The sequence below is a fragment of the Patiria miniata genome, unplaced genomic scaffold (assembly GCF_015706575.1).
Source record: "Patiria miniata isolate m_02_andy unplaced genomic scaffold, ASM1570657v1 HiC_scaffold_6, whole genome shotgun sequence".
NCBI lineage: Eukaryota > Metazoa > Echinodermata > Asteroidea > Valvatida > Asterinidae > Patiria > Patiria miniata.
In genome coordinates this window covers 11851075-11980526 of record NW_024037073.1, presented here as the reverse complement: position 1 = coordinate 11980526, position 129452 = coordinate 11851075, and the positions used below count along the sequence as shown (strand labels likewise).

Genomic DNA, 129452 nt, shown 5'->3' with positions numbered 1-129452 from the left:
GCCGAAAATCGGCTAAAACGGTCACTATGCGGGAGAAGACGAAAAGTTGGAGATTACATGGCACAAAGGGTATAAACTTGACTTAATCTTGTACCATAAAATGCAAATTAATTTTCTAGTCTGTATTATGAGCAGCATTTTTTTTTTTAATATCGCCTTTCCTTATTTAATGTTAAACCATGTCCAATTCACACGAACCTGGTTGCTGTTACAAGAAATGATGTTTGAAGTTTAGTGGTCGTGAAATTAATTTAATACTGAAATATTTTTTATGCAATAGCCAAGGCAGGATCGAGTGGCATAAAAAGGTTTGTCCGACTAGGGCCTATATAAATTATATCTTATAATTCAACCTGTGGATCACAGTGGGAGCAAATTACATGGAAAAGTTAATGTAACGTTATTAAGAGGAACAATTCTTATAATCCACGCTTAAAAACGTATTTGGTATTATGCTGGATATAACTTCAACAATTATGTGCTGTAGGTTGGGTGGTTTGTTTTTTTATAACCAGGGCCCATAATGATGTTAACATAAAGCTGCTTTGTATGCGAGACAAATTTAAAATACTTACTTAATAACGAGAGGTTTCTAGCCAGTGAAGCTTCCAACTGATCACTTTATTATTTTGCTAAATACCGTTTTCTGCTATAACAGCTCTACAGCGCGTCCCATACCCGCAACATTTTTTTGCGAGGCTCTAGCGTCGCCGCGGAAACACGTTACCGCCATTATGTTTCATATCATTTTAAAGCTTGGAATCGGAACTTTATCCCTGGTAGGTATTGGTTTGAATTTTAAAAGGCTTTTGAAATTATTCGTGTTCAAATAAAGGCATGCCAAAAACAAACTCAACCGATTTCAAGGAAAATCAATCATGCGCATTTTTTTTTCTAATTTGGAAATGCTTCATCATGTTCATGATGTTGCCTTTTATTGTCTGTTTCCTTTTCCTTTCCATGCACGTAGACTACACACCTTAAATAAATTCAAAATATTGTTCTTCGTTTCAAGTTCATTGTGTTATTAATATTTATTTTGTTATTTCAACAGATGTACCGCATCATCGATTTCCCTTGAAATCAGTCGAGTTTGTTTTCGACATGCCTTTATTTGAGCACGAATAATTTCAAACTCTTTTAAAATATCAAACTAATACACGCCAGGGATAAAGTTAGGATTCCAAGCTTTAAAATGGTATAAAAATGATGGCGGTACGTTTTTTCCGCGGCGACGCTAGAGCCTCCGAGTTGCGGGTATTTTGCGACGCGCTGTACATGTATATGAAGCTGGGCCCTGGTTAGTTTGCTGCAGTGGGTTTGCTAAATTTTGAAACAGAAGTAAATGGGTGATTCCATAAATGTGGGGGCCAATGAATTTTGGTGTCCCTCTTTGCATTGTGATATTTGTTTCCCTAGTATTACCAATACTCGCGTTTGTGGTGTCAGTTGCTCCGCGATTTTCTCCCAGGTCCTTTACATGCACAGAAGTCAGAGTCTTGTCTGGAAATAGCACAACTGCATTCTCATTTGAGACTTTGTGTATTGTATTGATTAATTACCCATTTTGTACATTTTTGTGTTTCTCACGCGAACTGAAATAAATGTTATATCGTCAAGGACTGTGGGCAATTAGAAGTTATTTGTTTCAATGGCGTATATTTATGGAATCAACTATCATAATCTCTTTAGACAAAATTATCAAAAATGGCTATGCTCGTTGAATTTCGTAGGAAATAAGAAACTGGGAACCTCCAACACATAGGGCTGGATAGTACCAGAGGTCGGAGGTTCAAACTCCACTTCAGCCTATTTTTTTTTTTTTAATCTTACAATGTAATGCACTAGTTAGTTTCCCTTTTAATTTGTGGTTTCAAACAACACTCGTCTCCCCTTTTTCGCCGTTGAGGGGGTACTTGCACTACATTGGAGCCACTGCAAAAAGTGCAAGCATGCATCGAGAGTGCACTGTACACGTACGTATGCACCCGCACTTGCTCGATAGCGCGCTAGCGCATAGCACAGCAAGCTCCTATCGATCACACACACAGGCCATAAACAATACAAATCTCTATGGAAGGAAGCGTATCCCACTCACTTCGTTCCTAGTTCAAGTTTACACGAAAAGAGGGACTAAAAGACTCGTAGTTAACCTCATCGGGATTCCTAGTTTTCTAACATGTATTAGGCCTAACTGATGTCGATAATCTTGCCTGTTGGTGGGCCTACAGCCAAGGAAGGTCGGCAAAAGTACGACGTTCGTGCACAAACTTTCATGTCAAAGGGTAAAGTTAGTCGAGTACGCCTAAGCACCTACCTCCATGGCCTGAGCTAGCACAAAGCAACATAGCGCCACGCGTATTTGTATGCTGCATGAGCAAGACTGAGAAGGGTTGTATTTTTAGGCAGCACGCCGGAGGTCTAGCGTCAACTTCGACTGCAGATATGGCATGGTCTGTGAACTAAATCATACAAATTACAACAGATATGTTGAGGTATCTTACACAAAAGCTTCGAGCTCAGTCACTAAATGAAGTGCAGCCATATGAACCCAAGGTAAGCTAACTCCAGGAACATTGTCTTTCTCCTAAGTTTTAATCACATTTTAATTCTATATCACTTGTCATGCTTGTGTTGTTTTATTTAACATCGAGTGCATGATGCTGAACTCGTTTACAACATATGTGTTCCTATTATTAAGTGGCCTCTCCTTCATGCCCTTGTACATGTAGAGCTCCACTCCTCTGCTCCTCCAGCTCCATATTTTTTTTTTTTGGGGGGGGGGGAGAGATTGTACCTTATGCTAGTATTAAAGGAATGTTTTGCTGGTCTCGGATGGTTAGCATGGTGTTCTCTTTGTACATTTATGTACCTAGCTCGTGGACTGACAGTAACTTGTGTCTAATGTGACATTTAAAAAAAGACCACTTTTTTTTTGGTTCCCCCCCCCCCCCCCCCCGGCTTCCTTTTTCCTGTCGGCCTCATTTTATTTTCCCCTTTTTTGATAATCATACATTTGCATTATGAATGTCTTTTTATTATTTGTAGGTATGTATACCAGTGCAAAATCTGGTTGAAAGGGCGACGGCTCTTTTGGATGGACACAAAAGTATCAGCTATAGAGTCTAGAAAATAGAAGAATCCATTTTCCTAGATGGCCTAGGAAAATCTGCCATCTTGGGGGGGGGGGGGGGAGGGCCTCCTCCTTTTTTTCTTTTTTTTAAAGGCCTAGACGAGACATTATTTTTATTTATTGGCCTGATACCCTTAGACGAAATTGGTCTGGGGCCAGCGTTAAATACACAAGGCTTGCCTAGGCTAGTCTTTTTACCTTTTTTCAACCCTCTTTTTGTTTGATCAGTCACAGACAGTCAGTCCTGTTCCCATGCCATGCCTTTTACATAGGCTAGTCACCAACAGTCACTCAGTCAGATCAGATCATCACCATAACTAGTCGAATTCCATTAACAGACAAAAGTAGGCAACTGGTTGGTACCGGTACAGCTGGCTTATCAATCTCCAGTCAAAGCATACATACTGTATGTAGCTACCAGTTTATCAGGTTTCATAACAATCACTGCCTGTTAATCCTGCTTTATGAAGGCAGGGAGCACTCAACTGTTGAAAACAGTCATTTTATTTTAATTGCTGGGCTGGCCTTGTTGCAATTGCCAGCTGGGGGGGGGGGGATAATGGAAACTTAAGTCCAATTTTCCCCTACCCCAACTTGGGGTACCCTCTCAGGGTTTGACCTTAACTCTTTTTTTTCCACTAGCCAGCCGGGCTACTGAAACAGACTCTGAACTTGCCCGTGGGCATTTTGACTAGTCCGCATGTTTTTCTTTTATGGAATGTCTCATAAACAACAATTTGCATACATGTAGAATGTACATGTCCTGAGGCAATCTTGTCTGTGTTTTAATATGAAAATAGGTTTTAAAGAGTTTTGACAGAAAAACAATTGCAGAAAGGTAAAACAGGACAGATCAAGGTTCACTTGAAAACAAGAAAAAGACAACTCCTTCACATTTTGGCTTTGCCTCACTGTAGGCCTACTGCCAAATTGTAATTTCTGACTTTAAGTTCATTGTGTGGTGACAGGTCACAAATGTTTGACTAAGTTGAAAAACTGCTGGTGTGAAATGAGGCAATTATAAAAACCACAAAATGCCACAATTCCAAACTTGTACTTAAAATTCCTGTTTATCACTTTGGGGTATTATATAAGTTCAATTTATGTTCAGCTCATCTTTAAATTATCAAATTTGCTTCAGAAGGATGTTCAGTACTTGAAAGAGCATGGGGATCGATAACAATACTTGTGTATTCATTTCTTGTCTTGGAAGACTGACTTAGAAGATTCCGACAGCAGTACTGACTCGGAAGAAGAGAATAAAGAAGTAGAGAAGTTGTTCGAAGGTTAGTATTTGTCAATACATGTTCATTACATGTATACAATTGTCCGCTGTGATGTGATCCATGGTGTTTCATATATTTGAGGGGTAATAATTGGCACATAGGCAAAGCCAATTGCACCATTTTCTCGCAATGTTAAAACCATGGACCATAATCACCACAGTCTGTGATGTTTGTGTTACATTCGTAAATTACCTACTACATTGTACATTTAAAGTTTCAAGCTGCTTATTAGGCCAAATAAAAAAAAAATGTTTAGCGTCCCCGCCCACTTCCTTTTTGGAGGCCACTTTTTTTTTTTTTTTCCTTTTTTTTGTTTACCGAAAAAATTATAAATTTTAAACAGTGACATCATTTTAGCCTCTTTGTCTGTTGCATCTAGCCCTTATAAAGCTGGTATGTCATTCCTGAGTCCAAGTGGCGGCCATTTAAAAAAATAGCCCGGTTGGGTGGCCATTTTGGAGGGGGGGGGGGAAAGGGCCTCCTCCTTCCTTTTTTTCAAAAAGGCAGGACGCTAAACATATTTATTTTTTGTTTGGCCTTATCGACAGTGATAAGGTTGGGTTGGATACTAGTTATCTAATAGGCGTCGAAAAAATGGTGGGCATCTATTTCAAGTTGTTAAATCAGAGATTCCATACAAAAATATATTTTCAATACAAATGCCTGAAGTTGTGTGGAGTCATTTCACCATTTCCGTCAATCAGATGACTCTTTTGAATATGAACTCTGTTGGGACAATTGGGAGGGAATCTTCAATGCATTGCCGATGATACCTGCCACTCACGTGAAGACATTACCGGTTTGCGCAGATTCAGATTGAGATACGTCATGCCTACTTCGCACCATGCACCCAAACCTTATAGACATGTACGCAATGTGTCCCCCACACTGGGTTTCTCAAAAATGGTTGCAAAGCGCCATTTACTGTCCATGCATGGATTCCATAGAGGCAGTATGTGCTATTAACCAGTTAACGCCGGAGGACATGTAAACACGATCGCAGGGGCAGGTGACGGGTTAATTCATCAAGCTTTCCCTCAGTCTCTGGCGTTGGACGTGAATACACGTCAGTGGTTCCCATTGGTTTTGTATACATGTTTTGAACTTGAACTTGGCCGCTGTTTACAGCCTGCCATCGTAGCAAATATCGCTCCATGGTGGGTCCCCTGAGTATTGCAAAAAATGAAGTTCCTGTGAGAAGTTATTTACAAATATTGTACAAATGACTCTCAAGTATTAGCATTTGTTGTGTTGTAGACTTCAAAATTTTAAAATTTGGCCGATATATCTTCTTTTTTTTTTCAAAAATAATTTTGGCGGCCAGTGGCTAAAAATTTGCATTTCCACAGCTTGAAACATCTTACTTCAAATTTTTATAGTCACCATTTCTTCTTTGCATTTATGCCCAAAAAGAACCTTTATGAACAAAAAGAACCTTTATGAACAAAAAGAACCTTTGTGAAGGTACATGTTTAAATGCATTGACTGTTTTGACTGTAAAATTTATTTATGTGTAAATCTAACAGATCGAAGAGCAGGCAATGGGGCCTCCAACACCTCTGGGCCGGTCATCATGCCACCCCACTCAGTCAGACAGAGACCATTAGAGGACATTGTCAACTGGACAGAGAAGAGTCTGTCATCAGACAGAGATAGACACAGCTCAGAGGAGGAGCTAGCTGGATTAGTCAAACAGACGACACCGGAGAAACGCAAGTGGTCGCAGATTAGCAAAGGTGGCAACGGAGACGTTTCCGGTTCAAGTGACGAGGAAGTGAAAGAACTCTGTGTAAAACCGATGCCGCTGAAATTCAGTGCATCCCCGCCAAAACACTTAGAAAAACTGTCTAGAAAGCATTCCGAAGGAAAAGCCGCTGCCATTTTCGTGGCAAATGTTGGGCGGGTGGGAGACTTTGTGTCAGCAAGAAAACGCTGTAAGCATGCTTATCACCTGAGTGAGCATACCCAGATGCCAAACGGCCGCTGCGTCGACTTTGAAAAGATGCAGCAGGTAAGTGTTTGGAAGTTTCATGCATTTTCTTTCTTTCAGGTTCCTCCTCTTGCCCCCCCCCCCCCAGTCTATGGAATATCCCGTTGCACAGCACGTGTCTACGATATGCCAGTAGATTCGGCGAAATGCAAAACAAGACTACATCTTGACCTCCAGATTCTGACCATTCAGTGGGTGTCTTCAGTATCAGGTCTTTGGTAACCCTTTGTTGTATTACAAAAACATGGCATCCAAATGCAGCAATCAACAGCTTTAATAGTCCACATTGCTGATCTAAGTGACGTCACAGTTTCTTAAGTAGACTCCGATAAGCTTGCGCGCGGGGTCGCATAAAATGTGCATGCTAGGATATATCAGACGTTTGACCATGGCTCTGCACAAGTGGCTGATCCTCAAACTAACCCCCTCCCCCCAAATTCTCCCCTCCACAGTATGTTTTATGTGAATGATGACGGGTGTGTCACTACAGATGTAATGATTAATCAATTTATCATGACATTGAGATGAATAAACTTGGACAAGGCACAATAAGAGAGTGTCAGGCATCAGCAATCTTAACTGATTATAAACACATCTTGTAGTCGAAAACGTTTGATATTAGCCATTAAAAATATACAGGTCTCCAAAATGCAAATTGAGAACAAATACAGCCTATGGCAGTTCAGATCATTTCTGGATGACACTTTGTGTGATCGCCTGATTTGTTGTCTTCGTAGTGAGTACATTCAGAAACATCTTCTGACAAAGGACAGCCTCACTTTCCAGAAAGCCCTGGATGTTGCAAAAACTCTAGAGACAGCCACCAAAGATCTTCGCGAAATAAAAGGAACACACAAAATGGCAACCGTTCAAGCAGTGCAACCCAGACCACGACAGAAGACGCCAAAAAATCGCCCGACTAAGCCGAACACCCGACAGGACAGGTGTCCCAATTGCGGATATGACCCAATTAGTCATTCATCATTCCCTGCTAGTGGACAGAAGTGCAAGTCCTGTCACAAAAAGGACATTCTGGCAAGGTTTGCAGATCAAAGCCTAAATATATACGAGCTGTGAGTACACCAAATTATTCGTCGGCTCAGTATCCAGCCACAGTGAGGAATCATACACTTCATGGCGCCAGACCATCGTTGTTGAGGACAAGCCTATCAAGTTCATGCTTGACACCTGGTCAGAGGTACTGCCATTACATGTTTATCGCACCCTGAAGCTCCACAACCCGACCTTGCAGTTCACAATTACAACCCATTTGTGCGGTTTCTTCGGCGGGAAAGTCAAACCGAGAGGGCAGAAGCGTCTATCCTGTGAAGTCAAGGGCAAGTACCATGTACTGGTACTGACTTTCCTTATTATCGATGATGGTGAGCCAGTTTTGGGAAAGCATGCCTGTGTGTCCCTCAACCTGGTGCAAGGTGTGTATACATACATTTTTCCATGACAGCAGTGTTCTGAGGGAACCGGATGCCTGCAGGGCCACAATGCCACACCTCACTGCGTCCATGCACGTCGTCGCATCCCATTGCCCTTGCTCCCAAAGCTGAAGGGAAAACTGGACAAAATGGAGAAACATGGCATCATGCCACGCATCACAGAGCCTACTGATTGGTGTGCCCGATGGTGATGGCTCCCAAGAAAAATGAAAACATCAGGATCTGTGTCGACCTGCGAATGCTGAACAAAGTCGTGGCCAGAGAGCAGTTCACCATACATGTACCTACCTTGAAAGAATTCCTAGATAAAATTGCCGGTACCCAGCTACATGTACCTGGTAGATGTTACCCATCGTTGATGCCAAGCATGGGTTTTGCAAATTCCACTCAACCCTGACAGCCAGAAGCTACTTTTTTCACGCAGTTTGGCAGGTTCCGTTTCAATCGCTCAACATTTGGCATAACGTCAGCACCTGAGCTGTACCGGAGAACCACAAGTGATCTGCTGGTAAATCTCCCAGGAATAGATGTCTACATGGACGATGTTCTTGTCATGGGTGACACCGGAGGAACATGATGCACGTCTCTGTCATGTACTGAAGATACTCAAAGGAGCTGGGTTGAGGCTGGGCTGAACAAGGACAAGTGCAAAAATTGTACAAGAGCAGGTGCATTTCCTTGGCCATTGACTTGGTAAGGAAGGAATTCACCCTGACTCTGCCAAAGTCGACGCAATCCTGCAGATGTCACCACCTACCGGTACAACAAAGGAGGAAGTGAAATGACTGGGGATTGTCAATTAGCTTTCTTGCTTCCTACCCCATGGAGCCTCTGCGGCAGCACTGATCAACGACCTGATGAAAGACGACACAGAGCGGACTTGAGGCCCAGCACAATGCTCTGCGTTTTGACACCTCAAGACACTGCTAACAATAGCCCAAATGCTTGCATATTACAACCCAACAAAACCGACAATGGTCAGTGCTGATGCCAGCAGTTACAACATTCGTGGTTACATCCTTCAGAAGCAGTAAGCCGAGTCCTGGAGGCCAGCAGCCCATTGGTCCCGAAGCCTGACACGTGCAGAACAACGTTATGCACAGATCGTAAAGGAGCCACTGGCTGCTGTCTGGTCATATGGGCATTTCTACCTCTATCTTTGAGGTCTACGAGTGACATTCCAGACAGACTACAAACCGCTTGTGTCCTTAATTAGCAATAAGGTCATTTGTGATGCCCCCTGCAGTGCCAACGACTACCGATGGGGCTAATGAAGCACAGCTCTGACACAGAGTACATCCCTGGTAAGAACCTGGTTGTGGCCAATACACTCTCACGAGCCCCTCCTATAGCAAGACAAAACGGCAGAGTCCTGTGAAGATCTGGAAGGCGAAATTGAAGCCTATGTCCACCTGATTACATCCCTGTGGCCAGCATTTGATGCAAAGCTGGTCAAAAAAAGCTTGTACCCTGAGTGCAGTCAGCACTTGTGTCGAAGATGGATTGCAGAGGTACCAGAATAATGTTGAGTCAAAATTGAAACTGTTCTGGCTGACCAGGACAAGATCAGCCTAGTAGGTGGTATCCTCACATATGGTGACCACATTGTGATACCACATAGCCTGAGACAACAAAGGTTGCAGCGAATGCATGAGGGTCATCAAGACATCTCAAAAAGCCGTCTCCGAGCCAATCAAGCTGTGTGGTGGCCTGGTATGAATACCGAACCCAGTATGTCCAGTCTTGCCCACAATGCCAAGATATACAACCATTACAACGAGCCAAGCCATCATGTCTGTACAACTACCAAAGAGACCATGGCAGCAAATTGTGACCTGGCTGAGGTGAAGGGGAAGATTTACCCTGTGTTGGTAGACTAATATTTCCGATGGATAGCGCTGCATCACCTCCACATGACAACAGCCAAATAGGGCCTATGTGATTAACTTCATGAAGGCAACAGTCGCTATATACGACATTCCTGAAGTGGTAGTGACTGACAACAATCCACATTTTTTTTGTAAATTTGACCAATTTGCTCGCAAGTTCAACTTCCGACACATGCACCTCTAGTCGGCATTACCCACCCGCCAACGGGAGAAACAAATACTGAACTTTGGGCCAAGACTGAAGTTTTGGATAACGTTCCCCAAACACAGCCAGTCTGTCCTTGACCTGTGCAACCAAGCCTTCATGGTGGTACAGGGCGCACGTAATCAACCAGATACATGTACATGTAAACCAAATCCAGTCATGGGAATTTCAGCACTCAGACCCGAGATATTCTGAGCATACCTCACACACGCAGTATGAAGAACATAGCAAGAGTGAGGTACAGCATGCTAGAACATTTTCTGGGCCAAACACTTCCAACTGGACTGGATTTAAGACTTAAGGGTTTGCATGCTGGACATGATCAATGAATGGGAGGTTTGCGGTAACACCATGTGAATGAAATATATCTCTTAATGAGTTGTGTGGTTCTGAGGAGAACCAGTTGGTTTAACTCGACGTTTCGAACAGTATGCTCTGCTCGTCATTAGGAGACTGATGACGAGCAGAGCATACTGTATGGGCCAAGGGCCAAGACTACATAGCTAAATACACAAAGCTTCCACCTGCGTAGCGCATACATGTACATGAAGTTGGATTTTGTTAATCATACATGTACACACAATTAAAACATATTAGAAAATAAAGAAAATTTAATTACATGGTCTTAAATAAACATGTACGTAGAGGCTCAAGATCTATCTGATTTAAGATGTCAAATGCGAAGAAACGTTGGCATTTAAAAAAAAAAACATTTAATGACATCATCATGACATCTTGTTGTATTTTGTTTTATGACGACCAGGTGTTATAAAGGGTGGTCCAAAAAAAAAAACCGGAACCTCATACTTCCATTACCTTGAGACTCAAACCACATACCATGCATGGAGAATCGTTTTAGAAGAAAAATGAAACCAAGATCACCCGATTCGGTCCGGTAGTTCTTGTTCTAGAGCCTATTTTGTGAAGCAAGGTGGGGGCATTTTTGTCCCGATGAATTACTAAACCATGCCTGGGAATTTGACTTTCAATGTACATTGTAATTGATAGAGGGATTGTTATGTAATAATACCCACATGAAAGAAGTGTGCTTCACAAAATAGACTCTGCAGCAAAAAGTACTGGACCGAATCGGGATATTTTGGTATCATAATATTTCTAAAAGGATTCTCCATCAAGTAGTACAGGTGGTTTGAGTCGCGGGGTAGTGGAAGTATGAAGTTCCGTTTTTTGGGGAACCACCCTGTATAGGTGCGATATAGGAAAAAACCCTCAAATTTTTAATGTGTGATGTTCAGGGGGTACTTTATTTTAAATGACAGATTTGCAGTAGTGCAAGCCCCCATATATTTTATAGCATAATATTTCATATTATGCAGAGTTTGCATAAAAACGTCCCCCTTACCCCCCCCCCCCCCCCCCCCCCCCCCCCCCAAAAAAAATCACAAAATCTAAAGCTTTTCTGCAAAGTGAATTGAACAGCAAAAAGTAAGGATTGTCCACAGTTTTGCAATGAAGGGTTTTTCAGTTTTACCAAGGCTTACAATACAAACAATTGTCCATGAATTGTTTTAGAAACAGTTTTGGAAACTATTTTCATCTATTACTTTGCTTGGTAGTATACCTTTACATGTATAGGCCTATAGCAGAATATACATGTATTTTAAAAACAAAATGACAAATTTGTAGTACAGTGTATTGCATACTACAGTGTACAGGTACATGTAGCATACATGCAGTATACATGGCATATGGTACATGTACATCAAAATGTGTCAATCAAGGTCCTTTTGTGATGGAGTGCACTGACAATTGGAACTTTGCCAGCTCTTGGATCCGTGCCAGAAATATTTACCAAAATGCCAGGCTCAAAGGTTTCCGTGTCTTGTATGAAAAGTGTACAGGGTATAGTGCAGTATTGTATGATAATTGTGTCATGTCAATGAGTGCCAGCCATTGAGTAAATAGGAAATTCTGTGTGCCAGGAATTTGTGGTTCCAACACTGTGTATTTTTTTGCTAGGTAAATTTTAAAATTAGTTACAACAATAAAATTAAACTAAATTTTAAAATTGGTTGACAAAAATAGTTATAACAATTAAAGGGGCACTAGGACCTGAAATCCCTGAAAATCTTATGTTTTGGATAGTTTACTTCTAAGCCTATTTCAAACATCTGGTTGAAAGGAAACCAACCTTATGTCTTATACGTTCCCGAGAAAAGACCAATAAACCCCGCTTGTTTACATCGGACCATGATGGAGTACGAATACCTTTTTCGTGTCGTTCTCACTGTACAATATACACGTTGTGTGTCTCAGGAACAGCGGTGACCAATCACCAATGCAAAAAAAATGGTTTCTTCAACGTCCGCAAAAGGCGAACACTTTGCGAATGAAATCACAACTGACATCCAAACAGCTTGAAATTATGGGGTCGCAAAAGTTGACCCCGAAATTCGTTCTCGCACGTATAATACAGGAATAACACAAAAATGCCCAGTTTGGAAAGGATAGTTGTGTGGATGTTTATATCCAACTTTTAAATGTTATTTCCGATTAACATCATCTCGTTCAAAGTGCATTTTGTAGCCCGATTGGTCTGTTCCAGGAGCTAGTGTCCCTTTAATAACTGAACTTTGTGGTCAGATAAATAACCTAATTTTGGAAAATTGCAGACTTTACAAAAAAAATGCAGTTACATGTACACAGGATGTAATTGTCAGTGCAAAGACACAAGTACAATGTACATGTATTATCTGACAAGGTTAACAAAGTTCCTAGAATTTTTAAGAATTTCAACTTAAGGTATTGGCTTATAAAAGACAGGAAAAGTGTCACAAGTTTGCAGCCACCGGTAGGTCATGTTTATTCACAAAGACCAGCCCAAAATCTCAGGCTAACATGGAAAATTCTGCAAATGTTGCTCGAGAAATCAGACTTCAAATAACAATTCCTAAAGCAGTAGGCCTATCAGTCTAGAACAGTGTCAACTTGAGTTGCAATGCTGAGTACATGAAGAACCACTGGTCATTGTCAGCCACAGCATGGTCTGTACATTGTACATGTACATGTACATGTAGTGACACACAGTCAATTCCCTGTAGTTTGTGTTTGGTATAGACATGGATGAATATTCCTCCAAGGTATAGAGGATGCTTGTCCATTTTTCTAAATGTGATTTCTTTTGTTCAGGCTTAAAGGGAATGTACATCATTGGCTTTTGCTGTAATTTTCAGAAATGAACTATTTGAGGGATAGTATAATTAATAGATCAAATATTGTTACACTTACATGCTTGAAATTTTTTGTTCGAAAATGCTGGAAAAACCAAGAAAAACAAAACTGTTCAAGTAGTCTGGTTCCCTGACTCCACTAAAGATAAAATGGATCAATTTATAGATGCCAGAAAATTGTAAGGTAAGGGAACCAGTCTAGCTGGCCTGCACCCGTTCATGAACATGTAACCAATAGCAAACAAAATTTGGACTAAGAAAAGGGTAAATTTGGAGCAGTAGTTGAAAAATAGTTAGGTTTTTCCAACGGTGGTCGGCCGACCACCGTTGGAAAAGTATACAAAAATACAATTTTCTTGAAAATGACCTCACACCAGGTGACATAATTTTACAGAATGCTTTAGACTGTCATTTACCAACATCCTAGTAAGGTATTTCGTAAAAACTTGGTAGTTTTATTTTTCGATGTTTGCAAATGTTGTTTATTCCCTTTAAGCGTTTTTGCAAAGTTCTGGTCCCATGGGTCTATACATTGTACATGCAGTTCCTTATTGTGAATGTACACATACCTTTTTCTTTTCCCTAATGTATTCAAACCAAGGCCCCAGATGGAATATACCGATCCATAAATCTCTGCCCACTGTGAATGTAGGCAACAAAACATGGGCCTCTGCATGTTTCAGCAGCGCATGTCATACAAAATGTGCACACATGTTGGATATCAATCACGGCTGTGAATTGATGTTGTGCATCGGGTAGGGTTGACCAGGCCAAACGGACCCAAAACATTAAAGATATATATCAAATCTGAACTGAAATCGATCTGAACTCTCCAATCCAACCTGACCCCAACCCGACAAAAATTCAAGCAAAAACCGGTGTCGGGTCGGGTTTGCACAACATTACTGTGAATCAGTCTTCTCAGTGATGACATAAAAGAATAAAGATAAATGTTCATGACCTAATTTACATAGATAAAGTCTATTTTTTTTATTCGCACATTTCTTTCTTTTCATTTATATCACAGAAACAGTATTTCAGGAAATTTCCCTTTCATGGAAGTGGCCCCAGCCTTAGTCATGCACACGGTGTCAGAGCAGCAAAGCTTGTGCGCATTAAGGTGAGTTACTTACTGTGTTATTTACCGTGTATGGGATATGTCTAAAGGTTGGTTCATACAAGCGTGACTCATGCCAAGTTTTCGCGCTGCAAATCTGCAAAAGTTGAACACATTTAAACTCCGGCGAATTTCGCAGCAAGTGTTTCCCGACGTCATATTCGCTTTGCATTTGCGTGACGTATGAAGCAGCCATTATGCTGCACAGTTAGAGAATTTAAACTCCATTCAGGTAAATTTTTACACAAGGGGGTGCCCAAACAAGACTCAAGGTTTTTGCACACTTAGAGATATAGTCCATCATTTGTAATTTGTGCATTTTGTTCGTTTGAAGCAACAAAAGTGTTCCCAACGTCTTTAGCTCAGCATATTCAATGACTTCCAACCTCAAAAATGATGTTCACATTAGCATCTTTTGCCAAGAAAATATTGGTTAAAGTGGTCAGAAATTGCCTCAGATCGCACCACAGAGCATCTAGAATTTTTTTAAGCATTAAGCGGGCCCCGAACCCCACGCCTATAACTCAGAATAGCTGATTCAATGACTCCAACTTCGAAAATGATGCAGCAAAGCTTGTGCGCATTAAGGTGAGTTACTTACTGTGTTATTTACTGTGTATAGGATATGTCTAAAGGTTGCTTCATACAAGCGTGACTCATGCCAAGTTTTCGCGCTGCAAATCTGCAAAAGTTGAACACATTTAAACTCCGGCGAATTTTGCAGCAAGTGTTTCCCGACGTCATATTGGCTTTGCATTTGCGTGACGTATGAAGCAGCCATTATGCTGCACAGTTAGAGAATTTAAACTCCATTCAGGTAAATTTTTACAAAAGGGGGTGCCCAAGCAAGACTCCAGGTTTTGCACACTTAATGCACTTGGTCACTATACCCCTGGCTCTCGCCCTAGGCCAGGGGTCAACTTGATGGAGCTGTGAAGCACGAAAACTTGCTGTACACAGAAAAAACTTCCTGAATAAAAACAAAACAAAAACAGTTATCAGCCAAAATGTTATGCGTTTTGTATGTGTGTGACTCATTCCCAGCTGATTGTTGCTGAGTACATGAATGTGCCGAGCAATAGTGTCTGCATAGTAGCTCAGTGAATTGGGCCCAGTTTTCCCCTCAGTTGTGCTTGGTATTCTCAGTCAAACCCTTGGGTGACATTGGAGTGTAAATGCAAGGCCCATGGGCGTAGCGAGGAGGGGGGAGGGGCAAGGGGGGCACTTGCACCCCCCCCTCCCGGAAAAGCCCCCCCCCCCCAAAAAAAAGAGAAAACAGAAAAGAAGAGGCGCGAAGTCATAGTGGTGTAAATTTAATGGGTTGGGAAGGGGCAAAATGTCCCTGCCCCCCTCTAAAACTGATAAATCGAGAATGTGTTGAGAAATACAGGAATTTTTTTAGGCAAAAATATGTTTTGCCCCCCTCTAGATATGCTGTAGTGGTAACATGGTGGAAATAAAAAAAATCCAATGTTGCTGTTCGCATGGAGACTTTAGTTATGCATGTATCATTGAAAGTACATGTACATGAGGCGCCAGTCAAATTCAAACAAATAAGTGAGAGACTTAAACAAGTCTAATTCCCCAGTGACAGCCAGTGAATGAGATACATGTACCGGTAGGTAACCAGTGCAAATCACAAGTGACAATCAGTGTGTGAGAGCAAGTCTAATTCACAAGTGTCAGTCGAACCGTTGGTCGGTTGGTCGGTCGGTCCGTCAGTTACAAAGAGGACTCTATGCTGCCCCTCTGGGACCAGCACAAATATTCCGTTTTACTTTTGTGTTTTGCCTCTACAACTGATGGAAATCAGTGGCAGGAGGTTTGGACTAGCACTGAATGCATGTTCTAAACACATACACAATGTAGGATCGCAGAGTCACAATTAAAGGTAGAATGGGCCATTCGTCATTTGTGAATTTTTTTCGTTTGACGCAACAAAGGTGCTCGAAATCTAGAGATGGGTGTTAAACAACTAACCTGATTAACTTTTAGGTCTGTGAATGCTGTATATTTCAAGAACATACAATATTCTGGATCTGGATTTCAGTTAAAAAAAGTCACATTTGGCATTTGGCCCTCTCGTGACACGTGCCTGAAATCAGCATTCGGGAGATGATTCTCATTTAGCAGATTGTAGCTTCGTAATGTCACACACTGAAATGATGAATAATAGCCGGCGCACGCTTGCACCCATTCATGGATTCACCCAATTACAAAAAAACCTACAAATGGAAATTAATGTGTCACTTGACACATGTTTGGAAATGACCTTCTCTTATTGTTTTCTTAAAAATGACAGCATGCCAGAAGGAATCATTTCATAGGGTATTTTGTGTCATGCTGTCTTTAAACCAAGTAAGCTGTTCAACAATAGTTTGGTCGGTTAACATACTTTTTGGATAGCTGCAAATGGTCCACTCTTACTTGAAATGAGATGCAGCATAATCTGAATGGAGGTTCATTGATGCTTGTGACTATATTATGAGTAAGATTTGAGGCTTTGCATGGTGGAGATACACCATGTGCGAATAATTTCTCAACTAAGAGAATGGTACTGACAAGAACCAGAGGTATAGTATAAACTTGACGTTTCGGTCAGTATGCTCTGACCGTCTTCAGGTATGCTCTGACCGTCTCTCCTGAAGACGGTCAGAGCATACTGACCAGAACGTCGAGTTTGTACCTCTGGTTCTTTTCAGGACCATTCTCTTAGTTGAGAAATTATTCGCACATGGTGTTTCCGCAAACCTTTCATTATGGACTATATTATGATGATGATGGAAGAACAGCCTCTCCCCAAGGTACACTCTAACTGAACGTCTTCATTGCACCATTATCTCTGAGTGATATTTGTGTTCGTTTTTTTCCTATTCGTGTTTGTCCTCACAGGGTATCAACCTGCACAACAACAGGCTACCTCCTCGACTGCTGTGTGATCCTGCCGTCTTCTCCTTCAGATCCCTCAGCACAGTCAACCCTCTCACCCCAGTGGAAGACCCATCATCAGTAGCTACCTACTGATTCCTAGGTGGTCCAGATAGAAAGGCATGTGGCGTGCGTGCCATATTTCTGACATTCTGTAGTCATGTTCAAAATGCAAGGAGGCTTGGAGGATTTTGTGCCTTCTGCCATGCGGTTGTTTAGGCCTTTTCACACCATTGCTTTGCCTACCCGTGTTCAAATCATCATTGGTCCACAGTGAGCAGAACCGGGTCCAATTGAACACATAGTAGGGCAGATAGGTGATGTAGTTGGGAAAATTGTGCCCTTGGTGATACAAGCATGGCATTTGGCACACAGTCAGAGTATGTCTTAAGAAAATTATTTGGCTATGGCCGTCGCAGGTTTGTCATGTGACAAAATATAGGTAAAATAACAAGCAATGGCGGCCATTTTCAAAATGGGCTGCAATTGCTTGTTTTTCTACCTATATTTTGTCACATGACAAATCTGTAATAGCCCTATAGCCAAATAAATGTTCTTAAAATGTACACTGACTGTGTGCCAAATGCCACGCTTGTATCATCAAAAGGCACAATTCCTGCACCTATCCTCCGTACTAACAGGTTGGCAAGGCAATACCGTTCACACTTACAGTATTCTGTACACTGGTCAGGCGTAGGTTTTGGATTTTCTATCTGGGTAGAGCCTGTCAACCCTGGTCCCGACCAGGGTTCAGTATTACCTGTGCCGAGTGCTTGACCTGTGTAAAAGCCCTGTTTGATTCTTGATAGAGTTTAAGGGGTTCCTGAGTTCTTGGGGTCTGTCAGGGGTCCAACAAGAAGATTTTGGACAGTGTGAAAAGGCCTTTACAAAGTTTAGATGTGAGGCATAATTTCAGCTAAGCTATAAAGTTTGTCATCTTTATCAGATGTATTCAGCAATCTGAAGGATAGTAAACTTAAAAAAAATTTTTTTATTTTTGCTCAATATCTTTGGTTTATAAGTTGTCCCAAAAAAAATCCTACATCTGATTTTGATTTAATCAGGGCCCAATTTCATACAGCTGCCAAGTACAACAGTTGTTAAGCACAAAACATATTTCTAAGCAAAAACACGTACAATGTAACTGGCAACAAATCATGCAAGGTCTATGGCTTGTAAAGTAAAAACCAAAAGAGTAAAGCCTGTCATGAGCCAATGTGGCCTGCCCATCAGGCCGGTGTTTATCTCTGATGTTCAGTAGCATGAAACAACTGAGACTATTTCTACTCCCCCTGGATGGGATGCTAGTCCGTCGCAGGTTTCCCAGCTAACTGCTGATACCCATTTATACTCCTGGATGGAGGGGTAGAAGCAGCAGCTGGATTCGAACCCCTGACCTTCTGATCACGAGTCAAGAACCATAACCACTAGGCAGCGCCGTCGCCAGGATCAAGCATCAGGAGGGGCCATAGTATCAACTAGGGGGCCCACTACTATAAAAAAATACAGCATTAGGAGGGGCCATAGTATCAACAAGGGGGGCCCACTACATGAAAAATACAAAAATACATGTGTACGGTATGGCTTTTGCTGTGGGGGGGGGGGGGGCAATGGCTCGTAAAGGGGCCCAGCCCCTCTAGGCCCCCCCCCCCCCCCCCTTGGCAACGGGCCTGCCACTAGGCCACACTCCCCAATGTGGCTGGTTTACATGTAAAAATGCACCGTTTTCTGCTTATAGCAGCAGCTCTTTGAAATTGGGTCCTGGGCCCAATTTCATGGCTCTGCTTACTGTTAGCGAAAAATCCCTGCTTACTGTAGCAAAAACTTCCGTGCTTACAGTAAGTGTATTTCACGGGTTAACGAGAAATGGCTTATGCGCAGGCGTACATCCTGTAACTAAGAAATCTGTGCTTGGTGGGTAAGCGCAGAATTATTCTGCTAGCGCTGTAAGCAACAGAACGGTGATCGTAAGCGCAGAATTCTGTGGTTGGCAGTGCCATGAAATTGGGCCCAGGTCTGTACAGTCCATGCCACTATTGCTGGATGTTCCAATTTCGATATGACGAAGATATGTCACAGTTTTATTTACTTTACTGTTCATAGTGCGGGATTTGGGGAATGCAGGACGCTTCTGAGCAGAAATTTATGTTAAGGGAGCAAAAGTTAGACAAGATGCAACACCTCTGATATTTACAGGGCTGCATTTGTAAATTGTATGCATAGAGCAAATAATTTCATGGGAACTAATGAAAGAACTACCTCTGGAGTGTACTGTTAGTCTTTAAAGTGCTGATTTGTCTTCATAAAAGAAACCAAATTGATTTCTTTTCAGTATATAAGAACAAAGTAATTAAATATTGCTAGAAACTTTTCAGATTTGTTGAAATCTTTGAATAATATACTCAGGTATTGATGTCCCGGTGTAGGACATTGTTATTTCTCCAAATGTATTGGCTAATATAATGATCATTAGATCATTGGCTAATGATCATATTGAGGTTATTAGACGGATCAGTAAGGCCATGTCCAAATCTTTTGTCCAGAGCTATCGGCTAGGTTTTGGACCATTACAACTATGTTGGAACATGCTGACCGTAGCCGTAGCCATTGAGGCCCATTTTGGAGCCTTAAAACCAGTCTTTTCAGGACCACAATGTCTAATGAAGAGATTAAAGGTAATATACAACATTTGCAAACATCAAAAAACAAAACCACCAAATTATTATGAAATACCGTACTGGACTGTTAGTGAATGACAGTCTAAAGTATCCTGTAAAATCATGGCACCTGGTGTGCTAACATTTTCAAAAAAAGTGGATTTTTTAAAATTAATTTCCAATAAGTCGGCCGACCATCGTTGGAAAAAAATACTGACCCCAATTTACCAAGTCCACATTGTGTTTACAATTGATTACACACCTGTGAACAGGTGCAAGCCAGCTAGTCTGGTTCCCTGACCTGACAATTCCCCGACATCTGTAAATTGGTAGTTTTGTCTAAAGTAGGGTCAGGGGACCAGACTATAAGAACAGCATTTTGTTCTTGGTTTTCCCAGCACCTATGAACACAAAACCATCAATTCCTGAAAATTACAGCAAAGCAAATGTTGCATATTACCTTTAAATCAAAACACTTTTTTACAACCTGACTTTTCAGAAGTAATCAGATTTACACAGTGTACATAGAGATATGCATGACTTTTCGATTTCTGTGAATAATGTGTTGTTATACGCATTAGCCTTCAAGTGTAGGGGTGTACTTTTCCTTACAGGATATAGACAGATACAGAGAGCTTTTGTATTTTTTTTGCTGGAATTGTTATCTTATCGCTGGCCCTTAGCAGAATCATTTCTGGTATGATTCAGTGGTTCCTACACGGAACGAAAGGTCTTCTTGCCTTTACATTTCAACGAGTATGTTCTCAATGTTCCGAGTCAAGCGTGATCTGGCATGGTTATCCTCGAGAGGCATCATTTTAGAGCACAACTAGGTCCCACTATTGGAAACATTGAGATAACTAAATGGAGCAAACCAATACTGTTGTTCCACCATGCGTGGCCTCAAAATACACTTTAATTTGCCGTTTTCTAAAACCCTAACCCCTGAGCCCTTTTTGCTAGGAACCATCCTCAATCCTCCAAAATTTTGCACTTATGCTCAAATGAAGGATACCCACTGCCTCAATCCTTCAAAATCCTCCAACAGCCCCTGCCTGTCAAATTGCATTCATCCTTAATCCTCCAAAATCCTCCTCTTCTTCAAACACCATTCAGCCTCAATCCTCCCAAATCCTCCAAAACCGCCTGGAGGCCTTTGGAGGATTGACGAAGTTAGGGTTGCAGATATATCTTTTCAGAAGTATGGGGTGTATATAATCAGATGCGTTTTTTTAAGTGAAAAGTTTATAGTAGGGTGATAATTATGGAGATCTCCTGATGCCATGAAAGATCTAAGAGTATAGTTTGTTGAAAAGCCTATTCAAATATATTATTATCCATGATGTTATTTTGAAGTTATTTTAAATAACAAACAGTGTACCAAGAATTTTCCCCAATATTCAGCATATTTTGAAGGAATATATATAAATGCCCTTGAAACTGTTCTCTGTGGTTATTTTCCAAGAACCATCATGACAATTAGGTCAACAATATTTGTACCGGTATTTGAAAATATACAATTGAAATGAAACAGTCATGTTAAATATCAATTTATTTACCATCTTTTCTTTTCTTTTATCTCGGTCTAGTTGTGTGCTTGCATTTTATTTGCCGTAATTTTGCTTAGTAAATAAATAGAATCTCAATGTATAAAGTTTATATACCAGAATTGTTTGCATCATAACGAATGTGAACTTTTTGTATACTTCATAACTGTTTAGAAATATAATACAAGTCAATAGAATTTACACTTTTTAATGCAAAGAACACTGCAAAAAAATTAATTTTGCATTGTACGGACCAAGGTTTTTTGTTTTTATGTTTTTCTTCTGTCGACAATTTTTGTAAATTTTCCCAATTATATTTTATTTTATTGATTTTTTTTTTGAAGGGGAGTGATGTTTTGCATTGACTTAATTACATTAAATACTTTGGTTTGTACAAAGGAATGGTGTATTTCAATATTGGAAAAAGGTCAATGGAAATTAAATGACTGGAGAAAGTCATTATAGTTACCAGTATTTCTGAATGATGTTGTTCTGATGAGATCTTGACGCTAATCAGTGCTGTCCGCGAGCTTGCGAGAAGTTTTACAAATTTCCAGAGTGAACCTGTAAACGTTTCTTGACAAATTACGATAAACGGTATTATACGAGTACATGTACAATATTTTTTACTTTGCAATGGTCACACTTCACAAATGTTATCTGCTCACTTGAAAATAGTAGCGGAAAATTACTTTGAAATAGCATTTCTCTCACGAGTCTGTAAGGGATCGGTAAACTCAAGATATATGAACAACTTTCCGGAATTTCACTTTCCGTTACCTTTGGGTGAAAAGTAGGCCTATTAGTCGTGTAAGACGCTCGAAGAGAAAATCAAAATGCGCCACGCGTACATGCTTGGGTTTCCTGGGTTCTTGAAGAGGTAAGAGCGCAGAAGATGGTGCTCATTACCAGCATGCACTAACGCAGGCTCCGCATTGACAGTCACGTCCGTCTTCACGTTGGACTTATACCAGTGGCATATAGTTTTGCCCTTACTATATAGCGTCGTCCCAATAACTTGGGCATATCCCAATTATAGTTGGGCCCATCCAACCCCAACCATAACTTCTTTTGTTTTAAAAGTCAGTATTAAGTACAAGCCGATTTCAAGTTTAATCATAAAGAAAAAAGGTTTTGCTGCGCAGGTATATAGTCCATTCGTTGACGTGCGGCTGAGTGACGTCACGGCTTCGTAACTTGGAGCCTTCCCCTTGCTTTGAGTTGTTACTTTGTTCACACAGAATGTCTTAACACTGCATTCGTCCACACTTCCACCGTGTCTCGTCTACTTTTGGTCTGCACCTATTTTATTAAAGCAGACAAGCTGCCCTTAATCGCATTTTTGATTCTGTCGCTCTTGCTTGGGGATCCCAGCTGTGGCGCGGAAACTGAAGCGATGGAAGGAGGAACTCCATTGGTCAATGCCACCTGGCAACGGGCCGCACTGTCCATACAGGAAACCCAGTACAGCATTTCACGGTCATCCCTGGCTTGGAATAGGTACTGCTTACCGGTTTTCAATCTGAAGGAAAACCAAATAAATAATCAACCGAATAATGGGAGAGGTGATTGATGTAACAAGGAAACTCAAAATCTAGCGCCACATATTAAAAAATATACTCCCTGAGTCTTGTCGAATCCAGATTGGATTAATTTGTTTGAGAAATGTGGAAACCATAGAGCTATATTAAATAACTAGAGCGCTAACTCTTAATTTAATATAGCTTTATGGTGGAAACCCGTAAACCGTACAGTTTCTTGACCAAAACACTAAACACAAGATTCCCAATCTATCCCGACAGCCGCATGTTATTGTATCCCAATACGGCAGCTTCACTTTATCATCAATTAAAGTTATATCATCGCTGTCTGAAGCAATGATAGTTTACATTTTATAATTATGATCAAGCACGCGCACCGAAGCACACAGCTCGACCGTACCAGTGCATGACACCATATAGAGCATGCTCTATGATGACACGGTCTAAAAATACCTTAGTAGTTTTGCTGACGCTTTGACGGTTTGTGCAAGCATGGAGGCAGACCATGTGTATTAAGGCGGAGTTTGAGGGCAATGCTTTTGAATCACGGATAGGCATGAGTAAACCTTTTGTGCATTCACTGTGACTGGACTAAAACTACAAAGAACACTTCTGAGACTCCCGCTATGCATTAGGTCTATAATATTATTTTCAATAGAATCCTTCAAATACAATATACATGTACATGTGTATTTTGTGCCCGTTGCCTTTAATTTCAGTCATTTACCAGTGTGTTAAAGTCACTTTACTGTTTGTGTTGATGCTGGTAAAGTCGGTGACTTTCAGAAGCTCCAAATCATAATTGGTCAAAATGTTTCAGTGTGAGAATTCATTTCGTGGCCCCTCTAAATTTGATAACCATTTTTTTTTTATGACCATACATACTGCACTCTAAACACGTGCTTCCTGCGTGTGTACTCAACAGCTACCGTGACCAAGGCATCAATCAGATCAATTGGGGACTCGTCATGGAGGGTTTTACCTCGTCTCTTGTGCTCTCTCGTTTCATAAAACATCAACACAGTACTGTTCTGCACTACGTACACGTAATGCCAGCACCTGCATGTGTAGAACATGTCCGAACCATTTACAATAATATAACAAGAATGGTTTGCTGATGATACAATCTGACGGAGTTTTTTTTGTTCTCAAAGGAATGAAAAGAAAACAATCTCGCAACCAGTTCATTCAGAAGTTTAGAACCAGCACTTCAAAGATCGAGACGGCTTCGAGCCAGGTCGGGTCGTTCTGGCTCTAGGCGTAACAGGGGTCTAATTTGCAGGGGGTAATTATTGGCCTCATTTTCTGGAGATAAAAAAGGGGGCCACTTAAACGCGTTTTTAACAATAAAAAGCTCATTTTTGTCCACACCGGATTCGGAGCGAGAGGGGACTCACGTTGTTATTCAAAGATAAAAATCTTTAATGATATTACGAGGTTGGAGCCCGTGGTCTAACGTGTAATTATATGCACATTGCTGTAGGCAAGCCAGCTTATACCATACCTGACAGTTACTGATTCCAATCAATAACACAATGAGAAATGCATGTTAGATAAGGTCAATTCGATCTTATTGGCCTTGCTGTGTATATAATAATTTCAATTTGCCCTTCAATATATTCAAAAGTCGCCAATATTATCGAGTTACCTTACGCTCTCCGTCGATATAGCCTACAGGGTGCTCAGTGCCCTCCACTTTTTTCATGTATCAGACCTACCTATCTCTTGATCTCATTGCATAGTTCTCCTGTTCCTGTTTCCGTAGCAACAGACCTTCTGCATTAACTCCGTATTTGACACACTCGCCTTCTCCGAGAGAAAGCTCAGAATCAAGTAAACTTTCGTTGTCATCTTCCTCTTCATCGATAAAATCATTTCGTCTATCATGACTCGTTTCTTGCTCGCCCAGATCCTGATAACTGGTGCTGCTGGACGATGCAACTTGGTACGGACCGCTTGTGTCAGTCTCCCATGAGCCTGTATCTGATGTGTAAATCTCACTTTGTTGATCCGCCTGTACAGCATCCTTGTATTTGTAGGAGCTTTTACAAGAAACACGACGGCTATTATCTGCGAAACTTGGCTTGTTGCAAGTCTTAGATGGGCGTGCATTGTGTCCACCAACATCACAACCATTCCGTCTTGTCGTTGATTGTCTGCGATTGACTGCTTTCCCATTATCACAGTGTGTGCCGATATCGGTGCTTGTGTGTTGCTCTACCACGTCTTCTGCATCTTCCCATTCATTTGAAGACAGAACAGGTGATGGTGAGGTGTAGGCAATTGTTTTGATTGCCTCTAGGATTGTATTCTTGGTCTGCAATTTAGTCAAGTAATAATTCCACACTATTATCGATTATTAATCAATGCTTTGTGGGTTGTGCGTTGTACTTTTTGCAGTATAGAGCCTTTACATGGCAGCACGGTCTTAGAGGAACAAGTTCTTGTCAGTCTGCAGAATCATAAAACATAAGTGGTCTTTTTTAATCTAAATAAAACAAAAGGAAACAAACAAACAAACCCCCACCAGAAAAACTTTTAACAATATAAAACAAATAATATAGATACACGACAATGTGTTTAGAAAGAATATGTTTTCCGTTTTTTGTAAGTAGTTTGTATGATGGAGATAAAATATTCATTGCTGCACGAATAGGCCAATATTTACCTCAAGGGCACTGTCCTTCTGTGTAACCTCACCCTGCAAAAAAAAAACAAATATGCAAACATATTGACCAGAAGGTGAAATTGAAGCATGCAACAATAAAATCATTCGTATTTTATATTCATGCATCATTTTAAGAGCTTTTTGCTGACGCAGTGGCTCCCTCTGTTTGTATAGTTCAAGCATAATTTGTTCCTTTGTATTTATAAATTCAATTTAGAATTTCAAGCATGAAAGTTCGTTTCCAGTCCCATTATTGAATCAAATCAATGGAAAGGTACCTTTTTGGGGACTTGAGTGAAAGAGCTCGTATATATAGCTGGAGCTTGCCGTCACGGTGTCTCACCTGGCCTCGGTACCGCCAGTTGATAAGACACCGAGACAGTGTCACAAGCTCCTGCTATACGAGCTCTGTAACTCAAGTCCCCCAAAAGGTATCATTGATTTGATTTGGAATTTGTTCCAATCACAAAGTGTTGAACATCTGTCATGATCTATAAGGATGCCAATTCCAGTTTCATGTTCTATCTTAAAAGGAAATATCTTGAAGCAGTAGCGGGGTATAACATTGAATTTGAGATAAAACGTTCAATTGGTTAATGGGAAGCCAGCTAACGTTTGTATTTTGTAAGAACTATAAAGCATGCTAATGTGAAAGTCAGTTATGCAAAGTATTTCAATTTAAACTTGGTTTAATATCTGAACCAATCTGAATGATAAAATAACTGCAGAAGACGCACGTCACCCAAACTTGAATATTTGTACGAATACTTTGACGATGGATTCACATTTGCTTCTAATCGAATGATAGAAATTGCAATGACAATGCCCTTTCGCTGCAGTTTTGCACACGACAATGGGTGACACTCCAATGAAAAATGGCAAGTATTCTTGTATTTATCGGGAATATCGATAACATCGCTACGGGAATACAAAACGTATTCATGTAATAAAAAAATACCCAGCTTTATACTTTAAACAACTTCACTATACCTGCTTGTTGTGTAGCAACTCGTTAAGAATGTCAATCTTGCATTTGAATGCTCTACACTCCTGATTGCTGCAGCGTAATTTCTCCTTTAATATTGACACTTCGGCGACATGGCGTGCAGCCTGATCTTTCAAATTAGAGTTTTCCTTGGATAGGGATACCTTTTATCAAGACGAAAGGTGTCTGCAGTTAATATATGTACATCAGGCCTGTCATATACCTCGATAAAACAACATCATAATTATGAGCGATTCAGATCACCATGACTTCTCTACTGAGTTCTCTTAAAAAGACAGCAATGTTACATAAGAACAAAAAGGGCTTTCAACCTATTTTAATTACAGCCGGCGATGCATCAACGATACCGTACAGAATTTCTGATCCCAATCTCACTTTTGTTTTCAGACTTAAAATTTGAGTCAAGAAACTTCTCCAGGAATTTGTCGACTGCTGTATGGACTATTTAGCTCTCAACGTTATTGTACGTAACGTGACGTACAATAACTAAATCGCTTCGATTGAAAGGATGATAATATACGAGGTTCGAAATGAATGGTTCAAAAATGAAAACGAGAGGTTAACTTACCTTGACGTCTTGTAATCCCTGCATTTCCCACATCATCTCGTCGAGAAATGCTTTGGAATAAACCTGTTTCTGTTCCAGAGATCTGGCCTTTCTGTTTGCACGTTGTAAATTGCTTTCTAGCGATGCTGTAGTAAAACATTTGCAGATTGAACAAAATATACAAGTTGAAAATTTGGTATGGGGAGGGGGGAAATGAGGAACACCGACAGTACATTTTGAACATTCAGCAAAAAATAAGTTCTGATGTAAAATATCAGAATCACATAAAACAAAATAATGTTATTCTTTATTCATTCACCTCGCTTTGCCTCTAGTTTCACGTAGCTGTCGCGATGGACGTAACGAGACAATTGTTGTGCAAATGCTTGCACTCGGTAATCCTTCTCTCTGCATCTCTGTTGTAAAGCAGCAATCTTCCTCGAAAGTACAATAAGGGTACAAATATTTATAAAGCAACAAAACTGGGTAATATCTTTAGACCTATCGGCTTTTTCCAAATGCACCTGATTTTATTTACATGAGGGGGGGGGGGGAATTCGTTTCCCCCTGAAAAAAAAAATCGTCAAGGTTCTCAACAATTCGTGAGCATCAATATTTTGCCTTGCAACTCTATATGAATTTGGACTTTGAATGTGACTAACTCGACATGCATGGCTCTGAGGTTCACTTTTTAAAGATTTGAATGATTTTTATTCAGTATTCTCTTAGGCCTAATACTTTCGATAATGACCGTACCTCATTTTCAAGCGTCTCGATTTTGTCTTCGTGATCCCATGGCCGTCCATTAGTTCTATTTTCGAGACCTGTAACTGATAAACATGGACATACCCCACACAAATAAAAATACTGCAATTAAGTTGTTGCAACATGATATTGGCATGTAGCCTACTTTGAATTAATGAAACTCGCAAAATCACCAGTCCGAAGTCCCCGGCGATCCTGAGGAAGGGGGGGGGGGTTACTAGGGAAATCCCCCTCCCCCTGACATTGTCCCCACCCTAATTCATCCCGGTTTTAACGTAAGTGACTCACATTCATAATATTTTCAACTGTCGTGAAAGAGCTCCGAAATTCGTCCGTGCACCATAAGTTCACGTAAATTCCACCGTACACACTGCGGGAACACTTGCGTGAAATCGGATTTGTCTTTATGCATAACAGCAATCTCTTGTGTCAGAAGGCCACAACCCCCGGGCTTTTCGAATTTCTCAACCAGACCTGCTTTTCAAAAGGGCCCTCTTATGTGTAATATTGCCGAAGAATATTGCTATACCAATTCTGAGTTTTTTTACCATGGCTTTGATCAGGCAGTCTTGCCGGTTCAGTTTCTTGCTCGACCTGTTGGAGAGTTTGAACGGAGCGATGGACTGACGCAACGTCATTAACAAGATGCATTGAGCTAAGCTCGGAGCTTGGCATGTCACCACGGGAACAGGCCTCATGAAGCTCGCAGCACAGCTTCTTAGATGCTTCCAATCTGAGAACAAATCAGGCATAAGTGATGTAAGATTCAGCAATACAATATTCTATCCCAAAGGCTCCCTTCAATGGCAAAAGCATTGTGCTAGCTATATTGTTCAGATAATCCGTCAGGGGCCGTTGCGTTGTACAATAGCGTGCAAATGGTTTCTCCATTGATGAGGGGGCCTCATGCGTGTACAGTGATCACGTGCCCCGATTCGTCTATACGATTGCACAAATGAAAGTGAAAGAAAACTTTTACTGGATTATTTTCGAAATAACTCGTCTAACTTCAGAAACAAGTAATATAAGTATCTGAACCGTCCAGCGAAGTCAGTTATAAACGTAATCTAGTGTAATGGAAATTGTTTCCAATAAATAAGGATTTTCCTGAAATGTACTTATATTTTGGTTACCTACTCTTCTTTTAGTAGCTCGTTGTTCTGTGCCTCATCTTTGAGTTGTCTTTCAAGTGTATCTATATAGACCTAAAACGTAGCAAGATTAAAAAGATTACAGAAAAAAAAGAATTCTACTGTAGGCTAATCAACGTTTTCCTATATGGGGCTAAATTACTGTATAGGCCTAGATCTACATTATATATTGTTTCCAGCTGCTCCAATAATTCATTATTGGTCAGAAGTGTTTCTATAAGCTTAAATCCTAGAGCAACGGAATGTAAACATAAATATCCAGTCAGCTCAGACACGTGGCTTTGATAATTTGACAAGAAGCATTGTAAAGTATGTATATTGAAGAGAAGAATGAAATTTTGGGTTTAACGCTTTTGTTTTATTTTGTTTTGACTTTTACTTTTTTCACATACCTTCATGTGATGTATCGTCTTTTCTAGGGTAGAAACGGTCATTCTGGTATTTTGTATTTCTGCCTCCTGAAATACAAAAGCATGCATACAATCCTTTAATTAACTCTTTGTTTCCTTGAGTAACACCTATTCGTATAGTCATGTATCCATTTGGGGGTCCGCTCATAAGTCCGACGCCTCATAGGTCCGACGCCTGATAAGTCCGACAATATCGCATCCCCTAACCAAATTAAGGCCCAAAAGTCCGACGCCTCATAGCTCCGACGCCTCGTAAGTCCGACAAATTAAACGCCTCGTTTTTCCGACTTCGGACTATGAGGCGTCGGACCTATGAGGCGTCGGACTTATGTTACGGCCCCTCCATTTTGAGTAAATACAAAGGATTAAACCCATACCAAAATGCGCCTTCCGATTATTATTTCCACCAAATCTGGACTCGGCTAATTTCATTTAATTCATTTTGTTTTATGGGGGAGTTCATAATTATGCTGTGGACCTACCAACTGCGACACCCTGCTGTTTGATGCCACCGCAGTGGACTCTGCCCGTTCTGCTGTGTCCTCTCCTCCTTCATGCTCGCCAGGTAGAAGACCGTCTTCACAGCTCCCAACAAACGCCTCCTGCGTTGCATGGTGCGTCAGAGCACGAAGTCGCGAAGGCAAACTTTGGCTACGGTGCAGCGAGTCGTCGTTCCCGTCCCTAGTACTACTAGCAGTAGTAGTAGCCAGTTCGTACTGCCTAACTTCTTGTTGGAGTTCAGACAATGCTGAGGTACTGCGGCTTTTATGGATAGTCAGCACCACGGTGGTTGGTGAGATAATAGAAGCAGTGAACTTGCTGTTCTGTCTGCACGCTGATGATGTACTGAATACCTATCGATAGCGAGAGTGATTCAGCAAGCATAACTGGGTAAATTATCGGGTTCATAATGACCGAATTTTCCCCAGAATTCTCCGGTTTAATGTCAAAAGGACAACCTTACCCTTGTAAACAATGTTTGTGACAAAAAATTGAGTTCGAAATGTATGTGTCCAGTAAGCCTTACTGATGTCTTTTATCAATAAATAGTGAGTCAATATTTTCTTACCGTTTTAGTGTCTGCCATCTTTACGGACCACGCGATCGATCAGACATGCATCAGAATGAACACTGTAGGTTACTATGTGCTTGATACGAGTTTCAAGCTGATGTGCGTGAGTTCGGAAGTAAAACGCAGTTCTATAAATATTTACTAATCAGATTATTTTGCGCGTGGCGTAATCATAGATAAAACGCGCTGTTGTTGCGCGTGACGCAGTTGTTCCAATAATAATGCGCACCCAACATCTGTACGTTTCTAGTTTTGTGCCAAAGGGGCTACAAAATGCGTTTTAGTTGGAAAGATCAAAAGAGCATTGAAAAGTAGAGTATAAATGTCCACACAACCATCCTTGGCCGTCTTTGTGTTATAGAACACACTTTTTCGGGGGGGGGGGCAAAAAAAGTTCCCGAAAAAGTGGGTCCAAAAGTGTTCTGCCCCACAGTAAAAATTATGAAAACCGCGGGGAGGGGTGCAAGTGTATTGCGTTTGTTGAGGTTTATGGGTGGAGTACGCAATGGCTGCCTTTTTGCGACGTTATAAAACCAGCTCGGCTGCTCTCATCACGACTGGCGTCTTGGAAATCATGTAGTAGTAGCACTTTAACTAGGGAACCAACCAGCACGATAATTAAGGCCGGTTATCGTCAGATGCGTGATGATGATGAAAATTGATGGTGATGATTGGCAATTTGTGCAGTCTTCTCTGCTTGCCCGTTAGCCTGTGGGTAATGCAGTCTTGAGGTCAACTTCACCCAAATAATATATATTTGTACTATATGGCCCTTTGTCAGTCACCACCACGTGGAAAACCGTGAAGTTAATTACGGGTCTGACTTGTCGCGTGGATATGATGCAGTCGCACAAGTAGCCTTTCGCCAAGGCCATCGTGGCTTAGAACGGCGAAGTTGCGAAGACCGAACTGAGCGACTGGAGCAAAGATTAAGTCAGCACGCACGAGTGGCAAAGCCACGAGGCCTTTCCCAACTTCGCTCGTACCCCCGCCCTGCAAACAGGGCGCTGGTAAGGGCTGATGAGCTTCACATAATCTTGTGAAGGAAGTAGCGCGCGCTACTGGAAGCTAGTTTGTGTGACGCGTTCAACGTCACAGGTCACGCAAATCTATCCAATGAGAGCTCAAAATGACGTCAGCCCTTACCAGCGTCCTGTTTGCAGGGCGGGGGTACGAGCGAATTTCCCAACTTGATTTTGTTGAATTATTCATAGTTTTTATGCAAATAAGAAGAGTGCTGAAGGTTAACCAATCACAACGCGGATTTTGCCTAGTCGCTTCCATTTTTAAAAGAAGGGTGAGTAAAACGTAAGAGCAAATAACTGTAAGTTCAGATGAAAAATAAGTTCATACACTCAAATAATTTCTTGAAATGCTTTTATATGTAAAATTAAAATAAGATAATGCAAACACAATTACGCGGTCACGATCTCGTGGAAAACTGGACTCGCATTTTTTGTTTTTAAATTGTGTGCAAGCAACCGGGCGCGTCGACGCGTCGGGTAGTAGCCACGCACGCACTATTGGTTGGAATTTTGCTACCCTTTTGGGGTAGCAAAAATCGAGATTATAAAGAAAAACAAGAATTTCTCGACAAGTTAGAAACGGCCCTCGTGGCTTCGCCACTCGCGTGTGTGGTCTCCATCTCCAGTCGCTTCGCTTTTTCGCCGCTTCTAATGCGGGCAAGTTAAGCACGATGGCCTTGATGAAAGGCTACCGCACAAGGGACATCTTCTCTGGCACTGCACATCACAGAACAGCCAAGTCACACTGTCACAGCATGGCGCTATGTTTAATGCGCTATTAAACATAGCGCCATGCTGTCACAGCGATTTGTTGCCATGGTCTCTGTGGTATAGTATAGGGCTCCGGCTCGTTGTTATGGTTGCATATCCACTGGGCTATGTCGGTACTTACCCGGCCAACTTGATAGGCTCAAATGCTGCTTTTTGAGATACCTTAATTGATGATCCTCATTAATAATATCTGCAACGTTAACTTTTGTTGTGAGGTCACAACGGGGCAAAATGACACATCTCAATTACCGGGTCATTTGTACCCGGAAACCCCCTTGCAAAAATGTCGTTTTGATCCAGAAAATGTTATTTTAACCGTGAAAAGTATCGGGTCAAATAATCCAGATATTATGGGTCAAATGACCTGCGGCTTTTAAGAGTCCAAATATTACACTACACCGGAACGATTATAAATTGTAAACAGGTATACATGTAACTATAATACCTCCCATGACGTTTGAACACTACATCTTCAAAATCCAATTCAGAATTCAACACACTGTAAATCAAACACGTACACAATCTTAATACTTTCTGAATAAATATATTTCATGCGCTCAATTGTTTGCCAAACGTTTGCTGTCTACGTACAACGGTGTAACCTTACATAAGGCCAAAAAAAAAAGTCTCCGGTTTCTGGTATGGAGCTTGCCCAAAAAGTGGTGCGGCGACGCGGCTTTTTTTTTTTTTTATCTGTTTTTTTTTGCTTCAAATGTCGGCTCATGACTGCAAATGGTGCCCGACTAAACTTAGTGCAAATATATGGGAGTCCAGAGAGGCCACATAAAGCTTATTCTCGATCATAACCCCATCTAAAAACACGTTAAAATTGTGCAGTAGCAGGATTCCAGTCAAACCAGTGAGTTTGGCGGTTTTGAGACATCATCTTTTATTGAAAAAAAACTTTTTCATTTTGCTGACGCGCATGGCTACGGCGACGCGCGCGCATACCAGAAACCGGAGACTTTTTTTTTTTTGGCCTAACATAAACATATTTCAGTCGTCTGTGATGAGACCCTCGGCTATAGCATTTCTCCATGGCTATAGAGTACATTATCTGGCACTTTTTACTCCACTAATGAGTTCCTCTTAGTCTCAGTTCTTTCGTGTCCTTGTGTGCCCGATTGGTCGTGTGTGGAGCCGTCAGCACTATCGATTGGTGGCAATTTTAGCGCGACACGCAGATGATGGCATAGATCTCCAACCGACAGGAACTTGCGGCGTATTATGTACAGAGACGTATAAGTTCATTATATAGGCTCATCGCATCTATTCACAATGTAGTATCAGACGTGTACATGTATACATGTATATATGGCTATATAAAAAAAAGGCCTTACTCTGTATACATGTACCGGTCGGCTACATTTGCCTTAAAGGTAATGCACGGACACCGTGTTTTTTTGCTGACAATTAACAATACAAGTCCTAAGCAGATTTTAATTTTGTATTAATTTAAAAACTATCAGGATTAAGGTTCATCTCAGTACATGTATATATACTTTTTGAGAAACAGCAAAAATCATAACTTTTTTTCTCGACACCATTTTCGTTGTCAGCACGATGGTTTGGTCCTAACCATCGAGAGGAAATGATGGTAATTCCTCTTTTCTAAAAAAAAAAAAATACACCATACTAGGTGCAATGATTTACAGGTACTTACATGAATAATTGAGTAGGATATATTTCATGACTTGCATGGTGACAGACTAGTTCCATTTTTGAATTTTTGCAAATGGTGTCTATACCTTCAAATGAATTTCAATTGAAATTCATCAACAGTGTACAATGTGGCCCAATTTTTTTTTATACTTTTTCATACGCAGATTTCTTAAAATTGGGGAGACATGTTGAAATTATTTTAAAGACATTCCTGAACAACAAGATCTTGGTGGTATATGGCGAAAACGGTGTTGAAAATAAAGCCTACATGTAGGTTAAGAAATGGCGGCCAGTTACAGATTTTTTTTTCCAAAACCGGTTTGTCCACACGCATACGTACGTGTATGAGATAATGATCAAAACAATAGCACTGCGTACACAAAGAACGTCAATAACAGTGACCATATCTCAATCTCATATACACGTATGGACAAACTGTTTTTGACCATTTTTGTCGGGTAAAAATATTGATTTTTTTTTTCTTGTAGTTTAGGAATATCTTAAAACAATATCAATATGTCTCCCCAATTCTTAGAAATCTACGTCTGAAAATATGTAAACTTTTTTGGGACCACTCTGTTTATGCTAAAGTACAATCTTTAACCTTAAAGCTAAACTCTAACATATACATGTATATCTCAGAAACTTCTCTTTCTTGCTTCATACTGTAAAAGATATATGGCAAAAACATTTCAAATTTATGATTTACGTAAGTGTAAACACATAACTACCACTATATTTCAGAATCCACAAAAAACTATGAACAGGGTTAAAACACGGAATATGGACACACATGAATTTCGAGGAACAAGGAATATATGTAATGTAGTGCATCTGTGTTCACGATAAAACAATTGCTGACTGCTGTAATGTGGACAATATTAACAATTGAGAGGAGCACAGCAGTCAAGAACTGTTTTGTTATAATTCGGTCTTGTGATGGATTTGTCACAATATGACTTCTGGTGAGTACAAATATCATAAATGGTGAAATTTGAGTGCAAAGTGCACATATACGGAAAGTTTTACAACCAAAGCTGACCCAACCTCGCAAAATGAACTTTAATGAGTTATTACTCTTAATATCAAAGATGTACAATGTACTCTACCACCGAAAAATAGATTAATGAAAGAAAACTCTTTTTCAAGCAATTCAAAAGTTCTTCACTTTTGAATGAGACACTGAACAAAAAAAAATCGGCCCAAATTTTTAAAAATTTAATTACATTGTATTACTTTACAGTTTTTGAATTATTTGCAGACTCCCAATAAGTCAGTTCTCGCAGGGTAGACTGTTCCCGCCCAAATCAGAATCAATAATACAGGGAGCCAGTCCACTCAAAGTCTGGAGCTTAGTGCGCAAATGCAATAAAAAGAACCCAAAAATATTCAGGGTTGCACACACAAAAAATAGAACAATATTGCTTTTTCAATTATTAAAATATACAAGTTGAAAAGTTGACAGTACAAAAAAAAGGATGTTTTGTTAAAGAGCACGGACAGTGACATCTTTAGGCCTAGTAAAAAGAACACCAGTTGATCATCCGGGTTTTTTTTTTTCAAAAAGAGGAGGATGAGGAGCTTTTTTTTATTGAAAAATAGGCTAAAATAGCCATATTTAGCTTATACGGTATGTGCCTTAAAAAGGAGGAGGCCCTTTTATTTGTTTTATTGAAAATAGGCTATAGGCCTAAAGCTAGCCTACACTATATGTGCCTTAAAAAGGAGAAGGCCTTTTATATTTGATAGCTCTGGGTAGTTGTCTACTAGTTGATGACCACAAAACCTTCTTAAAGGGAATATACATCATTTGCTTTTGCTGTAATTTTCAGAAATGGATGGAATTGGGGGGTTGGAAATACATGTATATAGCAAATATAGTTACACTGACTTTTTTGAGGTTTTGGGTTAAAAAAATGCTATAAAAACCAAGAAAAACAATCATTTTCCTGTAGTCTGGTTCCCTGACTCCATTTAAGAAGAAACAGAGCAGTTTACATACATTGGGGAATTGTACGGTCAGGGAACCAGTCTAGCTGGCTTGTACCCGTTCATAGGTGTGTAATCGATTGCAAACAAGTGCGATGGTCAATTGGGGCCAGTATTTGAAAAAAGCCAGTTTTTTCCAACGCTGGTCGGCCGATCAGCGTTGGAAATTGATACAAAAATACCACTTTTCTTGAAAATGACAGTATACCAGGTGCCATGATTTTACAGGATGCTTTACACTGTCATTCACTAACAGTCCAGCAAGGTATTTCAAAATGATTTGGTAGTTTTATTTTTTGATGATTGCAAATGTTGTATTTTCCCTTTACAGTGCTTATTGAACGTTAGTAAAGCTATTAGAAGCATCTGAACTTCTGAAAACATCTATACAAAATGTTATGCCTGAAATTTACAAAATTAGAAAAAAAATGATGCAGCCTCAAGTCAGAAAGGAAGCGGGCGGGGGCAATCACCTGCTATTTTTTTTTTTTACTTGGCCTTAACACATGTTGCATATGAAAATCAATACAATAAATATTCGACTACAATGTACATTATTAATGTCCAATATTCATTTCATCACTTTCACATCATCACTTTCGAATTCCAGAGAAACGGTGAAATCTCAATAAGTCAAACTCTTAAAACTCAAAAACCCTTCTAACTCAAAAGTAAAAACTTATTCCCGTCAATTGTTGTTGAATAGAAAATCCATTGGATAACTCAAAACTCTGCTTAACTCGAAATTTGAGCCAATTCTCCTGAGGTTTGATTTATCGAGATTCCACTGTATATCAAAGTGAAGACTCCTTTTCTAACATTTGGTCACAAATGCAAAAAGAGTCAGATCAAGGTAGGCTAATTCTTTATTATCACATTTAATATTTGTTATTATACAACAACTGAATAAATCCCCGTCATCTGATTGGTGGATCGTTGATCACATATTATTGAATCATTCCTCCCAACGCATTTGAATTATTCGTCCCAAAAGAACGAGATAAATTGAATATGATTGTTCTCAACCTGTTGAGCAGTTTGCGTAAATTTAATATGATGAACTTTTTTGTCGAACTTTTAAACAGTTTTTAAAGTGAATAAATTGACTATTAAAAGTCAACCAATCAGATGACAAGGATTTATTCAGGTGTTATGTAAAACAAATAATGAATGTTTCACGTTCGTGCAATGGAAAGAATAATTTCATTCGGTGTTCCATTCCATGTGGCTTCACCTCGTGGAATGGAACATTTCATCTGTCACCTCATGAAATTATTCTTACCACTGCACTCACAAACGTCCATTATTTGTATAATATTATATAAGATTCAGCGTCTACCGGTCTTTTTGGGTGGTGCAGGTCGGCTCTTGATTTGCTTACATTTAGGGATGTGTCTCTCAGCCACAGCGGGATCAAATCTGCGTTGACAATGAGGGCACTGCTTGTAGTCTGAATGCGTAGTTGCGGCCGGGGGAGGGAGATCCCGAGGGTCCCCACCCTTGGCGACGTGATTTTGAAACTCTCTGGCATCTCGAATGGCACGGATAAACTCGTTGTGTTTCTCTCTCCAGTTGGATTTCTTCTTCTGTAGATAAAAAAAAAATCAGTGTAGCTACAGCCAAAAAAAATGATTTCTACAAAGCGTTCAAATACAAAAGAAAAACTAAAACAAGACAACACATAAACTAAAGAAACAACAATCATCTTATGAAAGATTGTGGTTCGAGTTTACAACATTTAAAACAGAAGTGCACCTTTCCATCTCTGGCTAGTGAAACAATGTTGTACAAGTTCAAAATGGTTGAAGTGGTCATAAATTGCCTCAGATCGCACCAAAGAGCATCTAGAATCCAAAAACTTGTCCCATGCCGTATTTTTTTGACCCACTTTTTGGGAATGTTGGGGGACCAAATTTTTTTTTGGCCCCTCCCCCCAGAAATTGTGTTCTGGATCTGCCCTTGGGTGGGCACACAATGATTGTGCAACGTCAGTTTTTGTACAAATAGGCCTACCTTCTCAAGAAATACCCAGAACATTATGAGAAGAAGTGCAAAGAATGAATAACATGTTTGTTACAACTTACAGGTCTTTCATCCTCCTTGTGTTGCCCATGTTCCACATAACCAGCAAGCTCTGTTCCCTCAAGACGATGTTTTCTTGCGTCGAAAACCTTCCTGGGTTTCTTCTTGGCTGTCTTTTGGCAAACTTTGGCGTGCTTTCTGAGTCTGTCTCGGGCGAACTGCCGTCCACAAATAGGACAGCCCTCGAGGTCCAAGTCTACAACTGCATCTTCAGACGTATCAGCAAACTCAGCGTAGTAACTGGCTGTTGATAACTCTGGCATTTCATCATCGTCTTGGATAGAAACAGACGTTGAGTTCTCTTTTGGCTTATTGTGGTTAATGTTGGATTTGCGTTTGCTGCGTTGAACTTTCACAGGTTTAGACACAATGGCTTCACTAGAAGCAACTGAACTTGTTTCATTATATCTTGGGCTTTCATTTGAAAGACCAAACTCCATTTGGTTCGGAGAGAAAGGCTCTTGTTTTGAATACTGAGCAGATTGGTTTGACTTTGTCTTTGACTTGGTTTTAGGTTTTGATTGCCGAGGGGATAAGCTCAGTTCTGCATTTGATTCCTGATCCAGCTTACTCAGCTCCAGCTGCTTCCTGGCAATTTGTTCTTCCAGGTCTGTCATGTATCTCTGGTGTTGCTCCGCTTCATCTAATTCCTTCTTTCTCTGCCGCTGTATAGCTTTCTGTTCTTTCATATCACGGTCAAAAAGATAGTCAGGCTCAAGCTCACGTTTGCTCTCTGACTCCTTGTTATACCTTTCCAACCGGTTTGCCCGTTCGAGGTCTTGTTCCAACTGCCATTTTTGGAAGTCGGACGTTTGTTTGGTACTTCGACTTTGCCTCTTTGTGTTTGGGGACTGGTCTTGTTTCCTTTTGACTTGGGCAGCTTTGGGAAAATATGGGGGAGGTGACTGATCATCTTCATCTTCGTCAGAGTATGTTGCAGGAGGCTTCCATTTTGGCTTGGGAATGTTTCCACTTTTCTTTTTTGACTGAGAATGTGGCTTTCTTTCTTGGGATACATCATAGCCTGTGTTATCTTGATAATCAGAATCGACAATCCTTGGTAAGGGTTCCGATCTTGGTTTAACTTGGTGCCTCAGCTTGTCTGGCTGTTCAATGATCTTCTTACTCTTACTTCTGACAGGTATCTCACTTTCTCCTCTAAGATCTGAAGTTGCTGGCTCCGATTTTGGTTTGATTTGAGCTTTGGAACTCCTCTTCACTTTGTGTGGCACTGCTTTATTCTGGGTTTCAGTTTGGTTACTGGTGGGTTCACTGAACTGTACATGTTTGCGATTATAACCAAATCGTTGAGCTGATGGCTCATTATACAGCATGTCTTGGCTTTGTTGCTGCTGCAAACTGTTCATGCTTTGTGACTGCCCTTTTTTGAGCGGGGCCAAGGGGTTGGAGCGACTCAAACCAGTCCGTTGATGCTGGGACAGTATTCGCTCACTGCTTGCTCGTTTCAAGCGATGCAACTGTGTCTCTTTCTCCTTCTCCATCCTGTCCAGCTCACCTTGGTTTTGCCGCTTCTTCCATTGAAAATGTTCAGTTCTATCCAACGAAGAAGCAGAGTTGGACTGTTCTATCTCATGGCGCTCCCTGAAAAAATCTCGGACAATTCCTCGTTTGTTGGCCGCACCACTTCCAGTTACCCGTCCAAGAGCTGCATCCTGGTTATCCTGGTACATTTGGATCAGCTTGGCTTCTTTCTCATGAAGAAGTTGCTGTTGGTATTGGTTCCGCATCATCAGCAGACGGGAGGGTTCGGGAGCACTATGCCGATGCTGTAATTCTTTCACCTTGTGTCTGTTAATAGGGACTGGGATGTGTGAAGAGGCAGCCCGTCTTGTTGAACCCTTTCTAGGGTTAGAGTATGTGTGCGTATCTGCCATGCTCATTATGAAGTCAGTACAGATGATCACAGTTAGAACCTTTGAACTATTTATCTAAGACAATGAAATGAAAAATAAATAAAATAATTAATCCAAAAAGTCACACATGTCATACATAGGCCTATGTTGTAGGCCTATATACTGTTTCGGTACATTGTACTGTGGTCAAGTCTTTTTTAATTCAAATTTTGAAATAAACAAACACTATGTCATGTCATTGTAATAATGTTATTTGATTGAAATATTATTATTGCTTCATTTGATGTTTTTCACACGAATATGCTTCAGTAATACGTGTGTACACGTTCGCGGTGAATCACGTGCGCTATGCCTATGGCCGAGGCACTGAATTGTCTGAGTTTATTTTTAACAAGTTCGATAAACCTACATTTCACTTACATTGTAGTTACAAAGTTACATTTAAATTTATTTACAACTGCATGCGTTCCACGAGATCACAGCATCATCATATGTTGGTGCATTTTATTTACGAATTTACATACAACTGTGTACACATAGCTATTTGCTTACCACTACCAGCCTCCATCAATTATCAGATAAGAATTTCAGCTGACATGCATAAGTAGGTGTATCTTAGAAACGGTAAATAATCCATGACGCGCAGTACAGTAGACTGGTTCCTGTTACAGCACAAATGCATTTCAAAGGGACGGTGATCAAGGGACCACTTTAAACTACACGACCAGCTGAATTTGCCAGCGCGCGCGCTCTATATATGCCGTACACAAAGTTGTGTGGCCGTTGGTCTTCTCAATATGGCCGCCACTTATGGAAAGCCGTGCTAGACAAAAAAAACGGAAATTGTTTTTGATTATCCACCGACTGGATGAAATGTGGAAAAACACTAGACTTTATCCACATAAATGCCAATATACTGCAAAATAAAGTCATATAATAAAAAAAAACTAGAACGCTAACTCCTCACTCAGTCCCCTTGCGTGCAACTTTCGGATGCGTTCTGCAGACATTTTTTTAAATGTGTATACTCGTAATTCAAAACATAAAGATAGAACGTAATTTCACCGGTGAGCTGTAAATGTCGTTATTATGCGACTATGCGGGAGTACAAAAAAACCCGCAGCTGCATTTTTTTTTATTATGCGCGGATGTACGGAAAAAAATCCTTTGAAGCGGACCATGCACAAATTAATCGTTTATTGCCCCTAGAACGAAATGGAATGAACTCGAACATTGCGCATACAATTTCGGTTTTTAGTGAATGCAGGGGAGTAGCCGTGGGGAGGGGGGTATTTGCCCCCCCCCCCAAAAAAAACTTTGTAAAGACTGCCTTTTCCCATTCAAGTGCCCCGAATATTTTGTAAAGAGTGCCCCTTTTTGTTAACAAGTGCCTTTTTTTTTTAAACAAGTGGCCTAGCTTTTGTGTAAAACAAGTGCCCTTTTTTACCAGCGGCCTTTTACGCAAAACGGAAGGTAGCGCTCATTTGCTTTGTTACATTTAGAACGTAGTGTAGTAAATACGCAGCAACAGGACCGTTTTCAACGTTAAATTGAAAGTATATCGAGACCACAATGACGAATATTTCTGGATTGCACATCATTTGACTAGAGGAAGGAACTCACATTATTTCAATTAGTATCAGACTTATTTTGTTTGTCATCTGACAATAAAGTGTCCTTCGGTAAAATGGCAATTGTGTAAAAGAACGCACGTTTTACGCTACTTTGCGCCAGAAAACCTGCTATAACTTGCGATGCGTTTGTTGTCATTTGGATCAAGTGGCATGTTGGAGTCTAATACTTTCTCATTACATCCATGTAAACTTATGGTGATTGGTCAATTGTAACCCATTGCCCTAGTCAATAGTAGCGTATTTCCACCAAGAAAGTTTCCTACGCAGGGTTTCCTATGCAGGGCTTATGCTGGAAATGATGTTGGAAATAAAGTAAGCACTGGGGACGAGGTTGATACTAGATAGGCTATTCAGAACCACACTTCTTCACAACCACACTTCTTCCCAAGAAAAGATTTCTTTCGACATGGTGTTACCCGCAAACTTTATAATTTCATGTCTCATCCACCATGCAAAGCTTCAAGTCATATATAGGCATAGAAAAGTGACTTGTCACGTGCAAGGGATTAACCAATAATAGGGAAAAGGAGTCCGATTGTCACAGGAGTTGGAATTTTCATATGACACCAGTCATATTGAAAATTGGTAATTTAAGGCACGTAGCAACATCGGTAATTACTAAATGGACCTACCGAGTAGGGAGAAAAACCTTTCATAACATGGAGCTATGTTTAAAATCATACAGCTCCATTCTCAAAGCGAAGATGGCACCAAATACCCTGAGAAATATCTGAAAATGTTATCGTTCGGGAGAAAACAATCATTAATGGTTAAGCACAAAATAGCGTGCCCGCGGCCCGGACACACTCGTTTTACGTGCGTAAGCAACGAAATCCAGTTATATTAGGAGACCCGATGTTTTGTGCCGATTATGTTTTCTTTGTTGTCTCAAATTCTCTGAGTAGCTAATTAATTATACTTACACATGTTCCTCAATGGTTGAGCAATAAAGTCGGTGTTTGTCCTTTGATTGCTGCTTTGTCCTTCAATTCTTGCCGGTTTCAGTGGCGCACCCAAGGGGGGGGGGGGGGGTAGGGGCTTGAGCCCCCCCCCCCGGCCCCCTGAGGTTGTCAATGTTTTTGTTGTTTAATTTTCTTTTTTTAGTCCCATGACGATTTGACCTTGGTGATATATTTGGCCTGTTTTCGAGTAGTTTTAGAGGGGCGTAAGTGGCGCTGTCACGCCCCAACTATCGCATCGGTCCCAACTATAGTTGGGTCTGTCCCAACTATAGTGCGGCAGTTGGGTCGGCCCAACTATAGTTAGGACTGGAGTTGCGCCGGATGCTTCATGCTTGATAGATCTTGTTGGATTAAATGTTCCGTGGCGCTGGCACTGTGTATTCGTCGTGCATGCATGCCGCAAGGCTGACCGGTCACGTGGTACTGCCTAGTTGGATGAGTTGTCCAGCTTCTGGGTTTTATTGTCCAGCAACATTTTGCAAAATTCAAAGATTGCCATGGCCGGCCAACTATAGCCCCACCCATAGCTAATGTCAAAGGTCCCAAGTAAAGTCGGACAGTATGTAACAGAGCTGTAGGGAATGTTTTATAGTCATACATCAATGTAAACTATAGTTGGGACCGCCAAATAAAAATATTGCGGTGGCCCAACTACAGATGGTCCCCACCCATAGATAATTTCATTGGTCCCAAGTAAAGTCAGATGTGTATTAGAGTTGTAGGGAATGTTTTATAATCGTACAACAATGTACACTATAGTTGGGACCGCAAAATAAAAAGATTGGGAGTAGCCCAACTATAGATTCGCCCCATCAATAACTAATTTCAGTGGTCCCCAGTAAAGTCAGACGTGTATCAGAGCTGTAGGGAACGTTTTACAGTTGTACATCTATGTAAACTATAGTTGGGACACCGCAAAATAAAAAGATTGGAGTGGCCCAACTATAGATGGGCTAGCCCAACAGTGGAACTTACAGTTGGGACCGTCCCAACTATAGTTGGGACAGGCCCAACTATAGTTGGGCCAGCCCAACTGTGGAACTACAGTTGGGACAGGCCCAACTATAGTTGGGACAGGCCCAACTATAGTTGGGACCGATGCGATAGTTGGGGCGTGACAGCGCCACCGACGTCAAAATAGTCCGTCCGCCCCCCCCCCCCCAACAAAAAAAAACATTTTTTTGCGGCCAAAAATCTTGGGCAAAATATTTTGGAAAAAAATTAACTTAACAAAAAGTGAAACAAAATTGTGAGTCCCCCCCCCCCCCAATCCTGGGTGCACCACTGCTTGTCTTGCGGTTTTTTTTTTAATTGTTTGTTGTTTGTCCTTTTAGCATTTATTAATTTTTTGCCCTTTTGGCCGCCCATATTTTGTTGCTTCAAACCAAAAAATGAACAAAATACAAATAATGTTTTTAGTTACTGAACGTGCTGCAGATGGGGGACAAAAGGTCAACCAAGATGTTTGAAGAGTGAACCATGATGACGTTGAAAACAGAACCAAGATAGAAACTTGTCCTTTATTTTTTTGAACACCCAGGGCCTTTCAAGATGGCGTTCCAAGAACTTCAGCGTGTATCCTGGATGCGCTATCCAATAAAGATCATAATAGCGCCGCGCGGTGGCGCGCTATATAAATTTATCAACGTCAGCTAGGTAGCTAGCTGTTTGACACGAACATTAACAATATCGATAAACAACTTTTAAAAATTAACAAGAGCTGCAGTTGCCTGCGGTTAACATGGTAAAAGAAGTAACATAACCGGTAATCGGCGGTATTCATTATTCTTGTATTGAGTAAAACTTACGTGGACAGAAAGTAGTATCCAGACACTACTTCGGAAAGATTCCCATAATATCTCATTATCTGGCCATCACTTGTCACCCTGTGCACAAACCTCAATTACTCATCTGTATAATGGGGCGCAGTCTAGTGATTGCCTTTCTGTAGCATGTGCAATACATGCAGTATGCCAATGTTAACAAGTTTTTGAGTGACCAAAATCCCAACCCTGGGACTTGAAAATAATGACTAAATCCCGACATCGGACATTGGGCAGGGTGGGGGGGGGGGGCATTTTATAGGCGCATTAAATTTACCCCGAGAAAAATGTTGCAACCTGACGCTACTTTCGAAACAGAAAAAAGACAATTTTTTTGTTTATCTTGTACTTTCATGTGAGAACTGTAATGTTGATATTGATAAAGTCTTTAAGAGAGGCGAATGTGTGGCCAACTTGGTGAATTTGTACATGTCACGTGTCGGTTGAGGGCTTCAACATGCAGTGACATGTAAAAATTCACTAAGTTGGCCACACATTCGCCTACAAATCTCTCTTAAAGACTTTGTCAACATACATGTATTCCTTACAGTTCTCACATGAAAGTATACTTTCTAAGGTACAAGATAAGCAAAAAATTGTCTTTTTTCTGTATCGAAAGTAGCGTCAGGTTGCAACATTCTTTCCCTTACCCCTAGAACTCTGGGGTCAGCTCTGCACAAGCGCTTGCGCGGAGCCCCAGATTTCTAGGGGTATCCATGGCGGTATTCAATGTCATGAAACGTGGCTTGGAGTTGGAGGACGGGGTTTTAAACACTGGGCTCAATTTGACGGTGCTGCTAAGCGCACAATTTTTTGCTAACACAGCCTTCGCCTTCGCCTATTTCATGGAGACTGTAAGCAGTCAAAAGTACACAAAAGTATGCTTGTGGCGTAACAAAAGAAAACTCCATGCCTGCGTAACAGTTAGCACATCCACGCCATGAAAGAGTGCTTAACAGTTGTTTGTAACAGTAAGCAAAATTTTTCTAGTTTAGGGCCACCCACGTGATGGGCCTTATACTTTCTGACTGTCACTTTCATAATTCAGCAAGATCTCTTCCTTTTGAATCCAGGGATAGTCAAAGCCGCTGAGATCTTTCAGACCACACAATGAGACCACAGCCTCACGATGATACACTTACTGCCACCAGAAGTGAGAGCTTGTCTTCGCTCTGGCGTAGCCGCCCCAAGCATCGCACAGTGCGTGGAGGAGTTGGTGCTGAATGGTGTAGATGCAGAGGCAACGTGTATTGCTGTCAGAGTTGACATTCCTAACTGCAGGATACAGGTTCGCTAAAGACCAATTTTCCCCCCACTTCATCACGAGGGCGTATTCACACAAAAGAGCAAGAACAGGATTTTGCATCTATAAGGGCATCATTTAAAGCTATAGTCCATCATATGCAACTATCCAAAAAGTAACTGACGTAATTATTGTTGACAAACATACTTGGTTGAAAGATAGTAAGGGGACTAAACTCCCTGTGAAATTATTCTCTCTGGCAAGCTGTCATTTTGAAGAAATCAACGAAAGAAGGCCTTTCCAACGGTGCGTCTTAAGACGTGTCTTGGACGCTGAATTCAGGCCCAATTCAAAAACATGATTCAGCAACTTTTGATTTGAAATCAAGATCCTAGAATGCTGTTTATCTCAAAATGTACGGCTGAAGCTGAGCTGAAACTTCATCAGGTTATCTGTTCAGCAACCATCTTTAGCATTTTGAGCACTATTGTTGCTTCAAACGAACAAAATGCACATATTACAAATGATGGACTATACCTTTAAAAATGCGGGTTTCATTATGAGCCAGTTTACACTGTATGCATGCATACCATAGCGGGGAGAAAAAACACACCTCTTGACCCTAGAAATCTGAGTGGTGAAACTCGAAAAAAAAAAGCACATTCAATACGGGGTCTAGGCCTACCTGATGTTCCCCAATACCTATGTTCCCCCAAATCCTTAGGATTATGGTTAGGGTTAGGTTTGGGAACATAGGTATTGGCGAACATAAGTATGCACCCTTCAAGACTCGTTATCTGGGACCCAGTCACAAAATACCTGTGTTGTAGTCGAGTACTTTTATCTGAGTACCAAGTACTGCCAAGTACTGAGCTAAAGCCTATCGAGTACTGCTCCCATCCAAGTACTTTGACCCCCTTGAGAACGAGCACAGGTACCCGAGTCCAAGTAATTGGACCTTTAAGTACAAGTTTTGTGAAGCCGAGTCCGAGTGCTTGGACCTCCGGGGTCCGAAGTACGAGCACTTGCATCTCTGAGTACGAGTACTTGATGAAGTACTCCGATGAAAACAATTAAAATCCAGAGTCATGAGTGGCAACTGAGTGAGGAGATTTTTTAATTCAAAACTAAGTTACTCAATTTTTACCCGAGTTCTTATAATCGATTACATGCAATTGATGATGGAGCACAATATTGAGTCCAAGTACTTAGCTTCTCTGAATTTGAGTCTGAGTATTTTGATATTTGAGTGTGAGTGCAAGTATGTACGAGTACACCAACACTACAAGATTTGTACCATTTAGCCTTGATCCCTTTAAAAGAGTTCAATATTTCGATTTTGCCCTTCACTGACGCATTGTATAAAAAATGTATACTCAGTGTTGTCCCCAAGTGATTGTGAGAAAAAAATCACTCGGGTGGGACTCGAACCCATGACCTGCTGCTTACTGGCGCAGACATCTTACCATTCCACTACCAAGCTTACCGAGGTCAGCTGGCTGGGTCGAATCAGATATAGTGCTCGGTGGCAACGCTGAGCATACAGTGTATATAAAATATGTCGGTGAAGGGCAAAATCCCAGTCTTGAATTTACATCACCCCGACACAAATTCCATCTTATGAATACTTTTAAAAGAGACTGATGTCTTTGCATGTACAGGTTGTCGACAATGGAAGAGGTTTAACCAGAGATGATTTTGAGCTAGTCGGTCATCGTTATGCCACCAGCAAGTGCAGTCAGCTGGCGGACCTAGACAACCTGGATAGCTTTGGCTACAGAGGGGAGGCCCTAGCTAGCATCAGCCACATCTCCAGAGTGCTGGAAATAGTCAGCAGAGCAGAGGGCTCCGATGTCACCTTGACCAAGCTGTTTAAAGACGGCAAATCTGAGGTGTGTTGAAAGTGCTTATGAATCTCAATCTGCACCCAGCCTTTTCCTGGGTCATATCACCTGGATGTTTGGTATTTTTTATCAGGCATGTCAGGAGGCTCCAGAACTCCTGTGCCAGCTGATGCCAAACAGGTATATACATGTACCAGATCCAAGGCTACAGCAGTCTGTCCGACCACACAACCTGGCAGTGGAGGTACCAAGATCGAACCGAGTCAGCCATCAAAGGCCCTTTTTACCATCTACGGCCCGCATATGGAACTCTCTTCCTGCCCACATACCCACTATCAGAAATCTTGCCAGGTTCAGTAGGGTGGTGAATCGCTATCTGGCCTTTATGGATGACAAGCCGTCAGCAGTCTCTATTAGTTTCTTGCTGTTAAGGTCCAGATATGTCTGGTGAAAACAAAACCCACTTGGATTTGGATTTTGACAACTTGTATTTTATAACTTCAAACATTTTTCCCAGATTTGGGCCCCCTGATGAAAAACACAACCCTGCCTCAAGAATTTTCAGTAATATTTGTGTATTTTTTTGTGATTTTTTAAAATCTCAGCTTTAAAGCTGATTTCAGCTTTTTTTGTTTTGGATTTCAGCTTTTTTTTCCCCTCACGTGCTGTGTACAAAAGTATAGGAGATTTCCAAAGTTCAGCTTTGTTACACCTTTTCCAGCTGTTTCCAGCTATTTTTATCCGATATCCTAACCCCTGATCAAGATACATGCGCTACCTAGTCTGTGTGTTTGAGAAATATAATATGGCTTTCAGAGCCCTTTCAAAGGAAAAGTTTGTGGCATACCCATGATTGCAGATTTGAACTATTCATTTGGACTTGATTTAAAAAAAAGAAAGTACACTGACTCAACCGAGAATTTGAAATAAAGAGGCCATCAAACTTTGTCAGTCAACTCACTTTTCTGAATTTAAGAGATTTGGCATGGAAGAACAGGTTTCCAAGTCACTCTGGAAATCAAGGATAACCTTGAAAATGAGTTTCCATTTTCCCAGACAGGGGAAACTCAGGCAATTTTACAGTGACGCAGAAGGGAAAGGTTTTCGCCACTTTGGAAGTATGTGCATCTTGTGCCATTTTTCCAAGTTGTGTCCAATGACTGGCTGGCGATGGTGGTTTTTGAATATTTATGAATATTTACACACATTTCTCCACACAATAACAATTGGCCGTGCTGCACCACCTCTTGACTTCCCAGCAACCTTATTAAAGTGAAAATATTGCTCATGGAATTTTTGTAATTTCTTAGGGAAATTGGGAAAGTTCTAGGAATTTGGTTTTCTTAAAAAATGCCCCCCCCCCTCCCATCAGATATTTTCGGTCAATCAAGTTGAAATTGTAAAGTAATAATTCAATAACTAAACAGTGCCCGATTTTTTTTTGGTCGATGTCTCATTCAAAAGTGAGTATCTTTTGCATTGCTTGAACAAAATAGCAATTTAGAAAAGGAATCTAATTTTCCGGATGAAACTTGAAAATAGCACAGGGAATGCAACTTTAATAATAATAATTAACACTTATATAGCGCCCGGATCCATAATATGCTCTTAGGCGCTGTACACATTTAAAAGATAAAAAATTAATGGCAGATTTATCATTTCTTAACTTGATTTGACTTTCAGGTGTTTGAGATATCAAGGAAGAGGCCAAGCGTGGGAACCACAGTCACAGCTCACAGTGTGTTCTACAATTTGCCCGTCAGGAGAAGGATGGTGTCCGATAGTCTGGACTACGAGAGGGTCTGTCAGCGCCTGGAAGGTCTGGCTCTGATACATCCCCATGTGTCCTTCTCGCTACGGAACGATAGCACGGGAGCCAAGTCAATACAAACATTCAAAACGTCGTCTGTGCTAAACACCTTCCGATTCCTCTTTGGCGACCCCAAGGCCAGATGTCTGAAGGAGGTAACTTACCAGCATGGGAAATTCACTGTGTGTGGGTATATGGGTGTGGAGGGCCACCCTAACAAGGACTTGCAGTTTGTGTATGTCAACAGTCGCTTAGTTCTGCGTACAAAACTGCACAAAGCCCTCAATCATCTTCTGAGAAAGTCCCTAATTGCTCACTGCAGGCCTATGAGTGAGTCTGCGGAGAAGCCTCTGACCGATGTCACTGATAGTCCGTGTAATGCAACTGATCAGTACGGCATCTTTGTGTTGAACATCAAGTGTCCTCGCTCGGAGTACGACGTCTGCCTGGAGCCATCTAAATCTCTGGTGGAGTTCAAAGACTGGCACGGGATACTGAATTGCATCGAGCAACTTGTCCACCAATTTCTGACGAGAGAAAACCTGACGATGAGAATAGACAAGCAAAGGGACCGGAACAGTCCCGGTGACAAGTGTGACGCGGTGCTCGGTGATGACTCCTCCAGTCAAGACCAAGATGCAGATTCTGACACTTGTGAAGCAAGTGAATGGGGTGTTCGCGGATCCCTGTCCCACAAATACGGGAAAGGTATAAGTGCCTCGTCCTGCAGCAATACCTTGAAGTCCCTGACTGTCCGGAGGACGCAGTGCAAACTGACCTGTGAAACGGTCAGTACAAACATTCCCTCCAAAGATAGCTCAAGCTGCGACGGTTGTGAAAACGTGGAGACCTTGGTATCAGAAGTAGAGGAAAAATCAACGAAGCTAGAGATGCCTTACAAAATCAGCACTGAAGCTGATGTAGCCAAGGACAAACTTCCCTCACAAGTGAAAGAAATGTCAGCATGTGATAGTGGCGTTGTTGAACATTCTGAAATAAACGAGCCCTCAGGAAGTGGAGAAATGACAGGCTTTGCCAGACAACATCCTATTTTGCCATCAAGTACTATGACTAATACATGCTTCAAACACTTGGAAAGTAGCACTCGGCTAGATGGTTTGCTCAGTGAAAATAGCGCCGAAGCCAAACAGCCAATTTCCATCAGTGACAATTTTTGTGTCGCAGTGCCCTCGGAACTAAATGTTGAGCCAGTAAAGCTGGCATCAGAGTCTGAAGAAACAGGACACGTGTCTGACTCACAACACTCATCAGAAAGCAAAGACAACTCATCTATGGATCAAGCAGTGCTCTGCATCGGATATGACATACGAGACCCTGCAAGCCAGCTCAGCACTGCAGACCTAAGTAAGGCAAGTTGTAAGACTGGCAGGACGTGTTTACAGTTAGGTAAAGTACATGATGCTCCTTCAGATAAAACTTTCCTCATATCTCATCTTGGAGGGAATGAAATGGTGCACCCAGCATCTGAGTTGAACAAAAAGAATACGCCTCCACAAAATAAAATTAGAAGAGTAGGAGAAAGTAATTCCCAAGAGAATTGCTTAAACTGGAGTAGTCCACTGAGTAATTCAAGCACACCAAGCATAGACCAAGAACAAGATGATAATGAGGAATGCGATAGTCAGTTCATTACACCAAAGACGAAGAAACCAAACAAGTTGGCGGGTGGTAATGGAAGATTCATGCGGCAGCACGGAACAAGTCCTACATCAAGTTCTGATGCTTCAGGTTTAGATTCGGAAAGTGAGACTTGTGTGTCAAACTCATCTCTTTTATTTGGAAAAGATGAAATTGGCCTGTCCTCGGAATCAGCAAGCTCTGTATCTGTTGACGGCGGAAGGAAAGAATCACAGTTATACTTGGAGAAAGCGTGTCATAAGATTGCTGAAGTCGAACCAGCGCAACATTTTATTGCTCTCAAGCCAGCCGTTGCAAACGGAGAACAGAGTGATAACACCGGCACCTCTTCATCAATGTACTCCAAGTACCTAGGGAGGCCTACAAGTTCTTTCCAGACTTTTAAGAAGTCAATTCAAGTAAAAGCTTTCTCCAGTAGGTCAAGTGGACACCGTGTCTCTGATTTGCTTCGCGATGAAGAAGAAATGGACAACTGCGAGTTTGACCCAAAAAGTGTTGGGTCGCAAAATCAGTCTGCACGCTTTACCACTGCTTCTCCAATTCTGCTGAAGAGAAGATTTACTCAAGGATTGCTAATGCGTGAAAAGGATGTGGCAGACACAACTGCTGCTATACATACATGTAGAGTCACGGACCTTGGAGTGGCCTTGAAACGAAATTCAAATTTGGACATTGGGGAGAATTCGGAGACAGCACCGTTGGCTTGTTGTACCAAAAAGCCAAAATGTGACAGTCACACAAGATGTGCCCCTGACAAATTTGAAAGCCCAGTTGTAGTTGAGAGTAAAGGAGCTGTGCACCTGATTCCAAAAGACCAGGCATGTATTGCAACTAGTGAATCAACACATGAGGAGAAGGAAAGGAAAGGTACAAAACACATCAATATTCCCCTGCGACCAAATTTGAAGAGACTGAAGCAAATATCAGTGCCAGCAACTTCGGCCCAAAGTGTTGCAGAACTACCAAAGGGCATAATGAACAACACAGACCAGGAGGGCAGAATTTGTGAACAACAAAAAACACAGGAACCACCGATAAAAAGATTTATGACATCGGATGGTTTCATGTTGCATGCAGATGCTTCAACCAATAAACCAGTATCTGAGAGAAAGGTTTCTACTGATGTTGAGTTGTTTCTACAGGTTGTTCCTAGATGTCTTAGAGATCCTCCAGTCTGGAAGGAGGGGGATAAGCAACTGGCTGAACCTGCTGACGCAGACACCCGTGACTCAAGTCAGATCAAATCCAAAACAAATTCACAAGTAGGGAATATACAGTCGTGCACATCAGCAGACATTGATGAGAAGTCTCATGCAAGTCCTATGCAGGTACAAGAGACAGCGTCTTCACAAGAGAAATTAGTCTTTGAAAGGAGTGATGATCACCAGGAAGTCCAGCAGTCTGAAGATGGTTGGAGAAGTCTTCATGAAGAAAAGAATGTTTTCTTTCCCTTACAGTTGTTTCCATCTTGTGCACAGACACATTCAGGATCAGCGTTAGAGAATATCTCCGACTGTAACTCTTGCCAGGAGATTCCGCTGAACTCTCAGGATACAAGCAGCGAGAGTTTGCTGATGCCTGCCGGATGGTTGGATTCCGACAATCTTGAGGTAGCAGAAGAAGACTTTCTCAATCCAAGACACTCCCTTGCAAGATGTGTGATCCCTCAAAAAGAGTCTGCCATTTCAGAATTTACTGAAACAGGAAGCTACCAATGCCCTATTGATGACAATGTTGAATGGTTGATGACATATGCTGACAAAGCTGCACCAGAATATTTACAATCAGACGATGATACCAGTACTCCAGCTACCATCCTTCGTAAAAATCTTTCAAACCCATGTGACTTTGAAGCAAATTCCACCTGCTGCATCCATGGAAGTGTGCAAGTGCTGAACTATCATGACAAAAATTCTGTTAGTGCCAACGAATGTTCCGAAGTGTACGACACTGAACTTGTTGAAACTCAACAAAGAAGCACGCAAACTCCGTCTGATGGAAAAAACATGAACTTGAATGATCCCAATCAAAACGAAGAACCTTCAGATAAAGATAATGCCACTTCTTGCCCGGCAGTTTTCACAGATACTTTTGGTAAAATGTGGACTAGTCACTTTAATGCCAAGTTGAGGACGGAGGTATATGTCGACTTGACAACTGGTAACTGCAGATTGGAGATGCCTCATACCGAGAGACTTGGGTCCTCCGAAGATGGCATGTCACAAGAGGATGGAACTGATGCTGATAATCACCCATCTGCTCTCATTATTCCTACTGGTGAGTTTGCATGTGAATACTTGATATTACAGTATATTTATATCATTTCAACTTAATCTGCCTGCTGCCATGGGTCCCAGCACACAGACATAAAATATACATGTACAAAGATGTTATTTTCCGGCTATTTTTGTGCCATTTTCAAATTTCCCCTCGAAAAATAGATTTTGTTTTGTTCAATTGCCAATCTGAGCAATATAAAACTTATTCAGTTTTGAACGAAACATCAAATGAAAAAAAAAGCCACCGCCATTTGGTTATTGAATTATTCTTCACAAAATTTGAATAATTGACTGGCTGACAACAGTTCGGCTCTCGCAGGGCGGGTTCATGAGTGCGCAAAATAAAAGCCCATTTTAGAGGGTTATAGATTTCAAAATTCAGAATAAAGTAGTCTTTTCGTTGAAACAAAACATACAAATGTAAATATTGTCAAAAGAAACAAATTAGTTTTCGGAGAGCAAGTACAATTGCAAACATCAAAAGCTAGGTTACCTCTCCTCACTGCATATCCATCTTTACTCAAAAATCCATCCAATTCATGGTCACGCCAGTTGGTAAATTTGACAGGACTGTAAAGTTTGTAAAGTCATTGTCAAGTCATGACCACAGAACCTCTAGAAAACTCTCCTCACGTGGAATTAAAATAATGCATCATACATTCAAGCCAGTGGGTGCCATATTGAGCAAATTGAACTTCTTAATGATTAAGTGTTCTCATTTACATGCCTTTTATTTGACTCATTTTACATTGATCTTACTATCTCTGGCTGTGTCTTGCAGGAAGGAAACGGTCCCACCTACATCGGTCCCATTCACTGTGTGCCCAACCATTCTTGAGTGTGTCAGCAGGCATGTATGGTGTTCCTTCAAGGCCAGCCACATATCACAATCTGTCCCCCTCCTCCCATTCTGCACTCATTGACATGGTAGATGATCACATTGACCAACAAGGAGATGAAATTGCCTCCAAGTGGAGAGGAGATGATCTCAGCAAGCAAACAGGTACTTAACCCTTTGGTCACTGTAGCGCCTGAAACAAGCCTGCCTATTAGTCACTGTAGCACCCGAAACCGCCTTAGCACTCTACCGGTATGTCTTTATTAATTCTTCAGTGAATAAATACAATGTTATACAATATACAATATACATGTACTAAAGGTGCTGATGGATTAAATTGAGATTGTGTTTGTATTGAATATTGCTTGTGCAGCCAAATTCACGAACGCACTCGGTGAGCATCATGATGTTTGAAAGGCCCAAGGATCAACTTCTTTGCCTCTTACATGTAAAACTCAAAAATGTAATAGAAAAATTTGTCCAAGAACTTTCTGAAATTTGAACAGTTTAATGAAATACATATTTTGTATGTCTGAAGGACCTTTACCACTGCTACTTTTGCGGTTTTCCTTGTTGCAGTTATTTTGGTGGCAGTATAGTCATCCAATTTAGGGGTGTCGTCAGACCAATTTACATGGTTGAGGGGGGGGGGGGACAACAAAATTGCCGACACTGAGATCCTTCAAGATGGAAGGTAGCCAAACATTGTTTTGAGTCACTCAGCAGCTGCAAACAATAAATGGGGGGGGGGGGGGGGGGGGTGAAGCCATCTAAATATTGGATCGTTCTCCTGGACGCTATCGAACAATAAGTGGCGCTCTTCATAACGGCAAATTTGCTGACAGATGTGATTTTGCTGACAGGATTAATGGGGGTGTGGCACTTCCAAAACCCACCTCCCCTCCCCAGTAGTGACGTCTGTAATCCACTTCATGGGCTTAGCCAGCGGAAGGGGGGGGGGGGGTATGGCGGGTATTTACCCCCCAATATTTTGTTAAGACTGCCCTTTTCCATTCAAATGCCCTTTTTTTCACCAGCGCTTACCCCCCAATACTTGTAAAGAGTGCCCTTCTTTTGTTGACAAGTCCCCTTTTTTTCTGAACAAGTGCCCTTTTAAAAAAAAGTTGGGGCCTTTTTGTGCCATCGGCCATTACGAGAGCCATTTTTTAAATTTCGCGCATGTATGGCCCTGAAAAGCACCATACATTGATTCATTAATTCTCACAAAATTGATTGATTCTTACATGTAGATACTATATATATCATTCAGTTGCTTCTTAAATTTGGCATTAGCACTCGCTGATTTATAACATCTTTTCTCTTTTTTTGTACAGTTGGTGACAGCTCAACGGATCAACTGTTAGTCAACTGGACAAACCCAATGTTTCCATCACTGGAAGCAGACATCTTGGATGCCAAGTCCTCACACATGCTGCGTAACTGCATCAGAACACAGAACACAGTTAACCCTTGCAAGTTCACCAAAGCGATGTTCCAGAGAATAAAGGTGAATTTTTTCAATGGATAAGATATGAATAACCAGTTTTGAACCTTTCCTTCATATTTTTACTATCAGAGAATAGTACTCGCTTCAAGAATAACTTTGGAGATCAACTTTGGTGAAAAATGAGGCTTCCAGACTCCATATCGTACAGGTGTCGCGCAGTATTAAAAAAAAAAGTTTGTACGTGACGTGACGTACAGGAGATAATGCTCGAGCGCATATAGGGCTCGCAGCTTTCGAAACAATTACGCAGTATGCTCTCAATAGTCAATCAGCATCGTTTTTTGTATTGTACACGGCCAGGGGTTAGTACAGGAACACGCACGCAGTCCATGGAGTCGAGGCTGGCACAGATTATAATATTTCTCGGGCAGTCACTTGTGACCACCCTCTGCACCAAAAAAGTTAAGCTAATACTGATAAGAAGCGAACCTGGTCAGTTTCCTTAAGGCATTATTTGACATGAAGTATTCGTTATGTCTACAGGTGCTTGGTCAAGTGGACAATAAGTTTATTGCTTGCATGGTGAGCAGCGATGAGAACAACAAAGCATCTGAAGCCAACCTGCTGTTGATGATTGATCAGCATGCTGCACATGAAAGAGTACGTCTTGAACAACTAGTATCAGGTAGATATATAACCTTGACATCTTTGTGGTACGGACTCCGTGCACAAGTACCACCTCCATGGTTACATTACCATGAGTATGAGTACTTTGTTTTGAGATTGAGTACGAGTAAAAATATAAGTATCAAAAAATGTATGAGTACGCGAGTACGAGTAAAAGTAAGAGTACTTTCCATGAGTAGTAGCTAACTTCAATGGCTACACATGTTCCCAAGTACCCATGATTCATTTGGGGTTTTTTTTGTTCACAAGCCCGCAGGGTCTTCACTTAAGCATCACTTGTTCAGTTTATAGGCATGTTCAGGCTCAATTACTGACCTTAAAGTGTGCGCTGTGCATGAATGTGCCATTCAACATAAGTGTACAAGAATTTGATGAGACCTGCTCCTACATTACCGAGACAAAGTTGCAGAAGTTGCATTTGATGTCATTCTGTGGTGGAACTTAACATTTGTGAGATTTTGAGGTTTTCTGAATCAGTAACTATAAATTTCCAACCTCCCAAAACATGAATATAATCCATCAAGCAGTTAAGTGTGTGTGTGTTTTTTTTTTGTCGATTTAGTAGGGGAAAAATGTGTGTAATATTTATTCACAAAGCATTTCAGTATGTCTGTGTATCTCATAAGTGGGTCGTCAGGCCTTTATCACTTAATCCTTCTCCCAAGGGTGATAGGGTCACGGTACTTACGAAAATCATATATCATTTTGAAGCTGAAAACCTCAGGAACTTCAAAATACCTAAACCTATATTTGTCCTGGTTATTGTGGGAGCAGGTCACATGTTATCAATGATGCAAGCATCGTGTCTTTGATATCCATTTTCAAGATGTCACTTATGTTCCAACAACTGACGATGAAGATTGTGGAAGTGACACTGCTGAGCAGTCACAGGTGAAATCCTCGTCTGTCGTACCTCCGGTTGCACTCCACTTGACTGACAAGGAGCTGCGCTTGCTTCAGTCCTTCAGCGACAAGTTAGAGAGACTGGGCGTCTCTTACCGCATCGTTGACAACGATGACGAATCTCACGAGACCGGCGGTCGTGTGGAGATCACCAGGCTGCCTTCCTGTCTGGTGGAAAGAGAAGTAGCAGAACTCAGCAGGAGTAGGCAACCTGTTGCAGTATCACTAGTCCAGGTCAGATGGGAACAATGAATTCTCAAGCTTTCCGACAATTGACCTATCGCCGTTTGCGAGTTAGCCACGCCCCTTAGACAACCCTATGGAGTTTTATACGTTAAGTTTTGTTTGTCTCAGATTTTGCGCGTTCCGCGTCCATTTGTATATCATGTAATTGGACAATATTTCACAAGCTGCGTTGACGCGATTCTACCACGATAGATTAATACTGCCAGGGAGAAGATCTTTGTAAAAAACTGTGCCTCTCTTTCCTCCTTTGTTAAATCTTCAAAACTAGACGCGCCGTCAGACACTAGACCTTAATTGTTTCAATTCACGAGCGAATCATAAATCGAAATGTGTGGAATGCATTCACTATATGCGCGTGTAGAAGTACGACACAAAACAGTCGTTTGATTGTGGAGCCGTACCTTGACGTCATCAAAATGGATTTGTAGCAGATGCTACCGACGGCTTTTGTTTTCTGTATCAGTTTTTAGCAGAGCTTTTTTACTTTTTAGCTGAAACTCCCCTTATTTAGTTTTCCATGTTGTGCAGTAGATTTTTTCAAAAATAGTCAAGGTTTGCCACATTAATGCGACTGATTTTTAAGTGAGAATTCTTTGTTTGTAGAGCCATGACATTGGGCCCAGTCAGTCTTGTCCTGGATGCTAATTATAAAACCCAGGGATACCAAGTTTACAAGAAAACTAGAGCCCAGCAAATTGAGCATCTTCCTTGTTTTGTAGGCTTTACTGGAGGAACATCTTCATGAATTGCAGAGAACAGCAGGGGCAAGTGCTGTCCTCCCAAAGACGCTCACAAGGATTCTGAACTCTCAAGCTTGCCACGGTAAGCTCTTCTCAAGTCTAAGCCAAGTTATTGAGCATTTATGACAGTACAAGAAAGTTCCCAGATACTGGATGCCATGGCCAATGGCAAGGCAGCTTTTTTGATAAGGGAATAAATGTGTGCTCCGGAGGTTTTTATCACTCTGTTTAATACCACTTAGAGTCTGGGTGCTGATAATTACCCGAGCCGGAGGCGAGGGTAATTATCAGCACCCAGACTCTAAGTGGTCTTAAACAGAGTGATAAATACCGACGGAGTACATATTTATTCCCATTCATAAATACCTTTTCGGTAAAAAAAAATCATATAATTCGTTCAAAACATCCCGATTTTGTTCAACAAATTCACTTTATGCTTTTTGAAACATCCCTCCTGCAAAATAATGGAGTGTTCAACTGGCGAGTAAGATGAAAACAACCCTTTTATGGAGATTGACGCGCGCGTATCATGTTCTACGCGATGTCGCGCAGAACGCACCTGGCGCGTTGCGTTTTGAATTTTGAACTATAAAATTCTAACTCCCTGGTAGTGTTGCGCATGCCTACGTGAGGATTGTGAACGTTCAACCAATGAAAAGATAGAGGCACTGGATTTTTAGGAGTCCACATTTTATTGTGACACTGGAAAAGTGTTTAAGACCAGCTAGCCATGTCTTTATCATCCGTTTAATACCGGCCACGTGACGGGCTCTCGACCAATAGGAATGCGTAAACTGTCTGAGGTATTTATGAATAATGGATAAAGATACCATTCAATTTCAAATTTTTTTTGTTCAGACAAAAAACCCTTGATCAATTATGTGTAATGCAGTATTCTAACCACTGGAACCGTTTTCGTGTTAATTAGGTAGGTGGTATAAGAGTTAAATAATGTCAGCCGTGGTTGATCGCTTTTGAGCACTACATGTCAGGGTGGCGCAGAAAGAAAACTTCCTCACCACGCAAACAACCAGAATTGACGGTGTTATTTTGTCTACATTGTTCTTGTGGGTACAGACAGCTAGTCTGATAGAGAAAAAAATGACACCACAGCATATCCTTTATTCAAATGAGTGGAAACTCTATGTGACCTATGGGATCCGTGCACAAGTACCCCATCAACGGCCAGAAAATGAAAAGTTGGGGGTAACCTAGACTGGTTCCCGATCCATCCGCTGCGTATTTCGAATGCATCCAAAGTTATTGAAGGCGGGGACTAATCTCGGAGACATCGCAAGTTGAATTCGAACGTATTCGTGCGCCGACGACGCCTGACGCTCACGCGAAGAAGCGGTGGCTATAGCTTTTGCACATTCAGGAAGTCGTGTGTACTTCGCGCGAACCAGCACAATACAGTACGCGCACGCTGTGTGGCCCGTCCACGGAGCTCTCAAAAGAGGTAAAGACGCGCCCTCTTTTGTGAGTCCATAGCTCCTTGCCCCCCCCCCCCCCCCAAATGCGCCACTGCTCTTGGACAATCAAGAGAGAGATCTGTTGGTGAGATACATGTTTGTCACAGTGAAAGATATTTGAATGTCATAAATACTCATCAGTTTTTCTAGTTTTCTTGATCATGAATTATTATTTTTTTGTTGCAGGTGCAATCAAGTTTGGTGACCCACTGAGTCATCGTCAGTGCTTGTCTCTGATTGGCCAGCTTTCTCAATGTCAATTGCCATTCCAGTGTGCCCATGGGAGGCCATCCGTAATACCCCTGTTTGACTTGAAACTTCTGGCGTCCACAGTTTACGATAAGGTAAGTGAATCTACACTAAGTTACACTAAGTAACTAATTATACATGTTCAGGATTAATAAGTCATTGATATATCAATTGTAGGTTTTGCCCTTCACCGACGTATAAACACTGTATACTCAGTGTGTTAACTCCCGAGCGAAAGTTGGAAAAATCACTCGGGTGGGACTCGAACCCATGACCTCCTGCTTTCTAGTGCAGATGTCTTACCACTCATTGATATATATCGATAACTGTGCTGTGTAAATGCTTAAACACTGCATTATAATACACAAAATTGATAAGTGTGTATTGCAATGTATACGCCTTTTGTAATTTTTCTGCTCAGATTGGTAGAACTCATACATATTGTAGAATAATACTCTCCATTGGTGTATTTTGTTTATATGTTTTTTAATGTTTTATAGGTTGATGAACACAAACCTAGATTATGGCATCTACATGGTAAGCTGGAAAAGATGAAGAAAGGCTCATAGATTCATTCGCGATTGCTGAAGGCTGCTATGATGTATGCAGATGGGATGTGCTTTTGGGTTTCTGTCAAGGAAGGGTTGTTTGATTGGATAAATATGATTTTTGAATGAGGTTTTTCATGAACACGAACAATCCAATCGATAATTTTACAAATTGCATTTGTTGGGGGGGGGGGGGGCGTTCCCCCATGTCGTGCCCCCCCCCCCCCCCCCCCCCCCCCGGGGTGTTAATGAAGCATGCACTGTTCATACACCAGAAAACCTGAGTGTTACATGATGTCATAATGTATGTGTACTTGCATTCCCATAACACCTTTTGATAACATGTTAACTGGTTAATGTTGCACTAACTTGCCCTTTGATTATGAAATAATTCTGTAAAATAGAAACGTTTGTGTTCAGTTAAAATCATATATATACATCTTACCTACTAAAGAATATTTTACGATCTTACCATACTTTTTCAGATTGTAAACAGTCCTTTGGTGTTATGTTGTGCATGTTTCTTGGAATACACGGGGTAAACAATCAATAACATTTGTTTTATATTGAATTATTAGAAAAGTGGGTACATGTATCATCAAAAAGTGGTTCAATTTCCCCCATTTCTACCTTGAATAGATCTGTCAAATTTCTTAATGAAAAAATAAACTGATACATTTTGCTTATGAGTTGAGTTATCGAATGATTTCTGTGCTTCCACTTCATGAATAATTCTTAAGAACTGAAGATAAGAAACAGACTGAGCAATGAGCCATAGGACTCATATAATATATATACAATTGGAAGCATCAGGTTTTTTAAATGTAATTGAATGTGGTCTTCTCACAAATGAGGTTTACAACATCAATATAATTGGGGTCTGTATTCCCAGTAGCCCCATATTTACTGTCTTAATTTCTCCAGTCCACGACGTAATCCATTGGAAAGTTCTGCAGAATCCAGAAAAAAAACGTATCTCAATTCTTTAAAAAAATCCAACATTATTAACCATTACCAATGGTACTAAATTGTATTTGTGTTTATTCACTGATGAGTCCGTTAAACCATAGAGTGCTACAGGGAACAGACATGGAAAGGGGGGGGGGGGGAGCTACCAGAGTTAAGCTTATACTAGTGTTCTCATGGTATCGCCCCGCCCGTCATTGATGGCATCTACATTGCTGTACTCCTTGACAAATCCTTCATGTACACATGTACACTGCATGCTGGGTCTAATGTTGACCAAGGTATTCAAGCTTACTGTTATGTGTACCAGATTTAGCATGATACAGTTGTGATACAGGGACCCACTCATGACAATGGGAATGCCGTCGGTATTTGCAGTACTTGTGCAGGATAGTGACAGATTGTTTTTAGCACCACATGAATTTTCAGTACTTGCTTTTATTCTATTCATCCCATTGTGATTTTACTGAGCATTGATATGTATATATTTTGTACATAATACATATATGTTAAGGTTATAAAAATTGAAATAAATATATAATTTCCATGCCAATTTCAAAAGTTGCCAGTTCAAAAGTCATTTGTGAGAGATTTTTTGTTGTATCCAAGCCATGTTCATGATATACAATTTCCACCCCCCCCAAAAAAAACCCCCAAAACCAAATAGGGTCTTTAAAGTTTTTGGATGGAATTGCAAAACAAGCTGTTTAAAAAAAAAATCTTTATTTTAATTCTCAGTGGTTCATTTTTCTTAAGCCTTTAAATTCCTGATATGTGCCATGCATCGTGGCATGAAATAACAAAATGTGTCCATCTCAGAAAACTACACTTTAAACCTTGTCATGTGTAAGTTTGCTTGAGTAAATGCACAACATAAATTTTTAAAATAAAACAATATTTCTCATCTAATAAATGACACACAAAAATGATAACAAACAAAAATGATAACTGAACACATTGTTCATGTAATACCTCCAGTTATATGAATTTTATTTTTCTATTGTTTCACACATTTTGAATCTATGCATCACCAAAACTATAATTTTTTGTACAAAGGATTTGGAAAAAAATGGTGGTTGACAAGGCAGCACAAGCCCCCTCAGATAGGGTAACTGTGTGAATATCTTAGGCAATCAATTCACGTGAGCAGAGAGCCACTGTTGAACGTCTGATGTATCTTGGCATGTAAATTTTACCCGACCTCGCGCGAGAGGCAATCATAGTGGTCTTTAGAGACTGTGACGTCAATTTGATCAGAATTGTGGACTAAGCTGTGGATTGGTAAAATTGGATGCCATGTTTTTGTAATACAACAACAGATTACGGAAGACCCGATAAAAGGCGCCCGCTGGATGGTCAGAATTTCAAGGTCAAGACGCAGTCTTGTTTTGCATAATTAATCGCCGAATTTGCTCGCATATCATAGACCCTTGCTGTGCATGGGGATATTCCATAGACTATATTTTGTCTGCGTTCTGATGCAATTCCCGATGGGAACAACACATTTATACCATATTAATGCAATTGAATAAATCAAATTAAGAAACTCGTTCATTTTCAACATTTGATTCTTATTGCCATCGAGTAAATGAGTTTGAATGCCTGGACATAAACACTAATAATCTAATGAATACCATCAGCGAACTTTACCAGTCCTTGGTAGTAACTAGTAAAGTAACACCACAATGGGTGCGTTTGTACACAGGCACACATGATCACACAACCCTCCAGTTGCTATTGATGTACATGTACTACTTTTCAGAACAACTCGGTCAGGAAGGTCTTCCTTGGAGACTAGTGCATGGTAACGCACTATAACTTGCAAATACCATGTGACACTTTCTCGGCCAATCAAGAGACAGAATCTATAGGTGAGGCGCTATGTGAAATTGCACATAATCTGAATTCAAACATTTCTACTTTTTTTTTTTTTTTTAATTGCAATAGATGACTTTTAACACACTTCAATTACTTCCCACACTTACATAATTTAGTCATAACCCATGATTCTCATACACTTCAATAACATGCAAACATTCCAGAAAGAGCTACATTTTGTAATGTCTACACCAAAAAAAAAAACTGGAAGATGGTAAGGATGTTAATATGAAAGGTCACTCTTTTTCTAAATTTTGTTTATATTCACAAAATTAAACAAAACAATTCAAATAAGTTGAACTGTCTGCCTTCTTCTTGTGAGTTAGTACGTGAAAACATCAAAGATAAATAGTGTTCTTTCACATTTTTCCATTCATCATTGGAACTGGTAATTTTCCCGCATTTTTAGCATGACCAGGTACATGTTGATGTCTCCAGCAATACCACAATAAAGAATTTGTTTTATGGACTTCATATATTGCTTTTATTTGTTATGCTTAAAGCCAATAACTGAACAAACCCAAATACCTATATGCATACTTTCGATCAAGTTTTAACCAAATTGTATAAGAATCACAAACAAGCAATATATACGCGAGACAAACGGATGTTTTCCTTTTCCAAGATTTTCCTATAGACTTTGGATAAAATATCTTCCACGCTTTACTAATCATTGTCCTACTGCAATAATAAAAACATTGACAGACTCATGCATATAAATGTTTATGTACACTTGGGCATGCGAGTGTCAACAAATGTGTCAGTGCAGATGCCCATACGTGTATTACATTTTATCAAAGACTGAAGCATGCGACTGTTTAATTAAAATGCATAGGGTGTCAAAACAGAAAAATCCTGTCTTTACGAAATTTGTCATATTGTACTTTCTAAAGACTCGAACAACTATATATAAAAATACCACGCTATAACAAGCAATTGTCTGTTCTGATATAGTCCAGGGGTTTTGTTTGCCCCCGAGTGTAAATGGAACCATCAGCAGGTGCCATTTGCACTCCTCAAGCGTACAAAACGCCATGGACTAACATCACAGGAGACAACTGTATATATTCCCGTACCAAGTCCATAACACTAACTACGATTCATGATACCAAGTACTTATAGGTACGTTATTCCTTACGAATCCATATTGTAGCATGAGCGACAGACCACTGATTCTTACGAGCCGTTTCTCGGATAAAGAACTGCATGTTTTTCTCTGCTATCAGATCAAAGTCAGGACCCAGGACTTTCTTGAGCGTGTCAAAGGTCGTGACCGGCTGTCCATTCTTGTCCTTGTATCCACCAAGCCAATTGCTCTTGAAGGAAAAAACAAACAAAATTCTGTCAGTAAGTTAATAACATAGTAAGATTCCTTTCCTACATTAGGGGCGGGGCTTAATGAATGGGACTATTAACTCCCTCCCCCTCCCGGCTGGCAATTGCAACAAGGCCAGCCCAGTAGTAAAAATAAATCAAGTGATTGTTTTTAACAGTTGAGCGCTCCCTGCCTTCATAAAGCAAGATTGACTGGCTGTGATTGTTATGAAACCTGATAAAGCTATGCTTTGACTGGGGGATTGATAAGCCAGCTGTGCCTACCAGTCACCTGCTTTTGTCTGTTGATGGCATTTCATTGTCACAGTGACTACAAGAAATATGATCCGACTGTTGGTGACTACATTTGTAGCTTGTGTAAAAGGCATGGCAGGGGAACAGGATTTAATTTTTGACTGTCTGTGACTGATCAAACAAAAGGAGGGTTTTTTAATGTCATATACGTAGTTGCCTCACACTTTTTGGCAACGTGCTAAGGTCATAATGCTGTGACTTTTATATCATCATCTTCCAATACTGTGCAGATTATTCACACATTGACCCATACCATTTCGCTGTTGTAATTTTTGTGGAAATATAGACAATAGCCAATAGTCAAGGTTTTTATTTAATCATTAAAACAAACTGAAACTTCCAAAATGTGTTATCTTTTATCTACTCCGTTGTTTTTAAAGGGAATATACAACATTTGCCTTTGTTGTAATTTTCAGAAATGGAAGGATTTGAGACGGGGGGGGGGGGGGGGGGCAGTATTATACAGCAATATTGTTACACTGACTTGTTTGAGATTTTGTGTTCGTAGATATGCTGGAAAAACCAAGAAAAACAATCATGTTCCTGTAGTCAGGTTCCCTTACCCCACTTAAGACGAAACGCAGCAATTTATCGACGTCAGGGAATTGTAAGGTCGGGGAACCAGTCTAGCTGGCTTGTACCCATTCATAGGTGCGTAATCGATTGCAAACAAAATGCGGACTAACTAAATATGGTAAATGGGGCCAGTATTTGAAAAAAGCCAGTTGTTTCCAACGCTGGTCGGCCAAACAGCGTTGGAAATTGATACAAAAATACCACTTTTCTTGAAAATAATAGCACACCAGGTGCCATGATTTTGCAGGATGCTTTTTGATGTTTGCAAATGTTGTATATTCCCTTTAAGTAATCACAAAGCTTAGGCCAAAAAAAATAAATAATCGGTCTCTGGTCAGACCGAAGTTCCGGAATTGATGCGGCGACGCGGGTTTTTTCTTCTTTTTTTGGAGGTTTTTTTTTTCCAAGCTTGAATTGTACAGACAAGGTGGGTACTATTTTGCTTTTTTGTGTCCTCATTATACTTTGGTGTTCTCCATAATTTGCCTTGGTGCCCTTTATCATGTGCCTTGGTGCAATTTCCCCATTCCTTGGTGCTCCTTGGTACCAAAATTTGAGGAGGTGCGACAATAGAGGGCACTGTTGTAGCTTCCGTGTTAATTTGAAGAAGAAAAAAAAGGTTGACGCGCATGATTAAAATCGACGCGCTCGCTGACCTGAGAGACCGAGGTATTTTTTTTTTTGGCCTTACATGTACTTACTTTTGGGGTGAACTGCGCTAGCCAAGTACAGGGTGTTGTCAGCATGAGAATACCACCGGGTGCCACAAGGTTGGGCAGACGATTCAGAAAGTCGTAGGGGTTTTGTAACCGACAGGTGAGATTAGCTGCAACAACACAACCAAACTGGCCAAGGTCCAATGGTAGACTGCAGGCATCCCCTTGCTGAAACTGAACTCTGCTGCAATCCTAGTTGGAGAGAGAAACAGTGACACAGTCAAAAAATCACAGTCTGATGCTATTTTCAATCAATCTTTTGAAAATAATTGCCATCCTTTTATTTTTGAGGTTAGTTTGAAAACTTACATGTACATCCAGACATTGCTCTTTGAAAGATACACGTATTTCAATATCCTACAAATGCTGTGCAATGTAAAGGTTCTCCAGTTACTTTCACTGGAGTGTGCAGTCCATATGAGATATTGTCTTTGAGAAAAATACTAAAGTGTTTTGTAGGAACTGGAAGAGCAAGGGAGCTCAATACTCAAAACTTGATTTAAAAAAATGAACCATGCCAAACAAATGAAAACTGTAAACTAGTAGTGGGAGAAAAATCAGAGATTTCAAAATCTTTATCCTAATTATTTTCAAACCGAATAACGGTTATATGTGTCTGATTTCACAGGAAGTTCCCATCCAGCTCACAGTCACGCCAATAAACGGTGAGGAGTGAGGTACCACAAAAATAACCCCAACTGGGTATACATGTACTTTAACCTAACTCCCTAGGCCTTTTTGCTAGGATGTAGCCTCAATCCTGCAAAATCCTCCAATTGGAATCATGTAAAAATAGAAAACAGCCTCAATCCTGCAAATTCCGCCATTATTTCTTGAATATGGTCTGTGGAGGGGTGACCACTGCCTGAATCCTGTGGCAGTGACTGTCAATATGTTGAGGCTTGGCCAGTGACACCCTGGAGCAGTACGGAGGATTTCAAGCATAATCCAGGCCTATATTTATGGATGGCTGAGCAAAAACAACACAAGGTCCGGCCAAAGACCTTGATAAAATGCATCCTACGAAATCAGTAACACACTTTTGCCATGTAACCTCAATCCTCCAAATTCCTCCACTTTGGCAAAATGGATTTTGAAGGATTCAGGGCGGTTAGGGATTATAGGATTCAATGACTACTGGGCCTTTACAAAAACACTCAAGAGCTAATGTTGAAAAAAACATGGATGGAAACTCTCTGCTAAGTCCAATGAGCAGGCTTTTCATATACCAAAAGACCACTAGCAAGCGAATGCAATTACAATTGGCAACCATTGGGGGATGTTTCAGTTGTTTTCTTTAGCCTGTGTCACAAAAAAAGAAGGCTAAATTTTGTTTAAGGTTGGATTTGAATATCCGGTTTCCAAATTCAAAACCGAATAGTGGAATTCAAACATTTTTTTAAAATCCGCATTTAAATCCAATCACTACTGCAAACAGTTTACAAACATTCACAGAGCTAAAATAACATCAAATCGACAGACTCATCTTCATAAACTGGATTACATACAATCGCAGGATCCACAACTGCCTTGAGTTGAGTCGATAAATCTCCTTCATCTTGAACAGAATAATCCAAGGAACCCTGGTCTCTCAACGCACAGCAGGTATCCACAAACGCTTGGCTGTAGTCTATTCCTATGACCTGCTCAAAGTCGCGAGCAAGTTCAAATGCTGTTCTTCCCACTGCACATCCTATATCCAAAGCTCTCTTCGGCACTTTTGTCTACGAAAAAGGACAAAATAATGAAAAGGAGAAAAGGAAATACTCTTGAAAAAGACATACAAGTATAGATACTTCCAGAATGGCAGTGCAATGTACATACTATTATTACGCCAATTAGGCCTAACAGCATTAGCATCGTTCTGCTCACCATGTATGATGTACAGACATGGAATCAATGGCATAGGCCTATGTACAAGTACAAATGCGTAGTTTGACATGCCCATGCAAATAGAATGAACTCCCGATGTTATAAATGCACACCTACACCATATCCGACCCCAAAAAAAGTATAAATACAAGGGGGAAACGTCGGGAATTTAAAGTAGATCAATGGCTGAAGGAATCCTGCAGAATCAGCTGGATTGTGCTAGGACTATGCAATTACCAATGCCCAACCTCTACCCAGGGATAATGGGGGGGGGGGGGGACCTTTCCCTAGTGACGTTGCATTGCAACAGTATAATAATTTAAGTACGGCCCAAGAATCAGTAACAAGGATGCAGCTAGACTCGCCAAGTGCAGCCATGGCTCGGCATCGACAAGACCGTTCTCTTGTTGCACATTCTTAAGAATGTGCGCTCAATCTGGAAGATTTTTTTCCAAAGATTGCGCAAGGATCCAGTTGCGCAATCATAACTTATGATTGTGCAAATCACAAGAAAGCGCACAACAGTGTAAGGTTGCAGCATTTTTTCCTTTCAAAGTATTTTCAAACAAAATTTCAAAGTATTTTCTAACAAAAATTGGAAATATTTCTCCGTCTCAGATTCATGTCTTTTCAACATTTTTGCAATGACTGAATGGCTTCATTAAGATAGACCTATGTGATGAAAACAGTCGCATCAATTTGCAACATTCTTTCCAGATCCCCCATACATGTACGTCAAATGATGACCACCCCCCCCCCTACACCCCCCCACCCCTTTTTGCAGTGGCCGATTGCATGCTGCCAGGATCAAGGCAAGGTAAGCTGTGCATGCTGTATGCATGGGCCCTATTCTTGCAGGCGGCCTGATACTAGTACTAGGCGAACTCTCATGATGTTATTTCTCCTTTCGATGAAATTTGCCACTTCCTTCTTTTCATTATTCTTGGAGTGTAAGAGTTGCATCATGTTTATGTTTATGTACCTTGTTCACTTGACCCCTGTACACCTCCAGACACTCATCTGCGACCCTCCGAGCAAAATCCAGCGAACTTGTTGGACCGAAGTCATACCGTAAAACTTCGCTTGGTGTCCCGTAATGAAACACCAAGTACTCGTTCACGAGTTTAGCGGTCTCGTAAACGTTATCCTTAGCTTTTCTTTCACGATCTATAGTAAGTAATTTGTACGTAGAGTACACGGCAACTCCTGATGTTGCTAAAAGAGCAGTAGCCGCAATTGTTGGCAGGTATTCCGTGGCCTGAGACAGCATTTCAATTTTTTTTTAATGCCAATGCAAAGCTAGCCGATAAAAGTAAAACTGAGCAGCGATTCTTGTCTACCGGTCCGTTCGTTGCCTGTACTGTACACGTACACGTGTTATGTGTGTAGCTGTACAGTACTGTACGTGTAGCTCTAGCAAAAGGCCGGCTGATCTGTAGTCTTGGTATGTTTGTTACGCAATCGTCTGCCGCAAGAGGGCGTTATCAAGATGCAAACTTGATCGCCACTTCGCACGTACGCACGTATTATTGTCTGACTCTGCGGGCAGCCAATAATTCGAATCGTGTAAAGAAAACAAATCAATAACCAAAACGTCCGCATGTCCGCCTCGCCGAGGTTTCATTCAAAAGTGACAAACTTTTATCTTGCTAGGAAAAAAGCAATTGAAAACCTTTTTTTTCTCAAAAAAACTAGAAACGACGGGGAATAAATCTTTAATCGCACAAACACGGACACTAAAAGAAAGCCAGGGAATAAATGAAATAAATGTGGTCGATTTAATGTCCACATAAATTTGGCCCTTTCTAATTCTGACAAGCGCAGTCCGTCTATTTGACGCTGCAATATTTGACGCCCTTTTTTTGTTAACGTACAGGTAAAATAAGGGAATGTGTGTGCTTGGCCGGTTTTAAACACTGTGTTTAAGACCGGTTGGAGTCTGGATGCTAATAATCACCCGAGTCGAAGGGTGCAACCCCTGTTCAGCTGCTGACTAATCATAAAATTATAATAAATAATGGAATGGAATGCACGGTTCCTCAGTTTATTCTCAAATTGCGTTACAATGCAGGGAAAGCATCGTATACATATTCAAAATTTCCCGGGGGCATGACTCAGCACCCCCTCGCCTTCTCTCACCCCCGGCCCCATTCATAATCATCAACACCTCACCCCGGCCTTTCCTGAAAGCTAGATCCGCCCTGCCTGTGTTGTATCAAATAAAATGCAAACAAAATACAACGGAATACCAGACGGAATGTGTTATAACCAACATAATGTGTAATGGTTTGAAAGATACACCTTTCCACTTTAAAATGAGACACAAACGTCCAAATCTGATAATTGTTGACAGAGTTATGAGTAATTTTCCAACTGGACCAAGGGCCAAGTTTTCAATTTTAGGCATTGGGACAAAGGTAGCCTAATCGCCTCTGTGTGGATAATTGCCTGGCCGACAAAAAATATGTTTAGCGAGTATTTACAATTCTAAACACTTTCTTGCTATCAGTTTGTAAACATGTTTACATGCTAAACATTATTAGCATGAAGACGGATAGTGTTTAGCCATTGAAAATTGATGTTTAGGAATTGGACACATGCGTTAAGCTGGTAAACATGTTTACAAACTGATAGCAAGAAAAGGTTACTTGCTAACAAAATTGAAAACTCAAGTTGGTCCCATGGTCAATTTGACCTCTCTTGGAAAATTACTCATAACTCTCTCAAAAGTTATCAGAATTTGACGTTTGAAGTCTCATTTTAAAGTGGAAAGGTGTATCTTTCTAACCCTACCTATATTATCTATGTTGGTTACACATTCTACGTCTGGCATTCCGTTATGTTTTGTTTGCATTTTTTTTTTGATACACACTTGTATATCTTCAAACGATCCCCGCGAGCGAACCTTTATGGCGGGTGTTCGCGTATAAACCACTGTACATGACAGGATATAAAACGTCTTGAACCAAGACTATGCACCTTCTTGCTGCATGATTACATTAGGTAGACTTATGTATCTCACATTTTTTCTGACTAATCAGCCAGTGAAATTCATGAAATACACATTTGACAATGCAGTATTAATTTGAATCGAGAAACACCAATTTTTGTGTTAACAACTCTTAATCTTAAGTTACGGGAAATGATTGAAAGAGGCTTATTTGTCTTCCCAGGATGCACCATTCAAAATGGCTTCCAATGATGTGGAAGTGGAAGATTACTTGGAACAGTGAACGAGATTTCCCGTCTTAATTTTGACTTTTTGTCGTGAGAGGAGCACGTTTTGGCCAATTTCTGATTATGGATACACAGAAAACAAATCCCTTGTATAGCTCACCGTACGGAGGTGTTCCTACATTTTCGAGTGGAGCGTTACCAACAACTTTTTCACCTAGCGGAATGGCAGCTTCTGCTGCGCCAACTGCGCCAACGATATCAACTTCCACAGCGGCCGCATCAACTTCGCAGACGTGGCAGAATGATTTTGAGTTTGTGTCAGATGATGACCTTACCTCAGCTTCAGAAGCGCCCAGTAGGTCATATTAGCTTATGTAACTGTACATGTTATGTCTTTATTCGCCAAGGTGATTCTAAATGAAACAGGATCTTACTTTTTAGGCGGGATGCATGGGGCTGGGGGCGGGGTCAGTAATGGGAGAGGGGGTAGGGCATTATTTTATTTCCTCTTGTGTCTTGACTGAGTAATAATGTTTTTCCGACTTTTTCAAGGGAAAGTAAATTCTTGTGTGTTAAAATACATCTCCCATCATGCCCATCGGCCATCATAAATCTCAAGTTCATTCATGTTATTTGGCCCTGCCTTAAGTTTTAATACTTTACAAACTAGGCCTTTTAAAGGGAATATACAACATTTGCAAACATCGAAAAATAAAACTACAAAGTTTTTGCGAAATACCTTAATAGGATGTTGGTAAATGACAGTCTAAAACATCCTGTAAAATTATGGCACCTGGTATACTGTTATTTCAAGAAAATTGGTATTTTTGTATCAATTTCCAACGCTGATCGGCCGATCAGCGTTGGAAACAACTGGCTTTTTTTCAAATACTGGCCCCAATTGACCATTGCACTTGTTTGCAATCGATTACAAACCTATGAACGGGTACGAGCCAGCTAGACTGGTTCCCTGACCTTACAATTCCCCAATGTATGTAAACTGCTCTGTTTCTTCTTATATGGAGTCAGGGAACCAGACTACAGGAAAATGATCGTTTTTCTACGTTTTTATAGCATTTTCGAACCCAAAACCTCCAAAAAGTCAGTGTAACTATATTTGCTTTATATTTCCAACCCCCCAATTCCATCCATTTCTGAAAATTACAGCAAAAGCAAATGATGTATATTCTCTTTAAGCAGTAAGCTTAAATTAAACATGCTAAATTTAACAAGTGAATGGTAAAATGGTAGTTTGACAACATTTTCCAGTTGTAATTTTTAAAGATAGTGGATTTTTTGCCGGAGGTAATGACGGCAAACTAACGTTTACTAAAGGTTTGCCGGCGGCAATCCATATCAACAGAGGGTGCTGTACTCTTTTAAGATAAGCCTGAATTTATAAGATGTATTAAATTCCCACTAAAAGTTATGTAGCACGTTTGGTGTAGTGGTTAAGCAAAAGCTCTAATGAGCGGGATGACTCGGGTTCGATCCCGATCCCCGCCACATTTTAAAGTTTTTTTTCCCCATCCCCAAATAAATAAGAATATTCTTCTTTTATTATTTTAATAACGTGTCTCAAACATTTTATTGCAGAGTATTACATTTTCTTTTTCAGATTTGTGGCTCTGGAGGATTTTTTTTAAAAGGGAAATAAAGTCCGAAATTATAAAATGGTCTGAATCCCATCTTGTGAATACGAGGTTACAACGATAATATTGGCATGGAGCCAGACTAAAATTTGTCACCGGAAAATGTTTTTAAGTACAAAAAAACAGTAACTGCGCATGTTCAGTGCATATCCGGCAAACTAACGTTTACTAAAGGTTTGCCGTCTCCGGCAAAATATCCACTGCCATTTTTAAATGCATTGTGATCCCTTTAAACTGTGCCAAGATTTAAACATTTACATTGTATATGCCGTGGCCATCGTTACTTTCAACTGCTATCGTTACGGCACTGTCTGGTTCCCTGACGTAATAGTATTCAACGTCACAATCTTTTGCTGTTGAACCAGACTTTCGGACTTTACTTCCCTTTTAAGAAAAATCCTCCAAAGCAATACCATTGATTTCAAAGGGAAGAAAATGATATCTGCTTAAATAAAAGAACAACTTGATTAAAAACCTAAAACTTAAAAATCTATTAAAAAATTAAATAATAATAATTGAGTTGAGTATAGCGCAGCAGGGGTTCAAACCAGGGTCCCCAGCTCATTGAGCTAACGACGTAACGTACCAATCGAGCTACTGAAGCTACTGAAGCATTCTAGTTGGATGGGCAGTTGTATTAAAATTCGCATTGTGTTTTTACAATGTCGTAACAATAGTATTTGAAAATTGCGTTACGGCTGTCGTAACAATAGCCACTACGTTTATTTTATGAGTAGGCCTATAATTAATTTGTCAACACTTCGGCACAATTGCAGAATACCCCACCACTCGATCTATCCACCTCGTAGCCGGCTACGAGGTCACGGTTGGTTGACCTCAATAAACATTCTCAGCGCTACTTGTATGTACTATGTGTCATGCTCCATTGCACTCCCACTTCGTAACCGTGTAGCCGCAAACAGGGTAGTTGGTTTGGACTTAGAATTTTTCAGCAACTCCCATTCCTTTGTGTTGCTTCGTTCTCAAGCATATTCAAGGGGACTCCCACTCCGTATCCACGTAGCTGCCAACAGGGTGGTTGGTTTGGACTTAGAATTTTTTTCAGCAACTCCCATTCCTTTTGTGTTGCTTCGTTCTCAAATAATGGACCCCCACTCAGTATCCGCGTAGCTGGCATGGACTTGAATTGTTTCTTTTCCAGTGATTCCAACCTCGCAGCCAGAGAATTTAGGGGTGTATTTCCGAGTGGCGGGGTATTCTGCAATTACTCCAACACTTCTTAGGGCCAAGTTAAAATATACACCAGTTTCTCCTCCGTGCATGCTTCCTTTTAGTTTTACCCTCCTGCCTCCTTTTTTTCCTGTATTCTTTTGGTTAATCGTCATCGTTAAATTGTTTTGTCTTAGTATTTGTTTCCAGTAAAATTGTAAAGTACAATGTATGCAAGCTCAAAATCTGGTAGAAAGGGCTCCTTTGGACACAAAAGAGTATCAGCAAAAGAGTTGAGAAAAATTACTTCTTAGAAAATCTGCCATCTTGGGGAAAAAAAGGGTTTCCTCCTTTTTTCAAATACCCTGGACAAAAAATTATGTTTTTTTGGTTTTTTTTGGGTTTTTTTTAAATGTGGCCCAACCCTTGCAATCCTGAATTCCCCAACTTTAACACAATAGTTCACACACCTTAATACCTTATGCAGTTAATTAGGGTTATGGAATGTTGGGGAAAATTGCATCATGCCAAGAGACTTCACTAGATGCTCTACCAGCCCCAGACCGTGCTATTTGGGCATTGTGTTGACAATGAAATTGGGTCTGTCAGACCAGTTGCGTATTGCCATTGGTTTTGTTAGTCATGATTGTATTGTCAAAAAGTTTAACACTAGAATGGTAAACTGACATTGGTACATATTTACCAAATGACTGTGCATACATGAAACACTGGCAGCCCACTGTGTTATTAAATTTTGATATCCATAAGGCCAAACAAAAATAACAGTTCTGCTTCCGATACCCTACCTATCCTATTTTGACAGCCCCTACCCTAATTTTATTGGTGAAAAATGAGGGAAAACCCTGAAAATCATAAATTACTACCTTTTACTTTTGACTACAAGCAGACACCTTCATATGATCGTACACAAAAAAATGCCAACAAAAAAAGAAATTCCCTACGTACCCTATTTTCAAATGCCATGTAATCAAAAGCAGAACTTTTTCTTTTCTTTGGCCTAATTATATCGAGAGAAGTTTTGAATAATAAGTGTACTTCCACATTACATTTCTACAGCGGGACAAACTGGCGACGTTCAGCTAGACATGGGAGACATGCAGTACACTGATGCTACATCCACAGACTTCAAGGCACAGTCGGGAAGTAGTGCCTCACAATTCCTGCAGAACAAGGGCTACGGCTGGCTGCTGGAGGTGGAAGATGTCGACGATGACAATAAACCTTTGCTGTGAGAAACATGCTTATCTTTGTTTTTCTTCTTACGTTTACTATTGTTCTTTTTTCTCTAATCCTACCCCAAAGGCATCTTTGCTTTGGGGCCTCCTGAATCTGAAGTCAGGTCTGTGAACTTTCTTCACCTTCTCAGACCTTGCTTTGAAGCTCACCCAGGCCTATACATGTACATGTACATAGTTTAGTTTATCAGTCTGTGCCTAATTTCCTGTTTTTTTCCTAGAACATTGCAAAAGGGGTTTTCCCTCACACTGCTTAAACCAAACATTTCCTCGCCACCTTCTCAAGGTATCTTCTTATTTCTAGTCACAGTGCTTGTGCACATTTTGAGCAACCCATGGTTTCAGATAGAGAAACTAAAGTTCACACTGAAAAAAATGAATTGAATGATATGGAAAGTACCACCGACTATCTAATGTGTGTTGGAATTCGGGTTTCAAATGTTTCTGCTTTGCTTCATCTGTTTTATTTTTTTCTCCCTCTGTTGTCCAAGGGGACATTGTAAGTTGTATGTATAAATATTGACCGGCAGTAAGGTCAGAAGTGCAAACTGCATCCCCAGGGACTGAGAGTGACCACAAAAGGGTCACATTTCCTGAGGCCAAAGGCCCAAGGAAAATAGGCCCCTCTTTTGGGGGAGGGGGAAGGGGGCATGGACATGCTCTAGTGGCTGTGTAATACCAGGCAATATTAGTTATCCCAAGAGTGCGAGTGGAGCAAGTAGTAATGTGTGTTTATTTGTTTATTTTATTTCTTTCTGGTAATGAAACCAAAGATTTCTCAAAAGTGCCCTAGGTACTGTACCGGTAGGCTTGAAAGCCTGAAGAAACCTATGGAGAGAAGACAATGAGAAGAAATTACAGTTTTAGAGGTGGGAGGAAAACCCCAGAAGAACATTCTAGGGGAAATCAACAGAATCAGGTAGGGACTGAGAAGCTGGTCAGTGTGTGATCCGGGCAGGAATTGAACCCGGGTCATAGCGGTGAAAGGCGAGGAAAATGACCACTGCACCAACAGGACGTGAACCTGACTCCCCAACCTGACTCTGCCAACCTGTGTGTGGAGCAGGAAAACACATGAATCTTAGACTAGCATGCATCTTAGACTAGCATGTACCTTCAGACTAGCACCATATGTGGAGTGCAATATGGACCATATGTGGAGTGCAATATGGACCATGCAATATGAGATAATACCACGCTGTTGCCTTGATTTGACCAATCGGGTGTTGTTGAGTATAGAGTCTGACTGGGCCCTAGCCTCGAGATATTTCATGTGCATGATACGTTACATGTGCCTATTTCACACTTGATCCAACTTTCATATACAGGTGTAAGGGAACCCCAAGTGACAGTGTTTCGACAAACTAGTCTAAACATTTAACACAGGTGCGATGTAATTTCGCCATGTCACTGCTGATTTTGTTCTTACATTACTTACAATGTTTCTGATTTACCAGCGAAGAGCTCGACATTGACCTGAAGGATATTTACTACAAAGTGCGCTGTGTGGTGTTCCCCTGCCCCTTCCTGGGCTTCCAGAGGCAAATCCTGAGGGAAAGCCCTGACTTCTGGGGTCCACTCCTGGTAGTTCTCCTCTTCTCTGCAGTCTCCCTCTATGGACAGTTTAGGGTAAGTCTTGTTTTCTGCCAGCTTAAACCCGATCTGCCTGCTCTGTTGGGCATTAGCCTAACAACAAACCCCATATCTCTGTACATATGGGCTCAATTTCACTGGATCTACTAAGCAGAAAATGCAGCAAGTTTATGTGCTAAGCAAAATCATGTTTTGGCTGGTAATTACCTGTTTTTTTTTAAGGAAATGTTTCGTTGGCTTTGCAATTATTTTGGTAAACGGCTCCACAAAATTTGCCCCTGGTACTGAGGCAAATCTCAAAAGATATTTTAGTGGGGTGTCTTTGTCTAGGATTTTGATGGGGAGTGGCTGATGGGCCACTGGGCCACTGAATGTACAAAAAATGTATGTCCTTGTGGTTTAAATTAACATAGACTAGCTGTCAATGAGAGGGGTCTATAATCTGTGATTCCCTTTCATCCACTCTTTGCTCATTGCATATCTACCGTACATGTACATTTAGTGCCTAAGTTTACATACAACTGTTTCAGAAGTTACTTTTGCTGCTTGGAATGACACATACTTGTGTACATTCAGGAAATTCTTTTTGAAAATAAGTTGAATCAGTCCTCTAATTCTTTAAGTCTTTATTGCTGCATTGTCAGAGTAAAACATGATATCAAGCTTCTTTATGTCACCTTTGTTAAAGGGAATGTACATCATTGGTTTTTGCTGTAATTTTCAGAAATGAACTATATGAGGGGTTAGTTCAATAGATCAAATATTGTTACACTGACATGTTTGAAGTTTTGTGTTAGAAAATGCTGGAAAAACCAAGAAAAACAAAAATGTTCAAGACGTCTGGTTCCCCGACTCCACTAAGGATGAAATGAATCAATTTATAGATGCCGGAAAATTGTAAGGTATGGGAACCAGTCTAGCTGGCCTGCACCCGTTCATGAACATGTAACCAATAGCAAACAAAATTTGGACTGAAAAAATAGTAAATTTGGAGCAGCAGTTGAAAAATAGTTAGGTTTTTCCAACGGTGGTCGGCCGACCACCATTGGAAATGTATACAAAAATACCATTTTCTTGAAAATGACTGCACACCAGGTGCCATAATTTTACAGGATGCTTTAGTCTGTCATTTACCAACATCCTAGTAAGGTATTTCGTAGAAACTCGGTAGTTTTGTTTTCGATCTTTGCAAATGTTGTATTTTCCCTTTAAAACCCTTTACAGGTGGTATCGTGGATCATAACTATCTGGATATTGGGTTCTCTCATCATCTTCCTTCTTGCTAGAGTCTTGGGTGGAGAGGTAGGTATACATGTACCAGTACAATTAGTCAATTACATTACATCACCTCCGTAACAAACGTATCCTTTAACTTCAAGTCATCCTTTAACCATAACCACCCCAACTCCATCAAAATCATCCCCCCATTTTGATGGATTTCGGGGGACTTGGTCTAGGAGGCCTGGCATGACTAAATATTAATGGAGTATGATGGACTTGGGCCTAATGACCTGAAACAGTGCTAGGGGTATCCGAATGATTTTGCCTAGCTTCCTGTACTGCTATTGTGATAAAAGCCATGTGTAGCAAGTCCATGAATGTCAACCAGTGCATCAGTGGTGGATTCCATTATGCCATGTACGGTTTTGTATTGGAAGCACAGTGATTGATGGATTTTGATGGACTTGGTGCAGTTCCTAGTAAAAGATGCTAGGGAGTTAAGGTTAAATTAAAAAAAGCTTGCCTGTTACTGCAAGAGAAACTACATTTTTATTTGAAAAAGTTTCACAAATGCTTCATTGGCAAATTTGGCTGCCAAGCTGTGGTATTTTGCATCTAGTTTTGACAGCTTTGCAGGTGGTCCTGATTGATCACCAAATAAAGCAGCACTTGGAAAGAATGAGCTATCCTACTTACACTTCTCAGTAATGATCAGTTATAAAAGTACTGAATTTGTGAGAGAATACTTTAAAAATGTTCACTTCTCCCGATTGGTAAGATTTGAGGCTTTGCATGGTGGAGAATACTAAATAATGAAAGGTTTGCGGAAACACCATGTGCGAATAATTTCTCAACCATGAGCCTAAACTCTTTCTTAGAGTTTAGGCACTCTCCTGAAGACGGTCAGAGCATACTGACCGGAACGTCAAGTTTATACCTCTGGTTCTTTTCAGAACCATTCTCCCGATTGACTTTATGCGCGACCAACAAAGTGGTGTCTGAATACTGTGACCTTTCGGCATGTATTTATGCATGCCGAAAGGAATACAAAGTGCATTCTATTCATAAATAGAATGCAGTTGTACTATCGCTAAAGTGATTCTGGTTATTTATATTATTGATTGACTGGCTGACGGATGTGTGGGTTTGGGTTTTCTAGACACAGCTGTTCAGGTTAATGCTTATACAGGTGGCCTTCATTTATACATGGTATTCGCATACAGCCCAATAGCAACTGGCAAACGCAAGTGATAAATTTGTGAGAAATTGTGAGAAATTGTCGCTTGAATATAAGACCCTGATAAAAATGGCTGTATACACCAATTCAGAGAAACCCAGTGATACATTTTCAGCTTGGGATAAAAACAAATGTCTTGCTATTCTAACTATTGTGTAAAATAGTTAGGTTTGAAATTTTGAAACCGATCTTGAATTGAACTATTTGAAGAGGTTAAACATTTAACCTGAAGAATTTTCCAGAAAGTATCCAATACTAAATCAGACCTTACATGTACAACTGAACTTAAAGAAGGGGGGGGGGGGGGGGGGGAGGGGGGACGGGGGGGGGGGGGGGGGGGGGTAGGCTCCGACCTCTTTTTCAAGAGACCCAAATCTTCCCAGAAGTATGGACCCACGGACACAAGCAATTGATTAGCAGTAATTTGATTAGCAGTAATAAAAGCAATTGATTAGCAGTAATTAAACAAACCCTATGCATAAAACATAAGATTTTATAATTACATGTAGTTTAATATTAATAAATAGGTAAATATGAATTAAAAAATACAATTTATAATTGGCAATAAGGGCTTTGACCCATCATTAGATTCTATTGTAAGGCTATCGAAATGAGTATAATGTAATTCTATTTAGAGGTGACCCGTTACCCACAGTGAAGGTACAAACAGTCCCAGAAATGGATCTACCAATATCAGCTATTGGTATCGGCTGTATCGGTATCGGCTGTCAGTGTACTTTGGAAGGGAACCCATAATGGAAAGAAATTTACAAGTACCTAAAGGCACCACAATTCGTAAATGACCACACTTGAAAAGGCATGTTTTAGGCAGCAACAAATCATTGCAAGTAAACATTGAACAATGAAAACTACAAACGGAAAGTGGAGGTACATGTACGCATAGCGTGACATCGGCTGCATGACAGATATGTACATCGATTAACGCGTTGCCATGATACAATGCACCGTAAACAACTATACACACATTGACAACGTTTTACGTGTATCATTTCAGGTTCCACATTACCACCACTGGGCACTAATCCACGTTGGTCATTGTCTTGGTTGACTTTTGTTTTCCCCAGGTCAACTATTCCCAGTGTCTTGGTGTGATTGGTTACTCGTTACTTCCTCTCATCATCACGGCTACCACGTTACCGTTACTGGGCACCATTCCCTACGTTGGATTTGTTGCAAAGGTAAGCGTTAAAACATACAGCCCTCCATACAGACCTACGTACAAAGATAGCCGGACAGTCTGTGAAGTTTCTGTAAAATCCTCAAAGTGGCTGTTGTAGTGTTTTGCAGAATTTATAAAGTTGTAGTCCAACCACTATTTATATATTTAATATGGAGGTTCAAGGACAAAGAAAATGCGAGAAAAATACTTTGTTGGGTATTTGCTCAGGGGTGTCTTTTGGAGGATTCAGGAAGGTTTCTGGTGTAAATTCCTCGGGAGTTTGGGTTTATCAAGTTTCCGTTCACAAGTACCCCCTCACCGGCAAAGGAAGTACAGTTGGGGGTGACCGACTGACGCCATCTTGCCTGACTGCAATTTTGCCGCGACGCCCGGCCGTACCACTGGATGTACATAACATACATGTAGTACAAATCCCCTGGTGTACATGCGTCACACACAAGGAACGGTGTGCGTCAACCAGCTAAATGTCCCGTCCATGGGACGTCATTGTTAGGTAAAAGGGTGCCCTCTTTTGTTAGCGCCGGAGCCCATACGTATAAGATTCATCCGTGGTATTGCCATGACAGGGCAGCAGTGCTGGTGGCTGTCCTGTGATGAATTCTCAGACAATCTGTATTCCGCCGTGTCCGAATCACATTGCTGCGGCTGGAAAATAGCATGCGCACCTACGGAAGCCACTGGCTGGCTGCTGCAGCCACTATCCATAGAGTTGTGTGTCACTGCAGTCCGTAGCCATGTGATTCCAGCACTGCCTTAGCATCCATAACTGAGGTGGACCCATGCTCCTGTGCAGGTGGTACATTTGTCCACACTCAGTTCTCATTTTTCCTTACAACACTGTTTGTTGCACTTCAATCGGACATTCCGTTGACAAAATATGGCTTTTTAAAATTCTGCATTAATTGACATGTCAGGAAGTAAAATACTGAGGAAAAGGCCTTTAAAGTTTCAAGTTTTGTATTCGTGAAAATGAAAGAGGCCAATTATTTTTGTCCTTGGAAACACTTTTATTCCACGATTTTTATATTATTTCTTTAAAGGGAATGTACATCATTGGCTTTTGCTGTAATTTTCAGAAATGAACTATTTTGAGGGGTTAGTATAACAGATCAAATATTGTTACACTGACATGTTTGAAGTTTTGTGTTCAAAATAACTGGAAAAACCAAGAAAAACAAAAATGTTCAAGTAGTCTGGTTTCCTGACTTCACTAAAGATGAAATGGACCAATTTATAGATGCCAGAAAATTGTACATGTAAGGTAATGGAACCAGTCTAACTGGCCTGCTCCCGTTCATGAACACGTAACCAATAGCAAACAAAATTTGGACTGAAAAACAATTGGTAAATTTGGAGTAGTAGTTGAAAAATAGTTAGGTTTTTCCAACGGTGGTCGGCCGACCACCGTTGGAAATTTATACAAAATACCACTTTTCTTGAAAATGACTTCACACATGGTGCCATAATTTTACAGGATGATTTAGACTGTAATTTACCAACATCCTATTCCTAGTAAGGTATTTCGTAAAAAATTGGTAGGTTTGTTTTTCGATGTTTGCAAAATGTTGTATATTCCCTTTAAAATGTGTGTAATACTGGTTTTTTTGTTTGCATTTATCTCCACCACAGCCTGTGCCCAGTTCCGTCTCATTTTGCCAGAGCGCCTTACAAATGTAATTGATAGTTTCCTCTTGTTTTCCTCTGCAGTTTGCTGGGGTTCTGTGGGCTGCCTACAGTGCCGGATCCTTACTCATACAAGACAGTCTTGCCCACAAGAAACCTCTCCTTATTTATCCCGTCTTACTCTTATACATATATTTCTTCTCTTTGTACACCGGTGTATAGACAACAGCTTAACGTTTATATTAAAGCCAGATTTTATAAAAACGCTGCAACAGCGAACATTGCTGTAACAAAATCAGGGAAAAAATGTTGCAACCTGACGCCACTGTTTTCTTCATATATCATCTCAATGAAGGTCAGTCATTGTAAAAATGATGATAAGACACGAATCTGGGACTGAGAAACATTTCCAATTTTGTTAGGAAATACTCGGACAATTTTCTCGACTCTCCGTAGACTTTGTACACAACTGCTGAAGTGGCGTCAGGTTGCAACCTTTTTTTCCCAAAATCGGTTAAAAATCTGGGCCCAATTTCATGGCGCTGCTAAGCACATGATTTTCTGCTGACTGAGCCTCCGTCTATTCTTGAAGACAGTAAGCATAGCAAAAGGCATGCTTACCTCAGAGAAAAAAAGTTGCTGAAATCAGTGACGTAACAATAAGAATCTCCATGCGTACGCAACCGTTAGCACATCCACGCCATGAAATAGTGCTTAAGGTTAGCTCAATTTTCTGCAATACTTAGAATACTTTTCTGCTAACTGTTAAGCAGCGCCATGAAGTTGGGCCCTGGTGCCAATTTCATAGAGCTGCTTAAGCACAAAATTTGCTTAAGCACAAAAACGTCTTGCTTAATAAAATCAGGTTACCGGCCAAAACTCCATGCGATTGTTATGCTAAGTAAACAACAGCTAAATACCAGTCACAAGCAATGTACATCACATGGAGTTTTGGCCGGTAACCTAATTTTACTAAGTAATGTTTTTTCGTGCTTAAGCAAATTTTCTGCTTTAAGCAGCTCTATGAAATTGGGCCCAGACCCAGCATACAAAATAGAAATAGATGTACGTGCCAATGGGTAAGTATGGTGATGCTCTGATGTACATGCAACCTTCAGTACAAGATGTGTTTCAGTTTTCTCCAGTGTCATCTGATTGTGTCATGTTGTCTTAGGTCTTTCAGGGTGGATACAAATTGAGGGTAGGTGACTTTAAAAGAGTGCTGAGATTTTGAGGAGTAAAAAGCAAAGGTTGGTTTTAATTTTTGCAGAAGAGGTACTCTGGCAATCAAAGCCTTCTGATTGTTTTCAACATCAAATTAGAAACCAGGTTCTACCGAGAACTATCCTAATCGTTCACGTTTGTCTTTTGTTTCTGTGTTCTCCAAGCACAGATTTATTGCAAAGGGTTTCACTGATGAACACGAGATGGCTGAAACACTTCTTGCCCTGAAGGTTCTCATTAAAGGGTATAATCTTCTGTGAATAGCTGAAAGAGTTCTTTTATTTTTCCACTGTAGATTAATTTTGTTAGTTTTTGCTTGTTATTCTGGATGAGAAATTTTCAAACTGTGTCATCATGACATGTAAGCAGATTTGTTACTGTGTCCGACGAAATTTGTCTTTGAGACATTTTTTTACTCCGCATATTCCTTTTGTACATTAGCATGAGTAACAAACTAGGCTCCTTATTGTGATTATGTGATATATCACAAGGTTTGACATACTAATAAATGTGGACCTTCATTGGTGACCCAGGTTCGATTCCTCTCGGGCCAATATGTGGATTGGGCGACTCCCTGTGTGAATCCATGGGTGTTCCCCAGAACATGGGCGTCGCCAGGATTTTTTCTAGAGGGGGGCAACAAAAAAATTTGCCAAAAAATGCTTGTATTTCTCAACACATTCTCGATTTATCAGTTTTAGAGGGGGGCAGGGACATTTTGCCTGCCCCCCCCCAACTTATTAAATTTACACCACTTTGTCTTCGCGCCTCTTTTCCTTTTCTTTTTTTTTCTTTTCTTTTTTCTTCCTTTTTTTTTTTTTTTTTTTTTGCTTTTCCAGGGGGGGGGCAAGTGCCCCCCTTGCCCCCCCCCCCCTCGCGACGCCCATGCCCCAGAATATTCTTCTGGGTTTTCCTCCCACATCTAAAATTGTAATTTCTTCACATTGTCTTCTCTTTACTGGGCCCCATGGGAGACCAGTGGATTCCACTGAATGGGCTACCTGGTTAAAATAAGAAATACATGTACATGTAAATAAAAGCAGTCTCTATTCACAGCTTTGGCAAAATAAATAAATGATTGTATTCAACGGAGCTTTGTAAAGTATTCATTGTATAGAGATGACATATCAGTTTTGAGTTGTAAAGAACATTTCTTACATCTGTTGTGTACATGTATGTGGAAGACTCTACTTAATCCGAGTCAATTTTGGATGAGGTCATTACAAACTTCTGGCGTCATGTATGATGGCAGATCTGTGTTCCTCTGTGACACGCACCGGTTGACCTGTTGTGCTGTCATTGTCACTAACAAAAGTTGTCGCACCGGTTGACCTGTTGTGCTGTCATTGTCACTAACAAAAGTTGTCCTCGGTGAGGGCAGGATATCACTCCGACTGGTTGTAACAAATATCAACAGTGTGATGTTCTTTCTTATGAGATGGAATTGTATGCTTCAGAGAAGTTCCATCTCATAAAATCTTTGGTTGCAGTGCCTGCTGCTAAATCAGACTCGAACCGGCCAGCTGACCTCGGCAAGCTCGGTGGTCGAGTAGTAAGACGTCCTCACTAGTAAGCAGGAGGTCGTGGGTTCGAGTCCCAGCCAAGTAAGCTTGTGATTTTTTCTAGCAAGCCCTCAGACAACACCGAGTATACAGTGTTTATAAAATACATCCGTGGAGGGCAAAACCCAATACTGAAAAACAGGGCGAGGTTCTTGGAGGAAATTTCAGAACTTTCACAAGGGTCATATGTTTAGCACTGCTGCCGACAGCTGAGCAAATGAGTTTCTGCTAACAGGTTCTTTGAGAATTTTATATAAGGCTGTAAGAAAACACACCAAAGGGCATGCTAACTTGCGAGGCAGAATTTTTTAAAACTAGTGATGCAAAACTATAAATCTACATTTACATGTGTTATTTATTGGCCATAAAATATTTTTAAAGTTAGATTTTTATTTTGCTGTAATAAGCATAAGTTTTTCAGCAATCACTAAAAGATTAAATCAATTTAATATTTAAGTAATTCTGTCAAAATGTAGGAAATGTCCTCTTTTCTCCTAAAATAGAGAAGGATGCTTCAAATGAGACAATCCATTCTGTACAGTTTTAAACTGAAAATGAACTGATATCACATTTGTTATGGGGCAAAGTACATTAACTTCCTGTTGACAATGCGTTTATGCTCTGGTGTGCTATTGATTATGAGTTCTGTTGATAACCTTCAGTGATATAAGTCATGTACCCCGTATTGCAGAATTTTCTGGCACACATGTATTTGTTTTTGTGATTATTTTAAGATTAAAATGGCTATTATGGTGGAATCAACAAAACACTGTTAGTTGTGCCTCAAATATTTGAAGCTTCTTAGAGACAGCTGATTAAAGCAACAAGACTAGGCGTTTCAAGTTGAACTGGATCCCTAAGTCTTACTTACATGTAAGACATTATTTATACCCAGTGATTTAGTCACCAGAGGACAATAGGCGGTCCTGCAAAAATTGAATTAACATGTAAAAAAAAAAAAAAAAAAAATTCTGATGGTCTTGCTGTCTCTCTAGTCATTGCTAAATATTGAAAGTGCAAAAATTTAAATGTGTATTAAAAGCTTTAACACTGAAGTTTAGCAGTTTTCCTTGACTAACTTAAATGTTACCCCAAAAAATGAAAACATCAAATATCCGGATGGTATGTTGACGTGTTTCATTGAAAGAAATGGAGCTTTCTAAACTGGAAAAACAAATTTCAAGAGACATGTCTCTTAGGTTACCATGACAACATATCTGAAAGTTGCAATTTAAATGGGTTTGGATGTTTGCACCTCCTAAAAAACTGGACAATATGATGTGTCATGTACCAGCAGCATTCTTAAACATGTTCTCTTTTTCAAAACTACCTCGGATCGGTTCAACTGGGGGAACAAATCTTGCTCAACATTTTTAATGTATTTTTCAGATTAAACCACAATGTAAACAGACAAAACACATGGACACGAAGTGTTCTCTTGGAAAGTAATCATTTAATGATATTGTATGTCTTGATGTCATATTTATTTGACAAACTGATTTCACATTTATACATTTTGTCCTACCTGTATGGCACTACAAATGCAGTGGGCCCACACTTAAGACTAGTTTACACTGTTACAACTCAATGGTTTGTTTTGGGACTGGGGACGGTGAGGCTGAAATTTGGACTTGCAGAAAAAACCCACTCATGGTACGTGACAATAAGCCTTTTCGGAGTTCCAACTGCGCATTCATAACCTGTGACAATGCGCATTGTTTGTCTCAAATGGCCTTTGACATCATCGCGCCACTGACTTTACAAAAAGGCTGTTTGTGCATTGTGGGTACTGTCAAAGGGCATTTGAGACAAACAATGTGCGTTTTGTCACAGGTTACGAATGCGCGCAGTTGGAACTCCGAAAAGGCTTATTAATCCATGTTTCTGAGCACTGACAAATGAGAACTCGGTCATGTTCTGTGGGTCACCATTCCAAGCACAGTGGTAGCGTGTTGGGAATGGGCTATTGGGAAAATGTTCTGTTCTTGTACAAGTCCATGATTTATAGGACACCAGTGCTCATATACTATGGTGAAAGGAGGGAGGGAGGGAATTTCTACTGTATAGGGGGTGGGGGAGTAACTTCCCCTACCCCTCCACATGTTAACGGAAGAAAGCCTCACACGGATCACATTTATAAGTCAGCTGAATTTTGCCACATCAATTTTCTACAGGCAGCTCAGTGTCAATACATGATATACAAATGTGAATATGTACATATATCTGTTCAACTGTTTAGTCGCATTTGTTCAGTTTAAACAGACGACAGCAACTGATTTGGTACACACATTATTAAATAAAGTATCAACACGCAACAAAACTCAAAATAGAAATTTGAAATTAACGTCAATTTGGTAGAATTTTATCAGTAAAAGTATGATGAAAAATATATATATATTCATCTCTTGAAAATTACGTAAATACTGGTAGTTAGGCCTACATGACAATTTTCGGTTAACAGAAAGATGGCTGCCAAGATGGTTGCCATGGTTCTAGTCACGTGACTGCAAACTGAGATAAAAGGCACTAACTGTGAGGTAAGGTGAAACATCGATAATTCTACGTACAATGTAGTTGTTTTATCATTGACTAAATGTTGAGTTGACAGCCCATAGACATTGGAGCATTGCCAGTGCCTTGCATATTCACAGCAGCTGGCCCCCTACAGAGGGTTATTGACCCATTGCTACCAATACCCTTTAACCAAGGGCAAGGTCCTACCTATTATTGAGTAGACAATGTCTCTGAATTTAAATGATTCAAACGCATTCTTGAGGGCACGCTGTGCAAGGGGTGCATCAGTCATGCTGCATCCTAAGCCCACGCAGTTTACTTTCTACATGTCTAATATAACTTTGTGGGGTTTTTTTTAGGGAGGGGGGTGTTTTTGAGGTTTTGTTTTTTGTTTTTTTCTCTCTTATTTTTGTAGTAGAGTGACAACAGCCCACACGCACAGCCAAAAACAGGAAATATATCCACATGAATTCACATAAAATCCTATTCACAGCCAATATAAGTATTCAACCATAACTGTATACATTTTTCGTACATTCAATCCGTTTCCACTTCTTTAAACAAGAATGGGACTTAATTTTGAAAAACAACAACAGCAAAAACAGACGCCCCCTTACACCGTATCTGCTGTGAAAACCGAGTTATCTTTAAAAGTGCAACTTCTGTTTGTTTTCCAAAACAGCTCCTTGTTGAAGATTATTTGGGATATATGAGATACTCGTAGTTGGTGTTAATAAACCCACAAATCTCCTTGCTTTGAATGAAATATCTGAAATTTGTTGTTATATGACTGGTAGAAATTTCCCACTAAATGGGCAAAATTTCTCTTAGACCTTTTTTGTTCATTTTCACCCCAAGACTGTTTGGGTGTTTCTCCGCTGTTTAAGCTATTTCCACCTGTAACTTTTCTCAATGGGCATGCTTAATATTTTTTACTCTCTTTATAATTTCTCAATGACAACCAGTAACAAGTAATACACACTGCGTGACCTTTGCACCAAAAACATATGTTTAATGAAACCCACATTTATATTCTGTGCTTAGTAATATTCTAGGCTAAACCCTATAACTCCCTAATTAGTTTGACAAAGTAGAGGACCAAGTCTGACAAAATCCATCACTCACGCTGCTTCACACAATGCTTCAGGACCAAATCCATTGAAATCCCCCACTGGTGCTGGTGGATTTTGCTGGACTTGGTACACATGGCTCATCTGCCAAAATCCCTCAAAATGGGGGGATGGATTTTGATGGAGTTGGGAAGGTTACGGTTAAAGACTGTCCATGAAAATTGGCCCCTGTGCGCCAATTGACACAGACATAACAAAACTTTAAATAATTTTTTTTTTAAATATAGTAATATAGAAAAACCAATCAGCCTTGATAAACAATATTTCTGTCGAACATGTCCATATTAATGTGTAATTGGACCATACTTTAATCTTATGTTTTGATCCTTATAAAATACATGTACATACACAAAATTTAATGACTACACATGGCTCGTAATGTCTTTTGTACATGTGTCTGGTACTGTATTTGATGCTGAAGCCAAAATGGGAAAACCATGGATTAATTTTTGTTTTAAATATTTAGTTGCACCATCATAATAACAGCTTTTTGCCTGTTAAATATGTAGCAAATTAATAACAAATGTATTAAATTCAAATCATATCTTGATAGTGTGTATGTACATGTACACTGTACTCTTTTATCACACAAAGCAGGCTGCAAACATACATGAAACTTTAATTGACAAACCTTGCATATCAGATCAGCTATCAAGCAAAATACCGTTTCTGACTATGTATTAGATAATACCGGTACTCTGGCTACTACGGTAACATCAACCAAATACTGCATAAAGTGCCATGACTTTGTCAACACTTTTGAATTGAGACCAGCCATCAGTTTGTTGGAACATAATATGTGTGAGTATTACATAAAGCATTTAGCATTGAAGTGAGAATTAACAATTTTAGACCACACCTAATTTCTTTTAAAGAATCCATATCAATACATCAGCTCTTCAACTCTAGAGGGCGTACCTCTTGGCTGATATTTTTCAACTCACTACAAACAAACAGTAAAACAAAATTCTTGCAAATGACCAAGATTAAGTGAACTTCAAAAATAAAAGGCTCTTAAGTTTCTAGTACCCGATTTCAAATGAAATCAGAATCAACTTTAATACTAAGGTTCGGGAAAGAATGTTGCATCTTGACGCCACTTTTTTTCATCATTATATTATCTCAATGAAGGTCAGTCATTGCAAAAATTGTTGAAAAGACATAAATCTGGGACTGAGAAACATTTCCAATTTTGTTAGAAAATACTCTGAAAATCCATTCGACCCTCCATTGACTTTGTACACAACCAAAGAATTGGCGTCTGGATACTACATTCTTTCCAGGGTTCATTTCATGGAGTACCTGAATACAACCCATCCATTCACAACTTTCATTAACACTAACAAAACTTTCTTTCATTTTAAACATTGAGCGCCATTCTGTTTTGGCCTGCCACGATGGCGTATAAGCTGTAGCTGGCAACAGATTTTGCCAAAAATTGAATATTAACACCCTCATGATGTAAGAAAGGAGAATTTTTTATTAATTTTGTATATACCACAACCCAATGATATGTTTGGAAACATTTATAACTATTCTTCATTTTTTTTATATTTTACAAAATCAACCTTCCACAGTTTGCCAATTTGTATTTTGGCAAAAAGTGCCAACCATGTCCCGGCAAAGAAGGGCTAGATATTTGTAGAAAGAATTTTCAAAACTTTCATTGCGCATGTTTCAAATGTAGGAAAGCGCCACTTGATACAAGTGAGAACAAATTAATTAAAAATGACACCGGCATTTCAGTGTCCTTTAATATATTTCGTATAACCAGCATGAAACACATAAATTAACAATTCTGACTTAGCCAAATAATACATGGCAGGTGGTCTCAAAGTAGTATGTACACTCATTGAAGAAAATACAACTATTTTTTTATTTAAAAAATTGTGCATGTGACATTATTTATTGCTTTCAACACAAACTCTTTTTGTTTGTCAGAGCAGTTTTGAAATGTTAGAAATATTGGTCGTGTCTTATAATTTTTAATTTTTGAACACAATCTACCAAAGCTTTGTCCCCCGATACCATTAATGTCTCTCATTCTGTAAATTCAAAGTTAGGCAGCTGGCCTGCATTTTGATCATGGCTGAATCTTTCTCAAAGAAAAAAAATGACACAGGAAGATAATTTTAACATATACAATGTATACACAAGAAAAAGACACACAAAAGTTCACTTTTTGTCGTCAAGATAGAGATGAGCTTGAAAAGCATTAGACCATTTATAGGTGTACTGGTACTGATGAAAACATGGTCTACATGATGTACATGTAAAGGGGTGCACAACAATCTCACAAAAATAATACAATTACAATTAGTAGGCCTATCCAAAGCTCATTTCTGTTTCTTTTGAGTACGCTTCAACGTTATCACTAATCAGCTTATGTGCACAAACATAGAGGGCAGTTTGTGGCCTTCTCATAATAATAATAATAATAACGGAGTCTTATATAGCGCACGTACGTTGTATCTACCAACAATTAGGTACTCGAGGCGCTGGTTATTATGTCTATTATTAAAGAAAGGTAAATAAAGTATATGAGAAATATGAGACCCATTATGTAGCACCTTATAAGGGATGACAAGGTGCTGCAGCGCATATTGCAGCCACTGCCAGAAACACCAGGGCAAACCCCTTCTCTTAGCGATAAGTGTTACTGGGTTCTTAAACGTGCATTACACAACACACGGGACCTACGGCTTTATGTCCCATCCGAAGGACGAAGCAATAATGGTAAAGTGCCTTGCTTAAGAGCACAAGCACCATGTTCCCACGGTCAGGATTCGAACTCATGTATACCACAGCACCCCTCATGAGGGCATACAGCGCATATTCCATGACAGTGACAGTGCATGCTAACCAGTTAAACTCAGAGTCAACACAGAAAACAGTGCAGCAACAATGGTAAAAAACGGCAGAGCACTTGTACATGTATAGTGGGAGGGGCACAATAAATCCTTTTCTGCCAGTATATTTGGGTGCCAATGGCACGACCTGCTGGTGGGTTGGGGGAACATCCCCCCCGCCCCCTCCTTTTTTTTTGAATTCTAAGGCTATTTAGGAACTTATGCATTCCATTTATTACTTTTGCCACATTTTCTAGTATCATAATATTAGTCAGCAGTTGACAGGGGGGTTTGCAACACCCCCCTCCCCCCAAGATCCACCACTGACAGGAAGAATGGGCAAATTCTCCCACCCTGGCACCCCCTCCAAGTTATGCTTCCGATTTCAATACGTGCATGCATGTACATGTAATAAAATGCACTGTGAATTGAACCAGATTGGAAATCTGTTCAAACATGCCCTTGGAAGCAACCCCAGTTGTATTTCTGTTTGTGACACTGAATTTGGCATCTTCATTGCCAGAGGGTTCAGCTGTGCACAGAACCAATATAGACTTTGATGACCAATGGACCATTGAAAACAAACCAAGGCTAATATTGATTCTCCGATTACATTCATGAGTAGCTTGTGAAAAGGAATGCTTTGGTGCAATCTTCTTATCAAATCAACCAAAATATACAATGTATTATCTACCGGTATCTATTTCATGGAACACCACCCACTGCACTGACACTACCCTGCATTCAGACTCTGTCACCTGTTTTGTGCAAGAACATCAAACTACACTTGTAGTATCCTCAATTATTTTTCACATCAAATTTGTAATATTTTAACAGATTTCTTAATTTTTTGCAACAAAGTCTAGGCTTGTACAGTGTGCCGCATGTGGACCATGAGATGGTTTGGTATTGGCAGCTTGTTAATTTTTTTTCCTGCTACACACATGAAAAGTTTGCACATTGAAAATGAAAAAAAGAACCACTGATATTTCATCTAATAAATGGTCAGCCATGTGTTCAACAGCAAGCAGGGCTTACTCTTTGAACATACAGTATACCGTACATATAAACTGATCCCTGCATGCCCTCTGATCAAATACATGTACCAGAAAGTCAGAATGATAAGGCCAAAAAATAGTTATGCTTCCAGTTTCCCTACCTACCCTACCCAGTATTTTGACAGCCCCTACTCTAATTTTTTTTATGGGAAAAATGAGCAAAAAACACCCAAAACCATCAATTACTACCTTTTGCCCTTCACTTCATGCAGACACCTCTATATGAATGATCGTACATAAAAATAATTGGGAAAAAAAATTAAAAAAAATTCACTACCTACCTACATGTACCCTATTTTCGAATGCCACATAATCGGAAGCGGAACTATTTTTTTTGGCCTAATGGATGTACTGGGATTACGTCTAAGGTGAACAAGTGCAAAAGACACCTGCAGTGACCTCTATTATACGTCAGATATCAATGGAGGGGAGGGAGGGGGGGCTAGCAACCAGTCTAGAAGTGTGAGTTAATTCACTATCGAAGTGTTACGAGCTATGTAAAAGTGAGCAAGGCTACTGGATTTACCCTAGTGATGGATCATGCCACACAATTGGCAACTGATCCAGCCATATTGGTACTGCACACGTGCATACATATTTGAAGTAAAGTCGTTAGGAAAATTGGTCAATACCGGTAAATCCTACATTGTACTTCGGGATGGTTGAGCTGTTTGGCTGTGGACTGTAATCATATGAATAAAAGTCACACCTGTATATTTTTCCCAATTTCCTACAGAAAACAACATAAAAATGCTCAGAAAATACACAAAGCCATGTTGGCATCGGCGTGATCTTGTTGCTGTGTCAACGACCGGTGTTGGTAGATCTTACAGTGCACAGTGTACATACCGTAATCACTTAGATAGTGAATTCGGCCAATGCACTAGATCACAGCCTACAAGCACGCATTAGAATAAATGCTTATCAGGAAAACAACGATTAAAATGTTGCAATAATGAGCTCAACAGAGTCAAATCCAAATGTTGTACAATACTCAACATGCTTGCCCTGATTGGGACAGCGCAAAATAGTCTGTACCTGCTCCCATAAATGCAATGGATGCACTTAAAGATATAGTCCATCATTTGTAATTTTGTGCATTTTGTTCGTTTGAAGCAACAAAAGTGCTCAAAATCTAAAGAAGGGTGCTGAACAACTAACCTGATGAAGTTTCAGCTCAGCTTCAGCTGTATATTCTGAGAAAAACAGCATTCTAGGATCTCAACTTCAAATCAAAAGTTGCTGAATCATGTTTTGAATTGGGCCTGAATTCAGCATCCGAGACATGTTCTCACTGAGCCGATTGCGACGCGATGTCGCGCACTGATCCGACGAATTATAACAACCGCGCGCGCGTGTGCGTCGTGTCAATGCTTGCGCGCGCTTCGCCGAATAAAAAAACGAACAACTAACGGAAATTTCCAACGGTGCGTCGTAAGAAGCACCGTTGGAAAGGCATTCTTTCATTGATTACTTCAAAATGACAGCTTGCCAGACAGAATAATTTCACAGGGAGTTTAGTCCCCTTACTATCTTTCAACCAAGTATGTTTTTCAACAATAATTACGCCAGTTACTTTTCGGATGGCTGCAAATGATGGACTATAACTTTAACAGAATGTGATGTCATATCCATCAAAACCATTTACAAAACAATCCAATTTACATGCACAGTATATCACCAGGATAGATGACACCCACATTCACTCCAATTCTGTACAAACATATATGTTTCACATATCATGTTTCACACAACATGACATCGTTACATCAACAACATATACACCCTTTCTCATAAGAAACCACAAACATTTACATGCTGAATTTCATAAACTTCTCTATTCTTCAGGCATTAATCGTATTTAAAAAGAAAAAAAAGAAAAAAAAAGATGCTTAACATGAAGAGAACAAAATTTGAAAGGTTTTGAATTTCAGTTTTAAACTTAAAAATTACATTAAAGATAAAAAAAACCCCAAGATATCAAATAAATCAACACTTCATGTACCGTAGGTAACTCTAAATAAAATACGGTGTATGTATGGAGTTGCATTCGTATAGAACCTATCCATTCTAATTTACTAACTAAGAAAGGTTGCCAGCTACATCTACTGTTCTAAAGGTCCTTTTCTGAAGAAAAAAAACAAAACAAAACCAAAAAGTAAGGTGTTTTTTTAAAGGGCAGCAAGAAACACAATTATTGTTTGCAAGGTTGAAGAAGTGCATAGTTTCGGATGACATTGAGTGATGCAGTGAAGTACCAGACTGAGTGAGAGATTTTATCTGTTTGCCCATGAACGCTAGAATTAAGATAAACAAAGATCTATGCAAAAACCTGAATGAATTTGAATTTGGAATCTGAATTGAGTTTTGAGCGATGCAGACAGACTGGAACAGCATTAAAATATATCCGTACAATGTATCTACCAGTACAGTGGTCATGACAGTATGCAATTTACAGTGTATGTACATGTACGTACGTGGTATACGATATGTTCTGTGCCAAACTATAAAAGATTTCTAACAATTTTTACTGCACTAAGATTTCTGCATGACAAACTCTACACCAACTTTCATTCTTCTTTTAAACACCTGCTGTGATCACTCTGTTTGACTGTAACAGATGCTCGGTGTGCGTCCGGTTAAACGGTCTGATCATCTCCCTGTATGAAGGAAAGCATGAGGGTCACAACGGTGAATGTGGCTGCGTTGACTGGAAATGCCCGCAACAGTGAAGCCCCAAGTCCTTTAGTGAACACCATGATTCCTTCGCTGTGGTAACTCTTCTTGATCATGTCTATCGTTCCCGTGTACTGGCAGGATTTGGCGCCCTCTACGCCGTCCGCTTGTATCCGCGTCTTCATCACGTCGGCAGCAAAGGACACGCACCATGATATCATTCCACTGAGTCCCCCAGCCATTAGCAGCCCACCAATGCCGATCTCGTTGTCCTTGCTTAGATTACCAATATTCCTACACAGTACATCGTACGACATGAAGTAGATGGCAAAACCGGGGGCGTCTCGTAGTAGAGTCAGAGTGAATCCTCGGTAACAACCACGGATTCCCTCGTCGTGGTAGATTGTCCGAAGTGCATCTAGGGAACCTTTGTAGTGGGTCTTAGTCTGGTGCTGTCGGTCCTCGCCGATGCCTTCCATTTGCATGCGTATCTTGGCTAGTTCCATGGGTCCCGCTATGACCGACTGGACGGAGCCGGCCACCGCCCCGCAGCAGAAGTGGCTGAACGGAGTTTGGTTTTCAATCTGGCGCATCATGTTACCCTGTATTCCAAAGACAATGGTGTTGATGAAAGCTAGCCCGGCCAATGGCGACGCCATGCCCTTGTATAAGCCAAAGACCTGTAGAAACAGAAATTCACCCATATCAGTGTAATCAAGGGCACAGATTAGGTGAAGGCTGATGGAATAACTTTGATTCCATTTCCTTCAAATTGTAAAATTGGAATATCCCGTCATGCCTGTGTAGAGCAATACTTTCAAAAAATTGGCCAAAGGAGGCGTAAATCGTTTCGTGAATTCATTGGTGCTTTGTCTCGCTGGCTTTGCTTTCACAAAAAGTGAAACTGTAAGACTAAATATTTAGTATAAAAAACCACAGCGCAATGTCAATAAAACGATGCCAAAAAGATTACATGTAATGCAAAAAGCCTGGAGTTGCCCATTAGTGGGGTTACTGGTACTTTCAAATCCCAAGGGATTAAATTTCATCGGAAGCCACGTGCGGTACAAGGACATGTAAAAAAAATAAAGTCTGTCCCGAGCCAATGTGGCTCATCAGGCCGGCGTTTATCACCGGTTTCAGTAGCATGAAACGACTGAGAATATTTCTACCGTACTCCCCCTGGATGGGATGCTAGTCCATCGCAGGTTACTCCCCAGCTAATGCCGGCACCCATTTATACTCCTGGGTAGAGAGGGGCAAGTGGGGGTGAAGTGCCTTGCCCAAGGACACAATATATGACCAGCGGCTGGATTCGAACCCCGGACCCTCTGATCATGAGTCACAAACCCTAACCACTAGGCCACACACTCCCACACAAGGACATGTATTTCAGCCTATTTCATACATGTACATCACATGTCACATACAAATTTTATATGCAAAATGGAATGAATACTCCACCCAGGACTGGGCAATTCCGTAAATTTTGACATACATACATGTACATGTACATGTCTGACACTTTTATGAGCTGCTGAACGTGAAAGTGGATGTGAACCCTTGAGTTTTATTTAGTGAATGTGATAGATCACAGACCAAACTGAGGCACACCACCTTAACGACCTTGCACATGTACGTGTATGTCATGCGGTCAGACGCATCGTATGGTGTATTTTACAGAACTGCACTTTAACAACAAATTGCTGTTATGCTTGACAACCATTAGGGGATAAATAACACCCCCCCCCCCCACAATCTTATCTAAGGATTACTTATTTGCTACTTGACTTGTCTGATGAGTGAACATCAATGAAAAAGGGCTGGTATATTCTGGGGTCAAAAACAAATTATGTCAATGCAAATTTGTGACCAAAAGAGCAAGTACCGGTAGTTACACTGCACATTCACAGAAATTGAACACAATTAAACCCTGGTGACTTTGGCCTCAAATGTTTTGTAAATCTAATTTTTTTGTTTAATCCATTTGTGTAATGTGTGAAGACAACTTCATACATGTACTTCATGCAAAACCAAAGCAAAGTCCTTGACGTCAAAAACTGAAAGTTTCTTTGTGACATTATCCTAAGCTTTCGCTTCAAACTGAAATCCTTGGAGGAAGGAGCCTGCCTTTACGAAAGAAATTCCAGTTTAGCTTTTTTTCACTGGCATGGTTTCTTTTTTACGAACTGCTAATGAGGCACAAGATGTAAACAGCAAAAATGGCTGTGGCTTTGAATTAATTTGCAGGTCTTGTACATGCGTCATCCTCATTTGTCTCACCAGGTCACACGGCATTCCTACCATGCTGCCTGGCAAAAGAAACCTCCCTATAGGCGTGGGAGTCATTACGTCATGGTCATCCGAGCTGATGAAGACCTCTTTTCATTAGCACCTGTGCATTTTCATCGGTTGCTGCGTGTTACCATTCAGCACACCAGATTAAAGAACCATTCAGTTTTAAGTAATGACGTAACTTGGGATCATAAGCCAATGTAAACAATTCCGGGATGTCCGAGTTCGGCCTATAGTGAATCAAATGTTTAATCGAATGTGTGCGATTGGTCCAACTGAATATTGGTGAACAATGTGCATTGTGCCACATGTACAAGCACAAGTAGCACGCACGCCACAGAAAAATTTAGTATACGGAGATTCTCCAACCATTTTGAACGGCCATGGTGTGACTATGGTCACCATCAATAATAAATGACGAGTGCACTTCCCTTCTATGAGGATGATACTTACACTTTCTTGTCTGGCAATTGTGTAGAAGCAGTGCATGACGCCGCGGTAACGCGTGTTGGCTAACGTCTGAGCCTGAAGTCTTACCTGTAATCAAAAAACAAACAAAGCGAATATTATTGACAGAAATATGCTGGGAAGGTCGCATTTCATTGTATGTTATTCACACAAAGATTTGCGCACATTTTCAAGAAGCTCGTTAGCAGAATATGCCTGACCATTAAACCTCCAGTGTTTATGAAGCACAAAATAGCCTGGCTTGTCAGTTGGATTATAGTTTTTTTGTGTGCGTCATGCGACCAACATGTTTCCGTCACTTCAAAAAACAAAACTACCAACTTATTATGCAATACCTTACTGGACTGTAAGTGAATCAATAGTCTCAAGCATCCTGTGAAATCATGGCACCTGGTGTGCTGTCATTTTCAAGAGAAGTGGAATTTTTGTATTACTTTCCAACAATGATCGGCCGGTCGACCATCGTTGGAAAAAAAACCTGACTTTTTCAGTACTGCCCCAATTTACCAAATTTAGTTAGTCCGCATTTTGTTTGCAATTAGTTACACATCTGTGAACAGGTGCAAGCCAGCTGGTCTGGTTCCATGACCTGACCATTGCAAGACGTCTATAAATTGCCCCGTTTCATCTGAAGTCGGGTCAGGGAACCAGACTACAAGAACAGCTTCCCCCCCCCCCCCCCCCCAGCATCTGTGAACACAAAACTTTAAACAGCTCATTGTAACAATACCGGTATTTGCTATAAAATGCTAACCCCCAAATCCATTTCTTAGAATTACAGCAAAAGCAATTGTTGTATAGAAGCCAGGCTTAATGGATGTGCAATGTTACCAGTACTTTCCTGGTTAAAGTCTTTGATAAAACATTGATAAAACCCAATTTGCACCAAAGGTACATTGTACATGTTGTAAAAATCTCAAATGAAACAAAATCACAAAACAAACACACCCATGTATGGTTAAGGTCTTTTATATAACTTTCTGGGTCGATTTTTGATTTGTTTTACTGTAATAACCCAATTAGCAGCATAAATGAAAATCACAACACAACCTTTCAGGCCCAAAAAAAAAAGTCTCCGGTTTCTGGTATGCGCGCGCGTCGCCGTAGCCATGCGCGTCGGCAAAATGAAAAAAATTTTTTTCAATGAAAGATGATGTCTCAAAACCGCCAAACTCGCTGGTTTGACTGGAATCCTGCTGCTGCACAATTTTAACGTGTTTTTAGATTGGGTTATGGTCGAGAATAAGCTTTACGTGGCCTCTCTGGACTCCCATATATTTGCACTAAGTTTAGTCGGGCACCATTTGCAGTCATCAGCCGACATTTGAAGCAAAAAAATCAGGTAAAAAAAAAAAAAAAGCCGCGTCGCCGCACCACTTTTTGGGCAAGCTCCATACCAGAAACCGGAGACTTTTTTTTTTTGCATTACCCATGCTTACATTGTATCAAGCTTTTATAGGTCTTTTTTTTGTGGGCATGTGGTAAAAAAAGGTACGCACAAATCACAAATTAAACACACCCAAATGTGTATGCAGAATGCCCATGTAAGTTCTGTCAAGGGAATAAAATGGCATTGAAAGAAGTGCCTTTAGCAATGGGCTTTTCATGTACGTGTACCAAGTCAAGGGTCATGGTCACATCTCCCATTTTCACGTTGCACACTACAACATACATATACCCGTATACTTTCACATTCCTCATTTACGCACTAATGCGCAGAATATGGAAAAGTAATTTGGCCTCAACTACATTTGTACCATGAAGTTACAAATGTATACTTGAGCAGTTATGCGAAACTGGTGTCTACTCTACTCATTGTTATCGTGTGATTGGATACTGCATGTAATTTCATTGGGGGGGGGGGGGATTTGCCCCCTCTGCACCCCCTGGATCCGCCACAGCTACCCTGAATTGACATACCTGGTGCGTGTGTAACACAGTTGTACTTAAAGGGAATATACAGCATTTGCAAACATCGAAAAATAAAACTACCAAGTTTTTGCGAAATACCGTAATAGGATGTTGGTAAATGACAGTCTAAAGCATCCTGTAAAATTATGGCACCTGGTATACTGTCATTTTCAAGAAAAGTGGTATTTTTGTATCAATTTCCAACGCTGATCGGCCGATCAGCGTTGGAAACAACTGGCTTTTTTTTCAAATACTGGCCCCAATTGACCATTGCACTTGTTTGCAATCGATTACAAACCTATGAACGGGTACGAGCCAGCTAGACTGGTTCCCTGACCTTACAATTCCCGAATGTATGTAAACTGCTCTAATTCTTCTTATATGGAGTCAGGGAACCAGACTACAGGAAAATGATCGTTTTTCTTGGTTTTTATAGCATTTTCGAACCCAAAACCTCCAAAAAGTCAGTGTAACTATATTTGCTTTATATTTCCAACCCCCCAATTCCATCCATTTCTTAAAATTACAGCAAAAGCAAATGATGTATATTCCCTTTAAGTGGGTGAATTCTGTTGAATTTTGTGGCGATTAACAAAATTCCCAATAAACCGGCATACATGTATCTATTGTAGTCTGTTGCATTTCTAGGGCTGTTAAAACAGGGGTGTGAGTGACCACTGACAAAAATAGCTGAAAACAGCTGAAAACAGCTGAAAAAAGGTGTAAAAAAGCTGAACTTTGGAAATCTCCTATAAAGCTGAAATCCAAAACAAAAAATGCTGAAATCAGCTTTAAAGCTGAGATTTCACACCCCTGTAAAAGAGTTACCGTACATTAAACAGTAAATGTCAACACTTTTAAACCTTTCATATTTCAATGTACCGGTACACATGTATACAGGCAATGCAAAAGAGCACCGTTTTGTGAAAGATGGCATCACACGACCATAACATTCAATTTTTGTAAAGACATGTTACATCCATGGGTAATGCTATGTTAATAATTATGTTTACAATGTAGCGTTCAAGAGATGCTTCCTGACTTGACTGTGGCAGTCTGAACTTACATGTACATGCAGCTCCTCGGTCTCCACTCTACTAGTCTTAGTACAGTGAAACCACTATTTCATTCCAACGGCTAACATACGTAAATGTACACAGGCCAAATGTACCGCACATTTATGGCTTGTACAGTCCCTAGTGCGAGATCAATTTTCCATTTGTCAAAAACTAGAATTCTCCTTTTAATAATCATCTGATGGGTGGAAAAAAATGCTTCATTTCATCATGAGAAACCTGTTAGTGTTACACTCGAAGTTTGGGTAAACATCTTTTCTGCAGAATTTGAAACGTGTTACAATCAAACTTTGTGTAAATGCCTTTTTCTGCAGAATTTGCAAGACAAAACTACAGTACGACAGCTGTCGACAGGCTTAATATTAATTGATATTATGCATTCTGCATCCCATTACTTCATGAAACATATGTTTGCTTCCAAGTTGAATCATGTTGTGCCGTACATGAGCAATTCCATTTATTTTTAATTCTGTCCCACAGTTAAGGCCAAAAAAAAAAAATATTCGGTCTCTGGTCAGACCAAAGTTCCGGAATTGACACGGCGACGCGGCGTTTGTTTGTTTGTTTGTTTGTTTGTTTTTTTTTCTTCAAGCTTGGATTGTACAGACAAGGTGGGGTACTATTTTGCTTTTTTGGTGTCCTCATGTACATTGGTGTCCTTCATAATTTGCTTCGGTGCTCTCGATCATTTGCCGTGGTGCAATTTCCCATTCCTTGGTGCTCTTTGGTAAAACAAATTGAGGAGGTGCGGCAATAGAGGGCGCTGTTGGAGCTACCGTGGAACATTTTGGAAAAAAGAAGAAGATTGATGCGCATGATTAAAATTGACGCGCGCGCTGACCAGAGACCGACTTATTTTTTTTTTTGGCCTAATCACAGACACTCAATAACATATTTCTTTTATAGTCTCCAGTATAAATGATTTGAAGTTAAACGCAAAGCTGAAGTGAAAACAAAGGATGCTTGGCCAACTCAGCAGAAGTCAAAACCACAAACTCTTGAAGAAACCTCTTGCATCCAAAGTTCTGAAGATCAGTGCCATACATACATACACATCTACATGTAGGCCACAGAGAACTTAGCCACGTCAACTGAGCCTGCTTTAAACAGAGGTGTAGGGACCACTGATAAAAAATAATTGAAAACAGCTGAAAAAGGTGTAAAAAAAACTAAACTTTGGAAATCACCTATACTTTTGTACACAGCAAGTGAGGGAAAAGGCTGAAAAAAAGCTGAAATCCAACACAAAAAAAGCTGAAATCAGCATTAAAACTGAGATCTCACACCCCTGTTTAAATTTAAGTGCAAAACCTGTCAGCAGAACTTCAACCATGTCAGTTGTTTAACACAAAAGTGGATGGTAAGTGGTGAAGATTTGTTTTTCCAGCTTTGACAAATGTCAGTAGAAGCACCAATTTCTGACAGGCAGGAATGCCTAAGGGATTCCAAGCTCTTTAGTGACTTTCCCAAATTCCCCCTGACCCTTTTTTCCCCCTCTGCTAAAGTGCTGTGTGCTCCTCAAGTCTGTCACCTTTTGCCATTGCTGTTTGACAAGCAGCACTGTCCCGAAACAAATCAAAAGCTTGTACTCATGATCACCTAGAAACCTAGACAGAATGGGGTTACACCCCAGACCAATTTGTATTACGAGCAACTCGGGTCAACTTCAATAGATTTTGCTTCCAAGTTCCAGACAGGCAAACTTTATGTATTAATTTTCTATTGACTGACTAAGGCCAAAAAAAAGAATAAGTCGGTCTCTGGTCATGCGCCTCAATCTTTTTTTTTCCCCAAAATGTTCCGCTCCAACAGCGCTCTCTATTGCCGCACCTCCTAAATTTTTTTTACCAAAGAGCCCCAAGGAATGGGAAATTGCACCAAGGCAAATGATCGAAAGCACCAAGGCAAATTATGGAGGACACCAATGTACATGAGGACACCAAAAAAGCAAAATAGTACCCCACCTTGTCTGTACAATCCAAGCTTAAAGGGAAAAAAAAAAGAAAAGCCGCGTCGCCGCGTCAATTCCGGAACTTTGGTCTGACCAGAGACCGATTATTTTTTTTTTTGGCCTAAGAGTTGTTCCCAATAACTGCACTTAGTTGATCTGTTGTCACAGATGTTCACTAATTACTTCAAATGTTAAACTTTTCATGTATTTAATTCAAAGGTTTCATGTATTTACATGTAATTGCAAAACTTCTGGAACACCAGTAGCTGGAGTTACCCATCCCTAAATTGTGTCATTGGGTTGTCATTTAGGGCTGGAGGAAGTTTTTCACTTGAACCAGCAGCGTTGGCAGGTCCCAAAAAACATTGCGAAAAAATTTCAAAAATGTTCAATTTTGTTCCTGTTACACACTAATTGCAACTGCAACTCACCCAAACCTTGCCTGGAATAACCATTACACAGGTCCTCGAAGTAAAAAACGATGCAAGGTTTGGGTGAGTTGCAGTTGCAATTAGTGTGTAACAGGGACAAAATTGAACATTTTTGCAATTTTTTTTGGGACCTACCAACGCTGCTGGTTCGAGTGAAAAACTTCCTCCAGCCCTAAATGACAACCCAATGATAAAATTTAGGGCTGGGTAACTCCAGCTAGAACACCAGTATGATATGGGTGTAAAGATTTCAAGTGAATGAAGAAACCTTACAATGTCTGGATGTGTAGGCCTATACCATTTATCATCTGCTGGACTACAAAGTACTTAAAACCCCAAGACTTGAAACATCAAAGGGGCAATTCCACGGTTACTCACGTTACATTTTGGTAGCGCGAGTAACCAATTTTGTGCGTCTTGTTTATCATACATAACACATTTTTCTGGATGTCATCTTTGGTGCTTAGGTAGGTCTACATGTAGGTCTACTCTATCAACCATGGGGATAACAGTTATTAAACCTTTTCAGTAAAGTAATTACAGCCCAAGGAAACTCAAAAGTACATCAAAAATGTAACGTAACCGTGGAATTGCCCAAAGTCAAACTCAAGTTGACTTGATAACTGGGCTTTAAGTGAAGACAGGTAAAGGTTAACAGGACTATAAACTGCCTGAATGAGAATCCTCTCCATGGTAACGAAAATAGATAGATATGATGGACAATTAATTGCTGTGTGCCAGACGCCAAATTGAAGACGCTGCAAGTTCTGTGCACATTCAGGTGAACATTATTTGTGCATGCTCTTGTCCATCTATACATTACGTAGGTGAACCAAAAAGTGCAGGTACGGTACATGTACAAATGTTTGTACACACTAAGCTCTATTCTTGGTTCCAAGACACTCTTACCGGGGATATTTAAAATAGACGATATGCCCTTTGTACCGAACGCAGCAACATGCATGTCGCATCGTCCCGATAGAGGGCGTTCTGTTCCCGTTCTGACTCGGTCGATGAATTGCACGCAAAGAACCCTGTTGACGTGTGTGCAATCATTGGTGAATCGCTGTACAGAACAATAACCTGTGTGCGCTGAAACATTGCACCGCTAAGGACGTCTTGGAACCAAGACTAACTAAGCTCATTTGAGTGCTGTCTACTGATTTTCACAATAATAGGAACCATTACAAATGGTGCGCATACAGGATACTTGCATGTATGTATGTGTATGTACATGAACATGTATGCTCCTTTTTAACCCTAAAAAGGGCCAGATTATTTTGACCATCTCTCAGCCGGGGGGGGGGGGGGGGAAATCCCCTTAGATCTCGGCCATCGAGTGACGAAAAATTTTGAAACACAGTACATGCATAGAGCAACTCATCATGAACATACCCAAGATATTTCAAGACTATAGGTCAAAGGGTTTTGGAATTATGGCTAATTAATTATTCCTATGTAAATGGTAATTCTGCTCTGTGTATACGACGTATATGAGAAATTCAGTTTATTCACCGCGTGAAGCACCGAAAAATTTTTCGCTGCGCGGCAACACGTGGTCCGATTTTTATGTTTTTGGTATCAAAAGATGCGCAAGGCTCCAGGCTAAAAAGTCATAACAGCGCGGGTTGCGAAAAAAAATTTCAAGGCAATCGCGGAAAAAGTTAAGGGGGCGCCCCCTCCCCCCTCCCCCCGCCCTTTTAGGGTTAAAAGAGGTTAACCTGTCAAAGCTGTACAAAAAAGTTTGTAAATTTGAAGCCAGGAAACTGAAGCAATGAACCCACAGCAATTTGATTATTTTGCAAATGAATCTACATTATCACAGTACAATTTACATGTATATGAACTACATTTATCTTTCCTCTTGAAATCAATTTGCATTTCAGACAGTTTATGAGGGGGAAACACATGGTACATATAAACACAGCTGTTCGTTGTACCCATTAAATTAAGCCAGTTAATGGTTTGCCATTATAATGACCACATCAAGAATTGACAATTCTCCTTTCAGGATACAAAGAAGACCAATGAAATATGAAGAACACTGCTTGATTTGAAGTACAAGTACAACTTTCCACAAGCTTGGATCTGGGGTTTAGACTGCACCATTATGGAGCCACTGACCGATGACTGAGCCACAGACTGACCGACTGACTAACCGACTGTCACTGACATGACAGAGAATAGACCTTATGTATTGTGGGTGCCTCAGAGACTGTTCTTTAATTATTTATATCTACCGGTACTCGGTAGTAACCGGTAACAATGAATGCACAAAAGGTTTACTCATGCTTATCCATGCAATACAAACCACTGCCCTCTAACTCCGCCTTAACACATATAAGGTCTATAAATAATGTCCTAAAACCAGGGCCTTCGGTCCAGCTTGACTAGGCAGGCCCACCAGTAGTCTTGTTTACAGTGTTTTTTTGTTCAAATTTTCATATTTTTTTTTTGGATACGGCATGAAACTTCGCAGATTGCCAATTGCAGATCCAGCTTTCCCCTTGTAGGTCTTTCCCTGATTTGGGGTGTTTTTCCCTACATTCCCAGAGTTCTTCCTGACTGGAAAAACTGGAAACTCTTTTGCAAGTTTCTCCCTAATTTCCAGTGTGGCTGGAAGCAATTTATTTTTCCTGCAACCAAGTGTATAGTCAATGACCATAATCGGCATACATGTATGTATCAGTTGGTAACGGAATGGTTCTCTGATTTTTTAACTTCCCTTTTGAAAATAATCCTCAAGAGACATGAACGAGAAGAAAAGGGTGAATTTTATTTTATCAATCATCAAGAATTGATTTAACATAATTTAGGGAGGAAACAATCCAATTTTGGGGCAAAAAAAAAAAAAAATGAAAATGTAAAATTCCTTCCAGGATTCAAACCTGGAACCTGCAGCATTCAGACCACAGATTTATCGCAGCACGCTATAGCGAAACCCCACTGACCGCTTGGAATATTTAGCTACAGTATAAAAACTTTTCCCAAATCAGGTGACATATTTATTCCCTCACGTGATATGTTTGATGCATGTGACTACGGTCAATGACTTTACCGAGATGCAAACAAATATATTTGTTAGCCGGGAACCCTGACTACAGAAGATATCCCAAAATTAGTAATTCAATGAATTTATCACGTTTATAATATTGAACCAAATATCAATTTTGTGAGGAACTCAAAATTACAGCCCATGGAATACACAGATTCCGTTCCATACAAAGTAGAATTACACTGTACTGCGATAGTAATCTTAAGCATATCAAGAGTTGCTGCATTTTTTTTTATACAGCAAACAAGGCGTTACAGTGAAGGCACGAAAAAAAAAAAATTGTGCATATTTCCTGACCACGAGTTCCTATGAATTATCAAGCAAACCAATTTGTGCGACCTTGCGGTTATTATCACGTGAAATTGAGGTATAGAAACTGTTTCCTGATAAGCCTCATCATATGTCATAGAATCCTGTCAGGGTATCAAGTGGCATAAATGGGGACTGTATAATTCATCACTGTGTTCATAACTCCTGGGGAATTCTACAGACGACCCTGAAACTAATTGTATTCAACTATACATGTACATCTACAGGAGAAGAATTGACGATGGTTAAGCCTTACCATGCATGCACACACTGTAAGGAACTTTCTGGCTTAGATGGGTTCCTTAATGTCAGCAAAACATGTCTTGTCACGAATTGCGTGTCTTGGCATTTTCCTTTTTCATAACTTCTGATATTTCATCTGAGCTCACAATTTACACTTAATTTCAATGTCAAGTTTTTGATTTATTTCACTCAAATATCGCAGGTCTTTATTAACCCTAACCCCCTAGGGTGTATGAAAAATTGAAATTTTATTAAAGGGAATGTACATCATTGGCATTTGCTTTAATTTTCAGAAATGAACTATTTCAGGGGTTAGTATAATATATCAAATTATTGTTACACTGACATGTTTGAAGTTTTTGTGTTGGAAAATGCTGGAAAACTAAGAAAAACAAAAATGTTCGAGTAGTCTGGTTCCCTGACTCCACTGAAGATTAAATGGATTAATTTATAGATGCCGGAAAATTGTACGATGACGGAACCAGTCTAGCTGGCCTGCACCCATTCAGAACGTGCAACCAATAGCGAACAAAATTTGGACTGAAAAAAAATGGTATATTTGGAGCAGTAGTTGAAAAATAGTTAGGTTTTTCCAACGGTGGTCGGCCGACCACAGTTGGAAATGTATACAAAATTACCATTTTCTTGAAAGTGACTTCACACCAGGTGCCATAATTTTACAGGATGCTTTAGACTGTCATTTACAAACATCCTGTTGTGTATTTCTTAAAAACTTGGTAGTTTTATTTTTCGATGTTTGCAAATGTTGTATTTTCCCTTCTTTTTCAGTGAGGTGTAAACATTTTTGCAGGGTAATTGGCCGATTTCACTGATTTAAATCGCGATTTAAAATCAAATGATTTTTTTTTAAATCACTAATTTAAATCACTTTTTTTGCAAAAATCTTATTTTTGGCAAAATAAATTGATTGAGGGTCCCAATTTGATTTTCAAACCAGCCTCAACCAAGCCTTGAACAATGACCAGTAAATACCTGAAATCTGAAGCATTTACTCCTTTTTATTCATATAAAACGAAGTAAACGCTTTCAGTCTAGCAAAAGCTAAAAAGTAAAAAGTAGGCCTAGGCCCTATAGTTTCAGATTTTAGCAAATATGCTTTTTAGTAATAGTGTTTGCTGCATTTTATTCATACAGATGCGAGTAAATGCTTAAAAATTGGTAGTAAGAGCAAATGCTAGTTTGTATTCATACGACCCATTGTATTTATTCCCTTATTAATTCCATATTTAGCTTCCCAATCAAAAACAAAATCATGCCACAAACGCACTGGCAAGATGAAAATTTGCATCCACAATACAGAATTCCAGAATTTGAAAGTGCAATGTAAATTTATATCAATACATGTATATTCCAAATCGTTAAATTGTATTTCATCAAAACAATGCAACCTGCTGGAAATCTTCTGTAACATTCGCTGACGTCTATTCATCAGCTGTTGCCAATCGAATGTTGAACTTACACACGTACTATAAATGACGTAACTCTAGGCACCTATGACGGCACACGGGTACAAAAGTAAACTGGCAAAGATGTGCATTTGTTGCGTGTACTCTATACGTGGGATTTTTGTGTTTGTGTGGCTATATTTTATGAATAACAGAGACAGAAAGAGCCTGCATAAATATTCAATAAGCTTCTTTAGAAAAATGCAAGTCAAGCAAATGTAGCTGAGCCCCTGCTTAACCAAATATCCCAAACTGTGTAAAGTGAACACAACAGCTTAGTCATGTTAGTGACAATCACTGCACAAATTTGTTCAGATAATGTACAAGTATACATTGTACATGGTACGGTACGTGTACATGCAGAGTTGTGATGGCATTTTCTAACCAGCAAGTCGATTAAACATGTCCTTTCTATCAAATTGCAAGATACATTGTACATTTGTATTTTTGTTCATATCAATTTAAGTGTATTACTTTTAAGGAGAGATCATTTGTGAAGAAATGACCAAAAAATTACATACACGTACATGTACGGTACTCGATACTCATTTCAATATTCAAGACCACTTCCTCCAATTTTTTGTATTAAACCGCCCTCAGGCGGGCCTTGCGATGAAACAGAACAGTCGGCGACTCGGACTGACTTTTCAGGATGAGGCTGCGCTTTAGCTACATGTACATGTACATGTACGTGTACGACCATCGGGAACATCAGGTGCCGGTTTCTTTTGCGACCTGAGTGCAACTGTGACAATGTTAAGACGATCGGCATCAGTCGAAACTCCAAACAAGTAGAAAAATTTCGTGCCCGAAAGCCGGGAATGAATCGCAGTGGACCCGTGTGAAATTACAATGTCGTGTCTGGATCATTGTAATTTTGTTGTGAATTGTTGTCGCATCGTAGGCGACATGAGCATGGCTGCAATTATTCTGTCTTGAGATGCCACTTGTTCCACAATAATCACACCCTTTCTCAGTTTTGTGACCCAAGCATGACTTTTGTGATGATGCCAATGGTTCCATCAGAGGCCGGTTTTATCGAGATCTGCCCAAATTCTGCAAAATCCTACAATCTGCAGAAACCCAATTGACATGGCACAGTCTTGATACTTCTGATAAACAGCTAACTCCAAGAGGTTAAGTTGGACCTTCCTCAAAATTTCCTTTCTCAACAAAATTGTCTAAACCACCAAATGACTGAGATAAGGGGCCATATAAATATTCGCATACTCAAACTCCGCCAAATTTTCAACAAAAAATAAATAATTCAACAGAAAAGATGTATACGGTACAGTAAGTGACTTGATTCTAAACCAAAAAGCATTTCAAATGATGAAATACATGTACACATAGCCACTCAATCACAAGCCTGATCTTCTGGCATGGTTCAATGGATGTGTGTATCTAATTAGTTTGATTCCTTTAAAGGGCCATGAAGTACATTAAATCTTTCTTAGAAACATTTTGTGTGCAACTTTCTACTCCTTTTAAATGTATGAAAACTGTTTGACATCCCTTTTTGGTTAAATTTATTAGAAAGTGCACTTTATTTTAAATATTTAAAATTGTCAATGCTTTTCCGTACAACTGAGGGGGCTGTTGCTGTGATGTCATTTCAGGAAGACACTGTTCAGCTTTTTCTGTTCAAATTGTGAATCCGAAATTTGCTCATTGAAAACATTTGTGAGAAAAGTTTGCACATTGGCCATGTTGGCTTACTGCCGTGCACTGACACAATGAATCACCAAACAACAAAATTCTGAAAACTTTTGGTGCCGAAATACGTAATATTGAGATGTCCGCCTGAAATGACATCACACTTTTGCTCATGAATATGGACATTTGCATCAGCATAAAAATCCAAAAAGCACCAAAATACCCTTGAAAATGAAATTTAAATGGGGTTACGTAAAACGAAAAAATGAAATTTAAATGGGGTTAAAGTGGGACACAATGTGTATTTTCGGGGACTGCATTAAAAAAATTACATTGCATGTGCCCTTTGACCCTAACCTTCTTAGGCTCTTACAAAAATCCATCATGAAAGTTTAACTACACAGAATGATTTTGGAGGATCTAGGAAGATTCATGAGAACAAACATTCTGTGCCTTGGGCATGTTGGGCGAACTTGGGGTTTATCACAAAAAGTCACAAATGGGTACTGCATATCACATACTTCTTTTGCCCATCTGGATTTGGAGGCAACATGACATTCATCCCAGACAAGTTGGCTTTGTATGTAAATTTGCATGTTCTAAAGTGGAAAAAAAATCCAAGTAGTTCGTTCACATATCTACAGATGGTGCCTATGTGGCGCGGTACATGTAGCCTACAAAAAATGTATATGAAGAAGTTTGACTTAGTGTTGGAAACGTTCCAAAACAACTCTTGCAACAAATCACATTTGCACATGACTCCGGAAACCGGAACGGAAGACTTGCAGTCTACACTGATGTGAAGGCATACATGCATGTCTCAAACGCATCTAGGGAATTTAATGTTGCAATAGTGTCATGATACAATCATGAGTTGGAGAATGCTGTACCACACCCCGCTGTATCACTGCATGCACTGTACACAGGTCATTAACTTCAAGGACAAGCATCCTTAAAGCTATAGTTCATCATTTGTAATTAGTGCATTTTGTTCGTTTGAAGCAACAAAAGTGTTCAAAATCTAATGAAGGATACTGAACAACTTACTTGATGAAGTTTCAGCTCAGCTTCAGCTTCATATTCCAAGAAAAACAACATTCTAGGATCTCAATTTAAATTCAAAAGTTGCTAAATCATGTTTCGAAGTGTTTTGAATTGCAGCTTTACGCGATGTGGCGCACTGATCTGACGAATTATAGCAACCGCACGCACCTGTGCGTCGTTCCAATGCTTGTGCGCGCTGCGCCGAATAACAAAACGAACAACTAATTTAAACTTTCCTACGGTGCTTCTTAAGAAGCACCGTTGGAAATGCCTTCTTTCGTTGATTTCTTCAAAATGAGAGCTTGCCAGAAAGGATAATTTCACAGGGAGTTTAGTCCCCTTACTATCTTTCAACCAGTATGTTTTTCAACAATAATTACGCCAGTTCCTTTTTTGGATATCTGCAAATGATGGACTCGGGCTTTAAAAATACACATGTAGGAACAATTTGCATAAATCCTACTGAATTATTATCAAACAGTTGTGACTTGGAATAAAAGATTGTACTGGTACTAAACACCCCGTCAAGCACATTTATTCCGTCTGGCTTGCTGTCATTAATAGACAAAATCAAAAAAAATGTCGGTGATTTCCAACTATCGGCCAATGGATGGAAAAAAGAGTGCTATTGGTGATTGAATTAGCTTCCTTGCGCCTAACAGGCTGCATCGAGCTGTATACTCCCCAGGGAGCTGAGATGGTATTTGGATTGTTTCATGGTTCCCAATGAGCAGGGGTAATAATGATGTAGCGCCTTGAGCACCAGTCCTGGTGGATATGTGCGCTTTATAAATATCCACTATTATTATTATTATTATTATTATTAATTGTTGTGCATGGTTTTTTACGGTTTTCTCAATAAATGTAATATCATCAACAAAGAAATTGAAATGTTTCTTTGGATAAGGAGCGGTATTATTATTGGAAATGAACAAAATTCATGGAAAGCAAAAGATCCCATAGGCACATAAATGCATACATTTGTAAATGCCTATAACAATTATGTGGGGGTGGCCAGCAAGATCATCCTTGGATAGGGTGATAACAAGTGAGATCCAAGGCTGGAATCTCAAAGACAGAGAAGTACGTACACTCTGTAGATCAGTCCCTCTGTTTTGAGGCGTGCGATCACACCCCCACGCCATCACTCGCCTAAATGCTTCCCGAGAAGTGCGAATAATCACACGCCTGAATCCCTCAGCACCGCACACCTCGGCATACATTTACGGCATAATTACACTTCATAATTTGTGAAAAATAAAGTACGTCGGGGAAGAGAATATGGCTGTATTGTAAACCAAGATGAATATTTTGAAAAACAATGCCAGATTGTTCGGTCCCAGCTTGGACCACAGAATCACACGCCTAGAAAAATCACACGCCTAGAAAAATCACACGCCTAGATAAATCCAGGTGTGCGTTTTCCACACACCTGTGACTTTCAAATCAGAAGGACTGATTATCGATATTACTCGATCACTCGTTACCAATGTGATATAGAAAAATGATAGCATTTTTTTAATCAGATTCGAAAAATCAAAAGTTTGATATGAGAAGAGGATATCGGGAAAAAAAATGCTAGCCATGTGTCTCTGTGTGACGGGGCATGGTTGGACCACTTAAAAAACAAAACTTTGTGTCAACAGAAAACAACGCAGGATTTTTTTTCTGTCTCAAAATAATACAAAATAATTTCTCTTGAAGTTACAGGTAGGTATACATGTAAACTCAAAATTTCAGTAAGTCACAATGTCAAAATATGTCCTTATGGCGATGTCTACTTAATCTGAGTAAAAGGCATCAACATTTTGGTTGCATGGACAATTTATTGGGGGGGGGGCTTTAAACTTTTTGTAAGGCTCAAGAGCCTAGTTTAAGCAATTACTGTTATGCAAAAATACTACGCAAACATTTCAAAAAAATTTCGAAAAAGGAAGATATTATATAAGGAAGTTAAGTATGTCCCCTAAAAATTGCAATTTCAATCGCGAGACCAGTAAGCAAATGTCTTGATGACTGGCACCCCTCGCTAAGCAATGCCGTGGTCAAAAACGAAAACCATGTTGCACAGAACGCCCCCTCTCCCAACCCCCCCCCCCCAAAAAAAAAGAAATACATGTAAAATACAATACCTTCACAGTGTCAAACGGTTGCCCAACCAGCACGCCTGCAGCCCCTGGATTTTAACACGAGATGGTTGGGAAAAGAAAAAGAAAAGAAAGTTTAAAAACCAGTAGGCAAAGGTGAAGTTTAAACCTGCCATCACATAACAGGTGCCAGTATTGACGCTGGCAGCCATGCAGTAATGGAATACTAAGTCAACAACTTGCACTTTTGCCATTAGGCCAATGGGTAAGAACTCTCCAACTTGTTTGAAAGGAGAAAAAAAACAAGGCCATTGTACTTGTCGGAAGATTAGGAATGGCTGAATGGGACAGGAGCTTGCATGAATGGTGGGCCTACCGGTACCATTTTTGTTCCTATTTTTTTTCCTTGAAACTTTTTTTTTTTTAAATCTACACGTAAAGTTTGACTGAGGGAGCAGAAACTCCTGAAAGCTAATCATTTTTTTTTCAAATTGCCTGAAACTGCCTGAAGATTTGGTTTGAGAGAAACGGCCCATTTGAAGGGACTGGAGCTTGTGGGGGGGGGGGGGGGGGGGGCTGCCCAACCACTGTCTTAATGTCTGTCAATAATTTTTTACTGAATTTTTTTTTTCTTCAAATGTTGGGCTGAGAAAGCAGAAATTCCTGAAAGCTAATCTGATTTTTATCCGGGGAAGTATTTGCCTGAAACCGCCTAAACATTGGGTTTGAGAGTACAATGTACCGGTACGTACATACCGGTACATTGTATTACTCCAGCTTGTTGTAGTAAGGGATATAGATGTCTGACCAAACCTTATTGTATGTAAATTGCGCATAAATACATTGCGTGGGTGAGTTTGTTTCTGCATTCATTAGGGGACGTTGAACAATAGAGGACAATGGTCCCCAATTCCTGAGAGATCCCCAATTTGGATTTGTGTACAAATCATATGGGAGGTCTTCCTAAAAAGTTAAGAGTACAAACAAAGAGGGACAATAGGGGGTCCTCGATTGCAGGCAAATACACACTTATGTGAGTGGGTAAAATGTTGTTAAGATGATAGACATCAACAGGTGGGTGCACAATGCATGGTACAATGTACACCTGCTTCTGACTTCCGTACATAAGTATGTACATGTACATGTACACATGTACACGAAATGTATGTACTTGACTTTACATGCATGCACTTATGGAAAATACATTGTAAGCCAAGGAATTTGGATGCAGCATCATACCGTAGGCCAAGTAAAACAAAAATAAGTGTCTCGTCCGTGCTGTTTGAAAAAAAGGAGGAGACCTTTTCTCCCCACCCCCTTTTTTTTTAAGAAAGCGGATTTTTAATGATGGCATCTTCCATTTTCTTGACTCTTTTGCTGATACTTTTGAGTCCAAATGAGCCGTAACGCCTTAAAACAGATTCTAAACTTGCATACTGTACATGGTACATGTACCGGTACTGTAGCTACAATTTTGCTGGAAGAATATAAAAGAAAAAATTGGGCCTACATGTTGCAAATAATTGATTTAAAAAAGAAACTTTTAAAGGAGGCGGCTGGGAAAAAAGGAAGGGGGCGGGGACGAGAAACAAGTTTATTTATTTACTTGGCCATACAACATTTGAAATAAAGGTGAATTGCTGATTTTATAAAGAACATTTCCAAAGGCAACATTTTGAACATACATTTGTACATAAAATGTGTACACTGTGTGTTGTTTGAAATACATGTAAGTTACATTGTACTTAATCAAAGTCGCTCTGTGACTTCACATGCATTACAGAGTCAAAAATTGAACATTACTTTGATGTTCTTTGGGAATGTACGGTGTGATGAATTAATTGATTTAACTTCCCAAAATGGAATGGCATTTTGACAAATAAATGAGTACACAGGCTAATAAATAGTCATGATGACCATGGGATATGATACATTTGAATATAATACAAGTCTTTCCTACATGTATGCTTGGCCAATCAAAACGTTACCATATGTATCGAGATAACATGCATGCCATCACATGATATTTCAACAGGGGAAATCCCCACAGCTTTCTGCCATGGAACGCTGCCAACAAATTCTGGTTATTGTGGTGAAGTTATTTATATAGGCTTGGTGGTTAATGTCTGACAGGAACACCGACAAAAGTGATCAATACACAAAAATGACTCCCATTTGCTTAAGAGGTCACCCATGGTCAAAACTTTCTTCCTCACCTCCTGGCCTACTGTGTACAAACCAATGGGGGTCTTGACCAATATTGACCCAAGTAATAAGCAGGCTGACATTGCATGTTACCATAGGAGGGTTAAATGTGCATGTACACATACCGATACACTACATGTACGGGGGTGAAAAACATGAAGAAACAAATCAGTTGCACGCAGAAAAAGCTTCAATTTATCATTATTTCACTGAAAATAGAACAGAAAAAGTTTGGGTTTATGAAATTATCCCTCACTGCTTAAGAATTTGAAGTCTGAGCCTCTGCTTACCGTCACTCTATTTAATTCTAGAACACATCATACAGGTATCGTATTACAAAAGGGGATGCGCGGCTAAAATTGATTCATCCCACAAAATTGATTCATCGTCCCTCAACGGGGGACTCAAGCGTAGCCTGTAACTCACCTCCAACACACCCAGCGATAAAATCCGAAGCCATTATCCACCTTGATGACACACCGTTCTGCCCGTTTTGCTTGTTGGCATCCAGCGCTCTCGGGGCTTCTTCGGAGGCTGCTACCGACCCCCCAGCCGCATGGGTCGAGCCAGCCTGGGCCCCTCCCTTGCTCGGTGCTGAAGCGTCCATCGTGTGGGCCTCCTCCAATTCCACAGGTGTTTGCTGTAGCTGAGCCATGTACTGTGCATTCAGCCAATCTGCTTTTCAGTCCTCAGAACCAGAGAACAAGGCAAGCTGACGTCAAGAGGAGGGCTAACAACTATCTGGGTAGACTAGTCACTACTGGGGCCGTCATGGCATGCCCACTGTGCCTGCTGGATCTGGTGATGAGGTGACGCACCTCGTGTGACGGACGGTCGGAATGGGAAGGTGGATATCCTTCACCGGCAATCATAGTTGTGTGTGGAGTTCCCGGGAATGAATGCTGCTACACAGAAAAGGAAAGAAAAGTACAGTGTTATGGGGGTGCTATGAGCTGGTGACTAGTGAACCTTAAAGGGAATATATACAACATTTGCAAACATTGGAAAACAAAACTACCAAATTTTTACGAAATAGCTTACTAGGATGTTGGTAAATGAAAGTCTAAAGCATCCTGTAAAATTATGGCACCTGGTGTGAAGTCATTTTCAAGAAAAGTGGTATTTTGTATAAATTTCCAACGGTGGTCGGCCGACCACCGTAACTATTTTTCAACTACTGCTCCAAATTTACCATTTTTTTCAATCCAAAGTTTGTTTGCTATTGGTTACATGTTCATGAATAAGTGCAGGCCAGCTAGACTGGTTTCCTTACCTTACAATTTTCTGGCATCTATAAATTGATTCATTTCATGTTTAGTGGAGTCAGGGAACCAGACTACTTGAACATTTTTGTTTTTCTTGGTTTTTCCAGCATTTTCAAACAAAACTTCAAACTTGTCAGTGTAACAATATTTGATCTATTATATTAACCCCTCAAATAGTTCATTTCTGAAAATTACAGCAAAAGCCAAACTCCCTTTAAGGGCCAAGTCACACAATGCACTTTTCACATGCAACTGATTGAACTGCGAGCTAAAAGGAATCTTACATGTAGGGTGGTTCAAAATTCCTTTTTTTGTTTTAAAAAAACAAGTTTGGAAAGTCTTCAGAATATTAAATAACAATTCAGATTTCATTGAAATTGGACACAGTCTACTGGCTCGGGAAAGTTCAAACCGCAAAATCTTAATAAAGGTAATGAGCAAACTTCTGCTCAATTGTGGTAATTCTGGAATGTGATCAACTGAACACAATGCTGAAAGGCTACAGGTAGCTCAAAGCAGACAGAAAACAGAAACCATGAACCATGACAGCTATAGGCCTACATTCAGTGTACCGGGGGTATACTGTGAAAATTGTACAGAGTACAGCAACAGTTAGTCAGGAAGAAACTCACAAAGGGATGTTTTCTTTAGGTACCTGAAGTCTGAATTTGTGGACTTCCCCCGAAATGTTTGACTTGTTAAGGAATGGTTGAGAGCAAGAAAATAGAAACCATGAAAAGTGACAACTAGGGAAGGGCTCTCTTAAGAGTTAAATGGCCTTATTTGAGATCATATTTGAGATCTTATTTGAGATCAAATTTAGGTCACTGCCGGGCTGGGGATGGGGTTGGGGTGGGGTTGGGGGGCCTCTGCACCCCTGGATCTGCCTCTGCACTATTCCGAAAATTTGGGACTCTAGTCTCAATACAGTGCATGAGAGTCTTAAAACTTAAGGCATTGAACATGTAACACCAGAAAATAGACTGGCGCATGAAACACCAGTCCAACAACCCTTTAGTACGTCATCAGTCAACTGTGTCAAAAGAAACATATGGTATCGGTCTCTATTTTGTACAAATCTCTCCATATAGGCCTACATGTAGTCTGCCACCAGACAATGGAGAGGTCTAGTCTTTACAAACAGTTGGACATGCACAGTACCAGTCTAGTCTTAGGCTTCGAATTGACATCACTTGGCTTCACTCTCAGGTGCAAAATATTGAAGAAAAGTCTCCTCTAAAAATAGAATTGAGACTTCAAAATTGGCTGGTGAAATACTGAGAACCTTGTCTTTGCCTCACGAAAGTTCTGGAGACTTTTGTCGGCTAAAGAGTCAGTAAAGTTGGCCTGAATTTTTTTTGCATGTTATTCTGCACTCAAGGTCCCAGTCTGCCCACTACACTTAAACTACAGATTTTCTATTTGCAGTTTCTCTCCAGCATGTCCAGTGTCATATTATTCTTTAATTTCACCTCTGAAACCACATTATGTTTACATTGCTCTTTTTTTAGCAATACAAAATTTACCCACTTTTGAATGAGACATCTGACCCCCAAAAAACTGCCCTCATTTAGTTAATATGGAATATCCACTTTACAAATATCAAATTATTTGCAGCCTGACAACGACACAGGCCTTGTGCCATAGGCCTAAGGATGCAAAAGTAACCAAAGTAAAAGGTAACTTAGGTAAATACATGTAGGCATATTTTTAGAGGGTTAAAAACGTCCACAGCAGAAGTAGCTCATTTTACTTCTTTTCTTTTCAAATGCAACATTCCAATTCAAAAATTGTTAGGAGAAAAAAAAGATGTTAAACAGCGAGGATAAAGCAACTTTTAAATAGGGATCTTAGCCTTGAAAATCAGCTTGGTATTCATTTCAAAATTTTTGAACAAATATTTTTGCAGTGAGTCAAAACTCCCTGAAAGACTCCCTGAAAAGAAACCCAAATAAAATTCACAATAAGGTGTAATCACAGAGGTGGAACAAATCAAGTTATTCAAAAGAATTGACAGTACATCTATGGTACCGTACATGTACGGTAGCTTCAAACTCATGTTGGATTTGGCCCATCTTTGCAGTTTGCACCAATTGGGAACTGACTTGAACCACAGAGCAAAGAACTGGCTCTCGAATAACTAAAGTCAGCTGCAATGGAGTCACGATTCTAGTTCCAAGAATCTTACATAGTGTAAGATTAATATGTACAACATTTGCAAATATCGACTCAAATAACGACTAATCCGTAAAAAAATTCCTTGGCATTCCAGCCATACTCTTTATTTGGCACAAAATAGCGATAACGTGTACAAAATTATGCAATTTATGACAAATGATACCGACAAAAATTGCACTTTTGTATAAATCAGGCATGCAACTGGGAAATCACAAAAAAAGAGGAAATTCAAATTTTTCCAAGTCTTTGTACAGTGTTTTTCTAGTTTCAATGGCACACATGGGAAGTAAAAAGAGTGGAAATCAGCTGATCCGAGGAAAAGTTGCATGCCTGATAAATGGAAGTTGAGTGTGAACATTTCGTCTCAAAATCTCCAGGTGCCTTGTGATTGGCCCGTCTGACGCCGCCCTCGATATGCACTATAAACGGTGTCTGCGGTCAGTCCCCAGACCAAAAGACTCAGACTTCTCTGACGTCACGCCAACAATGCTTCGCTGGCACGTTAAAACTCAAACTGTGGCTTCGGTACGGAAATGGGACTGGTTTCATTGGGGTTTTTTTTGCACCATCGGGATCGATCCAACCCTTTTTCTTTGAGAGGACTGAACGTGAGGGCACAACTATAAAATACAGGGCCACTCCACTCTACATCCGCACGTCCATATGGCTGCGTGGAGCCTTGGAGCCGCAGTCGACCCAACCTACCTCCGAGAATTGTGCCCTCTACCGCCCCGCGACTCCATGGCTCCAAGGCTCCGTGCCTCCACGGCTCAAGTGCCCTGTCACAAGCGCGCCCTCCCGTCTGATGCTTTGCGAGGAAATTCTCAAAAAAATGTAGTCCTAGGATCATTTTGCGTGGAGCCATGGAGGACTCGACAGCTCCAAGGCTCCGCGCCTCATCGGCTCCAGTGCCCTGTCACAAGCGCGCCCTCTCTTCCTTTGCGAGGAAATTAATATGGATATGGATGCTTTGTTCTCAAAAAAATGTAGTCCTAGGATCATTCATATGGATATCCTACCGCCGAGAATTGCGCCCTCTACCGGCGCGCAACTCCGCGACTCCACGCCTCCAGTGCCCCGTCACAAGCGCGCCCTCCCTTCCTTGAGGAGACAAGTGCATTTGCTGTACTTAGCACTTTTTGCGCGTCTGCATATTATTGTACTTTTTAATCAATTCCTGACATCGTTCTCTCTAACGGCATTACTCCTATCCTCACATCGCCGGCCTCGATCCAAGGCTCCAAGTATAGTCAGACTCCCTATTATCGCAGCATCCCTATTATCGCGGCATGGGAAATTTCTCTTTTTGCGTTGCCAAAACTCCTTCAAATGGTGATTTTTATCCAGTTCACCAGTCATTAAGGATTTTTGCCGAGTTGTATAAAAAGGACGATTAAAAAATGCTGTGTCTTGCGTGACTTTTAACGAATTTTCCAAAACTTGCAAATTTTCCCTCACCGTGCCTGCTAAAAGGTACCGTCTGTATTTTAACATAAATCTGTAATGGTGCTCTGTCCATGAAAGTTCCATTGTCTGGTTCCCATTCTTCAGCTGCAAATGTAAAATGAAGTCGAAGGACGATATTTGTACCACGAAATCGTAAAAACTTTTACGGGATCAAACTAAGCACAGCGCGTTAACAAAAATAAAACGGCACACCATGTAAAGTGAATGGCGCCCCCAATCGCCAATCAGTAGACTTAATACGTCAGTGATTTGTGTTCTCCTTTCAGGGGAAGGGCAGGGTCTTAAGAAATCATCCTGCAGACATGATATAGTCTTTAATCAACTACAGGGAAAATATCAGACTTTATTCTGGGGATGTTTTGGTCGAACAGTAAGATCATTATAAAAACCACTTCCGGCATACCGCAATAATAGGGAGTCCACCTCCGTTCGCACACTCCGCGAGCATGCCTATTTTCACAGGCATCGTATACAGAATAAACCACACCACCGTCAATTTCTTTTATATCATTATCAATTTGAAAAGGAAGAGTTTACTACAAAAGAGACAGGGACAGGACAATTCGGGAAAGTTAGTGGGCAATCTCTATTCCGAACGAGAAACGTGATAAGTACCGCGATAATATTGGGCAACCCATCCTACATAAAAAAACCTTGGTAATCCTTAACTTTAGGACCCCTTTCCTATATAAGGTTAAAAGACTCACCAAAACAGCTGACTAAATGACAATTAAAAGTGACATTCTGATATTTCTTGGCACATTGGAACATTTGGCAATGACACCTCTTGAATATCAGCAGGTTTAATTTTGTAGAAAGAGGGCAGGGCTTTGATTTATGAGGGGTTAAAGACGACGATGACAAACAGAAAATATATTAAAAAAGCAAGATGGCGAACTGCAAAAAAATTGTAGGAAAGTCACATTTTCTTAGAAAGTGCTTTCAAAATTCTAACTAACATGAGTTTGTCTGAAGAAAAAAAGACTTCTTTAGCCTGCAAAAGTCACTTTGGTACTGGACAGTCATCTGCAAAAGTCAGTTTTGAACAGAACTCATACAAAATAGAGGTGTCCTAAAAGTAAGGATTACCAAAACCTTGCTCTTGCGACGCGTGGCCCTGCATTCCAAAGTTACTCCCAAGGTTTTTTTTTTGGTTGTTCTTGTTGACTGTATATTATTAAGGATTAGTAATACAGCATGCTTCGCATTTGATATGCCTAAACATGTATGTGGTTTGTGAATGTAACAAGCCGGCATAGGGGGATAGGGGTAGTTACTAGTTGCCGAGGAAGTGAAACACCCTCGTTTAATAATATAATAACTTACACTGAACTGAAGTAGGCAGGCTTGAGTATGAAGCTAAACACTGAACTTAAGCATGAGTGAAGTCGCACCTCATTTTTCAAGCTGACCGCAAAACAGAGTACTTCTCACCATCAGGTGATCTTATCTTGTCGATCATTTCTAATTCTGAGTACAACTTCTCCAAGTTCTCGTTCCAGGACTGCAGTCTACATATCATTCATATGCACTGCATGCTGCGCGCTAGGATTGCTAGTATGGTACACAGCTGTGCCGGTTGATTCTATTTTCAATTGGGCATTGATACGATCGTACGTAATCGGTAACTGGGAAACTCGGTGCACTCATGGAACGACACAAGCTCGACCTTTGCGCACAGCATATACATGTACTGTACATGCACTGAACGGAGATCAATGACAATAACGGACTCTCCCAACTCGGCACTGCATTGATTGAGCAAATGTTAGTTTTTGTACGAAACAAGTGCGATATAGAAGATTTCTTACCTCCATGTGATGACAGACATCGACTGATATGGGGGGAAACAAATCAAAATTTTGAATTCAACGAAATACATAATGTACCTTCCCTTTAAACCACAGACAAACTCGGCCGCCGCGGGTTGGCATATCGAGTTTTGCTGTAAGTGTAACCCAATTTGGTACGCACCAAATAGTAATCATTAAAATTACAAAGTCCATGCCGTACAGGGCAGTTGTCGTGGTATTTTTCTACGGATGCCTATTATAGACATTCATGTGGAGGGACTGTTTGATAAGATTTGAAGGTTTTCCATGGTGAAGATAGCAAACAAAGAGCAACTTTATGGTAGCAGCACGATACGAATCTCTTTTGTGAGTTTGTGTCTTTGTGAAGTTCTGAAAAAGAACAGAGGTAAACTGAACGTTTCGGAGAGCATACTAGCCCGTCGCGCCAGTGCATGCTGCAAAATTTGCGGTAGTGATTATGTATTAGGCAAAAAAAAAAAATATTCGGTCTCTGGTCAGACCAAAGTTCCGGAATTGACGCGGGGACGCGGATTTTTCTCTTTTTTCCCTTTTTTTTCTTTTCTTCAAGCTTGGATTGTACAGACAAGGTGGGGTACTATTTTTTTTTTGGGTGTGTCCTCATGTACATTGGTGTCCTCCATAATTTGCCTTGGTGCTCTCGTTCATTTGCCTTGGTGCAATTCCCCATTCCTTGGTGCTCTTTGTTAAAAAAAATTGAGGAGGTGCGGCAATAGAGGGCGCTGTTGGACCTACCGCGGAACATTTTGGAAAAAAAAAGATTGACGCGCATGATTAAAATCGACGCGCGCGCTGACCAGAGACCGACATATTTTATTATTGGCCTTATCATCACACGTGTATATTTTGAAGCCCTCTAAAATAAAGAAAAAGTTACACCGCTGATACGAAAATTAATGGCATGGCAAGTGGTCCTACGATTCATTTTAGAAAACACGTCGCACTAAGTGATACCATGGAGCTATTTTCCTTCTTTTTTTAGCTCCATGGTGAGACGCGCCGTATCTATAGCACAACATGAGTGTAATACTAATGTGTTGTGTATGTAGAGTTTTGCCTCTACCGCGTATTACGAGTTGGAGCATTGGCGAGTGGCAGGGGACGCCCTACCCGCTTGAGACCTGTCCTCTTGACCCCAATCACTAGCGCTCAAAATTTATAGAAAACTAAAGTATTTGTTGATTTGCTGGGTTTTTTTAAACTGAGTTTTCCCTCTAGAATAAAACTCCGTTCCTCAGTTCCCCGTAGTTGAACCGGCCAAACTAGTACAAGTGCATCAACACGTGATTGTCTTGTTGTATACAGACAAAACTCGTCTTAACCTAATGGTTCGCGGCTCAGTCTACGACGTATGTATCCCTGCGCTTCAGGCGCTGGGGGGCTGGAACATTTCATGGGGGGGGGGGGCGTTATGTAGATCAATAATACATTTTTTAGAAACTCAAAATCTCAGTGGGGGGGGGGGGCGACAAGGTTTCATGGGGGGGGGGCTTTAAGTGTGCCAAATAACGCCCTCTGCTGTCATTGCCCGGAGTATTACGAAAAGGTTTTGGGAAACAAAGTCATCTGCTCACCCAAGGAGGGAAGGGGGGGGGGGGAGAGGTTGTCAATTTCGTTTAGTCCCTCGATTTCACCGTACTGGTATGTATGTGGCCTATTTTCGAGTAGTATAATGGGATGTAATGGCGCCACCAACGCCAAAATAGTCCGTTGTGACAGGTAATTCTGTCTCCCCTGGTAAATGTGTCCCCCCGTACACATTTACCGGCTCGTGACCCGGTAAATGTGTCCGGGGGGACACTTTTACCTAGGTAGATTTGTACCCCTCCAGGTAAAAATGTCCCCCTGCCAAACGGTGAAAGTGTCCCCCTGGTAAATGTGTCCCCATGCAGTATGTACTGAGAGCAGCAGCGTGTCGCGCGCGCCAGTACATGCTGCAAGATATGTGGCAGTGATTATCACATGTGTACATAATTATGCATCTCACTCTACAATGGAAATTCATCCAATAGGAATTTTCATTACGCGCTGTATGATGGGAACACATCAATCCAAGTAGGCGTTGTATCAATGAGAGGAGGGCCATCGCCATGCATCGCCGCTGTATTGACCTATCGCGGTAGAATCGCGATAGATTTCACCGTACTCCAAATCGAAACATTGTGTTCACACATGGAGGAATCATCTAATAGACCATGGAGGAATTATTCCTCCATGAATAGACCAAATTAAATATTTTGATATTCATTAAGGGCAGACTAAAAGTCCAAAATGTATACCTTGTAGAGTGAATTCATAAAAACAAAGAGAACTGGCCTTCCGGGTTTCAATAGAGGGGGAACAAAAAAAACTTGGGGGACAGAATTACCTGGAGGGGAACAGAATTAACGGGCCGGGGAGGACACTTTTACCTAGGTAATTCTGTCCCCCCGGACAGTTTTACCGGGGGACAGAATTACCTTCCACATCGTCCTCCCACCCGCCCCCCAAAAATATTATTTTCTGCGGCCATTTTTTTGGAGCCTTCATTCTCCCCCCCCCCCTCCCCCTCCCCAGCCAAATCCTGGGTGCGCCACTGAACAAAAAGGAGGACTATTCTTTTATTTTTCTCATAAAAGATATCGATTCAACGTAACGTATACATGCGGTCACAAACAATTTGCAGAGTATCTGAATGACTGCGTTATAATTATTTTTATCCGGAAGTACCGATGATGGCCTTCTGCAGCTTCCGTATCCTAGCTTCTAAACTTTTACTGCATACGTTATTTCCAAAACGGCGAAACATCTTGGTCTGGTTTCAGACTCGCACGCTGGCAAGCGGTTTCGTGAAAAAAGGCATCACGGCACATATAATGCGCGCGACGTGGGCGGCCGTATGATTGGCACAGATAAGTGGGCGTGACTAGGGTGTGTTTCCTTCAAATCGATATACAACGTGGGTTTAAGGCAGGGATCACCAATTTCTGTGAAAAGCTTTATAGCCAACGTTAATACGCGCTTGGTGTGTTTCCTTCAAATCTCTACGCAACGTGGGCTGAGGCAGGCATTAGGCCTACCAATTTCCATGAAAAGCTTTATAGCCAAAGTTCATACTTAAACAATGATGGACGGATTGGACGCGCTTCGAATGTATTGTTGATGTCAGGAAAGTGCATGTAGGGCGGGGCTTAAGTAAGAAAAATATTAAATTAAGCAAACTTTCAGGTTACTATAGGTTTTCTCGGTCAATTTCGGCAAATGAGCAGCCAATTTAACCACTACGCTATTCTATTTCGCGCGAAATCAAATGCTACTGAAAAGGGTCATTCGATTTCGTTGTATGACCAGTCAAATGTACTGTTGCGTCATTCGATTTAACAAAATAATCATGCAATTTAACAATTCAACAAAGCAGCATTCAAATTCGCAGGAGCTTTTTGAGGCGTGTGTTTAGTCATTCAAATTCATTTTTGGGCAGTCATTTCTGGAATTTGTGCAATCTAAAAAACGCTTTGTTAATTTTTGTTTCCTTAAGAATGTTGAAGGCATAAATACGGTTCACCTTTTGGCACTTGAGTCACTTTGCCGATGTACTTCGAAGACGAGCTTTCGCTACAGTTTTACACGCATATTTCTAGAAATGGCAGCTCGTGATCGCTACGCTAGAGTGGCCCAGGTAGATCGAGAAAGGTTGATTGAGGCCATCGAGGGAAACGAGCAAGACTACCTTGAGCTTGCGGTCAATTTGAACATCAACAAGTCCACAGCCAGATCAAGTGTTGCAACATAATTTGAGGACTGGAAGGCGAGAGACGCTGGCAAGAGGAGGAGCAACCCACAGCAAGATGGATGATGACATGTGAAACCATCTGCAAGGCATCCTTGACGCTAATCCCGTCTTGCCACTTCAACAAATGAAGGCTAGTTTGAGTGAGCATCTGCCAGAGAAGCCCCAGGTTTCTACTGCCACCATAGCCAGGGCCTTGGATGGGATGATGATTACACTGAAACTAGTGGAGGACGTCCCTGATGCAAGAAATTCCCCTGAAGTTCTTGATCAACACGTCCAGTATGGTGAGTGGTTCCTGCAGCATGGTGTTCTGGCGCATCTAGTCTTCATTGACGAGACAGGTTATAACGTCTGGACTCGACGCTCCCAGGGTAGAGCTTCACGAGGGATCGCTGCAAGACGACTCGTCGACAGACAACGAGGGAGAAATTGCAATGTCACCTTCGCTGATTCTAGTGAAGTAGGCTTGGTGCACCACCGAATCGCATTCGAAACTGTGACGCGAGAGAGACTCGAGGAGTTTCTTGCGGACACAATTCAAGAGTGTGATGCAGTTTTCCCAGACGACGAACCCATTTACCTCATATACGACAATGCGAGGCCTCACGTGCGAGCCCAACTCCCCGAAGGTGCCAACCCAATGATCCAGCTGAAGCGCCTCCCTCCCTACTCCCAATTCCTGAACAGCACGGAGATGGCACACTCTGCATTCAAGGCTGCAGTTAAACGCATCCTTGGGTTACCTGAGTGGCAACAACGTGTCGGAGACAGACAGGCTGCCCAGCAAGCAGGAATGAACATGCAGCAGTGGAGGTGCGATCTCCTTCAACAAGCAGCCATCCAGAGCGTTGATGTCATCACCCAAGCGAAGTGCATGCAGTGGTACAACCATACCCAAACATATATGCCAAGATGTCTGGCACGCCAATAGATTGATGGTTGAGGAAGAAACAACATAAACAATAAAAAACCAGGAAAAACATAAAGAAACACCCCATTCAAACACAATACAAAATTAGGTCTTGGTCAGTTCACCAATAAAGATTCCCCCCCCCCCAAAAAAAAAAAATGAAGAAGAAAACAAAGAAGAAGAAAAAACCTCATTGGCCCCATGTAAAGTCTACTGGAAACATAAATAAAGAAAACAAGGTTTGCCTGAATTAAAGTGAAGATACGAAACAGTTGCCTAGTACAGTTTATCTGTTTATTCGGATTTCTTTAGTCGTACTTATTTGAATTCTCTTTAAGCGAAATTGATTGCCTCTTTACGAAATTGAAAAAAATTAAATCAGTAAAATCTCCAGTAGAACCAGCTTTACTAAATTGAATGATGATTGTGTGTCACGAAAAAGAATGACGATATGCTAATTTGAACACAGTGCTAAAGGAATTTGAATGCCTCAAAACGAAATTGAATGACCGAATTCTGAATTTGAAACGCAGTAACAACTGGAGAGGCAAAATAGCTTCAATTCGAACGCACGAAAATTAATTGGCTGCTCATTTGCCTAAATTGACCGAGAAAACCTATAATAAATGCTAAATAAAGTATGAAAAAAAAAATCAAATACAACCAACAATATATACACTGTGTACTACTTTTAATTGGCGGATGGAATTTGAACCTGCGGCAATAGACCATTATCATGTTGCGGTCATCTTGATTTTTCCCATTCATTTTCAAATCAACGTAACCAAAGCGAGGCTGGACGGAAAAAAAGTCTGTTTCCTTTTTGCACAAAAACCATTATCATTCAGTACTGTGATTGGATACAGGGAACATGACTGGAATGGTGACAGCAATATAAAGGTCTATAGCCTAGCATCGTATATATAAAGCTTAAAATTATTTATTTTGAATCTCAAGAATTATTTTTTTTAGATATCCTGCATGTCTGGGGATGTAGTCTATGCATAATAGGTTAAAACTCTGACTTCAATGCGCGGTATAAAAATAGTTATAGCTTTGTTGAGCTGCGGCTAGCGTTAGCTCCAATGTGACCGTACCCCATGACGATTGCGTGCAAACAAGGTATTTGCTCGTGCAATAGCACATTTGAAGGAATAAAACATGCCGGCCTACTGAGCTGCGCAAAGGAACGGTATCACTGCACTGGGAGGACTATACACCATGTGAAAGGCTCTGAAAACAGCTACGAGAAGAAAAAGATCATGTGTTGATGACGTGTCGGGGAGGGGCCGGGGAACCCAAACAGAAGTGAATCCAGGTTTTTCTAAAGGAGGAGGAGGGGGCGTGGCTAGGGTGTTCTGGACCAGGCTCGAAAAACAGCTACGAGAAGAAGAGGAGAACCATGTGTTGACGTGATCGGGGAGGCACCAGGGGGAACCCAGAGAGAAGTGAATCCAGTGTTTTTCCAAAGGAGGAGGGGGCGTGGCTAGGGTCTTGAAGTCCAGGACGTTTCAACGCATGGTTAGGGATGATGTTGTCTGAGTATCACCCGTTATTCACGGAGCCAAGTCTCCTGTATAACGTCACTGATATATGCATAGACATGCAGATACATGCAAGCTGTGCGCCAGTCAGTCGGAGTTGACTTTACTAAATCGTGACGTCATTTTATTCCCAAATCAGGACTTAATGGTTTAATTGGTCAATTCAAATGCAATGTTTTGTAATACAACAGCCGGGCGCATATCACGTAACATGATACAGAGCGCGTGACACAGGTTCTTTGTATCCATTGTCTATGACGCGCAACGGGTGAATGACCGAAAACCCGATATAGAAAGCGCCCGCTGATTGGTCAAAATCTAGAGGTCAAGAGGCTGTTGTCTTGCCTAATTAATCAGCGAATCTGCTCACATTATCATGGACCTATACATAGACTATATAGGGATGATGAGGCGTTGCAATCAATGCAAAAAGAACCAATGTTTATTTGCATTGCATGTTTATTTGTAAATGGGGGAGGGGCTGTAAGTTGTGGCATATTTGCCAACAGAAACACGATTCATGGAACAATGATTTTGCCGACCAAACTAAATAATGTGTGAGAGTTGTTTTCCCCCTCTCTCTTGCTTCACCCCATAATTAAGGGCCGCTCGAGGTGTCGTGAGGGCAACCCCAACTGAAATGAAGAAGGGACACCGAACAAAAAAGGAAATACAGGGTGAGTAAAAAAAAGCGAACCCAAATGTCGGGACTATTGTTTTAGTGAAGTTGTGCATGTAGCACTTTCAAAATCTAGCGTAATGAAAGCCCAATTCATAAGCTTTCTCTTCGTACAAGAACCATTCAAATAACTCGTCATGTGTTTTTCAAGTTGCAGAATTTTAAACACAACCACCGCTTAAAGTTCTATCCACGGATCACAAAAAAAAAGGTGTGCGTTCTTTCAGCAAAACGAAAACTATTCACACACATCCCTGGCCCTATGTGATTTGTTGTCGTTTTGCTGAAAGAACACTTACCTTCTTTTGATCCGTGGACAGAATTTTAAAACGGTGGTTGTGTTGAAAATCCCGTAACTTGATAAGTACATGAGTGATTGAATGATTCTTGTACTAAATGAAAGCTACGAATTGGGCTTTTATATCCTAGATTTTGAAAGTGCTACATTTTTTGACATTGTTCTTGAACTTGGATCTATGATAATCAA

The 129452-nt window shown here is 40.5% G+C and overlaps 8 protein-coding genes across 13 annotated transcripts; 3 read left to right on the top strand and 5 right to left on the bottom strand.

Annotated features, from left to right (window-relative positions):
- Positions 1–2006: 2006 nt before the first annotated feature.
- Positions 2007–17651, top strand: LOC119743155. Its single transcript, XM_038219527.1, has 5 exons — positions 2007–2556; positions 4347–4419; positions 5946–6430; positions 14173–14265; positions 17155–17651. The coding sequence occupies exons 1-5, from the start codon at positions 2488–2490 to the stop codon at positions 17284–17286; spliced, it is 852 nt and encodes a 283-aa protein (XP_038075455.1). The 5' UTR covers positions 2007–2487; the 3' UTR covers positions 17287–17651.
- A 4799-nt stretch (positions 17652–22450) lies between these two features.
- LOC119743154 lies at positions 22451–27595 on the bottom strand. The gene is made up of 7 exons (XM_038219526.1): positions 27476–27595; positions 27178–27302; positions 26594–26752; positions 25604–25636; positions 24654–25252; positions 23821–23994; positions 22451–22916 (listed from the first exon to the last, which is right to left on the bottom strand). The coding sequence occupies exons 2-7, from the start codon at positions 27211–27213 to the stop codon at positions 22697–22699; spliced, it is 1221 nt and encodes a 406-aa protein (XP_038075454.1). The 5' UTR covers positions 27214–27302; positions 27476–27595; the 3' UTR covers positions 22451–22696.
- An 806-nt stretch (positions 27596–28401) lies between these two features.
- On the bottom strand, positions 28402–30569 carry LOC119743251. The gene is made up of 5 exons (XM_038219654.1): positions 30552–30569; positions 29965–30336; positions 29465–29530; positions 29059–29126; positions 28402–28654 (listed from the first exon to the last, which is right to left on the bottom strand). Exons 1-5 carry the CDS (start codon positions 30567–30569, stop codon positions 28417–28419), a joined length of 762 nt encoding a protein of 253 aa, XP_038075582.1. The 3' UTR covers positions 28402–28416.
- Positions 30570–37239: 6670 nt separating this feature from the next.
- Positions 37240–40617, bottom strand: LOC119743153 (zinc finger C2HC domain-containing protein 1C-like). Of its 3 annotated transcripts, none has more exons than XM_038219523.1 (3): positions 40510–40616; positions 38086–40032; positions 37240–37587 (listed from the first exon to the last, which is right to left on the bottom strand). In XM_038219523.1, the coding sequence occupies exons 2-3, from the start codon at positions 39982–39984 to the stop codon at positions 37330–37332; spliced, it is 2157 nt and encodes a 718-aa protein (XP_038075451.1). In that variant the 5' UTR covers positions 39985–40032; positions 40510–40616; the 3' UTR covers positions 37240–37329. The 3 variants fall into 3 exon arrangements, with proteins under 3 accessions (XP_038075451.1, XP_038075452.1, XP_038075453.1); XM_038219524.1 differs by lacking the exon at positions 40510–40616 and adding an exon at positions 40378–40502; XM_038219525.1 differs by having other exon boundaries at positions 37489–37614; positions 40510–40617.
- A 3594-nt stretch (positions 40618–44211) lies between these two features.
- LOC119743250 (DNA mismatch repair protein Mlh3-like) lies at positions 44212–60477 on the top strand. Its single transcript, XM_038219653.1, has 11 exons — positions 44212–44297; positions 45450–45664; positions 47281–47511; positions 49147–53209; positions 53993–54214; positions 55384–55556; positions 56040–56181; positions 57010–57320; positions 58052–58154; positions 59731–59888; positions 60294–60477. Exons 2-11 carry the CDS (start codon positions 45506–45508, stop codon positions 60360–60362), a joined length of 5631 nt encoding a protein of 1876 aa, XP_038075581.1. The 5' UTR covers positions 44212–44297; positions 45450–45505; the 3' UTR covers positions 60363–60477.
- Positions 60478–62857: 2380 nt separating this feature from the next.
- On the bottom strand, positions 62858–69358 carry LOC119742594. The gene is made up of 4 exons (XM_038218703.1): positions 68961–69358; positions 67615–67830; positions 66092–66298; positions 62858–64501 (listed from the first exon to the last, which is right to left on the bottom strand). Exons 1-4 carry the CDS (start codon positions 69246–69248, stop codon positions 64313–64315), a joined length of 900 nt encoding a protein of 299 aa, XP_038074631.1. The 5' UTR covers positions 69249–69358; the 3' UTR covers positions 62858–64312.
- A 1794-nt stretch (positions 69359–71152) lies between these two features.
- LOC119742593 (protein YIPF4-like) lies at positions 71153–82496 on the top strand. Its single transcript, XM_038218702.1, has 6 exons — positions 71153–71510; positions 75055–75226; positions 76691–76862; positions 78051–78128; positions 80370–80483; positions 82193–82496. The coding sequence occupies exons 1-6, from the start codon at positions 71279–71281 to the stop codon at positions 82328–82330; spliced, it is 906 nt and encodes a 301-aa protein (XP_038074630.1). The 5' UTR covers positions 71153–71278; the 3' UTR covers positions 82331–82496.
- Positions 82497–94335: 11839 nt separating this feature from the next.
- LOC119743054 (mitochondrial basic amino acids transporter-like) lies at positions 94336–122170 on the bottom strand. Of its 4 annotated transcripts, none has more exons than XM_038219389.1 (5): positions 122040–122170; positions 115745–116223; positions 113159–113202; positions 97870–97953; positions 94336–95801 (listed from the first exon to the last, which is right to left on the bottom strand). In XM_038219389.1, the coding sequence occupies exons 2-5, from the start codon at positions 115971–115973 to the stop codon at positions 95085–95087; spliced, it is 1074 nt and encodes a 357-aa protein (XP_038075317.1). In that variant the 5' UTR covers positions 115974–116223; positions 122040–122170; the 3' UTR covers positions 94336–95084. The 4 variants fall into 4 exon arrangements, with proteins under 4 accessions (XP_038075317.1, XP_038075316.1, XP_038075315.1 ...); XM_038219388.1 differs by having other exon boundaries at positions 115745–116220; XM_038219387.1 differs by lacking the exon at positions 122040–122170 and adding an exon at positions 121555–121774.
- Between the last annotated feature and the right edge of the window lie 7282 nt (positions 122171–129452).

Bases quoted from the DNA above. Each gene is read 5' to 3' on its own strand.
- LOC119743155 (XM_038219527.1), top strand. From the start codon at position 2,488: ATGTTGAGGTATCTTACACAAAAGCTTCGAGCTCAGTCACTAAATGAA. The intron at 2,557-4,346 runs GTAAGCTAACTC...TTGTCTTGGAAG, and splicing joins TGCAGCCATATGAACCCAAG to ACTGACTTAGAAGATTCCGA. The intron at 4,420-5,945 runs GTTAGTATTTGT...TAAATCTAACAG, and splicing joins AGTAGAGAAGTTGTTCGAAG to ATCGAAGAGCAGGCAATGGG.
- LOC119743154 (XM_038219526.1), bottom strand. From the start codon at position 27,213: ATGATGTGGGAAATGCAGGGATTACAAGACGTCAAG. The intron at 25,253-25,603 runs GTAAATATTGGC...ACTAAATTGCAG, and splicing joins AGAAGGACAGTGCCCTTGAG to ACCAAGAATACAATCCTAGA. The intron at 23,995-24,653 runs GTAGGTCTGATA...CTACACATGCAG, and splicing joins GCAATGAGATCAAGAGATAG to GTGCTGGCATTACGTGTACG.
- LOC119743251 (XM_038219654.1), bottom strand. The intron at 29,531-29,964 runs GTAGGTCCACAG...TTTGTATTTCAG, and splicing joins ACAGCAGGGTGTCGCAGTTG to GAGGCAGAAATACAAAATAC. The intron at 29,127-29,464 runs GTATGTGAAAAA...GCTACGTTTTAG, and splicing joins AGACGATACATCACATGAAG to GTCTATATAGATACACTTGA.
- LOC119743153 (XM_038219523.1), bottom strand. From the start codon at position 39,984: ATGAGCATGGCAGATACGCACACATACTCTAACCCTAGAAAGGGTTCA. The intron at 37,588-38,085 runs GTAAGTTGTAAC...TTTTATCTACAG, and splicing joins ACAAGGAGGATGAAAGACCT to AAGAAGAAATCCAACTGGAG.
- LOC119743250 (XM_038219653.1), top strand. From the start codon at position 45,506: ATGATACACTTACTGCCACCAGAAGTGAGAGCTTGTCTTCGCTCTGGC. The intron at 45,665-47,280 runs GTTCGCTAAAGA...TTGCATGTACAG, and splicing joins TTCCTAACTGCAGGATACAG to GTTGTCGACAATGGAAGAGG. The intron at 57,321-58,051 runs GTCAGATGGGAA...CTTGTTTTGTAG, and splicing joins TTGCAGTATCACTAGTCCAG to GCTTTACTGGAGGAACATCT.
- LOC119742594 (XM_038218703.1), bottom strand. From the start codon at position 69,248: ATGCTGTCTCAGGCCACGGAATACCTGCCAACAATTGCGGCTACTGCT. The intron at 66,299-67,614 runs GTATGTAATCCA...CTCTCCAACTAG, and splicing joins CAGTTGTGGATCCTGCGATT to GATTGCAGCAGAGTTCAGTT. The intron at 64,502-66,091 runs GTAAGTACATGT...TTTTCCTTCAAG, and splicing joins TAGCGCAGTTCACCCCAAAA to AGCAATTGGCTTGGTGGATA.
- LOC119742593 (XM_038218702.1), top strand. From the start codon at position 71,279: ATGGATACACAGAAAACAAATCCCTTGTATAGCTCACCGTACGGAGGT. The intron at 75,227-76,690 runs GTGAGAAACATG...CTGATTTACCAG, and splicing joins GATGACAATAAACCTTTGCT to CGAAGAGCTCGACATTGACC. The intron at 78,129-80,369 runs GTAGGTATACAT...TGTTTTCCCCAG, and splicing joins CTAGAGTCTTGGGTGGAGAG to GTCAACTATTCCCAGTGTCT.
- LOC119743054 (XM_038219389.1), bottom strand. From the start codon at position 115,973: ATGGCTCAGCTACAGCAAACACCTGTGGAATTGGAGGAGGCCCACACG. The intron at 113,203-115,744 runs GTGAGTTACAGG...GTTAAAATCCAG, and splicing joins TATCGCTGGGTGTGTTGGAG to GGGCTGCAGGCGTGCTGGTT. The intron at 95,802-97,869 runs GTAAGTATCATC...CTGTTTCTACAG, and splicing joins CAATTGCCAGACAAGAAAGT to GTCTTTGGCTTATACAAGGG.